The 124,924-nt window shown below is 35.7% G+C and overlaps 1 protein-coding gene, 2 long non-coding RNA genes and 1 other non-coding gene across 6 annotated transcripts; 2 read left to right on the top strand and 2 right to left on the bottom strand.

The window, feature by feature from the left end:
- Positions 1-9,732: 9,732 nt before the first annotated feature.
- Trnac-gca (transfer RNA cysteine (anticodon GCA)) lies at positions 9,733-9,822 on the bottom strand. The gene is given in 2 exon segments: positions 9,733-9,768; positions 9,786-9,822. It is a non-coding gene; the product is annotated as a tRNA-Cys (tRNA).
- Positions 9,823-27,494: 17,672 nt separating this feature from the next.
- Positions 27,495-71,571, top strand: LOC127864370 (uncharacterized). Its single transcript, XM_052404029.1, has 10 exons — positions 27,495-28,006; positions 46,541-47,532; positions 49,828-50,192; positions 50,809-50,874; positions 53,761-53,859; positions 56,525-57,404; positions 59,047-59,089; positions 61,739-61,925; positions 68,587-68,759; positions 70,179-71,571. The coding sequence occupies exons 1-3, from the start codon at positions 27,669-27,671 to the stop codon at positions 50,181-50,183; spliced, it is 1,686 nt and encodes a 561-aa protein (XP_052259989.1). The 5' UTR covers positions 27,495-27,668; the 3' UTR covers positions 50,184-50,192; positions 50,809-50,874; positions 53,761-53,859; positions 56,525-57,404; positions 59,047-59,089; positions 61,739-61,925; positions 68,587-68,759; positions 70,179-71,571.
- Positions 70,766-71,815, bottom strand: LOC127864372 (uncharacterized). 3 transcript variants are annotated; one of them, XR_008041819.1, is made up of 3 exons: positions 71,731-71,815; positions 71,413-71,571; positions 70,766-70,875 (listed from the first exon to the last, which is right to left on the bottom strand). It is a non-coding gene; the product is annotated as an uncharacterized LOC127864372 (long non-coding RNA). The 3 variants fall into 3 exon arrangements; XR_008041817.1 differs by lacking the exon at positions 70,766-70,875 and adding an exon at positions 71,179-71,250; XR_008041818.1 differs by lacking the exons at positions 70,766-70,875; positions 71,413-71,571; positions 71,731-71,815 and adding exons at positions 71,179-71,250; positions 71,305-71,358; positions 71,626-71,692.
- On the top strand, positions 71,629-94,551 carry LOC127864371 (uncharacterized). Its single transcript, XR_008041816.1, has 16 exons — positions 71,629-72,412; positions 72,911-73,089; positions 73,507-73,934; positions 74,542-74,614; positions 79,451-79,551; positions 79,787-79,944; positions 81,644-81,806; positions 81,880-82,379; positions 84,343-84,494; positions 85,058-85,174; positions 88,226-88,386; positions 90,445-90,562; positions 90,607-90,650; positions 90,695-90,782; positions 90,915-91,222; positions 91,267-94,551. It is a non-coding gene; the product is annotated as an uncharacterized LOC127864371 (long non-coding RNA).
- The last annotated feature ends 30,373 nt before the right edge of the window (positions 94,552-124,924 follow it).

Here is a 124,924-nt window from a genome sequence, read left to right as displayed (position 1 = left end):
TTATGGTTGTCAGGGACAGAAAAACCCGAGAAACCCGAGCTATTGTCATAGCCAGCACGTCCGCCGTCCGACGTCCGGGTGTTAAGATATCAATGAGGAGAATTCATAAACCAATTACCATACACTTAATCATTATTTATGAGTATACCTTTATTCAAAGGATTTGCACCCATCCACAACTCAATTTATGTTTCTGGGGATATGAATTCAACGAATGTACTGGTTCTTTTTTAACACACCTAAGAACAAAATGCGGTGAGCTATGGTAGTAGCTGGCCCAGCGGCGTGTCGTCTGTTGTCATTTGTGAGAGGTCAGTTGTCAATTAGCTCCAAACCGCCAAGCGTATTTTCATAAAAAAACACAGATTTAATAGTTGTTATGTCACATCATCAGTGGTCCTTTATAGTATTTTGTTCAAATCTAACCCAGCAACTACTTTAACTACCTGCTTTGACCAGCGCGCTTTCTCTGTCAGTACGATCTCAGACCAGAAAGTGGTTGACGATTGTCCGTGCTTACTAAAGGTGTGTTTAACCAGGTTTTCCGAAGGAAAAAACTGGTTATTAGATTGGGGATGTTGGCTGGTGGGCTGGCGGGCGGAACAAGCTTGTCGGGGCCATAACTTTGTCGTTCATTGTCAAATTTGAAAATCATTTGGTACATTTGTTCACCATCATTAGACGGTGTGTCACACGAAAGAATTACGTCGATATCTTCAAGGTCAAGGTCACAATTTGAGTTTGAAGGTCAAAAATGGCCATAAATGAGCTTCTCAGGGCTGTTACTTTGTGATTCATGGTGAGATTTTAAAATCATTTGGCACATTTGTTCACCATCATTAGACGGTGTGTCGCGCGAAAGAATCACGTCGATTTCTCCAAGGTCAAGGTCACAATTTGAGTTTGATGGTCAAAAATGGCCATAAATGAGCTTGTCTGGGCCATTACTATGTCATTCATTGTGACATTTTAAAATCATTTGGCACATTTGTTCACCATTATTGGACACTGGTTATTAGATTGGCGATGTCGGCGGGCGGGCTGGTGGGCTGGCGGAACAAGCTTGTCCGGGCCATATCTTTGTCGTTCATTGTCAGATTTTAAAATCATATGGCACCTTTGTGCACCATCATTAGATGGTGTGTCGCCCGAAAGAATTACGTCGATATCTCCAAGGTCAAGGTCACAATTTGAGTTTGAAGGTCAAAAATGGCCATAAATGAGCTTGTCCGGGCCATATCTTTGTTGTTCATTGTCAGATTTTAAAATCATTTGGCAAATTTGTTCACCATCATTGGATGGTGTGTCGCGCGAAAGAATTATGTCGATATATCCAAGGTCAAGGTCACACTTTGAGTTAAAAGATAAAAAAATGGCCTTAAATGAGCTTGTCAAGGCAATAACTATGTCGTTCAAATGTCGTTCATTGTAAGATTTTAAAATCATTCGGCACAGTTACTCATCATCAACGGACGGTGTGTTGTGCAAAAGAACTACATCAATATCTCAAAGGTAAAAAATAGTCACAAAATGAGCTTGTCTGGGCCATAACTATGTCATTCATTGTGAGATTTTAAAATAATTCAACACATTTATTCACCATCATTTGACAGTGTGTCGTGCGAAAGAATTACGTTGATATCTCAAAGGTCAAGGTCACACATGGAGTTCAAAGGTCAAAAATGGCCATAAATTAGCTTGTCTGGGCCATAACTATGTCGTTCATTGTGAGATTTAAAAATCATTTGGCACATTTGTTCACCATCATTGGAAGGTGTGTTGCAAGAAAAAAATTACGTCAATATCGTCAAGGTCAAGGTCACACTTTGAGTTCAATGGTCAAAATGGCCATAAATGAGCTTGTCCGGGCCATAACTATGTCATTCATTGTGAGATTTTAATATCATTCTGCACATTTGTTCACCATCATTGGACGGTGTGGCGGGCGAAAAAAGTATGTTGATATCTCCAAGGTCAAGGTCACACTTTGAGTTCGAAGGTAAAAAATTGCCATAAATGAGCTTGTCCGGGCCATGAACTATGTGGTTTATTTTAGATTTTAAAATGACTCTGTAAATTAATTTTGTTCACAGTCATTGGACGGCGTGTCATGTGAAAGAATTCAAGAGTTCAATGGTCAAAATGGCTTTAAATGATAATTGCATAATAATTCTTCCAAATTGCCATAAATTAGATTCTCTTGTTTTGTGAAGAAAGCATGCAAAATAGTCTGTGTCAATGCGGCACATGAGGGTATACGTTACGTCTGTGACAAAGCTCTAGTTTTGTTTGCAGATTTCAGTCTGAAATCCAACTTTTCTTTTACAACATTTATGCTTGAAATTGTTCAATCTATAAAAAAACACACTTTTAGTTGGAAATTTTGTTATTGCCTCTTTCAAAAAGCACTTTTGATATTTAAACATTCAGACTGGAGGAGGATGTATGGTACATTGTTCTTTAGTGGTTCAATACAGAGTCAAGAATACACACTTCAGCCACTAGTTTATAACAATAATGTGTTCTCCGTAACAAGGAAGATTTTAGGCGGGCTAGTCTATTAATAATGACAAATTTTAAACCGAAACTGAAAGACACACTCAATTAACAATGCTTTCATTGTTACTTCTTACTTGGAAAAGTATTTTTAGTATTACTAAGCATTGGTTCAAGAGGTTTGTATTTAGGAGATTCAATCAGCACTCTTATTATGCAATTTCAAACAAGCCCCACAATAAACTTTGCAAACAAATTGTAATTGACGGACATGTATATGTTAACATAAAATATATCAATGTTCTATGTTTTCTCCTAGATCATCTATGACAGTATAGTACTTGCATATAACTGCTTATACAATTGTTATCATTTATGTCAATGGTTTTCATACCTAGATTCAATAAATAATGTCCCTTTTGCCTTATAATAATGTCTTTAGCAAACGTTTTGGTTCAAATTGAAGTCGTAAGTGAATTTTAATGAGTTAAAAATTTTACTGCAATTAACATTATAATTTCACCATTGGTAATAGGGCCTATATAGGAGTCACTTTGTCAGTCGGTCTGTCTGTCGGTCTGTCTGTCCAGAAATTTTGTCCGGACCATAACTATGTCATTTATTGTTAGATTTTAAAATGACTTGGTACATTTGTTCACCATCAAGGGACGGTGTGGTGCGCGAAAGAATTACGTCGATATGTCCAAGGCCAAGGTCATACTTGGAGTTCAAAATTCAAAAGCTTGTCCTGGCCATTACTTTGTTGTTCATTGTGAGATTTTAAAATAATTTGCCATATGTGTTCACCATCAGTGGACGATGTGTCCTGAGAAAGAATTACGTTGATATCTTAAATGTCAAGGTCATACAGTTTGAGCTTAAAGGTAAAAGTCGTTCATTGCAAGATTTTAAAATCATTTGGCACATTTGTTCACCATCATTGGACGGTGTGTCGCTCGAAAGAATTGTGTGGATATCTCCAAGGCCAAGGTCAGTATACTTTTAGTTTAAAGGTCAAAAATGGCCATTTTAAATGATCTTGTCCGAGCCATAACTATATCAATGTTTTTTTCAATGTTTTTTTCAAAGTCATTGGACGGCGTGTCATGTGAAAGAATTCAAGAATTAAAAGTTCAAAATGGCGATAAATGAAAATGGCATAAGAATTCTTAAAACTTGCCATAAGTTAGGTTCTCTTGTTTTGTGAAGACAGCATGCAAAATAGTCTGTGTCAATGCAGCATGTGGAGGTATACGTCAGGTCTGTGACAAAGCTCTAGTTAATTTTGTTTTAATTAGTCCCCTACCAGTTTCACTGGAGGGGACTTATGGTTTTGTATCCGTCCATCCGCCAGTCCGTCACACTTTTCTGGATCCTGCGATAACTCTAAAAGTTCTTAGTATTTTTTCATGAAACTTGGAATATGGATAGATGGCAATATGGACATTATGCACGTCATTTCATTTTGTTCCTACATCAAAAATTCCAGTTGCTATGGCCACAAATAGACTAGAAATACTGCTTAAAATGGTGATGTTTATGTCCCCCACTATAGTAGTGGGGGACATATTGTTTTTGCCCTGTCTGTTGGTTGGTCTGTTGGTTGCTCTGTTGGTTGGTTGGTCTGTTGGTTGGTTTGCGCCAACTTTAACATTTGCAATAACTTTTGCAATATTGAAGATAGCAACTTAATATTTGGCATGCATATGTATCTCATGAAGCTGCACATTTTGAGTGGTGAAAGGTCAAGGTCAAGGTCATCCTTCAAGGTCAAAGGTCAAATATATGGGTCAAAATCGCTCATTTAATATACACTTTTGCAGTATTTCAATAGTCAAGATAGCAACTTGATATTTGGCATGCATGTGTACGTATCTCATGGAGCTGCACATTTTGAGTGGTGAAAGGTCAAGGTCATTCTTCAAGGTCAGATGTCAAATATATGTAGCCAAAATCGCTCATTTTATGAGTAGTTTTGCAATATTGAAGATAGCAACTTGATATTTGGCATGCATGCGTATCTCATGGAGCTGCACATTTTGAGTGGTGAAAGGTCAAGGTCAAGGTAATCCTTCAAGGTCAGAGGTCAAATAGATGTGGCCCAAATCGCTTATTTTATGAATACTTGTGCAATATTGAAGATAGCAACTAGATATTTGGCATGCATGTGTATCTTATGGAGCTGCACCTTTTGAGTGGTGAAAGTTGAAGGTCATCCTTTAAGGTCAAATATATGGGTCAAAATTGCTCATGTAATGTCACTTCTGCAATATTGAAGCTAGCAATTTTATATTTGAAATGCATGTGTATCTCATGGAGCTGCACATTTTGAGTGGTGAAGGATCAAGGTCTAGGTCATCCTTCAAGGTCAAACCGTCTACTGAATGTAATAACTAGGGTAACTGACATTTTGTGAATTGTTCAGGAATGCATATTTTCTGACATTTTCTAAAATACAGTAAGAGCACTTACGTGGTTTTTTGCATTCAAAATATTTGAGTGTTGAAATTATGGTAACTGGCCCTTTCTTAATTTTTTATTGTTTTAAAAAAGGCATATCAATTTTGGAGTTTTGTTTCGTTTTTCAAGTATAATACTTATCAGAAAGTTTGAGTACGAAAACATGTTTATTATTTTAATAAAACAGTTTTTTGCTTCTCCTGAAAATTGAACAAAATGTCAGTTACGCTACTTTTTACATTCAGAAAATGACATTTGTTCGTAATGTTAATTTCGAACATTTGGTAAAAACACTATTTTTACCAAAAAGGTTGACTTAATATTTTAACAGTTGATGTATGTCACCTTAATAAACACAAAAATGGAAAAAAAGTAAAAATGTATAAAAATGTCAGTTACATGACTAATATTACATTCAGTAGACGAAACGTCATATAGGGGGACATTGTGTTTTACAAACACATCTTGTTTCTGGATCCTGCGATAACTCTAAAAGTTCTTCATATTTTTTCATGAAACTTGGAATACGGATAGGTGGCAATATGGACATTATGCACGTCATTTAATTTTGTTCTTATGTCTAAAATTGTGGTTGCTATGGCACCAAATAGACTAGAAATACTGCTGAAAATGGTGTTTTTTTCTGGATCCTGCGATAACTTTGAAAGTTCTGAATATTTTTCATGAAACTTGAAACATGGATAGATGACAATATGGACATTATGCACGTCATTTTATCTTGTTCCTACGTCAAAATTTCTGGTTGCTATGGCAACAAATAGACTAGAAATACTGCTGAAAATGGTGTTTTTTTCTGGATCCTGCGATAACTTTAAAAGTTCTGAATAATTTTTCATGACACTTGGAACATGGATAGATGGCAATATGGACATTATGCACGTCATTTCATTGTCCGGTAGGGGACTTTTATTGCTTGGCAATAGTCTTGTTAATTATCCTTCTACAAACACCCGAGACCTATTTTCTGTAGACATAGACTAAAATTCAAGGATGTTTTGCAATAAATCATGGAGTCATTCTGCAATCAAAACCTATACATATTGATGGGCTTTTTTAACCAGGTTTTCCGAAGGAAAAAACTGGTTATTAGATTGGCAAATGCGGGCGGGCTGGCGGGCTGGCTGGCTGGCTGGCGGGCTGGCGGAACAAGCTTGTCCGGGCCATAACTATGTCGTTCATTGTCAGATTTTAAAATCATTTGGCACATTTGTTCACCATCATTGGACGGTGTTTCGCGCGAAATAATTACGTCGATATCTCCAAGGTCAAGGTCACACTTCGAGTTCAAAGGTCAAAAATTGCCATAAATTAGCTTGTCCTGGCCATAACTATGTCATTCATTGTGAGATTTTAAAATCATTTGGCACATTTGTTCACCATCATGGGACAGTGTGTCGCACGAAAGAATCACGTCAATATCTCCAATGTCAAGGTCGCCACGACTAAAAATAGATTAAAAAAAAAAAAAAAACTTACAAAGGGGGTTAATTTTTTTTGTTCATTTCAAAAGTTCAGTTTGAGTTTTCTCCCTTTATCAGATTTTTTTTTTCACAATGAAAACCTGGTTTTGTGACAATTTTGTCCCTTGTTACTTCTTTGAGTGTGACCTGCATGGGTCAGCCATCTCACAATTTTGATGCAAGCGTTTTACAAATCGAATATGTTCAGAATATGTCACAAAAAACAGCCTTTCTAAACTGTTTGACATGTACTTTTAAGCTTTACACTGTCAAAAGCATACATTTGACATTCAAAAGTACAATATGTGTTGCCGTTTTTTGTTTGCATTTCTGATTTTGCAAATTGTGTTTCCCACTCAGATTACGTGTTATGCTTATTTGAATGCAAAAGGCACAGGGATATAGCTTTGTCATTGTCCGTGCGTCAGTCATCAGTCCGCCTATCAGTCCGTCCATCTGTCTGTCTGTCACTAACGTTTAGGGCTATATCTCAGACACTATATAAGTTTCAACATGAAACTTTATAGGTGTATAGATATTAATGAGGATAAGGCGGGGGATATCAATTCAATGAAATTGCTCTTTGTTAAGAATTGAAAATGATAAAACTGGTGAAACCACTGTTGTAACATAAGATTGGCTTATAAACCACAGTTACCACACCATTGCATTTGTCCATAAGTAAGTTGTATAGTCAAACTTTAAGTGCTTTTTCACAGATTTGTGCATGTACTGAAGTTTGTCACTAAATGCTTTATTGTGATACATCTGTGCCAGGGCCCTCAATCCATTTTAGGGGAAGCGGGTCGCTACCCATAGCAGGGGGAATTTTCGCGCCGTTTCCCTTTTGGGGGGATTTTTTTACTTTCTCTCTAATTATAACATTTGTACAAGTTTTCACTATATTCATTGCTTTTTTCATAATTTAGTATGTTTGGCAAGATTATATGAAAATAGAATTGAGATATAATAATCATAAGATACATCTATCTATAAAAAAAAAAAAAAAAAAAATTTTTTTTTTTTTTAGGGGGAATTTTTCCCCCAAAAAGGGGAAAAAAGTATACTTTTCGGGGGGGGGGGGGGGGGATTGAGGGCCCTGTGTGCTAATACAATGAGGGATGTACATGTATTTTTATACTTTATTTAAGCAATCGTCATAGTTTCAAAAAATATAACCACAACAATAGAACACTCCAAATTATTGAATCGTTTTGCATTGCAACACTTTATAATTATCAGATTTTTAAATCCTCAAAAGATGCATATAAAGTGGATATTTTAGATAATGATAAATGTTTAGTAGTACTGTTTCCTCACAAATATCATTACTGCAACGAAGATTAAAGCATGCACTTTTACAACGGAAATAGCTTAAATAAGAAAGATCATGTGATGCAAGTGAAAACACATAAGTAATGTGGTGATGACCGATAGCCAGACAAGTGCAGCAATCTGGAGTTGATTTGTAGTCTTATCCATTTATAAGTTTAAATATTGATTGAATCTTTCTTTCCAAATTGATTTAATTGCATTTTCATGAAATGCGTTCACATTTCAGACATTGTAGGGAATCCTGCAGGCATGTGACATGGAACAATTATTATTGACAAAGGGTTTTAACTTGGAAAAAAATATATGGCTAACATTTCTCACAAGAGAACAAAAAACAATGTATTACTAATGTGTCAAACCAAGCAATAGACATAACATAGACAACATTTTAATGTTTGAGAAAAGTATTGACTATGGATCATTGACGATACAGTTAACCTGTCAGAATAATGTTGCTCATATGATATACAAGATAAGTATTGATGCAAAGCATCAAAGGGCGTTGGGACTTTCAGTGTAAAAGGCACTCAATGAAGTTACATGGAACGATTTTTTCCTACTGTAAATATTTATATATTGGCCTATTATTTTAAACAAAATAGAAAAAGATACTGGACAGTGGAATAACCATTATCTATAATTTTGTGTTATAACCCCCAAATAACCATCGTGTATGATGTTGTGTTATAACCCCCAAAAAACCATTATCTATGATTTTGTGTTGTTACTCCCAAATTTTTCATAGTTCATTTTATTTACATTGGTTTCCTTTTTTTACTTGCATCCGAGTGCAGTTTTCATTAATGGAACAGAACTGTGTATGGTTTTAAAACTTATTCTTACGTTGCTCATTTACAATAGGGGTTGAGTACTCATTGATATGAAAACACTGTAAAAGTTTGAAAACAAATTGAATGAAAACTGTAAATTGCATAAAGAAGCTGCATTTCATAATACTTTGAAATTCAGTAAAAGATCATATAAGATTTATTTCTCCGATATTCATCATTTTCAATAGGGTTCGAGTAATACTGATATAAAAACTCTTAACTTTGGAAAGATTCAGACAAAAGTTGTGAAATCTTTTAAACAAGTGGAAAATGTTTATTTTGTCAAATTTAATAGAAGAAAATTCTGGACTTATTGCCCCGATGTTTCTGATTTTTAATCAGGTAAAAATGCTAATTTATATGACACTGTAAGTTTGGAAATAATCTGATGAAAAAATGTTGACATAATCACCTAACCAAGCAGTTTTTCACTTTTATTTTTAAATTCAAAGAGACATCATTCTGGACTTATGGTCCGATATTGCTCATATAGAGAGTTTGGGTTGGATCCTCATTGATAAAAAAAACCTGTGTAAGTTTGGGAAACATTTGGATGGAAATTTTGGACCTCGAACAACGATTTCAAAATTTCTCAAATTCTAAGGAAGATAACTATGGTCATTATGGCCGGATAATGCTAAAGGGCCCATACCACCTGGATAGTAATACGCGTCGCGCTTCGCACTCTATATGTGGTTCTTAAAAAAAACTCTCCAAGGAGTGTTTTACTCTAGGGAAACGGGTTGCTGGGGCACAGCTCCTCCTTGATAAGCGGCTGCTTCTTTTATCACAACTCATTGTTACAATCAATAATACGTGTAGCGCTTTGCGCTCTATATGTGGTAGGGATAGTACTTAGGGCCTATGATAGACTGAACCATAAAAATACATGGATAATATATGTGTTGTTTGCATTTATTTCTTAATATAAAAACACATGTATTTTGTATAAGATATTTAAGTGATGTAAGAAATTTTAATTAACGTTGTCACCACGCGGCATCCATTAATTTTAATTAAAATGTCCAATTGTAGTAAAATGGATTTTAAAATGTCTACATTAAATAAAGCTTTATTATATTTATTAACCTGACTGAAAACAATTGTCAGCCGCAGAACTGTTCCGTTGGTGCCGGAACCCGGGATTGAACCAGGGGCCGTTAGATGATTGTTGCATAAACAACTGCAGTCAAACACTCCCCCAACTGAGCTATTCTGGCTGACATCATTTATGTACTGCTATAATAAAATTGGTGTAGTTGTGTTTAGCGATCGTTATTATATGTCTTTTAATAAACTAATACATTGTATGTTTTCGTACCACTACGCCTTCCAATAAACTTGCTTGTGCGATAGGTCGTTAAATATTATACTACGTTGATTCTCCACTAAATAAGTAAATTAGAAAAAAAACAAAATTAATTTATTTTGAATATGTTTTGTTTTATAAAAAACCAGAAAGTTTCGCGTATTTGCCCAGTCCCTGTGATCTTTCCCCTGTGATCAGTTGTGGATCAGTTATAAATTTAAACAATTAGCTTTGCATTATTGGCAATAAATGTTGTAATAAATGTAATAGGCACACATGCAGTACTTATTTACACTAATTTACACAAAAAATCACCACTATGCAAGATATTCTTTAAACAAAAATACATACATTGATCCGTAAAATAACATCTCCTCCCATAAGCGAAAAAAAATGCATTACATACTAGTCGCCTCTCCAGAGCGACGCCAATGATTTTATTTTTTGAACGCAATGTGCCCAGCCTAGGAAAATATGATAATAGTGTACTATATCTATGCATAGAAACATCATTTGACAATTTCTACAAGTATTTTGATTTTGCATAAATAAATGTGTTTTCATGACAACTCCACACCCAAATTGCAACAAAAATTGTCCAAGATGACAGTAGCCAAATGCAGATTGACGACGAACATGATAAAGCTACAAGTCCTGATACTTGAGTATGTTGATGACAAAGTCTATGCACCGAGGACTAGTGCTCATGAAACACTGGAAACAGTGGGACAAGTTGAAGATGGTGTAGGCAAATTCATTAAAATACCATTCTTCAATTGGTACAATTCATAACTTCGTTTTTCCCAATTGGAAGATTTTGCGACTCCTTTTTTTCCAAATTTGATGATTTCACGACGCGAAAAATTCCCAATGGCATGTGTACCGGACCAGTTCCCAATTGGGTGAAAACAATCACTAAAAGTAGATCACAGTTACAGTACAGATCTAGTAAAGCAAACTCTGACATTCAAATAAGGCCAAATTAAAACATATTCCAAGCGAATTCATGCACATAATTTCACTATAGAAATAAAACTGTTTATCTAAAAAATATTTAGGTTTCGGTAAAATTTGGGTCAATGGATATAAAAAAAAAACTGGTCAACAGGTTAAAGGTTACGCAAAAATTGTTGAAACTGTAGAAGCTACCCTTATGATTCATTGGTCCGATATTGTATCATCGCAATAGCACAAAAACTGTCAATTCTAAATTAAGTGTATTAAAAACTTAGGTTACCATTTAAATGCTTAGAAAAACTTATAGACACTATAAATGCTTTAATTTGTTTTAGTCAATGAAACTTGGTCTGAATGGTTAAGGGTCACATGGTTTATGTAGATTTTATAAATATCAACATACTATGCACCATCAGTGCACCCAACATGCAAAGCCAATAGGTTTACTATTGTTTATGTTGACTAACATCCTTAATGTTAGTACCCGTCTGTAGATCTGCCGTGGAATCATATGGATTTCTATGGAAATCGTTAGATGGAATTCCGTGGAGTATTGGCACTAACTTTCCATCCGATTCCATGCAATCAATGGAAAAGTGAAAAAAAAACAGAAGGGGGACTTGATATGGGATGGAATTCCATAAAATGCCGTGGAATTCCATAGAATTCCGTGGTATTCCATATAATGCCGTGGAATTCCATAGAATGCCGTGGAATTCCATAGAATGCCGTGGAATTCCATAGAACGCCGTGGAATTCCATAGAACGCCGTGGAATTCCATGGAATGCCGTGGAATTCCATAGAATGCCGTGGAATTCCATAGAATGCCGTGGAATTCCTTGAAAAGCTATGGAAATTAATAAAAAGCTGGAATAAAATAGAATAAAAAACAGATTATAGATCAAAGGCATTTTATTGATTTTGAAAATGACAAATGTGAATGTAACTAAAGGTTTCATCATAGAAGTTTAACAAGTACAAGATCTGGCATCAATCATTAACCACACACATGCAGTCACAGTACATATTCAAAAATGAGTGGTTTTTCATTTTCATAAAGTACCAACTCTCTTAACCACAAGCATGCATGCACACATTCAAAAACACATCCATAAACATGCACGCATATACAGGTGAGAAAAGAAAAACTTATAAAAGGCACAATATAAAACATAGAAGTAGAATTTTACATTTCTCTAATGACAAGTATACTTCCTTTCTCACATATGTTCATAAACACACACAATTACATGCACACACACATCACGCACAATTGTTCTAGAATTTTTTCTCATAAATTTTAACGTTCAACAACTGTTCCTTATTAATTCTAGAACACTTTCAGTATGATAACAGAAGTTCAGTAAATTCTAGTTGATGTGTTCCAGTACAATTCTAGAAAAGTTCCGAAGGTTAACTTCAAATATTTTAGTCTGAAACCAACTTTCTAGAAAACAAATTCCCATGCAGACCGCCAGTATTCAAGTACTGAGCATAGTTAATAATAATACATAACAAATTAACAACTGTTGTAAATTGGTTATTTATTATACTATGCTCAGTACTGTTGAACACGGACTTAATTCAATTATCCAAGTTTCAAATTCCTAAATTAAAAAAAACAACAAATAAATTAAGACCAAAAACAAACACAAAATACAATTCACAAAATAAATAACTGGTCTTTTTTATACAAGAAGTAACCAAAATAAAACATGTCACCAGCCACAGACTGCCAGGCTTAACACAGAGGCTAGTTTTTAAAAATGTTTGTCCAAGTCTTCCACTGCCATTTTCCTTTTCTTCTGAGAATATTGAACACCAATCACTGCCTCCGGGTCCTTTTTGGTATGAGGTACATTGTATACTGCTCACATGTGCTCTACAGAATAAAAAATCATAAAAATGTCTAAAGCAAAGAGTTATTTACATTCAAACTATAACAAGAGATTGCAAAGCAATATGGTCCCCTAACTGTAAAACTTCACTATTTTAAGTTTGTTAAATATATTTGTTGCCATAGCAACCAGAATTCTTGCATTATAAACAACATGAAATGACGTGCAAAATGTCCTTATTGTCATCTGTTCATGTTTCAAGTTTCATGAAAAAATACTTATACTTTTAAAGTTATCCCATGAGGATCCAGAAAAGTGTAACTGACTTAGACCAATATATTGAATTCCAAAAAGACAAAATACTTTCAGGTGGTTAACATTAAATAACTTATCTAGCCGAGGGCATGACAATATTTACCATGAATTTGTGGCCCTGTAAGTCCTCTAGGTAAATGCGCTTAAAGAGCCGCTTTGCTGTTGGATTATTTCCCTGCCAAACTCTGCAGTATCTTCCATCAACTGGTCAATGGTAATTAAAGCACATAATGAAAATGTATAGGGAACGTAATTCATGAATTGTTTTAAATATTAAGTTGTTAAATGGTCTTTAGAAAGAGAACTAAAAACGAAGTGAATACATTGCAAAGCACTAAGCATAACTTAATTTGTTGGTATGATTAGTATAAATTTATTATTGCTATAATTAGAATGATGTGTAATTCTATTGGTATGAAAATGCACACTCAGATACCTAAAAACCAATTCCATTGGTTTAATTTTTTATTTACAAGCAAATACGTTGAATTGATATCCCCCACCAACATGCTTCTGGACACATAAGTATTATATTTGACACTCAAACAAGCATTTTTTAAAGATACAAAGGGCCATAACCCCGTTTTTAACAGATGGTGTACAATTCCATTTGGCGTGCATCATCCTTTTATCCATATATATACTCGAACCAGGTTTCAATGAAATCCGCCAAAGCACTTCCAGGATATGGCCTAGGACACACAAAAAGCATTTTTTCAAGATACAAAGGGCCATAACTCTGTTATTAACTAATGGTGTACAATGCCATTTGGCATGCATCATGCTCTTATCCATATACATACTCATACCAAGTTTCAGTGAAATCTGCCAAAGCACTTCCAAGATATGGCTACGGACGGATGGAAAGACAGACAGACGTAAGGATGGAAGGACGGACAGACAACGCCAAAACAATATCCCTCCGCCTATGGCGGGGGATAATAATAAACATTAACACCATTAATGAGCATTGAGTGCTCAACATGCACAGTAAAAAACTTCCTTAGCCTGCAGTTCCATAACATTGCATGATAAAATTACGTTACTACATTCAACGTTATTAATTTCTCCACATAGGTCTTATTACTTCCTTTTTCAACCTGCAAACTCCACTAAGTGAAAATTTGGGTGACAGCTGCTTTTAAACTAATATTTGCCATACTAAAACCTCAAATATCACATAAAAAGGTCTACAATAATGTCATAAGAAGATTAAATTTAAAGGAATATTTAGAAATAATAAAAATCACAAACCTTCAGTTGTTGTTCTATTCCTAGACAGACTGCTCAAACACTGTATGCATCACTCTTTAGCAATATTTCATGTCACTTTTCAAATGATAAAAATACATAAGTATTTTAAGAAAGTGTTTTTAATGGAAAAACTAATGAACTCTTCTGTTTGTTAAATGTCTTTAACTTTATTTTAACAAGTTAAACCAGTACATTGTCCACCATGTTTCATGTTTCAATCTAACAGGTAAACTCTCTGTATTTGAATTCAGCCAATTAGAAAAGGCTGTTATATCTTATAACCAATAGATTTGCAGCAAACATACCCAACATCTGATGTACAACACATGCTTGGCTTATCAGATAGATTGTTATTTGACAACCTGGACTGGCTGAGTTTGATATTGAGAAAAAACAGTGGGTATACCACTTGGACAGGGTTAAGGAATTTAAACTTGTAGAAATTGCTTTGAAAGTAACAACTACTCCTACTTCTGCAGAACTACTACTTTAATTACTACAGCATCAACAACACCACCACCAACAACAACAGCAACAATAACAGCAGCAACAACAACAGCAGCAACAACAACAGCAGCAACAGCAGCAGCAACAACTGCTACTACAGCAACAACTACTACTACTGCTACCTCTATTGCTACTACTATTGCTACAGAAACTGTTAATGCTACTACTACTACTACTACCACCACAACCTCTACTGATATAAAAAACACTACTGCTACTACATCAATTACTACAACAACAACACCTACTACAACAACAACAACTACTACTACTAATACAGCAACTACATCTACAACTACTACTACTACTGCTGCTGCTGCTGTCACTACTATGAATTCATTTGGCTATTTGTAAGTGTAAGGTGTTCTATATGTGTTCTTATTCCCCATAAGAACTTTTGTAGAACTAACTGGTTCTTTAAGCATTCTAGATGTGTTCTAGAACTACATTTTAAAACATTTTTTGAAATTTTTGACCATATTTTGTCCTTGAAATGTTCTAAAAAGGTTATTGAAATTATTGGAACAGTTTCAGTCCTAAGCCATTTTCCACAAATGTTCTGGATTTATTCTAAAAAAACTGTTTTGGAACAATTCCAGAACATACGTTTTAGAACACAAATATGGAACAGTTCCAGAACTGTTCCAATTTCTAGAACAAATTTATATATATCTTTATTGCATTTTCTTTTAAATACAAAATACATGATGCAAATAAATTTATACATGTATTAAACTACAAATACATTTCAGACAACCAGCGAAAATTTTCTAAGTTATTTTCCATTGATTTCCATCCAAGAAAATGTATAAGTTATTTTCCATAACGATTTCCGTTGAAAAAAATGGCTAAGTCCAACTTTCCATGGTGTTTTCCATACATTCCGTGGAAATGCATGGAATTTTAGTCAAGATTCCGTGGAATTCCATAACAGCTTCAGATGGAAAATTGGCAAGTGGATGGAATTCCATCAAATTCCATGGATTTCCATCGATTTCCGTAGAATTCCATAATATTTTCTACGGAATTCCATAGAAAAGTGCTAATGACTATGGCAGATCTACAGACGGGAAATGATCCTGAAGTCTAGATTACATTTCGCACTCCATGAACCACATCCTTTTAAACAGTTAGACCAAAACAACAGTACAGCCAACGCGGCACAAACATAATCTGCGGCTACGCCACGGCCAGATTATTAGTACGCGACGGCCAAATCGTGTGTTCATGCGGCGTATCGCCGTGGCACTCGGCATCGATATGCGCAAAAACGCCGAGTCTGTATTAACCTCGCATACTTTTGCAGTGTAAATATGCTGCATACATACGCGACGGATCGAGTGAAAAATATCCACCTACATGTACATACATGTATGTGTAGCGTAGAAACCAAGATTGACGCTGGTTTCATAATTATTATTTTCACTTTTTAATAAGCGAAATGGCACGTAATGCGCTTTAACAAATTATCGTTGAATTAATTACGCGCAACTGTTAATGTTTCGTTCGATTATCAGATTATCATTATTAAATTTGTAAACCGAAACGCACTTCAGAATTTAATGCTTACTTGACCTTTGGCAAATTATAGCGTCAAATAAACAGTGCTAAAATATCCTTTGTTTCATAAAAAACGCGCGAAAATTATGCAGACACTGTAGAACGTCGTTTGGAAAGTGTGGGTGTATTTTGTGTTGGTTAAATACATGAACATCATGGCGTAAATCGTGTGTTCAGCTGAAAAAAAAACGCCCTGATTAGACGTTATTTCATCATCTCTTTAAAAAGTAACAAATGCCAAAATGTATTTGATACTTAAGGAAATATGGAGAATGTTTATGTATCGTAAATATTTACCAGCATTTGCTTTAAAACTGGAATATACGGGATTTTCGGGTAATTAAGAGCGATATTAACTGTATAATATGAACAAAATTAAACGTGTTTATATACGCATATTCAAACAATAGTTAAAATTAGCTGATAAATAACAAAACAACAAATACGTCTTCACCGTCTTGATTATTGATGTGGCTGCAAACTGCTAATTTTCTCAGCTTAAATATAATAGCAAAATCAACATTCAATTAATTTATAAATCCACCATATGCTGGAGCCTTGACCACTTGTATGTGCAAAAACATAATTACGTTACCTTGTTTATGTGTGAAATACATTCACTACGGGCGGGAAACAAACTTAATTTGGCCAGACACATTAACTATGTTAACATGTATATGCTAATACAATCCACGCCCAATAAATTTATTATGATTTTAATTATTATTATAATTGTTCTTTCTAAATTTGTTAACTACATGTAACTAATAATTTTAAAAATATTTTTTAATTCTTGATGCGCATCGACTAGGCATCATGTCGCTGATCGCGGCATGCCTCCGCGGACAGATGCGAAGCTTCACGGCGAAATGCGACTTGCCACCGCATACTGAGGCGGCTTCAACGACTGAAGCGGCATCGCCTCGTTTCGCCTTGCCGCCGCGGATCGCGAAATACGTTTGTTCCGCGTTGGCAGTACTGTACTTATAACTTGTTATACTCTGAACTGGCTTGTCACTTAGGTTTCGCAAATTTATTTATAATGTTGTAAATGCATAGTGTCTCTCTACAACAGCGGTTTAAATTTGAATGCAGTTGTATAAGCTGGTCACAAAAAGAGGTTGACAAATTTGTATAACAAAATGACTGTTAAATATTCTTTGCTTTAATATTTTAATTTCATCTTGTATTTTGGTCCTCTAAAAATAGTTTTAGCAAATGTGGTTATTGGCCTGTCAGCTAACTGACTGACGGGATCGACTTATTTTTCGTGGGAATGTTACGAGTTAGCAATGTCGTGGGAACGGCTTACTTAGTACAGGGAAAAAATCGAGATAGAAAACAGAGGAGTGCAAAACTAAATAAAAGAGGAGTGCAGTATATTGTTTAATGCAATTCTCCTTTTATTAATGAACTGCTCTTTTTTCATTGCATCACTCATGTATTTAGTTTTGCATCCCTCTTTTTTCTCGCGTTCTCTTGACTTAGTTAGACATTTCCACGACATAGCTAACTCGTTCCATCTAGTTATTATGTCGTGGGAACGATATAGAAAAAGAGGATTGCATTTAAAACAGAAGAGGAGTAAATGTCACATCTATGGAAACATACATCAGAGATCTAGATAATATATTTTTTATATGCCCGTTTTTAAAAACGGGACATATAATAGTTTCACCCTTGGCGGGCGAAGGCTCTTCAGGTTGTATGCTATTTGCTGCTCATCAGTGGCTCATGGTTGGAATGAAGCCTTTAAAACTTTAAACTAGTAAGAAAGATAATGTATTAAATTAAACTTTCAAAGGGACTTCAAATGAGTCAAAATGTGCATCAAAGTGGTAAAGGGTTACTACATTCGGAAACAATCATCTATACACAACATGTAGTACTTTTTAACGCAATATATTATTTGATTAAATTCTAAATTGCTGACTGACATGGAAATTACATTTAATATAAATATATTTTAATATATTCATCAATAGGAACTTAGCATAAAACAGGGATGAAGTTAACATTGACTTATCAACGCCAATTTGAAGTTTAAAACACTGAACTTGTCAAATATAAAGAAGCTTTTAGTTGAATTTGCTATGATAACATTACCATTGTAAGGATTTAACCCTTTAATTTTGAAGGCCTGTGCAAACAGTTTGGATCCAGATGAGACGCCACATAACGTGGCGTCTCATCTGGATCCAAACTGTTTGCTATTCTGATAGTATTCTTTGAAAAACAATCGCAGAAAGTGCTAATTTTAGAAATTCAGCAGACGACATTTTAGCAGACGAAAAATTTCCCAGCATGCAAAGGGTTAATATTCACTCTCTACATTCACACCATCTACATACTGCAAAAGGAAGATTTTAATACTTAGTCATGCCAGCACACTTAAACCGCTGCTTGAAAACCATTAGTGTTCTTTGTAACAAGGAAGATTATTGACAGCTGGCCTGTTGATTGTGAGAAGTGTTCAATCCTAACTAAGTGATGTAGGAAGCATATACAGACTAGAACAATACCCTTAATGTGAGTATGCACTAGAAAAAGTATTTTGCTTTTATCGAATGAAAACCCCAGTCCGGTCAACAACTTTGTTTTCAGAAGATTCAATGTGTACATTATTGTATTATTATGGTAAAACACTTTTATAGTCAAGTTTATAGTTAATGTAAGCAAAAAATAAATATATTCCATTAACCAGTTTCAGTCAAATGCCTTGCAACGCCAAGGACCCCAGCCTATTTACACACTTGTTGAATACAAACCCTGTTCACTGTGCTCTGTCAAATCTAATACAGATGTACCATAGCTTGTTTTCTTCTTAGCTAACATTAGCACAATGTGCTTATGTAGTGATTTTGTGATGAAATTTATTCCCATTGTCAAACATGCATTGCCCGTAATAAAAAATTACACTGTTAAAACACTAGAGATTATATTTATTTCAAATATTCACGAAACTTTGTCAGAACATTGGTCTAAATAAAAAATATGTCTATAACAAAACTAGGTCCAAAAACTAGATCGCTACGTCAAATGAAAAAAAGTGCATTCTAGAAGTAACATGTTTACCCAATTTAACCCTTGATGGTCTTGTCTTCAACCATGTCATACCAATATTCTCATGGTTTTCAATTGTTGCTCTTTCCTGCTTACTACTCAGTACTGATTCCCGGCTCTTTCATGCTCACTACTCAGTACTGCTTCCCGATATTCTCATGGCTTTCCATTGTGGTTATTTCATGCCCACTACTCAGTACTGATTCCCGGCTCTTTCATGCTCACTACTCAGTACTGCTTCCCGATATTCTCATGGCTTTCCATTGTGGTTATTTCATGCTCACTACTCAATACTGATTCCCTGCTCACTACTCAGTACTGATTCCCTGCTCACTACTCAGTACTGATTCCCTGCTAACTACTCAGTACTGATTCCGGGCTCTTTCCTGCTTATTACTCAGTACTGATTCCCGGCTCTTTCATGCTTACTACTCAGTACTGATTCCCGACTCTTTCTACTCAGTGCTGATTCCCGGGTCTTTCAAGATTACTACTCAGTACTGACTCCCGATATTCTCATGGTTTTCCATAGTGGCTCTTTCATTCTTACTTCTCGGTACTGATTCCCGAAATTCTCATGGTTTTCCAATGTGTCTCTGTCATGCTTACTACTCATTACTGCTTCCCAGCTTACATCTCAGTACTGATTACCGGCTCTTTTATGCTTGCTACTCAGTACTGCTTCCCAAATGAAAAGTTATGCTGGTCCGAAAGTGCAAGTTTTTAAAAATTGTACATGTTGAATATACAAATATATTTATAATAAATAAAATGAACAAATATAATTGCTTAAAACATCAGCCAATAATACAGACACTAAATTAATCTGATAGATTATTAAAATATTATTAATATGATTTAATATATTATAACATTGATTGCAAAATGCATTAGAATTGGAATACCTGATTTCTGTGCGTGTCCCTTGTTTGTATTGTTATTGTTTTTTAGCTCGACTATTATATATGCAATATATATAGTGGAGCTATTCTACTCACCCCAGCGTAGGCGATAGCGTTTGCCTTGGCGTTTTCGTGCAAATGTTAAAGTTTGCGTACTACCCCAAATATTTTCATTGTCCCGTGACATATTGCTTTCATATTTTGCATACTTATTTACCAACATGACCCCAACCTATAAACAAGAGCAGACCACTGTATCAAGCATTTTGACATAATTATTTCCCCTTTTATACTTAGAATATGCATATTATTGATAAATCTATGTTAAAGTTTGCGTACTACCCCAAATATTTCCTATGTCCCTTGACATATTCCTTTCATATTTTGCATACTTGTTTACCAACATGACCCCAACATATAAACAAGAGCAGACAACTGTTTTTTTTTAGCTTTTTTACAGAATTATGGCCCCTTTTATACTTAGATAATTAAATATTTTGCTTAAATTAATTGCCATAACTTCTTTATTTATGATCAAATTTTAATAATACTTTGACAAAACAACACTTACCTGAATTAACCACAATGGATTCCACCCAAATAATACCCCACGCCCCAACCCAGAATCCCTGCCTCCCTCCCCCGACCTTCCCCCCGCCCAATTTGTTTTTCCTTTTTTTATTTTTGAAAGATTTATAAATGACCACACCCCACATTATACCCCCTTCTGAACCCCCCTACCCCCCCCCCCGCCAAAATTTTTTTTTTCTTTTTAAATTTTTGAAAGATCGTCTAATAAATGACCACACCCCACATTATACCCCCTCTCAACCCCCCTACCCCCCCCCCCCCCAAAAAAAAAAAGATTTTCCTTTTTTATTTTGAAAGATCTTCCATTATAAATTATTTAATATAAACAATTTCTCAATGATGGCTTACATTAAACTGTCAAGCACTCAAATAGTCGAGTGCGCTGTCATCTAAAAAGGTCTTGTTTATAATTCTGATATGTATAATTTGTGCATAATGTTTTCTTAAATACTCTACACAAATATCTCAGAAACTTATATATATCATGATCCCTATATGGTGAAACTGATCACAGTGTCCTGTTAGGGTGGACTTGTGCATCTTGTCAGGTTTTTCCTTTACAATTTTTCTCAATGCAGATGTAACTAATTGTTCTGGCTCATTGATTTGCACATATATTGCCTTTTTCTGGAACTCATTCTTAAAATAAACCCATATATGAACTTAGCGCATAATTGGGGAGCATTGATAAGTTTTACTTATATTCTTGTTTTTCTTATATGATTAGGACTGTGAGAACGCTTAATTAAGATTATTGTAGAATCAATTTAATGAATCTATTTTGTTAAATATTATCATTGTTGTGCTTTTACTTTCACTTTCCACATTTGCATTAATATAAATGCAGTGACCCCGCGTTTATCCGGATCTCGATAGTCCGGCCATCTCGCGATCTGGACGAAAGTCAAGGGGAACGGATTTATTATGCAGTATTTTGCCCCGTTAAGTCCGGAATCTTGGGACTTCGCAACACCGATCTGTGTATTTAGCTGTAATTATGTCTCGTTAATAGGAATGCTGCCCAACATGGGGACTTAATCGCCCACCCACCATATAAACAAAAGCGCAATCACCGAGGCAGGAAGTATTGTCGTTTTAGGCTTATTTGCTATCCCATCGTTTAAACAAAAGCGCGCCCACCGAGGCGTGAAATAAAATTGTGTTTAGGCGCTAAAGCTAATAGGCGTGACTAAACATGATTTGACTCAGACTTAAAACGTAGATTGATGTAGGCATTACACAATGCATCTTAAATGATACAATGATATTCTTAAATATCTTTAATGAGCTGAACACGCGACCAATTAAGACCCTGATTACAATCGGACCGTCATCGTGCGTGAAATTTTGTGCTAGGATTATTTAACCAATCCGTTTAAAACACATCAAACATTACGTGTCGCTATTTTAATCATTTCGCAGTTTTATATTTTATTGTCATTTGCCTTCAACACCCTTGATGTGTGTACATGTACAATTTCGGTTACACGTTTTAGTATATATTGTTTTACAAACATTTTTTTATACGCCAATTACCATTGGTAATGGGGGCTATATAGGAGTCACTTTGTCCGTCTGTCCGTCTGTTGGTCGGTCTGTCGGTCTGTCCTGAAATTTCATCTGATCTTCACCAAACTTGGTCAGAAGTTGTATCTAGATGATGTGAAGGTCAAGTTTGAATATGGGTCATGCCAGGTAAAAAACTAGGTCACGGGGTCACTTAGTGTGTTTTAAACTGAAAGTTTGTCCGGACCATAACTATGTTATTTATTGTTAGATTTTAAAATGACTTGGTACTTGTGGCGTGTGAAAAAAGTATGTTGATATCTCAAAGGTCAAGGTCACACTTGGAGTTCAAAGGTCAAATGCTTGTCCGGGCCATAACTCTTATGTCATTCATTGTGAGATTTAAAAATCATTTGACACATTTGTTCACCATCATTGGACGGTGTGTTGCGCCAAAGAATTACGTCGATATCTCCAAGGTCAAGGTCACACTTAAAGTTCAAAGGTCAAATATGGCAATAAATGAGCTTGTCCTTGCCATAACTATGTTGTTCATTTTGAGAATTTAAAATCATTTGGCACATTTTATCACCATTATTGTATGGTGTGTCGCGCGAAAGAATTACGTCAATATCTCCAAGGGTAATGTCACACTTTGAGTTCAAAGGTGAAAAATGGCCTTAAATGAGCTTGTCGGGGCCATAACTATGTCGTTCATTGTGAGTTTTTAAAATCTTTTGGCACATTTGCTTACCATCATTGGACGGTGTGTCGCGCGAAAGAATTACGTTGATATCTCCAAGGTCAAGGTCACACTTTGAGTTCAAAGGTAAAAAATAGCCATAAATGAGCTTGTTGGGTCCATTACTATGTCGTTTATTGTGAGTTTTTAAAATCATTTGGCTCTTTTGTTCACCATCATTGGACGGTGTGTCAAGCGAACGAATTACGTCGATATATCCAAGGTGTAGGTCATACTTTGAGTTCAAAGGTAACAAATGGACATAAATGAGCTTGTCTGTGCCATAACTATATAATGTCATTCATTGTGAGATTTTAAAATGACTGTGTACATTAATTTTGTTCACAGTCATTGGACTGTGTGTCATGTGAAAAAATTCAAGAGTTCAAAGGTCAAAATGGCTATAAATGATAATGGCATAATAATTCTTAAAAATCACCATAAATTAGTTTCTCTTGTTTTGTGAAGACAACATGCAAAATAGTCTGTGTCAATGCGGCACGTGGGGGAATACGTCACATCTGTGACAAAGCTCTACTTCAATTATTGTTTTCAACAAATTAAATGTCTGCATAACAAGAAAATATCATTTTTGATGCGAAATAAGTATGTAAATGTACATAAACATAAGGTTTATGTCATAAGGTATATATTTAACTCTTGAAACGGCACTGGTTCGATAATCCGGAAGATTTGTTTATTAGAAAATTTCTACCAGAACGGACGTGAATGGATAAACGCGGGGTCACTGTACTACATTATTAAGTGTGTGATGTTTTCTCAGACTTAACAACACCATTTCGAAGTTTAAAGCACAGACGGTGCAAATGCTATTGAAAGTTTTTATTGAACAATTTGTATGGTCATATTACATTCTTGTAATTTAATATTCGCCCTCTAAATACTGCAGAAGGAAGTTTTTAATACCAAGTCATAACCACACAATCAACCACTGCTTGAGAACTGTGAGTGTTCTTCTTAACACGGAAGATTATAGACAGATGGTCTATTCATAGTGAAAAGTGTTTGTTGTATTGGGATATAACTTTTCAGGGCTATGGGAAGATGTGCAATGCACAAGAACCATAACCCTGCACTTTTTTAAGAGTTATTGCCCTTTGTTGTTGTTATGTCCTTGAATCAAATGATCGGGGTATATTGTTTTTTGGCCTGTCTGTCTGCCATTCCGTCACTCTGTCATTCTGTCACTCTGTCATCCCAAAACTTTAATATTGGTCATAACTTTTGCAATATTGAAGATAGCAACTTGATATTTGGCATGCATGTGTATCTCATGGAGCTGCACATTTCACAAACACATTGTTTGTCATACATATTTTCACATTCAACTGCGATAGATTTAATAATTCACTTATAATTTTACTCAGAATAAAACTATTCACATTTACTTAAATGAGCCATGCTCTGTGAAAAGGGGTTTTAATGTGTGTGCGTAAAGTGTAACACAGATAAGCCTGTGCAGTCTGCACAGGCTAATCAAAGATGAAACGTGTCATGTTATGGTATGTTTCGTTTACAGAGAGTATCTTCTTTGCAACAATCTAGTTTAGGCGGAAAGTTTCGTCCCTGATTAGCCTGTGGGGACTGCACAGGCTAATCTGGAACGACACTTTACGCACATGCATTAAACCCGCTTTTTACATAGCGGGGCTCATTTAAATTAATTAACAACAATCTGAGTAAAATATATCAAGCGGTTAATTCCATTAAAAGCAATACTTGTTTCTGCAAATGCATTCCTATCTCACAGAATTGTCCCAGCCACCCATCCGTAAAAATACTTATCTTTGCCGCGGAACCAGTACACTCTCCTCTGTTCTGACATGTGCTATTGTAACATGGATCTTTAACTGAAAGACTTATTTAGAAATAATCCCCTAAAATTTGGTGATCTGCAAACAAAAATGCCAATCAAAGAAACTGTTTATGCTCTGGATCGAATGTCATCAGGGATTTATTGTTTTTGACCTGTCTGTCTGTCTGTCATTGTATGCGTCTGTCTATAATAGTGTTTGTCTGGCATGGTATGATGTGTGTGTCTGTCCCAAAACTTTAACCTTGGTCATAACTTTTGCGATTTTGATGATGGCAGCTTGATATGAGGTATGCATGTGTATCTCATGGAGCTGCACATTTTGTGTGGTGAAAGGTCAACATCATCCTTTAAGGCCAAATGTCAAATATATGGCTTGAAAGCCGCGCAGTGGGGGCATTGTGTTTCACAAACAAAGCTCTTGTTAAGTCTATATCTCATATAGGCTATAAGATTTGGATATGAAACGTTATGGGTGTGTAGATATCAATGAGGAGAATTGCAATCCATTAACACAATTACCCTACACTTATTACTACCTTTTAATTATTACCCTACACTTATTTATTATACTGTATATCAAGGATTTGCACCGATCCATGAACAAAGTTTATCAAATCAATAACTGTGGTTGTTTTGGAAAGATTCAATGTGTCAGTGTTTTTTTTCATTCAAAATCGAGTCCTGTAATCTGATTCATTCAACATGGAAAAACGTATAATCGAAGGTTTCCAAAAAAAAGAATTATTTTTTAGATTTCAATTAAACCAACATGCAGATAAATATAATACTGGAACACTTGTATCCTCAGTTGTGAAGCATTTATTAGCAAAACAACATCAACACTATTTTCCCAATGTTAGTCTAAATGCCGCTAGTTTAGTTCTAGGATCATGGTACATTGATCATCACTGGCAGATGACCCCTATTGATTTTCAGGTCACTAGGTCAAAGGTCAAGATCACAGTGACTCGAAACAGTAAAATGGTTTCTGGATGATAACTCAAGAATGCTTAGGCCTAGGATCATGAAACTTCATAGGTACATTGATCATGACTGGCAGATGACCCCTTTTGATTTTCAGGTGACTAGGTCAAAGGTCAAGGTCACTTACCTGAAGCAGTAAAATGGTTTCTAACGTATTCACACAATGGCTGCCACTACAACTGACAGCCCATTTGGGGGGCATGCGTGTTTTACAAACAGCCCTTGTTATTTTTTTAGATCTATTGATCAATTATCATACTGTGTATTTTAGAATGTTTATATGATATTATTATTTAATTATTTTGGAAATTAAATTTGTATCAGGATATTGTATTCCTTGCCTAATAAGAATTCGATAGTCTGACAGCATATTCATGTGTTGATGATTGCATATAATTTTGATTTATCTTTAATGGTTCAAATAAAGCAATTGTCATCATACTTGCTATACTTTCAACAAGTCTAAAAAGAGAGATGTTGATGTTATTTGTACTAATTTTTTATGCCCACGGTAGGGTGGCATATAGCAGTTAATTGCCCGTCAGTCTGTATGTCTGTCTGTCAGTCTGTCTGAAAACTTTAACATTGCCCACAATTTTTGCAATATTGAAGATAGCAACTTGATATTTGGTATGCATGTGTATCTCATAGAGCTGCACATTTTGATTGGTGAAAGTCAAGGTCAAAGTCATCTTCAAGGCCAAAAATCAAATATATTGCTATAAAGTGGCGCCATAGGGGGCATTGTGTTTCTGACAAACACATCTTTTGTTATCTCTAAAACATTCATAGACAGTGCTCACACATCTCGACATTTGCTTGGGATCCCCATTTTTGCAGACAACATCCCTCAAAATCGTTGACCCCAGTCATGGGTACACCAATATTTCATATGAACTCTGCCCTAGGTCAAAAGTCAAGGTCATTGTACTAGACAAAATGAAAACACTTTCTCCACAGCAATTAGATTTTCTTATTATTGGGTAGAAGTTACAAGCATGGTTTGAAAGAGTATAAAGTGCAAGAACCAGGCCCCTAGGTCCAAGGTTAAGGTCACTGTTCAAGGTCATATGTAAAATATATGAAACCAATCCATAAAACGTTGTTCTTTAAAGAGACCTTCTAAAAGATGTGTGCATGTATTGAAATTTGTCATTAAATGCTTTATATTGATAAATGTAAACATTGGATCTAAAAAGCTCTAGTAAAAAAACTAGAAAAAAAAAGTTCAAACGTCATAACATAGCCCATCTGGAACTAGTTTTAAATAAAATGTACCATTCTTATTAACCTGGCAGTAATTTGTACTTTATGTTTCGAAACTATCTTCATTGTAGACTTCAATGCTTTAAGTCAGTTTAAATTAGCAGTTTATGCAATGCACTTCTTACAATTCATTCCAGTAGGTTTAAAGTAAAGTGACACTCACTGTACATGTTCTCACGTGACAGTTTACATCGTGACGTAGTGAGGCTGGTCACTAGTCCCACAAAACTGTGCAACAAAGAGCTTTTCTGATTATACGTTAAACAATGTTTTACAAGTTCACATGCAATTTTCATGTTAAAAGTATTAAATGTTGATCAAATGTAAATAGTATATAATATATATGTATGTATATTATGTTTCTATACTGATGCAGGTTTGTTTGTAATTATAGTGTCAGAAAGTGACTTTGTTAAAACCAGTTAATTTATAAAATGGCAACAAGTTCTCAGTCTTCAGTTGAGCTGGGTTCGCATGAAGTGAAGGACTATATTTGTAATGCCTGTGAAGACCAGAATAATGTTGCGACAAGTGCTGATTTCTATTGTAAACAGTGTGAACGGTTTTATTGTGGAACCTGTATTGATCCACATGGTAAAGCCTTGGCTAAACATACTACATTTGGAAGGGTCGAAATAGATAAATGGCCAGTTTCAAAAAAGGTGGTGGATTTTCTACAAACTTGTGATGTTCATAAGGACCATAAAATTGACCAATTATGCAACCTGCACAAACAGCTGTGCTGCCCTCAGTGTATATGTGATCAACACAGGTATGTAACTCTTCAGTTGTTCAGTTATTATTAGTACAATATGATTAAAAAAATATTATTTACAAAAAATTAGGCTTTTAAACCCATACTCATCACGATGTAAATCCAAAGAAAGAGTCGTTAATTCAAAGTTCATGTTCATTTTCAAACCCACTAACGGGTCTTTAAATTAAGAATTATTTTAATGCTTATATAGGGAGATATATTTTAATGTTGAAACTCATCATTTCAAACAGCGAAAAAAATGCGAGAAGTATTGATGACTGAACTATTTTTCTGTGAAATGATGTTTTTATGCCCCCCTTCGAAGAAGAGGGGGGTATATTGCTTTGCACATGTAGGTCTGTCGGTCAGTCTGTCGGTCGGTCCGATCACCAGGTGGTTTCCGGATGATAACTCAAGAACGCTTGGGCCTAGGATCATGAAACTTCATAGGTACATTGATCATGACTCGCAGATGATCCCTATTGATTTAGAGGTCACTAGGTCAAAGGTCAACGTCACGGTGACCTGAAATAGTAAAATGGTTTTTGGATAATAACTTAAGAACGCATACGCGGCCAACAGGGCAAACTCTGAACAATATAACTGAAGCAACTGGTCTGTAATCCAAAATCTAAAATTATCAGTCCAATGAAACATCATCATTTGAGTAAAATAAAGTGGATCAGTAAAAATATTATCAGAATATGAGATTTTTTTTGTATATTTTGTATAATAAATATTGTGTAAATGTTTAATTTTGTTGATTAATATAAATTTAAGCTGGACAGGGGAGGTAATACACTATTATATCTTTCTCATATACAGGGGAAACATTTGCAATAAGTTTAAATTTCATGTTTAATAAATAGAGGATATGTGTTCATGTCAGTGTGAGGTCATTTTTTTTTCATTGTCCCTTGACATATTGCTTTTATATTTTGCATACTTGTTTCCCAACATCACCCCAACCTATATTTCTCCCCCCCCCCAACCTCACCCCCCCCCCACTTTTTTTTTTAAACATCATCTAATAAATTACCACACCCCACATTATACATCCCTCTCACCCCCCCCCATCCCCCCCACCCCCCCCCATTTTTTTAAGCATTAATAATTACCACACCCCACATTATACTCCCACTCACCCCCTTCACCCCCTACCACCCCCCCCCCTCAATTTTTTTAAACATCTTATAAATTACCACACCCAACATTATACCCCCTCTCACTCCCCCCCTACCACCCTACCCCACAATTTTTTTGAAACATCTTATAAATTACCACACCCACATTATACTCCCCTCTCACCCCCACCCCCCCTACCCCCCGTACCCCCCCCCCCCTTAATTTTATTTAAACATCTAAAAAATTACCACACCCCACATTATACCCCCTCTCAACCCCCTTACCCCCCAAAAAAATTTTTTTATTTTTTATTTTTTAAACATCTAATAAATTACCACACCCAACTTTATAACCCCCTATCACCCCCACCCCTCCTACACCCCAACCCCCCCCTCGAATTTTTTAAAACATCTAATTAATTACCACACCCCACATTATACCCCCCTCTCACCCTTACCCCCCCACCCCCCCCCCAAAAAAAAAAAACAAACATTTTTTTAAACATCTTATAAATTACCACACCCCACATTATACACCCCTCTCAACCCCCACCCCCCCTACCCCCCCCCCAAATTTTTATTTTTTTTAAATTTTTTTAACATCTAATTAATAACCGAACCCCACATTATACCCCCTCTCACTCCCCCTACCCCCCAACCCTCCTCCCCCCCCCATTTTTTTTAAACATCTAATAAATAACCCCACCCCACATTATGCCCTTCTCACTCCCCCCTACCCCCCCTACCCCACACCCCTACCCCCACAAAAAAATATTTTTTTTTAAACATCTTATAAATTACCACACCCCACATATACTCCCCTCATCACCCCCACCCCCCCTACCCCCCATACCCCCCTTAATTTTTTTTAAACATCTAAAAAATTACCACACCCCACATTATACCCCCCTCTCACCTCCCCCCTTAACCCCCCCCCCCAAAAAAAAATATATATATATTTTTTAAACATCTAATAAATTACCACACCCAACATTATAACCCCCTATCACCCCCACCCCTCCTACACCCCCACCCCCCCCCCCGAATTTTTTTAAAACATCTAATTAATTACCACACCCCACATTATACACCCCTCTCAACCCCCACCCCCCTACCCCATCCCCCCCCCACATTTTTATTTTTTTTATTTTTTTTAAACATCTAATTAATAACCGAACCCCACATTATACCCCCCCTCTCACTCCCCCTACCCCCCCCAACCCCCCTCCCCCCCATTTTTTTTAAACATCTAATAAATAACCACACCCCATATTATGCCCTTCTCACTCCCCCCTACCCCCCCTACCCCACACCCCTCCCCCCCCAAAAAAAATATTTTTTTAAACGTCTTATAAATTACCACACCCCATATTATACTCCCCTCTCACCCCCACCCCCCCTACCCCCCGTACTCCCCTTAAATAATAATATTTTTTAAAACATCTAAAAAATTACCACACCCCACATTATACCCCCCTCTCATCCCCCCCTAACCCCCCCCCCCACAAAAAATATTTTTTAAACATCTAATAAATTACCACACCCAACATTATAACCCCCTCTCACCCCCACCCCTCCTACACCCCACCCCCCCCCCCCAATTTTTTTTAAACATCTAATTAATTACCACACCCCACATTATACCCCCCTCACACCCCCCCTTAACCCCCCCCCCCCAAAAAAAAAAAAAAATATTTTTTTAAACATCTAATAAATAACCACACCCCACATTATACACCCTCTCAACCCCCACCCCCCTACCCCCCATCCCCCTCCAAATTTTATTTTTTATTTTTTTTAAACATCTAATTAATAACCAAACCCCACATTATAACCCCCCTCTCACTCCCCCTAACCCCCAACCCCCCTCCCCCCCCATTTTTTTTTAAACATCTAATAAATTACCACATCCCACATTATGCCCTTCTCACTCCCCCCTACCCCCCTACCCCCCCTACCCCCCCCTACCCCACACCCCCACCCCCCCAAAAAATTTTTTTTTTTTAAACATCTAATAAATTACCACACCCCATATTATACCCTCTCATTCCCCCCTACTCCCCTTTTGACTTTCAAAATGTCATGAAAAAGTAAATGGAATTTATTTCTTAATTATTTGATCAGTTTTGTAAATCAGAAATACATCTTAATGTCTTTTTCAAAAATGAGTTATTATTAAGCCGAAATATGATGTTCTATCAACTGTACATAATGTTTTCATACTGCAGGATTGGTACTGCAAGGAATGCAAGTAAATTTATTACACCTCAGGCTTTGTTAATAAATGTGCTCAATTATCTCTATGTATTTGTTCCAAGGGTTATTATTATCTTCACATTTATATAGCTCTCTCTGTTTATTATATAAACAAGAACATTGCATTGCTGTTTCTCCTTAAAATAATACAGACAACACATTCCATAGAAATTTTCATTTGAACTTAAACTGTGAATAAGAGGGAAACAAAATAATGTGCAAAAGTTTACAACATTTTATTTTGACAATACTGTGAGTCTTTTACGAAATTATAAAAATAAAATACTATTTTAAAAATATACAATTACATAGTTCAAAAGTTGTTTTCTATATATAATTAATCTTGCGAGTAAGTTATATACAGTCAGCAGAGTAATTCTACTAGAACAATTTAAATCCTTGCTACATGTACTATTTAATTCTTTATATGGCTTTCACTTAAGAAAATGTTCAATGAAATAAATCTAGGTTTCTAGGTATATTGTGTCTTTTACCTCAATATTTTGTTGGGGCTAATGTGAAGCCAATGGACATGATACAAAACCTATGAAGATTACCGCCATACAATGTCACATACAAAATAATTATCACCTAACCCATGCGTTTTGAGAGAATAAGATTGTTTAAGCTCTTTATTATATAAGTAAAAATTAATCATGTGAAACAAGGACAGGTTAATTTTTACTCCAAATGTATGATTTGATCACACCTAAAAGAAGAAAACACTAACATGTTTTACACCAAATATTGAACCCCTGACCCTTGCGGTTTCTGTGTTGATAGGGATTATCAAATAGCACATTAATCTATATAAATCAGTTGACCACTGAAGCGCAAACAGTTTTGACCACGGAGACATGCTTTGAGGAAACTTAGCAAAAGAACTACTATATGGTTGGCATGCAACGTAACAAACCAATGGGCCTTGCGATTTCATAAAATGATTATATTATTTATATTTATAAGCAAAACAGTAACCCCTAGGGAGGGCAAATTTTCTGCATGATTTGAACAAACTTCAAAGAGAGCCTAATAACGATGTTACACACCAAATATTGAGTCATGTCCCGTGTGTTCACTTTACAAATATAAACACTATAACTCTCTCTGAATAAAAAATGAAATGATTTTATAAGTCTATAACTCTCGGTTTCTTAAATGAAATACAGTACAGCCAAAGCGGCACAAACATAATCCGCGGCTACGCCACGGCCAGATTATTAGTCCGCGGCGGCCGAATCGTGTGTTCACGCGGCGTAACGCCGTGGCACTCGGCATCGATCCGCGCAACGACGCCGAGTCTGTATTAACCACGCGTACTTTCGCGGAGTAAATCCGCCGCATACGTACGCGGCGGATCGAGTGAAAAGATATCCACCTACATGTACATACATGTATGTGTAGCGTAGAATTAATTACGCGCAACTGTTTATGTTTCGTTCGATTATCATTATTAAATTTATAATCCGAAACACACTTCCGAATTTTAATGCTAACGCGTCCTTTGGCAAATTCTAGCGTCAAATAAACAGTGCTAAAATATCCTTTGTTTCATAAAAAGCGCGCGAAAATTATGCAGACATGTAGAACGTCGTTTGGAAAGTTTGGGTGTATTTTGTGTTGTATAAATACATGAACATCACGTCAGGCATAAATCGCGTGTTCAGTGGAGAAAAAAAACGCCCCGATTAGACGTTATTTCATCATCTCTATAAATAGTAACAAATGCCAAAATGTATTTGATACTTAAGGAAATATCAAGAATGTTTGTGTATCGTAAATATTAACCAGCATTTGCTTTAAAACTGAAATATACGGGATTATCGGGTAATTAGTAGCGATATTAACTGTATAATATGAACAAAATAAAACGTGTTTATATACGCATATTCAAACAATAGTTATAATAAGCTGATAATTAACAAAACTACAAATACGTCGTCACCGTCTTGATTATTGATGTGGCTTCAAACTGCTAATTTTCTCAGCTAAAATATAATAGCGGAATCAACATGCAATTAATTTATAAATCCACCATATGCTGGAGCCTTGACCACTTGTATGTGCGAAAACATAATAACGTGACCTTGTTTATGTGTGAAATACATACGCTACGGGCGGGAAACAAACTTAATAATTGGCCAGACACATTAACCATGCTTACATGTATATGCTAATACAATCTGCGCACAATAAATTTATTATGATTTTAATTATTATTATAATTGTTCTTTCAAAATTTGTTAACTACATATAACTAATCATTTAAAAAAAAAAATATTTCATGATCGCATCGACTCGGCATCATGTCGCGGACCGCGGCATGCCTCGGCGGACAGATGCGAAGTTTCGCGGCGAAATGCGACTTGCCACCGCATACTGACGCGGCTTCAACGACTGACGCGGCATCGACTCGTTTCGTCTTGCCGCCGCGGATCGCGAAATACGTTTTTTCCGCTTTGGCTGTACTGTATTCATGTTTTATGTACTAGAACTTTCACTACACAAAGTTTGGACCAAGATCAATTCAAGCACAGTCTGATCAGGATCCAAAGTGTTCGCTTAACATCTTTAGAAGTACTGACTGAATGACAATTATGTTGAACATGTTGGATCCTGGTCATACTGCTCTTTTGGAGCCAAAATGGTCGCAATCCCTAAAGTCCAATTTTCTGTTACGTGGCTCATTTTTTCTCATTATTGATACAAATTATCATGATATAAAGCAAGTCTGTTGTATATTAAAGAGTATTTTTAGTGTGCATATTCCACCCATGGATGAAAGTTACAAAGTTGGTTGTTATTTAAAGCTATTAAACAATGTAAACTGCAGTTTTCAAGTCTTTGTTATTTAAGTCAAATGCATGCTATATTTGTTATAAACATACATATGATATACACGTACACTCAACAAAAGTTTTACGACCACTATAATACACTACACACCTGGGGACCGTTTCTTAAAACTACGTATGTTCAAAAATCATGCGTAAGTGCAAAACTTTCAGTTAGTAACGTTTCTATAAACTTTGTAAAGTTACGTTTACCGTATTTTTGCACGTAAAGTTACGTGTGCTCAAAGGCTCAAGTAACTCAGTAATTAAACGTAAATATGGCGGTGTATGCACCATATTTCGGAGAACCGAACGTCGACTACGAAATCTACGAGCGCAACATCATTTTAGTTAATTTAAACCTTTATCTATATTAAGATCGTGGTAGGGCATGGGAAGATACTAAAACGGAAATCCTTCGTTGATTGTGCAGGATATATTGTGTACGATTGTGGATTGGAGTTTTGCTAAAAGAGGAAATTTTACATGTTCGAATCGATTGTTGTTATGATTTGTTCGATTTTCCTTTTGACAATTCATTCAACTTTCGTTTTGAACAAGGCTTTATCCATCACAAGACGCCAAGTTGAACTCAACGAATGTGATGTTTGATGAGTGATAGAATTGATTCATTGTAAACAGGGGTAAAAGTATACTTATGCTGTAAGAATTATGTATTAGCATTGTATAATCTACGTTTTTGTAAATAGTTGCATTTATATTATACTGCTGTGTCAATGAATGACAATTATACAGTAGTCTGTGCTAATGTTAATTCAATTAATTTTAGCACAGATAACTGTATAATTGTCATTCATTGACACAGCAACATAATATAAATGCAACTATTTACAAAAACGTAGATTACTGTATACAATTTTAATTGATATGTCAACAGCGCTTCTTATAAATGTGTATACGGTTGTCACTTTATAGTTGAATTTTGCACATTTACAGTATAAGCAGCAGTTCTGCATCAAGATCCATTTCTTTGGAAATAATATCATGCATATATCATTTTGTCAAAACTGCGTAAAATAAATTATACTGTAGAGACTGTGATATACAACCTGTCGACATGTTAGCTCAGTTGAGTTAGATTGGTCTTTGTCAGCTGTGGTACTACTTGAAAGTTCCCTGGGTACTCTTATGAATGCTTCAATATACCCTGGGTACAGAAAATATACTTAAACATACCCAGGAATACTTAGGCTAAATCTGCTGTTGTTGGCTCTATTTTCAAATTCACTACAGGGGAAACAAATGCAATAAGTTTAAATTTATTGTTACAGATTTGCCTCCCTTGTAATATATTTAAATTTTACCAAATGTAAGGCTAACTGCATTTCTGTAATGCATACTACTACTACTACTACTACTACTACTACTACTACTTCTACTACTACTGCTACTACTGCTGCTACTGCTGCTGCTGCTGCTGCTACTACTACTATTACTACTACTACTTCTTCTACTAGTACTACTACTACGACTACGACTACGACGACTACTACTACTACGACTACGGCTACGCTACGACGACTACGACGACGACGACTACGACGACGACTACGACTACGACTACGACGACGACGACGACGACTACGACTCGAACGGACGACTACGACGACTACTACTACGACGACGACTACGACTACGACGAGACGACGGCGCGACGACGACGACGACGACTACGACAACGACTACGACGACGACTACTACGACGACGACTACGACTACGACTACGACTACGACGACGGGACGACGACTGACGACGCGACGACGACTAATACGACTGCTACTTGTCTACTCGACGACGACTTCGGACTATACTCCTAATACTACTACTACTACGCTACATACTACTACTACTACTAACTACTACTACTACTACTACTACTACTACTATACGTACTACCACTACTACTTCTACTACTACTACTACTACTACTACTACTACTACTACTTACTACTACTACTACTACTACTACTACTACTACTATTTCTCTGCTCCCAACCACCACCATCACCACCACCACCTGCTACTACAACTTATAGCCCATATAGGGGGGCATGCATGTTTACAAACAGCCCTTGTTTTTATTATTTTATGTTTGAAATAACGTCCAACCATCGCACCAAGAATCCCCCCCACCCCCCCCACCCCCCCCCCCCCCCCACCCTTTGCATTTTTTGGAAGATAATGTAATAAATTTCCACACACCCACACTATACACCCCTCTTCACTCCACCCCTCCCTCCTTTGTGATTGAAAATGAGAGTCCCTCACCTTTAAAAAGAAAATAGATGAGCGGTCTGCACCCGCAAGGCGGTGCTCTTGTTTTCACTATTTCTTTATTTGCAAAAAATGCTAGTGGCTTATAACTTACCTTGCAATCTTTTTTTCTCGCATTTTGCGAGTGTGCGAGTGTTAATTTCGAGCCCTGTGTATATGCGTGGATTACGCTGGAATTAAATGCCTCATGCCTACGGTAATTCAGTCTTATATGTTTCAAATATGGGACATGATTGTTCGTTAGGATCTTGAATTCGTCCATCGGTCGAAGGACGAAAAAGGGGAAAATTAATGTCGGACGAATAATAATGGTTTCACAGTACTAATTTTAAGATTATTTTTTAGTTTCCTATAAACCATATGGACACATTAAATGCAGTTTGATTGATATGTTCAAATAAAATTGTTATGTCATAAGAAGTTATTTAGAACCTTTTTTCTTTATAGGTGGTCACACAGATTGACAGAAAACAATCAACAATCAATTTTTTTCCAATATCTTTGAACACATTTCTTTAAACTCTACTGTGTTTTTGTACATACTGTAATGTCCATTTATACCATTCAAAGTTCTACAATAATGCAGTAAACCCACTTTATTTTATCTTATATTGTGAAAAGCAATGCTGCGAATTTTCTCATTTTTTTACATTCAGTTATTTTATACCATTTTTTGTTGGGAAATATTAGAATAAGGTATACTGTCTTTATTATTATAAGTAAATGTATTTTTTAATGTTTTAAATCCATTAACTTGTACAAATAAATAAGAAACATAAAATAGACAATGTTTGTGTTGTGTAGAGCATTTACTTCCATTGCAATCAAATAATTTAAATACTATTAAATACCATTTTTGTTTCTTTACTTTTAACACCACAGTTATGCATAATATTCACATTAAGTTATTTGTCAAAAAGATAACTTATAAGACAATATAAATTCAAAAGAAGTTGTTTGTTTTGCACTAAATAAAGCTTTTTGCGGACATGTATGGTATAAGTGTATGTGTTAAAAATCAATTGAAAAAAAAAATATTGAAGATTTGAACTGAAAAAAAACAACAGATTTAACATATTCTCATAATAATGTATCTTTCCCAAACATTTGAATAGCACAATATTTACTGACTTTTTAAAAAATGTAATAGAAATTTAATATCAAGTATATGGGCACATATTTTTTAATAGCATAATTATTAGGAACTTGCAAGAATAAATTGTGTCATCCTGACATGATTCAACCAGTAAAATTTAACTTCATAAAAATAGGAACATTTAAAAATGGTTTGCTTTCTCCCTGTGTTCTATCTTATCTATCTTTGTATACTGCCAATCGCTCTTTCGAGCATTATAGGCAGAGGGACATTATCGAGTCCGTTTCCTGGGAAGAACCAGTACTAGGTGTCTATGGAGGATTTAATGAGAACGCACCCTGAGTGGGGTTCGAACCCACGAACTCCCGATCGCTAGGCGGACACCTCATCCACTACACCACCGCGATCTTATATGTGTTTTGTTCATATGTACATTAAGCCAGATGTGTAAAACTTTTCCATGAATTTGAATTGATGCATAAGTTTCCATTAGTGAATGGCATTATGTTTAAGTATGTTATGAGTGACTGAACTTTTTCATAAATATTTCAGTCATTGTGTTGGTAAAGCATGTAAAGTGATTCAGGTTTACACAAGTGCCCGCTTGTCATACCAATTACCCCATACCAATGACCCAGGATGGTTCCCAATTTCTTAAATTTTGTATTTAGAACTAATCACAACTGGTACATACCCTGACATATATTTTACCAATCCATGCATTTTTTTTAAATATTGAACATAAAATATTATATAATTATATATGTGAAGAAGCATACTTTATGATAATTGCAAATGCCAATTGTCTCAATTAATAGAAGCATTCATGCACAATGTTAATTTATCACAGAAAAAAGATTCTCATTTTAAATGAATTTGTGAGTAAAAATCTGTTGTTGTTTTTTTTTAATATTTTGCACACAAGTATAAATATAAACATGGTAAAAACATGATGTTGATTGTTATAAAATTATCTAGAAGTGCGACAAGTGAATACAAGCTACAGAGTTTGTTAATTCTTCTAAAACCATACTGTACTCAACTGTACATTATCATTGATCAGTAAATACAATTTAAAAGGAGAGCGCCGATGGCGTTAAAAGCATAGGTGCAAGATACAGGGAAGAATGGCGTCACGTGGTATAATGTAGTTCGATATCGCCATCCGCGAATTTCTCAAATCAATAATTTCAAACAATTACCGACTATTTAAATAGATAATCTTTCCATTTACATCAGTGTTTGAAACGCTTATGAAAAATAATTACCCAAGCCTTTCAAAATTTAAGCACGGACAGATCTGTATCGAATTATTCTTTTCACAAATGAAAATAGACGCTACCCTATTCGTCTGCGTCAAGAATTTGTCGTAAAACTTGTGGTAAGCGTTAGATGCAGACGTGCACAACAGATTTCTGAATGCAGATTTTTATAGAAACTCCTCACAGCAGTTACTTCCCTTGCTTCGCCCGGTCAGTAACTTTTAGTATAAGGGAGGCCACTGCGTAGGAGATTGAGATTTATAGTGCAGATAGAATTGTTTTACGAACGAAATTTGTTTTAGGTTATAAGAAGATTTTTTGACATAAAACGGTCTTAGAAAAATTCACTAAAAACGGTGTCAGCAATATTCTTGGAAGAAAACGTTAAAAAAACGTTTCAAAAAAAAATTGTAAGAATGACCATATACTAAATTAAATAGATATTTCGTCTGATTTTTGATCAGGTCAGGCTTCATAAAGGGCAACCAATCGATGTGGATTTTCAAAATGTGGTATATACCATAAGCATAGGTGCGTAAACGCACCTATGCTAAAAATACTACCTTCTCTACAGAGGCCATTGCTGATGTTCTTCTCATTATAGGACATTCCATTTGTAATTCAGTGACGCACTAAACATTATCAAAGATACCCTTCCAGTAAATTGAATTCCTGTCAGGAAACTCCTTGATTATGTTTCTGTCAATTCAGATGTGTAAGCTACAATACACATTCCTGTCTTCTCAGTATTATCCATCCATTTTTTTCCAGTTTGCTCCAGCAATTCCAGTTTGAAATATATCTGACTAACCTTCGTGAAAGATTTGCTTCAGTAAGAATCATCTCTTCTGTTTTAACAAAGAGCATATCCAGCACAACAAAGAATGGACACTTAATTTTTAAAGAATCAAAATATTGAACTTTTTTTACAGTTGACCCCTTTTTTCATCGCAATTTCGCAAACAAGGGAAAGAACTTTGCTCTTTATAAGGTACTTTAGTCTACCGAAAGTTTGTTAGAGAAAGCAAATTAAATCTACTTTATGAATTTCTTCAAATGTTCTCTATAAGGTCCGCGCAATCACCGGACTTCTGTTTAGAGATTATTCAAACATAGCAACTCAGTTTTACGCTACGTTCGGTTTATAGAAACGCACTTACGCATTCAGAAAAGCATACGTAACTTTATACGTACGTACATTTTCGTCCGTAAAGTTACGCATTGTACCAGAAACGGCCCCCTGGTGTGTTTAATAGTCTCTATTGAAGCAATATAGTTAATAAATCAGGCTTTTTCAGCCCTATGCCACGGGTCCGAAATTCGGCCCCATTCCCAATGCAAATCTGGTTGTTTTTTTCCCAATTGAAAAAAAAAATTCCCAATTCAAAAAAAAAAAAAATTTTTTTTTTTTTTTTTACCTTAAAATATATAAGTTAACCTGATCCGGTGTAGAAAATAGAAGTGTTGCATAATTATCTATTGCCTTGAATTTGTTTTAAAAACTGTAAAATATGTCAATGATTATTTAAGACTTTCCTTATTTTCCTCAAAATCCGACGCTTCGCACGATTTTTTTCACCTCAAAAAAGGCCAGGCCTTTCCCCCAAATTCAGATTAAAAAACCTGCACTTATCTCACATGTTCATAATACTTTGTAAAATGTTAATAATATTAAAGTTATCAAAATAGTCGTTATTTACCAGTTAACAGCTTCTTTGAAATATAAGAAACACTATTTACATGCAATAATTTTTCCCAATTGAGCAAATTTTGCGATTTTTTTTCCCCAAAACGGGAGTTTTCACGATGCGAAATTCCCAAAATTCCAGTGTGGCGTATTCCCAAAATGGAGCGGAAAAAGCCTGTTAATACATGAGAAAGGTGCCTTTACCTATAAATATATATAAAAATATGTTTACTATTATTAGAAAAAGCTTCTACAACAGTGTAATGAGATATATAAAACACTTAAAGGTTAATGCATGTATACATAAGGTTAAATTGGCTGAATTTTAAATTTTCAAAATTAAAAAAAATAATCGGTTTTGACAGTTTTATTTTTATTTTTTTGGTAGACTGCTCACTTTTCATGCTTTTATTTTTATTTTTATTTATCCCCCCCCCCCCCCCCGACTCAATTTTTTTGAAAAATTTCCCATAAAACAAATAATAAAAAAATGCTGGCCTAAATATCATAAGGGGACTGTGCAGGCAAAGTTATGTAACTCTGACTGGCATTTTGACATAATTATGTGCCCTTTTTATACTTAGAAATTGAAATTTTGGTTAAGTCTTGTGTTTAGGTCCACTTTTTTCCTAATGTATCAAAGCTATTGCTTTCATACTTGCAACACTTTTAACTATCATAAGGGGACTGTGCAGGCAAAGTTATGTAACTTTGACTGGCATTTTGACAGAATTATGGGCCCTTTATACTTGAAAATTTGGTTAAGTTTTGTGTTTTGGTCCACTTAATTTGAATTGTGTAATAAGGCAAATATGCTTGTTATATATAGCCCTGGGATATGTTTAGGCCCCTGAAGTAGGGCACATATTAGTCACACTGTACATGTAAGTCTATGCCTGAGTTCTTGTGTGTGTGTGAGTATTCTGTCTGAAATTAATTTCATTTCTGTAATTTTTGCATTCCTAAAAAGATGTCTGTAGTTGTTTACACTGAAATATTTCATAGTGTACATGTATATCGTAGCATAACAACTTAACATACACAAAGCACACACATTTAATGTGGTATGTGATGTCAGATGTTTTTTTTGGTCCTCGATAAAAAACTGTTCAACACCTGCCCCTGGGGCAAAATTTGGCCATGCCCCATTACAAAGGTGAGCGATCAATGCCATTCTTTGCCCTCTTGTTTAAAAAAAAAAATAAATATAACGATGTTCCTTTATAAATGTCTGCTTGAAAAGAGAGAATATTATATTGCTTAAATAATTTTTATGGTAAGTGAAAAATATTGTTGTTATACCCCTTTAAGCTACTGTAATCCTTTAGTTCTTAAACAATTTAAACAGCTTTATGGAAAACAAATTAATGTTCTTTGGTTGAACAAGTTTCTGTGATGTTTTAAAACTTATCAATATTACGCACAAAATTTTAAATAGCTCAGCAAATGAGATACTCCTTAAAGTTTCCTTTGCGTGAAATAGACATGCTCAAATATCTACAACCATTAATTTGTATTATGTATCCTTTAAGCTGAATAATTTTCAATATGATATTTAAGCAAATTAGCCAATGCATGGTTTATTTAATCCATTCCAATAAGCATTGGAAATTTATAAATGTAAAATAACATACAAAATGAGTGAAAATCTCTGAGCCGCCTGCCCAAACCCCCATAACTTTTGACCCAGGGGTCAGATCAAAATTCCAAATAGTGCACGGTCACACATATGCTCATAGCTACCATGTGTGTAAGTTTCAAGGTTCTAGTGCTTATAGTGTAGGAGGAGATATTGGCCAGGACGGACAGACAGATGGACGGACAGGTGGACGGTGGAGATAAGCACAACATCCCCATGCTTTTCAAAAAGCATGGGGATAATGAAAAAAAAAACGAACGAAAATATAGAGGTGCGCAAGCTCCCATGCCTGATTACTGTACTCGTAAAATTCAGGAATACGTGTTGAGTTATATACAACAGAAAAGTCACGCGAATGGTTGGAAGAGTGCAAATCTATATACCCCTGTATTAAGCCAATGAAAAAAGCGTTCATATATTTTCCATGATTGTTTTTAGCTCGACTATAATATATAAAATATATATAGTGGAGCTATCCTACTAACCCCGGCGTTAGCGTTAGCGTCTGCGTTAGCGTAAGCGTGCAAATGTTAAAGTTTTTGTACTACCCCAAATATTTTCATTGTGCCTTGACATAATGTTTTCATATTTGGCATACTTGTTAACCATCATGACCCCAACCTATAAACAAGAGCAGACAACTCTATCAAGCATTTTGTCATAATTATGGCCCCTTTTCCACTAAGAATATGCAGCAAATGTTAAAGTTTGTGTACTACCTCGAATATTTTCAATGTCCCTTGACATATCGCTTTCATATTTTGCATACTTGTTTACCATCATGACCCCAATATATAAACAAGAGCAGACAACTCTATCAAGCATTTTGTAATAATGATGGCATCTTTTCCACTTAGCATATGCAGCAAATGTTTAAGTTTTCGTACTACCCCATTTATTTTCATTGTCCCTTGACATATTGCTTTCATATTTTGCATTCTTCTTTAGTAACATCACCCCAACTTATAAACAAGAGCAGACCACTGTATCAAGCATTTTACATAATTATTGCCCCTTTTATACTTAGTATATGCATATTATTGATAAATCTATGTTAAAGTTTGCGTACTACCCAAAATATTTCCTATATCCTTTGACATATTGCTTTTATATGTTGCATACTTGTTTACCAACATGACCCCAACCTATAAACAAGAGCAGACCACTGTATCAAGCATTTTTACATAATTATGGCCTCTTTTACACTTAGATAATTGAACATTTTGCTTAATTTGCCATAACTTCTTTATTTATGATCACATTTTATTATTACTTTGACAAAAAAACACTTACCTGAATACCACAATGGATTCCACCCAAACAATTCCCCACGCCCCTACCCAGAATCCCTTCCCCCCCCCCCCAACCTCCCCCCCAATTTTTTTTTAACATCATCTAATAAATTACCCCACACCTCATTATACCCCCCTCTCACCCCCACCCCCTACCCCCCCCATTTTTTTTAAACATCATCTAATAAATTACCACACCCCACTTTATACCCCCCTCTGGGTATAATTCATTTGAATATGAATATTATTTTCCAACTTTTTTTCCTTTAGACATTGGTCTGTGTATATTTGTGAAAAATGTGCAATCCACTCTGTTCAATATTAAGTACACGTTACTGTAAAAAATATGTGTTATATAATCATGAACGTGTTTTGTGAGTTGGAATTCATTAACATTGGAAAATTAACATTTAAATGTGAAAATAGCTCATGAACAGCGATTGGCTCTTGCTTTGCTGCCATTTAACTATTTATTTTTCAAATAATGAGAAAAAATATTATTTTTTTTAAATTGTTGTTTTTCTAATTTTGTGTAGGATAAAGTAAAGTGAAAATATTACACATACAGCATAATATTTTAAAAAATCATTGACTCTAGGCTTGCTACTTTATGACATTTTAATATCACATATAAATAAACAATAGATCTTTCTCTTGGAGCCTCCTTATAAATATTTTACAATGGCGTCTTTTCTTGTCCATGTATAGATCGTGTGACAACAACAAAAGCAAAATAATCACAATAGGTTAAATAACAACAAAACATATTGGAAGATAGTAGACCAGGTTGCATGTCATAAGCCACTCATCACAGGCTAGTCTAAGATTGTTTATACTTTATTAAGAAAAAGAGGACTTCCTGTAAGAATGATTTGCGGGGTTATTTTGCTTTGCATCTGTCCTTTATCAGTTGGTCCGTAGACCAATTGTTTCCACATGATATCTAGGGTCGAATGCTTTGACTTACATCCATGCAATATGTTTTGTTTACATCGAGGAAGATTAAGATGTAAATCCATGTGAAGGTCCATAGGTCAAAGGTCACATAATCTTATATCATGAAATTATAGAGGTGTAGTAGTCAGTTTCAGTACCTGTATTACATATAACAATTGTTGAAGCAGATTATGATAAAACACTGTAGGAATATTGGACATGCTACATTTACCCAGGGTATTACCAGATGAAAATGGATAGTATAACAACGATCGTATAAACTTTAGCTTTATATCATCACTATTTTTCGATCAGATTTGTATTGTTTTTATGTCCCCCACTTTAGTAGTGGGGGACATATTGTTTTTGCCCTGTCTGTTGGTCTGTTGGTTGGTCTGTTGGTTGGTCTGTTGGTCTGTTGGTTGGTTTGCGCCAACTTTAACATATGCAATAACTTTTGCAATATTGAAGATAGCAACTTGATATTTGGCATGCATATGTATCTCATGGAGCTGCACATTTTGAGTGGTGAAAGGTCAAGGTCATCCTTCAAGGTCAAAGGTCAAATATATGGGTCAAAATAGCTCATTTTATGTACACTTTTGCAGTATTTCAATATTCAAGATAGCAACTTGATATTTGGCATGCATGTGTATCTCATGGAGCTGCACATTTTGAGTGGTGAAAGGTCAAGGTCATCCTTCAAGGTCAGAGGTCAAATATATGTGGCCCAAATCGCTTATTTTATTAATGCTTTTGCAATATTGAGTGGTGAAAGGTCAAGGTCATCCTAGGTCAAATATATGGGTCAAAATTGTTCATGTAATGTCACTTCTGCAATATTGAAGCTAGCAATTTTATATTTGAAATGCATGTGTATCTCATGGAGCTGCACATTTTGAGCGGTGAAGGGTCAAGGTCATCCTTCAAGGTCAAACGTCATATAGGGGGACATTGTGTTTCACAAACGCATCTTGTTTTTAAATTGGAGAATATGTTTTTGTCAACTACAAGAAGATAAAATAGTAAAAAATGCGATATTTTATTATTATTAATGGAAAAAGGGAGGACATAATAGGATACAAAGAAAATTATGTGTGTTTTTGATAAAGATCAAGTTTATCATGCTCGACTCAAACCATGGTAGCACTCGGCAAGTCTCGTGCTACCATGGTTCTATGCCTTGCATGATAAACTTGATCTTTATCCAAAACTCACATAATATTCTCTCTATATATTACAGTACTGCCATTATTAAATCTTTTAGTCATTTAATTTGAATCCACTTATGACAGGTGTTTGTGAACACTATATTGATTTTCATTGCTGGCTTATTTTAAAATGTTTGAGAATAGATATTAATTATAAGTCATGCCTGCTTTGTGTGGGGTGGGAGAGCATCAATGATCTTTTCTTGCATGTGTTTAATGGATAGTGTGGTCAAGGTTTGCAATATTAAAAGTGAAAACAATGTAAACAACTAAAAATGTGTTCTTACTGTTGAAAGAAATATGATTGTTTGTTTAAATGGACATAACTCTTCTATGTTAAAAGAAATTTCACATGGTGGGTAATACTTTTAGAATATTTCATCCCACTATCAGCTGTACTCTTTGAGTAAATCACAACACAATTTTATATGTGATTTATTTACTAAACAGTGGCCATAACTCTGGGTATGTTGAAAAAAGGCATACCAAAATTTGCTGGTCCTCAAAATTACACTTTGATAACTATTTATGCAAAGTGTCAGTCATCTAGTAGCAATACTGTTTAATGTTCACTAGACACACATTTTAAAATTCATTTTTTTATAATGATTAAATTATTTCTACAATCATAATGAAAAAAACAGAATCAAAATAAAGAGGTGCACAAGTTCACATGCCTGTTTACTGTACTCGTTAAGTTGCAGGAATACATGTTGAGTTATATACGACTGAAAAGTCACGCGGATGGAAGGACAGGGAAAAGGGCAAATCTGTATACTCTCATATTAAGCCTAAGAAAAGAGTTCTTTTTTCATGTTTGTTTTATTTTAAACTGTATACTTGTTTGAAGTATTACATAATATCGCTTACTTATTCCTAGGTATGTTCATGACATTGTATTATTTGGTCATTTCAGCCAGTGCAGTAAAGTGACTCCAATTAATGCGCTGACAAACACGCAGCCCACAGACCTACAGGGACTGTCAGTTGAGCTCGAAACTGTTCTGGGTGAAATCAAAAGCCTTCAGATCAGTCAGGAGGCCAGCGTTGAGTCATTGCAGAAAACATACAAGGAACATTATATACTAAGGGCAGATATGATCGAACAAATGCTTGGCAATGTAAACACTAATTTGGATAAGTGTGGATATAATTGTTCGCGCACATCAGGAAAAATTGAGCAATATTTAAAAGATGACATGTGTAGGAGTGTTCTTTCTATCTTGAATGAATTTGACAATATTACTTTGAAGGAACTAAATGAGATGAAAGATGAAGTTATAAGCATTAAAGGGTCAGTTACAAGTTCTATTCATAAATGCACCAGTCTTCACAGTGACTTGTTACAATTACTTGAAATCGTTCAGAAAATTGGAGATAATAAGGAGCTCTGTCTTATAGCCAGCATAAAATGTAAACATATCATACAGCAGGCATTGACTCTGCTTGGAAAGTCAGGCAAGGTGTTTAAGGTCCAGAGGAAGTCTGAGCACAATGTGAGAATAACAAGTGATTCAAACACATGCTGGATCCCAGCTATATGTGCTCTCCCAGATGGGCAGGTCCTGGTTGCAGACTACAATAATAATAAAGTCAAGCTGCTGAACCAGCATTACCAGGTGGTGAGTCACTGGGATGTGAATGCTAGGCCACTTGACATTTGTTTGATCACACCCAGTGAGGTTGCAGTGGCTGTGAATAATGGCAACATACATGAGGTCCAGTTTATCACTGTCAACCAGGGAAAGCTTGTTTCTGGCAGGAAGTTTCAGTTACAACATGAATGTAGAGGTATTGGCCATCACCAAGCAGACCTTTTTGTCACCTCTGGTCAAGAACTGTACAAATACACACTGAGTGGCAAACTGATCTGCAGACTCTATGAAGATAGGTCATTAAAATATACAGGTAAGAATCATGGTGAATCCATCCTGATAACATTTGTATTATGTACAGGGATTTGTCTAGCCATTGTGGGAAAAGGAGTCTAGTCAAATTTTGTTATTAGCTCGGTTGTTTTTAGAGAAAACCCGAGGTATTGTCATAACCAACTCATCGTCCTTCGTAGGCGTCGTGCTAAAACTTTAACATTGGCTCTAAAATCAAAGTGCTTCCACCTACAACTTTGAAACTTCATACGTAGATGCACCTTGATGAGTTCTACACGCCACACCCATTTTTGGGTCACTAGGTCAAAGGTCAAATTCATTGTGACCTCTTATATAAAACTTTAACATAGGCTCTAAAATCAAAGTGCTTCCACCTACAACTTTGAAACTTCATATGTAGATGCATCTTGATGAGTTCTACACGCCACACCCATTTTGGGGTCACTCGGTCAAAGGTCAAGGTCACTGTGACCTCTAATATAAAACTTCAACATAAACCTTAACATTCGCTCTTAAATCAAAGTGCTTCCACCTACAACTTTGAAACTTCAAATGTACATGCACCTTGATGATTTCTACATGCCACACCCATTTTTGGGTCACTAGGTCAAAGGTCACTGTGACCTTTAATATAAACTTTAATATAGGCTCTAAAATCAAAGTGCTGTTACCTACAACTTTAATACTTCATATCAGCGATTTTCCTCCTTCTTTATAAAGTACCGGGAAACGGCACTTTCCCAATTACGAAAAAAATACAAATTTCCCAAATGCTGTCCTTAAATTCCCAATTTAAGGTAAAAAAAAAAAAAAAAAAAAAAAATTTTTTTTTTTTTTAAGCAACATTTAGTTAGTTTCCCTTTGCAGCTCTATAGCTTGAACCTAGGTTTATATAATATTGACAGCTTGAAAACACTTGGTTATCCATTTTAAAGTATTTGGGAGCAAAAAATCAAATACACCAATTTCCCAATTTGAGGTTTTCACGACTCGATTTTTCCCAATTTTGAGGTTTTCACGACTTGATTTTTCCCAATTGGACCGTTACGGGTACTTTTCCCAATTGGACAAGGAAAATCGCTGCATATGTAGATGAACCTTGATGAGTTCTACATGCCACACCAAATGTTGGGTCACTAGGTCAAAGGTCAAGGTCACTGTGACCTCTAAAAAAAAAATCTGACAAGCTTTTGCAGCCGAGCGTTGGCACCTGTTATGCTGTGCTCTTGTTTTAAATCCATACAATGACGAATTTGGAAATTTTTATCGACTTAATGAACCGAATTGGGATTTATTTTTTTTATCAACAAATAATGACCCATAAGGCCTTTATCTTGAGTTTTTTTAAATCATATAAATTATAGTTATATACTTTGTGAGATGAAAATAAAATAAAATTCAGATGTCATAGCAGAAAACCCGCTGATGTATTATAAAATATTTGTTCTATAATTCATATGTGCCCTTGAATACTACAGTACATTGTAGCCAAAACAAGATTCAGAAATATTGATTTATAAATATGAGTAATGAAGTATTTTGACTGTCACTACATGGCATGTCTATAAATAGAAACTGAGTTCCTGGGAGAGAGACACTTTCTGACCAAGTCATAATTTTGTGGTATTTAAATGATTGTACATGTACAATATGTTTGATAAATTGAATAATTTCATAACACCATATAACAAAGGTACTCTTGTGGTTGTATTCTTTTATGAAGTGTTCAAATGTATGTATTAATTTCATTGTAATTATAGTAGTATGTTCATTTAAACATTTTGCTGTTGAAATTGGTTTTGTATCTAACTAGCTAGAAAAGTGTCAATAACTGCTGTTTTGAATATTATTTTTTTTGTTATAAACACTTGAAAAACACAAATAATGTTGTAACACGGCACATGAATTATAACTGCTTTGGTCAATTTCACTTATTTCAGTACATAGTTATCACATGTATACATGTGTGGGAAATCTATTCATGCTGCACATAGTAACATGGTATAAACTGTTGATTGAACTGTGCAATTGTTTCTGTATGTGTAATTGTTTCCATCTGTGTAATTGTTTTGCTTCAATTCTTATCTAACTCACCAGTCGCATTTCAACATGTCAAACGTTAACACAATAGCTCTGCTACTGAAGTTCAATGTCACGCTTAACTATTGAATCATTGAAATGTATGCATATATTTTAGATGTGTAAAGGCCTCTTTATAGCAACATATGCGTAATACAATATCACTGCAGTATGTTTAACAAGATTATTTAACATTGACAGTAATTCAATATCTTGATGTTACTCTGTTTTGCAGTATGTCAGTGTGCTGTGAGTCCCACAGGTGACAGGCTGTACATCACCAGCTACCGGCCGCAGAACAAGCTTCTCACCCTGGCCAGGGATGGCACACTCCTGGCTACATACACAGACCCAGCACTAGAGGGCCCACGTGGTCTACATGTGACCCCTGCAGGCCAGGTGCTGGTCTGTGTAGCCTGGTCCGACACTGTACTACAGGTGGGCTGGGAGGGAGAGAGTAAGCTGGCTAATCTTGCTACTCAGGAGGATGGAGTGAGGTACCCAGAGTCAGTCTGCTACAGCAGCACCACATCATCCATCATTGTGGGACAGAGGTGGGAGGACACCATCCTGGTGTTCAGAGTGGAATAGTGTGTACATGTATGTATTAGTTGTTGTTATTAGTGATTAGTATTTCAATGACAATGTGTTGTTAAGCATACGAACATAGTAGTGTGTGATGTTACAATACAACATTAGTGTGTAGTTAAAGATACAAATAATTTATGTACACATATTGTTATATGCTTATACACTGTAAGGGTTTTTGGTTGAACATCACATCTAAAACATATTATGTTATGTATTCATAATATTTGTGTCATTATTGTCCTAAAATTTAGTTAATGTAAACTATGCATGAAAAAACAAAGCATTTCGACTAAAAATTTAATATCTGTACATAGATGCACATGTACATAGCAACTGAGGCTATTTTTAGACTTTTATTTCTATAAACACCATGCCATGTAAGAAATGTATATTGATGAATAGTTTTTTTTTTAAATATGAAATAGTTTAAGTAATCTTTGGAGGAATATATTTTGATGTTTTGTGTAATGTTTACAGAATATTAACACAGGATGTGAGATTTATTTATATTAATTGTTTTATGCTGTTTAACATGTGTTATTGATTGTTATTACATTTATATAAATGTGTGTTAATCCTAAGCATACATACAAACAATACATCAAGCTTATTTCTGCTGCTCCAGTCGCTTCTTAGTCAGGACAAGGTTGCTGAGGATGTGGTGGACAAGAATGACCTGAATACACAGAAGGTAACATAGACCCTTTGTCAGACCTTTTCCTTGCCATTTTGGGGGAAAATGCAAATAGTGTGGAATTTGGATTTTTTTGCGCACGAAAAATCCATTGATTTGGAAAAAATATTTTATATAACTCTTTCTTATACTTCAAATTATAATAATAAAATGATATAATGATAGTACTATATTGTTTACATCTAATTTAAATATAATTGAGATATAATAATCATGAGGAACTTATCTTAAAAAAGAACACGCTTGGGTATGGTTCTATTTAACAGACCCATAAATATGCCAGAAAAAGGCCTGCTTGTGTATTTCCTATGTATTAAAAATGCAAAAAAGATGAGGTGGAAAAGAACAGTATGAATTTACATAACATACAATATTCTCTATAATTGTTTTTTTTTTATATTTTAAAATCATTTATATTCGTGGATTTCATTGAGTTAAATTGTCCGGGACTTTTGCCGATTTTCCGGGACATGTATAGAATGTAGCGATATTTATAGACATATGCATTTTTGGTACGTTTTTTTTTGTGTTTCGCATCGTTAATTGCAAAAGTTAGAAAGCCTATCCGAAATACACTTGATCTATTAACGTCAAATTAAACATTACTACTTCAGTTACTAAATACAAGCTACGTGTTTTCAGTTTAAGCGTTCTAAACATAGATGGTGACGTCACTGCGGTATTGTTATTAAGACCGGTGTGTAACGCGTAGTTGTTGATACGCCTTTATTCATTTATAACATTTATATAATAAAAAATACAACAATACAGTACGGTTAGATCCTCAACTCAAATCAATTCACAATACATACAACCAATCACAATAAAACAAATACAACTTCTTTGTCGGTTAAACGTACGAACATAAACTGCTTTTAATTTTTTACTCAGCAAGGTTGGACTTCAGATGTGTGAACAACTATCCTTTGCCCTTACGCAGCGGGAAATAATGACGTAGTAGATTAAAGTCAATTAACAACCACATTAAACAATGCCGCCTTTTCGGTTTGACCGCGAACGTGAGACAATCGATATGATAATAGGACCCCTGTTAATTGATCGATTTTGACACATAGCGTTGTCTGCCTATTCGGGTAGGCATTGTCATGGAGAAGCTGCAGAAATACACTGATTCGGGGTGCAGTTAAGCCTAAGATAAGGTACATGTATATATGGATTTTGTAAATTCCGGGACATTTGACAGATTTTCGGGACAGCGGGACAAATTCTTCATTTCCGGGACTGTCCCGGACAATCCGGGACGTAAGGCATGTATGCTCAGTTTGGAAAAATAAATGAGGAATTTGTGTCAGTTAAATTCCCATGTGTTTGTGTTAAATTTGTGGATCGGTCAACCCTTAAAATCAACAAAGCATAATGTCCCACAAATATTACTGATTTGACAGTGTACCTGTGTATTAAGAATACTAAAAATGAAGTGGATAAGAATTGCATGATATCATAGAAGGTAAAATGGCGTCTATTCTTGTGTATATCACTGTTAATAGCACTAATTTACTTCTTAGTACTTGTTTTACTTGAGTATCAATAACTCAAACCCATCTTCAGCCTAAAGCTTTCCAAACCTCTGACAGTAACACAAAACCTGAAGAATTTCCGTCATCCCCATGCAGGCCTTTGGATGTTTCGCGCAAAAAATCTCAATCCTGAAATAGCATTTTTTCCCAAAATGTTCTGGGAAAGGCCTGCCATGTTGCCTTGAGGTTTTACACAGTTGTGCGATGGTTAATATGATTGGAATCTATTACTTTGAATGCCTTGGTTTTATAGAGCCTGTTTGCCAGGGGGTGTTAAGTTCTTGGTGTATATACAGTATTGGTTTTTGTCAAATTTGGGGTCCAAACTCCACCCCATTCGCAATCCTAAAACTATATTTTTTCCTCAAATGACTGCCTAAAATTTTCAATTGAATGTAAAAGTGAAATTATGGGCATTTTTCACTGTTGAATTGAGCTGAAAAGAATTAACAGTTCAAAAGAGTTAGTTAAAATTGTGGTAACTGACCAATTATCTGCAACTAATCTTGCTACTAGATGTTTATAAAAAATATATATTATATTCGATATTTTACATGACTGTCCCAGTCATCTAAGGTGAGCGGAACTGTATTTTTATAAGGATCGGAGTTAGTGTTCGTGAGTCATATAAATAGATATATTGTTGCAGGAAAACGAATCATTTCTGTCGTCAGTTGTCAAACAAAAATACGGTTGTTAATAAAATGCATTATTTTTATCTTTCTGGGATATTGTTTTAGTATTTTGATACTGCATTAACAAATCTAAGTGTATATGAAGTGAAACACCAAAAATAAACAACGGTTGCGATAGACACCTATAAACATAGCATATACTGTTAGATGTGTATAATGCCACTCAAAGAAAAAGAAATTTATCACAATATCAAGTTTGTCTCCCTATCCAGCTCTCTAACTTGAGCCTTAGTTAATATAATATTGAACACCCTTATTCTCAAGTGTATAGTATTTCTAAGCAAAAAACCAGCAACACCAATGTCCCAATTTTTGGGAAAAAAAATCAATTTTTCCCAATTGGAAGGGCCCCGCCCTTTTTCCTAAAACAGTAAAAAAGAGCTTTACAGTCAGTTTTTTGTATGCATGCAACTGCAACAATGTAAGGTCAAATGATTTCCTACCTAGAAAATTAAGGTCATAAACTAAATAAGAGATTTATCTCTTGTCACTAATAGCTACCAAGTTTCACTCTGCAACAATTTTTAATCCAATTTTTACCAAAATTTGCTTTTGAGTTAGAGTGAACAATCACTGTTTTAACAACAACTCAAGTGTTTTTTACATTTCGTTAGCCTTTGAGCCTTATCATTGTCCCTTGTACTTGTCAGGTGCTTGACCAAATACAAGAGGCCGTCCCATCAATCAGTCGTCAAAGTCAGTTGAGATGGACCAGAACAAGGCAGAAACTCAGCAACATTTTACTCACTGTAAGAAACCCAGCAGTATTCTACTCACTTCTGCTTCCAGTCTGTTATTGAGTGTTTTTCAAAATACAAAATGTGCCTTGCTTTGAAAAACAGGGTGGAATGTATTTGTATCAAGTGTTTTCCCACATAAGCCTGTGCAAAGGAAGTCTCTTCTAAAATAAAATTCAGTCTAGGCGGAAAGTGTTGTCCCTGATTAGCCTGTGTTGCTGTACAGGCTTATCTAGGACGACACTAAATGCAACATTTATACAGACCTGTTATATAAGAATGAGGTTCAAAGTAAGTCCGCCTGCAGTCTGTAACATAGTTTTACAATGTGATACAAGGTGAGCATCGATCTGGGAAAATGGGGCTTAATGCATTTAAAGTGCCATCCTCATTAGCCTGTGCAGTGTGAACACAGACTAATCAGGGACGATACTTTCCACTTTCGAGGAATGTATGTTTCAAAGGAAATTTATTGTAAACAAAAGTCAAGCCTAAGGGTAAAGTATCGTCTCAGGTGTGCCAATGAGGACTGCACAGGCTAGTGTGGGATGACACAATATGCACATGCATTAAAAACAATTTTCCCAGAACATTTCTTAAGTTAAGTCTGCTTCCAGTCTATTGTAAAGTGCTATTTAAAACTCCGATGAGAACAAATATGGTATTAAAAACAAGATGATTAAAAAGTGTTAATGAGATAATGACATGCATCTACATGCAAATTAAAAATAATTGTTAAGCTATACTAAGTTTAGAAATGTATGATATAATTTACAGATATAAAATTTCATGTAAAATCTCAATATATTTATACATTGCCGTTAAAAGGTATTCAATGTATTTTAATTAGATAATGAAATGTTTATTTATTTAAATGAATAAAGAAAGAACAAAATGAAATAATACAGTCAAAAATGTATGAAGAGAACCTGATTCATGTGTTGGAACTTGTTCACAGATTATCATAATTACAATTTTCAAAAAATTATAATATTTTCAGTAGGTTATTTTTACAAAGTATTAAAACGAAAGTATACACTTAGAAAAATAATGAAATTATTGGTCATATATCAAAATATAAAAAAATAGAAAAATTAAGCATTACAAACACTTCTTAACAATGTGACATATGTTAAATCATTATTTTTGGGACATTAATTAATATTGAATTTGTGGGTTTACTGATCCATGAATTTTATTCAAACACAGGAAAATGACCCTCGAAAATTCCATATTTTATCCAGAATCAGACATCCACAAATGTACATGTCCACGAAAAAGTAATTGAAGAAAAATTATGCCAATGAATATAAATGATTTTACAGTATCTGGGATGCAGAATTCCATTGAATTGGCGATTAAAGCCTTGCTCTTAGCAGATATTTGATTGCCATTGGGCGACCTAATTTGTTGTATCAGTCAGCGCCTTTTTTTAAATAGTTTCCTGTCTGGAATGGACATGATTCAGAGCTATATTTCATTCTACGGAATGGCAGTTTTTCACACAAGTACATTTAAAATGCATTTCCGTATATGCCAGTTTACATTAAACATTTAATCAAAAACGCATGTAAAATAATATTTTGATGGGTTTGTGAAAGTAAGTTCCGTGCTATTAAAAAGATCCATTATAATTTCCATTTGAAAGATTTCACACTGCAAATTTGTTTAATGTCAGGTATTATCAAACTAATTAGTCCTAATGGACGCGGTGCAGGTACTTTCCCTTATTGGGAAAAAATCCATGGTGTATTTCGTACATACTAGTTCAAAAGACTGACTGGGACAAAATGTTTCAGATTGGTTTTCTCAACATTACAGCAACTGCTCAGCACAGAAGACTACTTTTGTTTTATGTTGATTTACTTTTGAATTTGTGTCTATTTTAAATTTTTAAGCAGATTTTAACAGTCAAAGATCTGTAAAGGTATGTTAAAAAAGTTGTGTGTGTTGTTAAAACTTCAGGAAGACATTAATTTTAAATTGTTGCCTGCCATTTACTGAATCATATGTTGACAGTAAAACATCTGTGAAGACATTTCAAAAGTAAAGTGATTGATAGAATGAGAACCATTAAAAATTATTAAATTGTTAACAAATTGATTTTTTTATTTATTGTTATGTAGGAAAGAAATGGCTTAAAAGATAAATCAGCTGCACTTTTGGAAAATGGGGATTAATTCATGTTCTTAAATTGTTATCCCAGATTAGCGCGTTCAGTACGCACAAACTAATCAGTGACAACACTTTCCTCTTTATTTTGTTATTGAAAGGAAAGTTCTTTTTTATAAAAATTCAGTAAAGTCAGTGTCCTACCTGATAAGCTTATGTGGACTTGACATGCTTATCTGAGATGACAATTATGAATATTAATGAGCTGCATATTGGTTTATGAAATTACATCTCTTCAAGTTGTGAACAAATTTGTTATTATGAATTTACATGCTTATATTACATTGACCAAAACTTTTCATGATTTAATACGAAATGGTTTGATTGAATTAAATTTCATGTTTTTTTTGACAAGAACTAATGAAATGCCTGATTAAAAATTAATGAGAATGAAATGTTTCTATTGAAAACATTCACATCCAATCAAGAGGCTTAGTTTGTTATAGATTGTTGTATAAACACTTTTGTAACTGTTTCACATCACCCATGGTGCTGCTGTTTTCAGGTGAGCATGAGCATTGTTATTGAGTTGACCGGGCAACGGCACAAGTCGGACTCCCAGGAGCCTCAGTGCAGGACAACCCTTCCCCTTTCCTGATCCCTAACTCCTCCCCTTTGACCTCCTGCTTCAAAGCTTCATTGAACAATACCGGTCTGCTGGAATATCTGAGCATGTTGAGTTTTTACAAGATGTTCTCAACAACTGCAATTTCCCTGTTGATCGATCCACACTCCTGCCTAAGTAGTTTGTTAAGCTCCAGTGCCGGAGGTGGGTCAAGTATTTCAGACACGCGGAGTTATAGCAGTAGTTATGGTAACACCAACAGTCACTGATTGTGGACTTCACAACGAATAGTACGAAGAATAAAAAGTTAACTTTTTCCATGCTTTGTTGGACTAACAGAGCAACACATGGAATAATGGTAGAAAATCTAGAAACAGTTAAAGAGTTAAAGATCGAAGCATAAGCTATCCACGGGGTCTACTTCTGATTTCAATAGTAGTAGCATTATGGACCATTCTGGTTTGTCCTCTTATGCATCCAAAATGTTCAAAGTGAACGTGCTTTTTACGCAGTTGCTGACAAAAAAAACTTTGTATGAACACTCATAGCACGATGAATACATCGGGTGTGGTTCAGACGCAAATTCTTCCCAACAACATTAACACGGTGCTTAAGGTGTACCCATCAATGTTTGTTACGAGCACTTCACACTCCAAGACAAAACAGCCTCGCATTGAGCTGACACTAGATGAAGCGTTGAAAAATGACAGCAGTTTTGTTGTATGCCTTTTGACTCCAACCCAACATTAGGTAGAACTCAAACTCGGCCCTTAGCAATCACAGCGAGGCCAGCATGTCATCTCACCTTCTTGAGCCTCAGGTGAGACCTTACAGTTTTATTTATTTTGAAAATAGGGGCTAATAATCAAGTCCCATTCATAATCTCTTAACGTCTATATTTTAACATAATTACTGGTTAAAATTCCCAATTGACGGTTTGCCATAAAAAGGACACTTTTCACAGAGCTAGCCCCTAGTTCTAGCACATGTTTTAAGGCGTTATGAGAATTACTGGCGTAATATACTTATTTTACTAAGTTTTATTACTATTTTGAAGTTATAGATGTTATAAAAATTGTTTATGTTGTTTATTTCACAAAAACTGTGAAACCATTTATTTTCGTCAGCTCGAAATTGTTTGTTGAAGAAAAATGACTATTGCATCAGCACTTTAATTTATTACATGTAATTTATGATTAAAAAAAACACAACAAAATTGTGTAAGTCAATGCCCGATTTGTTTGTAGTACATATCCGCGATAAATTGCCGTGGGCAAAATGGGAAAATCTGTGAGATTAACTTGCAGGAGGTAGACCATGTTTAGCACATGTAAATTAACTAGTCTTTTATTATCAGGTGAATGATTTTTTTATTTATTTAAGGTCCCTGTAATAACTGGCCCTTATTACTGTATGCCATTAACAAGTTGATTGTTATGAATTAAGCTGATTGGTGGGACTGAATAACTGTTTACATATTATTTTTCTACGATAAATATATATCCTATAATTAAATATAATTACATCATTTTTATACCTCCATTACCACTAATAAGTAATGGGGGCTATATATAGGAATCACTTTGTCGGTCTGTCGGTTGGTCTGTCCCGAAATTTCATCGGATCTGCACCAAACTTGGTCACAAGTTGTATTTAGATGATGTACATGTCAAGTTTGAATATGGGTCATGCCGGGTCAAAAAATAGGTCACGGGGTCACTTGGTGTGTTTTAAACCAAAAGTTTGTCCGGACCATAACTATGTCATTTAACATTAGATTTTAAAATAACTTGGTACATTTGTTCACCATCATTGGACGGTGTGTCACGTGAAAGAATTTTACGTTGATATCTCCAAGGTCAATGTCAAACTTTAAGTTCAAAGGTCAAAAATGGCCATAAATTAGCTTGTCCAGGCCATAACTATGTTTTTCATTGTGAGATTTTAAAGTCATTTGACACATTTGTCCACCATCATTGGCCAGTGTGTCGTACGAAAGAATTACGTCGATATCTCCAAGGTCAAGGTCACACTTTGAGTTCAAAGGTCAAAAATGGCCATAAATCAGCTTGTCCGGGGCATAACTCTGTCATTCATTGTGAGATTTTAAAATCATTTGGCACCTTTGGTCACCATCATTGGACGGTGTGTCGGGCAAAAGAATTACATCGATATCTCCAAGGTCAAAGTCACACTGTGAGTTCAAAGGTCAAAAATGGTCATAAATGATTTTGTTCTGGCCATACTATGTCATTCAGTGTGAGATTTAAAAATTGCTTGGTACTTTTGTTCACAATCATTGGATAATGTGTCATGCAAAAGAATTACTTCAATATCTCCAAGGTTAAGGTCACACTTGAAGTTCTAAAGTGAAACATGGCCATAAATGAGCTTGTCCGGGCCATAACTATGTCTTTCATTGTGAGATTTTAAATGACTCATTACATTATTTCTGTTCACAGTCATTGGACGGCCTGTCATGCGAACGAATTCAAGAGTTCAAAGGTAAAAATGGCCATAAATAATAATGGCATAATAATTCTTAAAAATCGACATAAATTAGATTATCTTGTTTTGTGAAGACAGCATGCAACATAGTCTGTGGCAATGCTGCATGTGGTGGTATAGTCTGTGACAAAGCTCTAGTTTTAATTCTAGCAATTTATGACAGACAGTTTAACTACATGTATATCAGACGATAATGTCAATTAATTAAACACATTTGAATTGATACACAAACATTAGATTATAGTAAATGTAGGTAAACGCAAACAATCAAACACACATTCATACGTTTTTTATTTCTTTGTAATTAAAATTCAGAATTTATATCAGTCAGTTGTTGATCATAAAGCGTTATTGTATTTGATCCAGATCCGCCGTTTGCCTGCAACACTTGAAAACACACAACGGATAATACAGTTGTAAACAATTAGCGCTAATCATTACTATTGTACCTTAGTGAAGTCAATGCTTTTGATACAGCTTTTGGGTTGTAATTGGATTTGATTATTGTTTAAATCAAAGCCCATATGTTTGCAAGAAACAATGGGGCTTATTGCTTTTATATGCTAATGCGCACAATTTCAACACTTGAAGTGGAACTTTAAATATAAGGTGTGTCCTACAAAAAGATGCCACATTATGTAGATACACTGTATAACTACATGTTGTATCTATTGAATATCACTTACATTGCATAGTTTTAGCCAGAATAGGCAATAATAACTATTAAAATTATAAAAGTCCCCTGTAGAAAGATGTGGCAGGGCTATAGATAATTTTATTGGGTAATTTGGTTTTTCACCCCCTGTTTTGACAACAATAGGGTTTTTGTAAATTCAATAGAGTTTCAGCAAAATGTTTTACCCCCTACTTTTGAGCTTAATTGGGTTTTTCACCCCCGTTTTTTTAACTCAATTGGGTGATTTAGGGAATGACATATATAATATAATAAATATCTACTAAGATTACTATATAATTATGTGCAGGTGAAAAATAAATCAACATTTGTAGCAACATTAGTTAGTTTTAAGTTACTTTTCATGTTTGTGCATAATGTACATTTCATAACTCCATTTTCCATATCCATCACCAGCAACGGGTGTTTGTTTCGCCACTCTATTAAAGTTTTTTTACTTACACTCCCCATAAACGTGTTTTTTGGGTTTAACAACTTCGTTCAAAATCTCAGATAATAACGGGCGAACTAAATTCTCTGGAGAAATGATCACATCTTGCAACAGATCGTTCAGCAAAGCTGCACAAAAGTTTTCGGTTTCCCCAATATTCTGGCTAAATACCTGTCGAAAGTGTTTGTTTGTGTGAGGATTCTCTTTCTACAGCCACGAGTGGCCATTTTGATATTTTTAAGAAAATGAAAATAGAAATCGGATGGGTGTACGAATAATTACAGTAAAGATTGATAACCGCTGGAAAGACTGCTTTCTTTTCTTCATAGGACGGCATACATGTATAAACTATTCGGTACATTTTTGTACGGGAAATAACCAGTCTAAAAAAAGACGTCCCGTGTTTGTAAGGATTGCATTTTGTGACGCAAGGTTTTCTTATGGGAAATACGTAATTAACTTTATATTTGCGTTTTTGTACGCTTGATATTGAATTTAATTACGTTTTTGGTTATTTTAATTAAGTAATAACGCACATACGCTTGTAATCTATAGCCCTGATGTGGTACACTGAATTCACCACAGACGTCAATCTGTATTTCTTTATCTGTGTCTAATCCATAGCCAAACGTGTGTGATCAAGTACTCATAAACTTACAGTATTCAACTCACATCTATTTGTTTCTTAAGATATGCTATACAATTGTAAAATCTCACATTTAAAGTTGAAAAAAGTCTCACATTTAACCTTGTATACATGTAGTCTCACATTTAAAGTTGTATAGTTTCACCTTCAAAGGTGTACATTGTAACATTTAAATTTGTCTAGTCACACATTTAAAGTTGTATAGTCTCAAATGTAAAGTTGTATATGTTCACTTTTAAAGCTGCACATTCTCATGTTTTAAGTTTTGTAGTGCCAAATTTAAAGTTGTATTGCTCAGTCTCTTATTAAAGGGGCCATCCAACAGATTTTGGCATTATTGAATGAAGCATGTCATTAAATGCTTTATGTTGATAAATTTAAACATTTGACCTAAAAATCTCCTGTAAAAAAACACAAGAATACAACTTTAAAAAAAAGAAAAAAATAACCCTCAACAGGGCTCGAACCACTGACCCCTGGAGTCCTGGAGTTAAAAGTCTCCCGCCTAGACCACTTGACCATCCATGCGCATGCTTAGAGCGATGTATTTTTACCTATATAAGCAATCCTCGTAGTTTCCCAAAATATAACTACAACAACAGAACTTTCCAAATTATTCAATCGTTTTGCGTCAAACGACGCTTTTTAATTCGTCTTTTCAAATCGTCAAAAGATGCATACAATGGATATTTAAAAGCATTGTAAATTGTCAGTATTACTATTTCCTCAAAAATATCATAAAAAAACGAAAATTTGCGAATCTGAAACAACTTTTTTGTCAATGTACCAATTTAATCTGTTGGACGGCCCCTTTAAAAGTTATGCAGTCTCACGTTTGAAGTTGTTTAATCTCACATGTTATGTTTTCCTTTTCAGCAAATATTATTAGCCAACAATACAAACATCGTTAAAGTAAATGTCGATGGAAATCGGCGGCAACCCCTTCTTTAACAAATACTACAACTCGCTCAAGAAATTAAGTACGAAGACGTATTGCAGCAGCCTAGCACACCACATCTTCTCCAATGTTGGCTACATCAACACTTCGAACTGCAGAGCCTTGGTGAGTCCATGTTTACTGTTTTGACTTTTTGTTACCTCACCTGATTGCTCAGGTGAGCTTTTGTGACCGGTCTTTGTCCATCGTATGTCCGTCCGTCCGTCTGTTAACATTTGCTCCTAAACACTCTAGAGGCCACATTTCTTGTCTCATCTTCATGAAACTTGGTCAGAAGCTTTGTCCCAATGAAATCTCGACCGAGTTTGAAACTGGGTTGTGCCGGATCAAAAATTAGGTCACTAGATCAAAAACAAGAAAAACCTTGTAAACACTGTAGAAGTCACATTTCATGCCCAATCTAAATGTAACTTTGTCAAAATATTTGTCTTAATGATATATTGGATGAGTTCAAAAGTGGTTCCGATCCGTTGAAAAACATGGCCGCCAGTGGGCGGGGCAGTTTTCCTTCTTTGGCTATAGAGAAACCTTGTTAACACTCTAGAAGTCACAATTTTCGCCCAATCATCATGAAAGTTGGTCAAAACATTGGTTCAATTGATGTCGCGGCTTACTATGGCATGCAGTGAAGCGTGAACAACAGTCGATAAGTGATAGTGTTGTTTACACACGGCTGGGGTTGTTTTTAACACTTAAGAAATTACCAATTCAAGTGTCATTGCAAAGGTAATATTGGCAGTTTACTGGTATATAAATCGTTAAATTTCGGTACTAGTCATTAATTTCTTTGTCGTGATAAAAAGCTCGCGAAAATTGGCGTGAGTGTATTTATTTGTAAATAATAATTTCGTAGCGGGTACAACATTGAGATAATTTAATTTCCATTGAAAGTTTCGTTGTAAATTTCAACTACAGTACCGCGGTATCTCGCGAATTATGTGACGTTGACATTTCCTCTTAATAAACTAAAATTCAAACAGGCTGTATCGTTACCGTTACGCTGTTTCAGTTTCTTAATTAGGACTACTTATAAGGGTAAATTCGAATCTATGCACAATTGTATTTTATACGTTTTTTTATGGCAAGAATTCTTATTTTTAGCTGATTCGCAAGCAATATTTTACGTGAAAATAAAAAATATAATTTACATTTTGGTTTTCATGATAATTACAGATACCGGTACGTATGTAGTTATGAAAATGTTGATTGTAGAATTGGTTTGCAATTACATGTATTACTATACAAATATGTAGCAGCGCCGTATATAAAATTAAAACATTGGGAAATTTGACAAATTAACTGCAATAAAAAAAGTTAGACATTTCTAGAGTTATATCGCGCGCCGGATATATCGCGCTCGTGATCTTTGGACCCCACCAACCGCGATATATCGGCGTTGCAGTGTAGTCTTGTTAGATATGTATCTATTCAATCCAATGCCTTGGTTGTATAGAGCCTGTTTGCGAGGAGGTGTTTAGTTCTTGGTGGGTTTACAGTGTTGTTGTTTTTTGTCAAATTTTGGGTCCAAAATTGACCCCATTCCCACCCAAAACTATGTATTTTTCTCAAAACGATATCCTTAAATTTCCAATTGAAGATAAAGAAAAAGAAATAAATCACAATTTCAAGTTCATCATCCTATACAGCTCTATAACTTGAACCTTAGTAAATATAATATTTAAAACACGTGTTCTCCATTGTATAATAATGGTTAGCAAAGAAGTCCACTAAGGCAAATCAGGGACAACACTTTTCCGCTTTTATTGAATATATTGTATAAGAAATATATCTTGTAAACGAAAATTCTGTCTAGGCGAAAAGTGTTGTTCCTGATTAGCCTGTGCTGCTGTACATGCTAATCTAGGAATACTCATAAGGCAACATGTATTAAGCCCTGTTATCTCATAATGAGGCTCAAAGTAAGTCCCCCAACAATTTGTTACAGTAAGCTCTGTTATCTCATAGTGAGGCTCAAAGTAAGTATGCCTACAATCTGTTACAGTAAGCCCTGTTATCTCATAATGAGGCTCAAAGTAAGTCTGCCTACAATCTGTTTAGTAAGCCCTGTTATCTCATAATGAGGCTCAAAGTAAGTCCGCCTACAATTTGTTACAGTAAGCTCTGTTATCTCATAATGAGCCTCAAAGTAAGTCTGCCTACAATCTGTTACAGTAAGCCCTGTTATCTCATAATGAGGCTCAAAGTAAGTCTGCCTACAATCTGTTACAGTAAGCCCTGTTATCTCATAATGAGGCTCAAAGTAAGTCTGCCTACAATCTGTTACAGTAAGCCCTGTTATCTCATAATGAGGCTCAAAGTAAGTCCGCCTACAATCTGTTACAGTAAGCCCTGTTATCTCATAATGAGGCTCAAAGTAAGTCTGCCTACAATCTGTTACAGTAAGCCCTGTTATATCATAATGAGGCTCAAAGTAAGTCTGCCTACAATCTGTTACAGTAAGCTCTGTTATCTCATAATGAGGCTCAAAGTTAGTCTGCCTACAATCTGTTACAGTAAGCCCTGTTATCTTATAATGAGGCTCAAAGTAAGTCTGCCTACAATCTGTTACAGTAAGCCCTGTTATATCATAATGAGGCTCAAAGTAAGTCTGCCTACAATCTGTTACAGTAAGCCCTGTTATCTCATAATGAGGCTCAAAGTAAGTCTGCCTACAATCTGTTACAGTAAGCCCTGTTATCTCATAATGAGGCTCAAAGTAAGTCTGCCTACAATCTGTTACAGTAAGCCCTGTTATCTCATAATGAGGCTCAAAGTAAGTCTGCCTACAATCTGTTACAGTAAGCTCTGTTATCTCATAATGAGGCTCAAAGTTAGTCTGCCTACAATCTGTTACAGTAAGCCCTGTTATCTTATAATGAGGCTCAAAGTAAGTCTGCCTACAATCTGTTACAGTAAGCCCTGTTATCTCATAATGAGGCTCAAAGTAAGTCTGCCTACAATCTGTTACAGTAAGCCCTGTTATCTCATAATGAGGCTCAAAGTAAGTCTGCCTACAATCTGTTACAGTAAGCCCTGTTATCTCATAATGAGGCTCAAAGTAAGTCTGCCTACAATCTGTTACAGTAAGCCCTGTTATATCATAATGAGGCTCAAAGTAAGTCTGCCTACAATCTGTTTAGTAAGCCCTGTTATCTCATAATGAGGCTCAAAGTAAGTCTGCCTACAATCTGTTACAGTAAGCCCTGTTATCTCATAATGAGGCTCAAAGTAAGTCTGCCTACAATCTGTTACAGTAAGCCCTGTTATATCATAATGAGGCTCAAAGTAAGTCTGCCTACAATCTGTTACAGTAAGCCCTGTTATATCATAATGAGGCTCAAAGTAAGTCTGCCTACAATCTGTTACAGTAAGCCCTGTTATCTCATAATGAGGCTCAAAGTTAGTCTGCCTACAATCTGTTACAGTAAGCCCTGTTATCTCATAATGAGGCTCAAAGTTAGTCTGCCTACAATCTGTTTAGTAAGCCCTGTTATCTTATAATGAGGCTCAAAGTAAGTCTGCCTACAATCTGTTTAGTAAGCCCTGTTATCTTATAATGAGGCTCAAAGTAAGTCTGCCTACAATCTGTTACAGTAAGCCCTGTTATCTTATAATGAGGCTCAAAGTTAGTCTGCCTACAATCTGTTTAGTAAGCCCTGTTATCTTATAATGAGGCTCAAAGTAAGTCTGCCTACAATCTGTTACAGTAAGCCCTGTTATCTCATAATGAGGCTCAAAGTAAGTCTGCCTACAATCTGTTACAGTAAGCCCTGTTATCTCATAATGAGGCTCAAAATAAGTCTGCCTACAATCTGTTACAGTAAGCCCTGTTATCTCATAATGAGGCTCAAAGTAAGTCTGCCTACAATCTGTTTAGTAAGCCCTGTTATCTCATAATGAGGCTCAAAGTAAGTCCGCCTACAATCTGTTACAGTAAGCCCTGTTATCTCATAATGAGGCTCAAAGTAAGTCTGCCTACAATCTGTTACAGTAAGCCCTGTTATCTTATAATGAGGCTCAAAGTAAGTCCGCCTACAATCTGTTTAGTAAGCCCTGTTATCTCATAATGAGGCTCAAAGTAAGTCTTCCTACAATCTGTTACAGTAAGCCCTGTTATCTCATAATGAGGCTCAAAGTAAGTCTGCCTACAATCTGTTTAGTAAGCCCTGTTATCTCATAATGAGGCTCAAAGTTAGTCTGCCTACAATCTGTTTAGTAAGCCCTGTTATCTCATAATGAGGCTCAAAGTAAGTCTGCCTACAATCTGTTACAGTAAGCTCTGTTATTCATGTTATGTGCCATCCAAAGATTAGCGTTTGCATTGGCTTATCAGGGACAGCACATTCCGCTGTTGAGTGACTTTTTGTTAAAAGGAAATTTCTTCTCAACCAAAATCAAGTCTTGGCAAATTGTGTTGTGTTTGGTTAGCCTGTCAGGACTGCTTCCAGTTTGTGTAAGAGTCTGATGAGAACAAACATGGTATAACCAACAGTGGTTATTAAGAAAATGACGTGCATGTATATGCCAATTAAAAATAGTTGTTAAGCAATCTTATTTTATAATTAACAGAGCTACAATAGTTGTTAAGCCATTTAATTTTATAATTTACAGAGCTACAATAGTTGTTAAGCCATTTAATTTTATAATTTACAGAGCTACAATAGTTGTTAAGCCATTTAATTTTATAATTTACAGAGCTACAATAGTTGTTAAGCAATCTTATTTTATAATTTACAGAGCTACAATAGTTGTTAAGCAATCTTATTTTATAATGTACAGAGCTACAATAGTTGTTAAGCAATCTTATTTTATAATTTACAGAGCTACAATAGTTGTTAAGCCATTTAATTTTATAATTTACAGAGCTAACATTGCATGGTTCTCATGCTTTGTTAACATTTTATCAAAGCCATGAAAGTAAATCAGTATTCAAACTAGGACACTTATTCTTATTAGAGTGTGGACTCAAAATTTATTTTAATAAAGAGAGAAATTTATTTTAATAAAGACAGACAGAACAAATGCAATAATACAATAAAACATGTATGGAGAGAACCTATTTGGACTTGTTCAAAAATAAGCATAATATCAAATTTCTAAAACTTATAACATATTCAGCAGTTAATATTTACATTGTATTACAAATAAGGATAGTTGTCGTTTTCGTGAATCAATTAAATCTGATAAGATTTTGTTGGGGGGGGGGGGGGGAGGCCATGTGTCCAGCAATGCCGACACACAAAATAAACAAAATACGATCGATTCCAGACGTATCTAATCTATTTTCAATTTTTAGTGTTCATAATTAAACATTTATAGTAATTCTTTAAGTTAAGAGTGTATGCTTAATAAACAAAATTAATAGATTAAATGACTGAATAAAGTTATTGTACATGTACAAACATAAACATTGTTTGTTTTCCATTGCATGCATGTGAAGTAAGCTGCAAGAATTACTGTCAACATATGTTGGTCTTATACTTGAGGATAGCTTCCTATTTGCAAATCATTTTGCTATCCTTTAGGAGCTTCCGGGGGCCTTCGGCCCTGCGGCCCCCAGCTAAAATATTTCCTTATTTTCCTTTTTTTTAAATTTCACCCATGTATACAGCTTGTTACATGTAACATGTTTATTTACTTTTGATTTTTTGTCTTTTGTGAATTTTAATAGATTTTAACATTCAAAGATCTGTAAAGACATGGTAAAAATGTATGAATGTTTTTGCAACTTTAGGAAGACATTTATGTCAAATGTTTGCCTCCCATTTATTGAAACATATATTTACAGTAAAACATCAGTGAAAGCATTGTAAAAGTAAAGTGATTAATAGAATGAGAACCAATAAAATACATTTTATTTTAACCTCTCCGGTGGTTTATAGAGAAATATCAGTGAAATAAAACTGGTATTTCACTGTTTTAAACAGTGAAAAATAGCAGTGAAAAATATCGATATTTTTCACTGTTTTACTGTGAAATGACGTCATTTTTTTCGACGAAATGACGTAATAAATCCTACGAAATTATCCAGTTTAATTCTTTCTTTTAAAAAGAAAATGTGTTGTATTCGATGGAATATCGATTTTAATTCACTCGTGATCATAAAAAATACATATTTTCACTCGTGGCAGCGCCACTTATGAAAATATTATTTTATATGATCACTCGTGAAATAAAATTGATATCCCATAGAATCCAACAAATATCCTCTATATATTTTGTACAAGTTGATTTTCCCTTTTTTGTTATGCAGGTAAGGAGCTGCTAAAAGATTAATAAGCTGTGTTGTTGGAAAATGTGGCTAAATGCATGTGCTTAAATTGTTATCCCAGATTAGCCTGTGCAGTCTTTAAGGCTAAACAGGGATAACACTGACTCTTTCAAAGTATCTTTTGTTAAAAGGAAGTCTCCTCTTTAAGAAAATCAAGTCTAGTCGGAAAGTGTCCTCCCTGATTAGCTTATGTGAAATTTATGAGCCACATATTGGCTTATGAAATTAAATCTCTGCAAGTTTAGAAAAAAAAATGAATTTACAGGTCTATATAGCACTTGCCAACACTTTTAATGTTTAAATACATAATGGTCTGATTTGATTCATGTGTATGCTATTTTGGACATGGAACCAAGGATATGTCAGATTAAAAATTCATAAGAATGAAGATTTGCTGTTTAAAAAATTCACATCCAATCAAAATGCATAGTTTTTTTATAAATTGAAATACAAACCTTTGTTTCAAGTTCATATCACCCATTGTGTTGTTTTCAGAAGAGCACCATCATCGATATTGATTTGGCGCAGCAACAGCACCAGTCCAGCCCGCATGAGCCTCAGTCAAGGACGAACCTTCCCCTCCACCTGACCCTAGCAGCCTCAGTCCACGACGACCCTTCCACTCGACCTGACCCTAGCGCCTCCACCTTGACCTACGGCCTCAAAAGGTCAGCTTTGTTGAATGTTTCCATTCGTCTGCAGGAAATTCTGAGCACGTTGAGTTCTCGTGAACTGTTCTCAACAACTGCAATGTCCTTGTTGAGTGAACCACACTCGAGCCTGAGTTAGTTCAGGTTGAGTGCCGGGATAGGAACAAGTGTTCCAGACACGAGGAGTTATAGCAAAAGTTATGTAAAAGCTAACAATCAGTTCTCGCTGTTGGACACCAGAAAGAATATCAAAACAATAAAAAGTTGGATAACCTGTACAAGGGCAGTAACGACTTCGTTTTGAACACTCATGGTAGATCCCTGGGCATGCCTCAGGCGTGAATTCGGACATCTGAAACGAGGTGCTAAAGGTTAACCCATCAGGGTTTGTTACTTTGCACTCCAAGCCCAATTGACCACACATTGAATTGGCAATAGACAAGGCGTAAAAAAATGACAGCAGTTTGGATGTGTCTACCAGTATGCCCTTCGACTCTCAACTCGGCCATAAGCAATATCAATTAGGCTTGCATGTCATCTCAGCTTCTTGAGTATCTGGTATGACCTTAAAGAGTTATTTATACTGTCAAAGTTGGGGCAACAATTCAGCCCAATTCCTAATCTTAAAAAGTCTATTCCAAATTTTTCCATAATTACTGTCTAAAGTTCACAATTGACGGTTGGCTAAAACAATTATTTGATTTTAATAGGTTGTAACATCTATAAGTAGAACGTTAATATTAAATTTACAATAGTAATACACTTTATATCGATAGCACTTATTCTTAATTTTTAGCTCGGCGTTTTCGGAGAAAACTATAGATATTGTCATAGCTAGCTCGTCGTCCGCCGGCGTCGTGCTAAAACCTTCACATTTTGCTCTAAAATCAAAGTGCTTCCACCTACAACTTTGAAACCTCATATGTAGATGCACCTTGATGAGGTCTACATGTCACACCCATTTTTGGGTCACTAGGTCAAAGGTTAAGGTCACTGTGACCTCTATAAAATAATAATAATTTCTGACAAGCTTTCATTTATTAAAAACTGCACCCTAGCCGAGCTTTTGCACTCGTTATGCGTAGCTCTTGTTAAGTAATTTATTAGCAAAAAGTTGTATTGTGTAACATTTAAAGTGGTATAGTCTCACATTTTTGAAGTTATGTCTGTTTAAAAAAAAGATAATTATGGCAACTTGCTACAACATTTCAAGTGGGTTCACGTTATTCATTTAAACAATGCTATTATGAGTGCTACTTTGCACAAAAATCATTTCGCTATCCTAAATATCAATTATAGAAACAATGTTTTGCATTAAACAAACAGGTGTGTTAAGTAAGGTGTTACAGCATATATACATGTATTCAAGACGTATTCGTTTGTTACTAAAAACACTCTATTTTTCTATGTTTAGTTTACTTGCCATTTCCTTTTCAGATTACATTATTATCCAAGAAGAAGAACATTGTTGAAGTAAATGTTGAAAACAGTCCAACCCCCCTTCTCACACAAATACTACAAGTCGCTCGAGACATTCAGCACGCCACCTATGAACATCTCGCACAAAAACAACAAGTCGTTCAAGAAATTCAGCACGCCACCTATGAACATCTCCCACAAATACTACAAGTCGCTCAAGATTCAGCACGCCACCTATGAACATCTCCTACAAATACTACAAGTCGCTCAAGAAATTCAGCACGCCACCTATGAACATCTCCTACAAATAATACAAGTCGTTCAAGAAATTCAGCACGCCACCTATGAACATCTCCAACAAATACTACAAGTCGCTCAAGAAATTCAGCACGCCACCTATGAACATCTCCCACAAATACTACAAGTCGTTCAAGAATTTCAGCACGCCACCTATGAACATCTCCCACAAATACTACAAGTTGCTCAAGAAATTCAGCACGCCACGTATGAACATCTCGCACAAATGCTACATGTTGTTTAAAAATTTGGCAGGCCACGTATGAACATCTCCCAGAAATACTACAAGTCGTTCAAGATTCAGCACGCCACCTATGAACATCTCCCACAAATACTACAAGTCGCTCAAGATTCAGCACGCCACCTATGAACATCTCCTACAAATACTACAAGTCGCTCAAGAAATTCAGCACGCCACCTATGAACATCTCCCACAAATACTACAAGTCGTTCAAGAAATTCAGCACGCCACCTATGAACATCTCCAACAAATACTACAAGTCGCTCAAGAAATTCAGCACGCCACCTATAAACATCTCCCACAAATACTACAAGTCGTTCAAGAATTTCAGCACGCCACCTATGAACATCTCCCACAAATACTACAAGTTGCTCAAGAAATTCAGCACGCCACGTATGAACATCTCGCACAAATACTACAAGTTGTTTAAAAATTTGGCAGGCCACGTATGAACATCTCCCAGAAATACTACAAGTCGTTCAAGATTCAGCACGCCACCTATGAACATCTCGCACAAATACTACAAGTCGCTCAAGAAATTCAGCATGCCACCTATGAACATCTCCCACAAATACTACAAGTCGCTCAAGAAATTCAGCACGCCACCTATAAACATCTCCCACAAATACTACAAGTCGCTCAAGAAATTCAGCACGCCACCTATGAACATCTCCCACAAATACTACAAGTCGCTCAAGAAATTCAGCACGCCACCTATAAACATCTCCCACAAATACTACAAGTCGCTCAAGAAATTCAGCACGCCACCTATGAACATCTTCCAATACTACAAGTCGCTCAAGAAATTCAGCATGCCACCTATGACCATCTCGCACAAATACTACATGTCGGTCAAGAAATTCTGCACGCCACCTATGAACATCTCTAACAAATACTACAAGTCGCTCAAGAAATTCAGCACGCCACCTATGAACATCTTCCAATACTACAAGTCGCTCAAGAAATTCAGCATGCCACCTATGACCATCTCACACAAATACTACATGTCGGTCAAGAAATTCTGCACGCCACCTATGAACATCTCGCACAAATACTACAAGTCGCTCAAGAAATTCAGCACGCCACCTATGAAAATCTCCCACAAATACCACAAGTCGTTCAGGAAATTCAGCACGCCACGTATGAACATCTCCCACAAATACTACAAGTCGTTCAAGAAATTCAGCACGCCACCTATGAACATCTCACAAATACTACAAGTCACTCAAGAAATTCAGCACGCCACCTATGAACATCTCCCACAAATAATACAAGTTGTTCAAGACATTCAGCACGCCACGTATGATCATCCCCTTGAAATACTACAAGTCTTCAACAAATTCAGCACGTCACCTATGAACATCTCACAAATACTATAAGTCGCTCAAGAAAATCAGCACTCCAGGTATTAACATCTTGCACAAATACTACAAGTCGCTCAAGCAATTCAGCGTGTCACCTATGAACATCTTGCATGGTGGCTTGGTGAGTCTGACTTCGGTCTTGACAAGTCGCTCAAGATAAAATAATCGGATCTAACAGACAGAGCAGGTGCTGAGTGACTCGTCTGTTAACTTGACTGACCTCGATACGTTGCTCTCGAATAATGAGAACCTGACGCACGAGGAACAGTGCTGTCCAACATTCCCAGTTTTTGGTTGGCGAATTCACTGTCGGGACTCACACAATCTCTGCCTATAAGCAACAAAAACAGGTAGTATATTAGCTGCGCTCTGGAAAAACAGTGCTAAAATGTTGTCCCAGATAAGCGTGTTAAGTCTGCCCAGGCTTATTAGTGACCACGTGTTCTGAATATGCCTTTAAAACAAAAATATCCATTAAAGTGGAAAGTGTCGTGGCTGTTTGTGCAGACAGCACAGTCTAATCTGGAACAACTCTTTTTATTAACTGGTCAAACTGAGTAAATAAATACTTATAAGTGTTGATTTGATATCAGTGTTAATCTTAAAAGGTCGGGGCATATTTTCATACATTTTTGTGCCAAAATTCAGCCTCTAGACCAAAAGTTGTTTCTTTGTTTTCACTTGTATATTACAAATAATCCCTTTTCATAAATTAAACATGATACTTATTAAATGTTGTTTACGATAAGTTAAACAATTATTGAAATGCAGTAAACATTCTATGAAATAATTATCTGCATTTATTTTAAATAAGAATATCTATAAACTACAATTTACCACCTTTCCAGGTTTTCAGTATACAGATATGCAACTGGAGTGATGATATGCCCTGAAGATATTTATTAATTATACCCCCTGTTAATTGGGGTATAAAGGAATCCCCTTGGACGGACGTCTATCTGTCTGTCTTTCCATCTGTCTGTGGGCGTTCACTTAACGATTCAACGTTCAGCTTTCAAACTTTCAGGTATTGTTCCTTCTCATATGAGGTTGTGAATGTACATTGTATCATTCTGCACTAAACATTACAAAACTGAGACATTCTATACCATCATGCTACATATTATGACTTGTGGCATTGTGGTATAATCTGCATCACAATTATTACAAATTCTTGTTTGACTAGACAGCAATGACACTTTTTTAGCTGAGTATTTTTATACGGATTAGAAGATGTTGTTTTCCATTTCCCATTCTCTTAATGATTCTAGTACATGTGTATGTCAGTTGTCAGTTAATGGCATAAGTATATGCACTTAGTTAATCCAGGAAAACGATAACTTAATGACCACACTTCTACGACTAAAATGCATTTTTATTTGTGAAGAAGTATATAACAAGTTGATTAAGTTCCTGGATTTTCTTGTTTTTGCGATTCTTGCAGGACCCCATGCAGTCACACATCTGTACACAGCGGACAACAACAGGCTCTCTGGTCAGCTGGGCCCCTACAGGACCCCATGCAGTCACACATCTGTACACAGCGGACAACAACGGGCTCTCTGGTCAGCTGGGCCGTTACAGGACCCCATGCAGTCACACATCTGTACACAGCGGACAACAACAGGCTCTCTGGTCAGCTGGGCCGTTACAGGACCCCATGCAGTCACACATCTGTACACAGCGGACAACAACAGGCTCTCTGGTCAGCTGGGCCTGGACGCCCGGGGACAAATCCTTGGTATAGGCCGTGAGCTCTTGGGCCAGGAATTTGGGGCAAAGCTGAATGAGTCCTACCCCAAGGGTACATCCAGTCTAACAATGGGGCTCCAAACTTCCCTTCTCAGGGGCAGATATAACCTCATCTACAAGGTAGATTGTAATACAAAGAGTTTCACAGTCATTCAAATAATTTTTGGTAAAGTACGGATTTTGTCTTTTTTTCTGCTACTTGAGGCCTGAAACAATGGATGCATTTTGATACCATGGTATATGTTGTCCATTCTTTTTGGATGTGTATGTGTACGTCTGTCAACTTTTTGTCAAAAGACATTGCCTCCTAAAGTACTGGAGAGAATTAAATGAAATCTCCCAGAAATGTTCCTCATTTTTTTCTTCTTTTTTGAAACTGCATAGCCAAGAGGTTTAATATTTAGTTTGCTAAAATTGTTACCAAATTATGTCTCAAGGGTCAATACTGGCTAAGCTCTGGGATTTCCCAGTTTTACATATACATATATAGGGACAGCCAAAATCTTTGTTTGAAACTTCAAAGCCCAGGGGTTTCATATTTGGTATGGAACATGATCTAAAGGTCCCCTACATAGTTTATTTTATTAATAAACTTGGTCCTAGTGGTCATTGACTGATCCTGGTAAAACCGTCATAAAAACGTTGTGTTAAACAGCAAAGTCCCGTGGGTTTATATTTGGTCCATGTAGCTGATGTCATTTCTGAATGCATTGAATACATTTCATAGGGCCCTAATCATCACAAGTTTGGCCCAGCAAATGATGTTCCTCAACTGCAACACAGCCACTGCATCTCAACAGGTAAGTCCCAGTAATACACAGGCACTACCTCTCAACAGGTAAGTCCCATTAATACACAGGCACTCCCTCTCAACAGGTAAGTCCCAGTAATACGCAGGCACTACCTCTCAACAGGTAAGTCCCAGTAATACATAGGCACTACCTTTCAACAGGTAAGTCCCAGTTATAAAGTCCCAGTAATACACAGGCACTACATCTCAGCAGGTAAGTCCCAGTAATAGTTTGTCTCATCACTTTTGGAATGGGGCTGGGACATTTTGTATTCGAGAAAAAACTGTCTTTTTATTATTCCCCGCCATAGGAGGAGGGATATGGTTTTGACGTCCGTCCGTACGTCTTTCAATCTGTCCGGCACTGTTGTGTCCGGGGCCATATCTTGAAAAATGCTTTGGCCGATTTGATTCGTTGAAATTTGGTATGAGTATATATATGGATAAGAGGATGATGCACGTCAAATGGCATTGTACACCATCTGTTAATAACGGAGTTAAGTTCCTGTGTAACTTGAAAAAAAATGCTTTTTAATATAAGCTTAGAGCTTTATCTCCATTAACACATGAGCCAGAGCCATGAAACTTGCCATAGTTGGTCTCAATCATCTGAGGGTGATTCACATTCAACATCCATAATCCTAGGGGTCAAGGTGATGGTTACACATCGTGGTTTAAGGTCACAAATTTTATGAATTATTCATTATTTAGTCATTCTTTTACTATGCATTAATGGATTCTGTAATAACTGTCCATAGTTAATTGATTCATGAAAAATATACTATCTGCATTTTATTGTCTGCAAACCCATCACAGGTACAAATGAGTTAAAAAAATAATTAACAAAAGGCACAACCCTTCACTTATACCTTTTATTTTAGTTCTACACCCATTCATAAACAAAATTTATTTGGCAGGGGATATCAATTCAACAAATTTACTTGGCTTAAGTAAAATTGAGAAATTGCATGGTGTTGTGGTAGTTTTTGGTAACAAATACTTTAATATTGAGGATACAAGTGTGTTAAATATTACATTTTCTATGGATCAACTTGTAGAGCTGAATAGGAAAAAAAAATGGAAATGGCATATATTTTTTCCTTGCTTTGGAAACCATCACTTGTTAATTTTATTCAGTCATTTTAGAAAAATGTATACTTTGTTACATTTGGAATGTGGCCGAACAACAGCCCCAAATAAATATAAATTAAAAACTGAGGTAAGTCCCCTTATCATTGAAAAAGGAATCACTGCTGATCACCTAGCACGAGTTCCCGTCTTAAAATGCCTCGTTCTTAGAAAACTTGTCTTAATGCATGTGCTGCTTCAAGCCTCACCCTAGATTAGCCTGTTCATTCCGCACAGGCTAGTATGGGACGACATTATCCACTTTTTTGCACTTTTTTGCTTTTTTTGTTTCAGGTAGTCTCTTCTTTATGAAAACCCTGTCTTGTTAGAAAAATTTTCCCTGATTAGCCTGCGCCAACTGCACATGCATTAAGCCAAATTTTCCCTAAATGCGGGTTTTATAAACTTAAGACTTTTGATGCAATCAAGCTTTAACAAATTGGTAAAACCCAAATGCTAACTGGGTTTTCTGCACTTCAATTAATTGACCAGACTATCTTATTTCAATTTGAGGGTTAAACCTGAAACTAAAGCATCTTCAATACAATACAAGAGTTTCACACTTAACACTCAAATTATGGGTTATATTGACCAACAAGAGCTTTATTTAAAAAATGGCAATAATATTCAAATTTTATGTAGGTACCAATCAAAACTTACTCTTTAACTCTTTGCAAAATCATGTTCCATATCAAATGTAATGATCATAATGAAACAGTCATTTCTATAAAAAGGGGTCAATGTTTTTTGTACAATGGGTTTTATACTTGTGGAGATCTGGATAGCAACTTTAATAGCCAATAATGTGATTGAAATTGTTATTATATGCAAATGATAGTAGTAGTATAAGAAGCTTTGTATCGACTACATCAGAAATTGATTTCCCGAATTGCTATAGACCCCAGAAGACTTGTTAGTGATATGTGATACATATGAACACATTTTTAGATCTGTTTTAACCTTACTCTGTAAAGCATTTATTGTAATAACCCTATGTTAAGTATTGTGCTGTACTGCGTGGTCAACTTTTGGCTCGTTACCACTCTAGATGCCTTATTTGTTAATCTAATCTCGATGAAACTTGGCAAGAATTATATATTGATGCTACCACAGGGGCAACATATATCACTTTATCTTGATACAACTTAGTGGGTATGCTTATATTGACAATATGTATGCCAATTTGGAGTTCAGGTTATGTGCTATGTCAAATTGTAGAACTCCACTCCAGATGCCACATTTATGACTCAATTTGATGAAACTTGGTCAAAATGTTTATCTTTTAATTTTTGAGGCTAAGTTTCTTTCAATGTAACATTCATCCAAAAACTAGGTCACCAGGTACAATATATAAAAACCTTCTTTTCACTTTAGAACTCACATTATTAACTCATTCTTGGTGAAACGTGGTCATAATGTTAATCTTGAATGCTTGACATTGAATTCACATCATGTGCATTCAAAAACTAGGTCACTAGTTCAAATGTTCTTAATAACTTGTTACCACTCAAAATAACTTTATTGACACTCAATCTTCATCAAACTTCTTTTGAATGATTTTTATGCCCCCATTCGAAGAAGAGGGGGTATATTGCTTTGCTCATGTCGGTCGGTTGGTCTGTCGGTCCGTCCACCAGGTGGTTGTCAGACGATAACTCAAGAACGCTTGGGCCTAGGATCATGAAACTTCATAGGTACATCAGGTGATCATGACTCGCAGATGACCCCTATTGATTTTTGAGGTCACTAGGTCAAAGGTCAAGGTCATGGTGACCCGAAATAATAAAATGGTTTTCGGATGATAACTCAAGAACGCATACGCCTAGGATCATGAAACTTCATAGGTAGATTTATCATGACTTGCAGATGACTCCTATTGATTTTGAGGTCACAAGGTCAAAGGTCAAGGTCACGGTGACCCAAAATAGTAAAATGATTTTCGGATGATAACTCAAGAACGCTTTTGCCTAGGATCATGACACTTCATAGGTACATTGATCGTGACCCGCAGATGACCCCTATTGATTTTCAGGTCACTAGGTCAAGGGTCAAGGTCACAGTGACAAAAATCGTATTCACACAATGGCTGCCACTACAACGGACAGCCCATATGGGGGGCATGCATGTTTTACAAACAGCCCTTGTTGTATTTTGTCTAGACCAAGTTTGAAATCGGGTCACATCTTTCCATTAACAAGGTAAAAAAGTTAAATCATAGACGGTGACCACTCTTGAAGCCATATGTATTGACTCAATCATGTTCAAACTGGCATTGGACCTCTGAAGCAATTCAGTCGTGTTGTGCACAATCAATATATAAATTATTTTGATGTGTTGACGTGATAATTTTAATAAGATCGTTTCTAGTAAGGGACAGAATTAAAGACAACGTGCGATAATATGACAATTATTTAAAATACTATCTTATGTATTTGTTGACATATACGGTATAAACCACTGAAGCAATAGCTACATCTTATCGTATCCTATGGAAAACACGTGTTTAGATCTTAGTGTTAAGATCTTTTTAGCAATTATATTGCTTTCACTTAATATGCGGATGGGTATTTCTGTTGATGAGTTTCACATTCCTAGAATGTTCTAATATGACAAGTTTCGAGATGATTCGTGGGAGAAAATGTAGATATTAGTGAATTGCAGAGCGCACGTAGAACTATGAAACGGTAAAAAAAGAAATATACACGACGTGCTGCCATGTCGTGTTATTTTTCAATAATTAAGAGCGAATATATTATAAACGTTTTAATTTCTTTTTTGGCGTATCTTTATGATTACAAATCTTCCATATGACAAAACCTAAACTGCTAAGTAAGACATCAAAACGGCTAAGTAAGACACCGAAACTGCTAAGTAAGACACCGAAACTGCTAAGTAAGACACCGAAAGTGTTAAGCAAGACTTGTTAATGGAATTTTAATAATGGAAATATTGTATTTAATATGTTTTTCTTAATGATGGATGTCTTTTAGTGTTATGAAGGACATTAATTAAAAATGTACAAAATCGTAATAAACACTGTGATGATTCTATACGGAACTTAAGAATAATTTTGCAACGATCCCATTCAGGTTGTTATATTGTATGAGTAAACACTGTGAAACTCGTTTTCATGAAATGTTAGGTACCGTTACACGAAAATTATGTGCGCACCAAAGTTCAATTGCTTCTACTTCTAAAATACAACAACTGATGCCCGTTGATTTATACCGAACAGTTGCTACGCATTTTCGAGAGGATGGGAAATTAGATATCTGGCTGCGGTATAAGAAGCGCTTTCAGATATCAACTATTTAGTTGGCTTGTGATCACTTGTGGAGTTTATGCGCATGTTCAATTTATATTTCAATTACGAAGGGAAAGTGTTATTCGCGTGTTAAGCTAGTTGTTGTTTTAAATTCCCAATAGTTGGCAAGTATTATTTGGAAAATATTTAAATGTCAGAGGTACATGACTGTATATAGGTATACTTGCCAATATTTGGACTTAATAACATGATGATAATGCATTTTCAACGGAATACTACCTTACATGTTCATTTTTCAATAAAATAAGTGATGCAAGGTGCAGCTCGAACTAAGATTTAATTACAACATATGTTGTCGCAATAAGAATTCCATGCTAACAGGTTATTTACTGTGACTTTATCGTCCAAGTAAATACGTCAAATTAATCACTGAACATTGTTCTCTTTCCGCAGTCCAGAGTATGGCTACAGCTCCGAAGTACGTGCAATCTTTACAATATCAAGGCCATTTTCGAAACTTCAAGTCTTCTACCAAAGTTTTAAGTTGAACTCAGGTAAGTCTTCAGGGCCATCCTTACCCTCTTGTTTCAATAAGCAAGATGCAGATTATTTTCAAATAAGGATATTTTGGATTGTTTTCAAATAAGGAAATTATTGATTTTTTTAAAGATAATTTGTGCAATTAAGAAATATGTTGTTGTGTTTTTCAGTGTACTTAAAATACTGAATGAGTCTAATTTTAAAAGAAAATGTCTGTTTTCTATTTATTCTATGTTCAAATGTCCCCAGTCTCTCTTGCAACAACAGAAGCTGTAGTTGAAGTGTGAAAGAGAGGAAGAGTTGACATGAAATTGCTGCTTCAGCCTTCATTCGAACATCATCAGCAGCAGCAACAACAACACTTAAAATTCAGCAATCAACAGTTCAATTGACGAAGGCTTTCACATGTACGTGACTTGAGAAAACTTAATTGGAGATTCCTTTTTGGTAAATGTTTTCTTTAATATTTGAGTGGATAATAACAATTGAGCCTTCCTCATGTGGTCAAAGTATCGTCCACGCAGGCTAATCTAGGTTAACACTTTTCAAGATAATCTGGGTTAACACTTTTCAGGCTTATCTGGGTTAACACTTTTCAGGCTTATCTGGGTTAACACTTTTCGCTTTAATGGTATTTTTTGTATAAAGGAAGTTTTTTTGGCAAAAATCTAGTTAAGGCCGAGTGTCGACAAAGGATTAGCCTGTGAGAACTAAACAGGCAAACTTGAGACAATATTTTCACACATACATTTAACCCCATTTTCACAGAGTGAGGCTCAATATTGTGAATTATCAAAATGTGACCTTGTCATATACATGTGGCATTATGATTCTGTCCATGTGACCTTGTCATATACATGTGGCATTATGATTCTGTCCATGTGACCTTGTCATATACATGTGGCATTATGATTCTGTCCATGTGACCTTGTCATATACATGTGGCATTATGATTCTGTCCATGTGACCTTGTCATATACATGTGGCATTATGATTCTGTCCATGTGACCTTGTCATATACATGTGGCATTATGATTCTGTCCATGTGACCTTGTCATATGCATGTGGCATTATGATTCTGTCCATGTGACCTTGTCATATACATGTGGCATTATGATTCTGTTCATGTGACCTTGTCATATACATGTGGCATTATGATTCTGTCCATGTGACCTTGTCATATACATGTGGCATTATGATTCTGTCCATGTGACCTTGTCATATACATGTGGCATTATGATTCTGTCCATGTGACCTTGTCATATACATGTGGCATTATGATTCTGTCCATGTGACCTTTTCATACCTTGAGAACCAACTGCATCTACAAACTATAAACTCATCACTTTTTATTACAATTTTACTTTTCCATTCCCTTGTTGCGAAATTACATCATTATTTTGCCCCAACCTTACAACTCTTTGTTTTCATTTGTCTATGGCAAAATGATGTATTAAATGACGTCATTAAACAAAAAAGAAACCAGAAACAATTTTGTTCAGTCTATGTTAACTTTGTGTTGTAATTATGAGAGTTAAATAGTACTTTAAAATACTATGGGTAAAAATATGGCGGCTGTTAGTGGTTTGCATCTGACATTATGTCTGCTCTATATTTCAAAACATTGGATCATCATGAAAGTTGGTGATAAAGTTTTTTGTCATAATCTCTCGTCCAATTAGTTAGCAGCCAGATTGAATTTAGCACTTTCACCGTATATTTTTGTTTAATGAAGAAAAATTGACCAAATTAAACTTGTCTGGCATTGCACTCATAATAAATGTAACCCAGTCTTCTGAACAGGATTTTGTTGGCATTCCCGTTGTTCATTTATTTGGATTATGAACTGAGTGAAAAATTGTGCCCTGTCTAAGCATAAATACCATAATAATTTATGCAATTGGCGTAATTTTCTTGATAATATACATATCTTTTGGTGAACTGTTTTCATTGCAAAACTATGTAATGCTTTGTATAGTGTATGTCCTGTGTCTAACTTTATGTCACATGGTGACTTTCCTTAAGTAAAGGACCTTGTAGGGATGGATAGGATGATCTCCTGCTAATGCTACTGGAGTTTCACTTTGTTGATATTTTATTCCACAGGAAAACATGTCAATTACCAACGCATATGTCCCTGAAAACCTGGCCAAGCTTATAAACAGTGCTAATGTGCCAAACGTGACCCTTCAGAGAAATGGGATTCCAGGACAAATGTCAAACCGTTACCAATCTGGGCTCCAGCAGCAGACTCGGCCGTTGTGGGCAGGTTTATAAAGCACCCATGGTCTCAATGCTCTCTGAACATCTCAATCTCTCAGAAGCCTCAGCCGTGGTGGCAGGTTTATAAAGCACCCATGGTCTCAATGCTCTCTGAACATCTCAATCTCTCAGAAGCTTCAGTCGTGGGGGCAGGTTTATGATGTACCCATGGCCTCACTGCTCTCTGAACTGGGTTTGATTGGTAGATGGTCATCTTGTGACAAAGCCCTAACTTATCATTGGCTAAGTAACTTTTGCACAATATCCAATTAATCATTCTGTATCTCATCACACATGGGAATTCAGAGGCTGTGTAGCTGATATTCTATTCAGGGTTATTAACTAACATTGTGCCCTCAGTTGTGTAAAGTTGTGTGAATATCTTTGTTTAAAAAAAGGAGAACGCATAAAACATTTGCATCACTTGTAATCAAAAATGTTCGATGAAGGAACAATCATTTTGCAATATGACAAATATTCCAGAATATATATGTCTTTTGACGGATCTTGGTCAGTGTCTAGCAGTATCCAGGCAAACAAGTCAAGTCAGCAAAGCAGCAATAAGAGCAGCAGCAGTCAAGTAAGTTGTCTTCCATGTTTGAGCTACCTGTGTATGATCTTAATTGTATATGACACAATTAATTCAACAACACTGATGCATATGAAAGGTAGCTATTACATGTATTAATGCACAAATTAAAGAATAACTTTCTTTATAATTTTCATTCATTATCAAACCTTCGTTTCAAAACATATTTGGGCCTAAATTAAAATTGAGTTTGTTTGCCCTTTACCGACCGACCCACTTTTTACCCCCCGACCCAAAAAATTTTATTGCGATTTCTGAAAACATATTTTTTTTATTTTCGTTTTTTTCGACGATGATAAAAGAGCCGAAAGCAATATTTATTCATGCGCGTATTTATGTCTATTATTATCGCCCCTGACCGATCTAGGTCGCTCCGATGGTTGGAATTTCATACGCCCCAGAATAGACAGTAATGCAAGCGTCTATAACCAGCATCGCGATCGGCGGTGTTCCGTGAAAATGGCCGAACGACATCATACTTAACCATTGGTTCGCGAAAGTAGTCGGACATATACGAGTTTACGTTCGTTGTACACATGTTGTTAACGTGATCCAAGATGGCCGACAATTAAAAGAAATAACGATGCTCAGCGAGAACAAATAACTATCGAATTTACGACGGACATCATATAATTAGTATCGATTAATGAAAAGAGCGTGTCATTCTACGATTGAGCATAGGTTTTAGATACAAATAAAACTCTCTTTTTTTGCAAATGTATGAACTGAATGTCACAGAACAAGTGATGAAGTGTTTGAAAATTGGAATGCAGTCTACTCGCAAAAGAAAATACATCTAACAGTTACAGGATTTTTTTTGTCGAAAATGCAAAATAAAAGACAAACATGATTTGATTTATATGCAAGTGGATCTGTGTTTAATCAGATTCATGTGCATATTCTGCTTTATTATGTTTGCCACACTGAACAGTTTACTGTAATGGCATGTTAGTGAAATGGATATGTAAAGGTAAACTTATTTAATTTATTAATGTCTCTTAGCTAAATACATCGACAACACTCAAGTATATATGTTTAAAGCGTTAGTATATCCACAAACTGACACTAACACCCACTGTCCTACAGTGGGACTAACCACCCTCTCCCCCGTTGCGCCTACACCGAAAGGTCCTGCAACGTACCTATCCAGATCCAGAATTTATTTCCCCAAATCAAGTTTTCATGCTTATGTTAGTTGCAATAATACAACTCCCAGCTATTGATTCTCTGAGCTGTACGTATGTACTCATAAAAGCTCAGAGCATTCAAGAAGAAATAATGCTTTATAATAATGTTCAGTTTGCACTTTTATGAATTTACTTTTCCATGCTGAGACTATGCACTAACCGGTCAAACACTTAAAATTGAGGCTTGTAAAAACTTCAACAGGCCTGTGAATTGTTTCTGCTGGTAGGCAAGTCTGGCCTGTAAAATGTGATGGTCTTTCGCCACGTCTGAATTTTTCCATTAAAGGCTTTGGGCTGTCTTTCTACACTCCTTCAATGCTTGTTGCATGCTAATTAAGCCCAATTTAAGGGAAAGGTTTAAGTTAAAAATAAAAGCTGTCTGGCTGTTAAATAATTACAAATGCATTTGAGCAATTAAAATCATATAATGAACAAATATTTGATGTAATAACACACAAGCATGCATTTGATATTAATATATGCAAGAAACAGCAAACAAGATAATGTTAAGCTACATAGGGCTTCGTACACTGCAACAGTGCTTTAAAAAAAGTGTTTTAAATATTCATAGACTATTAGTGTATTAAAAATATAATTTTTCAAATAAAATAAAATAATTTTCCTACCTACCTACCCACCTGTAAAATTTAGGGTCGGTAAAGGGCAAACCAACAATATTTTAATTGTGGCCTTAAGCATATTGATATATTGACCATGCTTTGATGTATTGTTTGATTTAATCACTCTGCCTCTCGTTTACTTACCAGGCTGAGGGTCGCCCAAAACCACCCAGTGCCTTGCGATGAAAACCTCCAACGGGACTGTGACCTTGCCCTTGTACTCACCTAATCATCAGGTTGAAGGTCACATGGGCTTAGATAGATACTGCAGTAAGAAGAAACCATGCAAGGTTTTAAAGGTACTTGATCACAGATTGTATGAGTAGTTTTACTGACCCGAATGACATAACTAAGCACATTTAAAAGTACAAACATATAACTTCAAAGTGTATACCAATATTTTGCAGTATGGTATTGCAAATTGATTTTATTCCTTTTAATACATAATACTATTAATAATCACAGTGTAGAACTCAAAATAAGGCAGTTTTTAATAATGTTTGAAAAATGATATTGAAAACTCCATGACCATGTTATTTTAAATTGTTCCATCTGTATTTGTAAACAAAATGACTGCAGAACAGGGCATCACTTAGTAAATCTATTAACATTTACCTTTAAGTTTGTATTATTTACATTTTTGTTTTTGTCAAAATGACTTTAAAACAGGGCATCAACAGAACCATCTATATGTATTAAGATGTTCATTAAAATATTGCTCAATTACTCACAGTAAACAGAATTTCTACAGAAATAAAAATACTTTAAAATATTGCTCCATTGTTTTACTGTAAAAGAATTGACTACATAACAGGACTATAACTTTAAACTTTTCCCCTAAAATATTTTATATCATTTTCAGTAAAGAAGATGAGTTCACAATATGACATCCGAGACTGCAGGGACAAAATGAGTGTCCTCACTTCAGCAGTGGAGGCCAATTTACAATACGAGAGTTTCCAGCGGCTTACCTTATCTGGTATGTATGGGTTTATTTTAAACCTAATTATTATATGATTTAGTTAGGTAAGAATATATATGTATGTAGTTTAAATTTAGATTAAATATTATTCACTGAAGTTAAAATATGAGAACAATTACAACAATATTTGTGTTCAACATCAGTCAGCCAGTAAATAATTTTTTATCCCCGCCGAAAAAATTAGGAGGGGATTTAGTATTAGTCTCCGTCCGTCTGTCTGTCTGTGTGTCTGTGCGTCCTTCCGTCGGAAACTTTGTCCAGAGCATAACTCCAAATCTATACAATGGATTTACTTTAAACTTAGAATATAAACCGATGGCAACTAGGAGAATTGCAGTGACCAAGAACCATAACTCTGTCTACCTAGGTTTTTGAATTGTCTCCCCTTTTAAATAATTTTAAAGTAAATTTTTGACCGGAGCATAACTCTAAATCTACTGAAGGGATTTACTTGAAACTTGAAATATAAACAGATGGCAAGTAGGGAAAGTGCAGTGACTAAGAACCAGAACTATATCTACCTTAGATTTTGAATTATCTTCCTTTATTTAATTTCAAAGTAAATTTTTGTCCAGAGCATAACTCTTAATTTACTGAAGGGATTAATGTGAAACTTGAAATATAAACAGATGGCAAGTAGCAGAAGTGCAGTGACTAAGAACCATAACTCTATCTACCTTAGTTATGAAATTATCCCCCTGTATTTAATTTCAAAGTAAATTTTTGTCCGGAGCATAACTCTGAATCTACTGAAGGGATTAACTTGAAACTTAAAAAAGTAAACAGATGGCAAGTAGGAGAAGTGCACTTACTAAGAACCATAACTCTATCTACCTTTGTTCTTGAATTACCTCCCTTTATTTTATTTAAAAGTTAATTTTTGTCCGGAGCATAACTCTAAATCTACTGAAGGGATTTACTTGAAACTAAAAATATAAACAGATGGCAAGTAGGAGAAGTGCAGTGAACATGAACCATAACTCTTTCGGCTGTATTTTTTAATTATCTCCATTTATTTATTTTAATTATTTTTTTTATATTATATTTTATTTATTTATATTTTTTAATTATATTTAATTAAATTTTATAGTACATATTTTAGCTTTTCAATTTTTAATATCTCCCTTTATCTTATTTTACAATAATATTTCAATTTGAACAACAAAGAACTCAGTGTAAAATAAATAGATGAGTTTAAGGAAAAATACAGTGACAAACAACAGTAACTGTTTATAGTCCTCTTCTTTAATTACCTCACTTTCTTTTATTTCCTTATATTTTATTCTCTACAGCATATCTCAAACACTATATAACTAATTGATCCTTGAAATATAAATGGATGGCACAGGTGCAATGTTTTACAAATATTATTCTACTCTCTAAAACATATGTTGTCATACACGCAAACACATGTTGGCAGGGATTTGGCACTATTGTGACAAGCTCTTGTTTTTCTAAAAAATGCAAATGTGTGTCGAATATATCAATAGGACATTGTGTTTGTCATAAATCAATTTAAAATATTAAATTAGTATACAACAGTGCACTCATTCTGACACGTTTTTTCCACCATACTTTTTGTCGCTTTGTAAGGATGCAATTAAAAAAAGTGTGTATCTGACTTTACATCAGACCCCTATTAGAAGTAGAGCCCTGCCTATAAAGAGACTAATCCAGTACCGACCTGTGCACATGTCTTTTGCAATAAACAAGCTGTCATACTTGCACTTGTCTTTGGCGTATTCTCATATGAGTCACTATATCAATGTATTCAAGGTTAATTTTTACTTTAAAAAATAACAGTGCGTAAATGTAAACCCTGTAAATTCAAGTTATTTCAAAATAAAACACAAGTAAATTACTTTTAAACTGTTCTCACGTTAGTTTTTGTTATTGTACTGAAACATAAAAAAGTGTTGCATTTGGTAAATCTTCATATATGTATAACACTTTTTCTAGAACAAGTATATTTAAACCATTTCTTGTAGGGGCCTACATGCCACGAGTATTTTATGCCCCACTTCAAAGAAGAGGGGGGTATATTGTTTTGCGGGATGTTTGCCGGTCTGTCGTCCGTGTTTTGGTAGACCAGTTTATTTCCTATAACTTACTCGTCAACGAATTGATTTATTGGCTTCATACTTCACATGTGCATTGGTCTTGGTCAGTAGATGACCTCTATTGAAATTGGGGTCACTTGTTCAAAGTTCACTGTCACAATAATTGTGAAAATCATCTGATCAATAACTCGTCAGCAAATTGACCAATAGGCTTGATACTTCACATATGCATTTGCCTTGGACAGTAGATGACCCCTATTGAAAATTGGGTCAATAGGTCAAACATCAATGTCACAATACGTGTGAAAATCCTTTCCGATCAATCAATCGTCAACAAATTGACCTATTGGCGCGATACTTGACATGTACATTGACCATGGTCGGTAGATGTGCCCTATTGAAATTGGGGTCACTAGGTTAAAGGTCAAAGTCACTGTCAAAATAAGTGTTAGAATCATTTCCAATTAATAACAAATTTACCAATTGACTTGAGACCTCACGTGTACATCGGTCTTAGACAGTAGATGATGTCTAATTGAAATTTGGGTCTCTAGTTCAAAGGTCAAGGTCACTGTGACATTAAGTGTTAAATTGGTATCAATTCGATATGTCATCAAAGGATTGAGTGATGGGTGTCAAGGCTCTGTTTTAGGAGGCATCTGTCTCAGACTGCGGAGCTCTTGTTTTTATTTAAACATTCTTCAAATAAAGTTAGGGGATAAACCAAAATGAACTAATGTTCTCTCTCTCTATTGATTTTAGCTTCAATGCAATGAATGCATTCACAGTTTCCACACGCTTTACAACTCTAAAACATCGTGGGCACAAGGTGGGCTTTAGTTAAATCTTTTGACATTACCTTGTTGATTTGATAGGTCGAGGCACTGACAAGCGTTTTGTCTGGTTGAAATCAGTTGGGTTTGTCCTTGAAAACGCTAGTATTGCCTTGAAATTGTTTTGTTTGATGCATGATTTACTTTTATTCCAGAAAACCTGGGTAGCAGAGTAATTAGTATATCCCAGGAGCATTTTCAGTCATCTTCTCCAGATTATGAGATCCCCATGCTCCACAACCCTCAGTCTATGAACATCATGCAGAGCGAACCTTGGGTTAGTTTTCCTTTTTCATGGCCTTACTTTCAGAGATTGGTGGGTGCATGTAGATTTAACCTTGTGTGTCAATACATCTTTCAATCCAGCTGTGGTTTTTTTTGGTCGTCTGTGAGCTAGTCTGTCGGTCGGTCGGTCCGTCAGTCGGTCCGTATTAAGTGTCCCCTTTCTAATTCAAGTTATTTTCATCCGATCTTCACCAAACTTGGTCAGATGATGTCTAGGTCAAGTTCGAATGTGGGTCATGCCGGGTCAAAACTAGGTCACGGGGTCACTAAGTGCGTTTTGAAAATTGAGCATGGTGTCTAGTACTTTTTAAAAATTAAGCATGGTGTCCGCTCTCTTATTCAAGCAGTTTTCCTTTTTTTATTCCATTTTTAGCTTGACTATTATATATGAAAAATATATTGTGGACCTATCCTACTCACCCCAGTGTCGGCGTTTCCATTAGCGTGCAAATGTTAACGTTTTCGTATTTTCCCTTGACATATTGCTTTCATATTTTGCATACTTGTTTACCAACATGACCCCAACCTATAAACAAGAGCAGACAACTGTATCAAGCATTTCGACGGAAATATTGCCCCTTATATACTTAGAATGTATTATTGATAAATCTATGTTAAAGTTTGCGTACTACCCCAAGTGCTTTATATACCATTTTGCAAGCTTTTGTATTTTCTGTTATTTCGTAAATTTTAGTATTTCGTAAAAATCTGAAAAATGACCATTATTTGTAACGCGTGATGTTGCATCTTTATAAAATAGCATTACCCACTGTAAGGTGTGCTCACTAAATCCGAAATGGCGAGGCATTTAAACATAAACCCATGATCCATACTGTCGAAGGCTTTATTATATCGGAAAAAATAGGAGACAGTTTTCGTTACTTTCATCCATTAGTTCAATAATTTCATGCAAAAGTCTTACATTTTCGCCATTATATCTTCCTTTGATAAATCCTGTTTGATTTACACTGGTTATATTATTTGAAAGAGGTTTTATTCGATTGGCAATGGATTTTGTAGCTATTTTGTAATCAACGTTAAGAAGCGAGATGGGTCTCCAGTTATCGATCAAAAGGGTGTCCTTTCCGGTCTTAGGTAGTAAAGTAATTATGCTTTGTTTTTGCAATTCTGTTATATTATTGGTGTCTAAAGAATAGTTAAGAGAATTAACGACATATTGCTTAATATAATTCCAAAATATTTTGTAAAATTCTGCAGATATGCCATCTGATCCTGGACTTTTATTGTTTTTCATGTCTAGCAGTGCTTTAGCGCATTCATACTCTGATAGGTATCTTTGTTCATTTTGCGTTTGTTCTGGGTTTATTTTATTGCAGATATTGGTATGGAAACGTTCATGATGTTTATATCTATATTGTTGTCTTTTTTATAAAGATTCTCATAAAATTTGGCAGTGTTTTAATATTTTGTTTTGATCACGTATTACGGCATTATTATTAGTTTTTAGTTGTTCAAGTAGTTTTCATCAGAGCTTCACCAAACTTTGTCAGAAGTTGTAGCTATATGATGTTTAGTTCAAGTTCGAACATGGGCCTTGCCGGGTCAAAAACTAGGTCACGGGGTCACTTAGTGCGTTTTAAACATTGAGCATGGTGTGCGCTTTTTTTGTGAAAACAACATGCAAAATAACCTGTGTCAATGCGGCATGTGGGGGTATTTGTCATGTCCGTGACAAAGCTCTAGTATTGGTTCATTTATTTTATAGTAGTGAAGTTTTCAGTCAAAAGTAAAATGTGTTTGCATCGGTTGCCTTTTGCCTACCTCACACATACATCTCAGTAAAACTCTTCGCCAGCACGTTTTATTTGCTATTGGCTAGTTGGCCCTTTCTTATTGTTATAAATGATAAGGTGATATTTTTCCAATGGAAGAAATGTATGTTTCTCGAATATCAACCCATATTTCCTGATTGATGGTAAGATTTATAGTTAGTTGGTAATAAAGTGGTTATGATTAACTTTTCATGTAACTCAATGTATAAAAGTGCTATTCTTGTTCTTGTTTATCATCCGTAACACACATACAATGAACAACTGACATTAACTGTTATGAGTCTTTCTTTTTTCAGACGTCCCTTGACGAAATCAAACCAGCAAATCAGAAGGATAGCCTGCTGCTACCGTTGTTATCATATTAACCCCATACCGAAAAAGCTCAGAGATATAAAGGCTGTTTAAGATGTGCTTGTCTCTACATACCCCGTGTCTGTAGTGAACATGTACAATTGAAGGTCTCTACATACCCCATGTCTGGTGTGAACATGTACAATTGAATGTCTCTACATACCCCATGTCTGGTGTGAACATGTACACTTGAAGGTCTCTACATACTCCATGTCTGGTGTGAACATGTACAATTGAAGGTCTCTACATACTCCATGTCTGGTGTGAACATGTACACTTGAAGGTCTCTACATACTCCATGTCTGGTGTGAACATGTACACTTGAAGGTCTCTACATACTCCATGTCTGGTGTGAACATGTACAATTGAAGGTCTCTACATACCCCATGTCTGGTGTGAACATGTACACTTGAAGGTCTCTACATACTCCATGTCTGGTGTGAACATGTACAATTGAAGGTCTCTACATACTCCATGTCTGGTGTGAACATGTACAATTGAAGGTCTCTACATACTCCATGTCTGGTGTGAACATGTACAATTGAAGGTCTCTACATACCCCATGTCTGGTGTGAACATGTACAATTGAAGGTCTCTACATACCCCATGTCTGGTGTGAACATGTACACTTGAAGGTCTCTACATACTCCATGTCTGGTGTGAACATGTACAATTGAAGGTCTCTACATACTCCATGTCTGATGTGAACATGTACAATTGAAGGTCTCTACATACCACATGTCTGGTGTGAACATGTACACTTGAAGGTCTCTACATACCCCATGTCTGGTGTGAACATGTACAATTGAAGGTCTCTACATACCTCATGTCTGGTGTGAACATGTACAATTGAATGTCTCATCTTTGAAATTGGGACACATGGAAAATTAGTGATTTGATTCAGACAGAAATCGCATAGTGACAAATCACAACAAAAAATGGAAAGCCAGAAAGTCTTGTGGCCAGCAATGTTTTTATGTGACTTCTAAGTTGTGTTCAAAGAAAAACAATAGTTCATGTTTTATTGGAACTATGATGCTGTCAGTCATTTTATGTTGAAGGCTTTAAATAACTATATTTAAATATAATAAGATAAAGATTTCTTGATAAAAGCAATAATGTCAAATAGTATTTTAAGCGCAAAATTTACAAGTCTATCCAATTACTGTGTCTGTATTATGACATTTTATTTTGGAAATGTTAAGGAAAATATAATGTTACTATTAAATATAGGTCTATGAATGTTGATTTTAACATTTGTCAAAGCTGTTTAGATGATGCTGGTAACTTTGACAAAATTTAAAGAAATGTATTATTTTCATGTAATGAGATGCTTCAGTTTTTTTGTGGCTTAACATGTAATATAGAGGTGGTAGTCACAAGAATTGTTAAGCCAGATGGAGAATGTTTATGCTATGGCTTTGATACTCTTAAGTGTGCCCATTGGTGTCAGATTTTTATCAAGAATATTTTTTATTGTCTTACAATTTCTTGAAAATATTGATTAATTTCAGACAAAAACATTTAATCTTCCTTAAATTGTCTATTCTGTATTTACGACCAGTTATTTATTAATTTGCATGAATTAGATTTATGAATGACTTTTGTGTTGCTTAAAAAGCTTTATTTGTTTTGAAACTGAGTATTTAAAAACGAAAATATGAGGTGTAGGAATAATAGCGGAAGTTATAATAATTATTTTTTTGTTTTTGTAAAGTTTATTATGCTTTATATGTTTGTGTATAGGCATTTAGACGACCAGCTTAATTTGACCAATAATTCGTGATCACTGTATATATCGGTCAGTACATTTGTCACTTGTATATAGAGCGATTGCGAAATGATCGTATTGTTAATGAAAATCATGCGTTTATTACTGCCATTTTGATTTTCGCTGTTAACATGTATTTGTACAAACAATTTTCATCCTGTACATCTTGTAGATGCCAGATAATAAAAGCAAACATTGCTTGTGGAGATGCTCATTTGACACTTTCTAAATGATACAGAACAACACATTCTGAAGAGGCAAATATCCTTTAGACAATAGGAACATCTTGTTACTAGTATATGTAATGCTTTTCATTAAATAAAGTCAAGCAACTATTGAAAGATTGGTTTAACTTTGTTTTGCATTATCTTAAGAAAAATTAATATATTCTACTTGGAAATCAGTCAATTGCAAATCAAGCGAGAGTGATTTAACATGCTAACACTTGTCAATAATTGAATTGTCTCTCTTTGTACATAAATATAGGGATGTTGTTGCTTGAAAAACAAAGTTGTATCCGTTGTTAGATAATGCTTTTGTTCATCTCTCAACATAACAAGTACATTCATTTGTTCATCTCTCAACATAACAAGTACATTCATACAGTTATTAAAAATATGACACTCTTAATTCTCAGCCATCAGTTTGTATTGGGATGTTGTGGAATACTTACTAAACTAATATACGTCTGTTTAATGAATGAATAGCTTTGGTACAATATGATACTCAGTGTTACAAAACATGTGTAATAAAAATATAATGTCATTTATTTGAAATCATAAAATTTAGTTGTCCATACAATGCTTACAGTTTTGCAATTGCGATGATAAAGGAAATGTTCTGCTCAAAATGTCTTTTTAAGACATGTGAAAATTGTAGCAATCATATTGTACTTGTATTTATATTATACATTATAACAATTTACTTACAGCTGATGATAGCGGCAGTTTACTATTTGTGTTACAGTTTGTTCCACTCGACCATCAGACCATATTTCCTTAAAAATGTGATTGTTAATATTGAACTGTAATTGAATGCATGAAACATGATTGTTCTGTTGCTTAACAGCTGAAAATAGCTTGATGTTTGTAAAACTGTATGAAATGTTTCAAATAAATCATTTTGATTACATAAAAAAATAAAATTACATTTTGCGTTACTTTGAATGCATAACAAACAATTGTTACCATACAATCATATTAGTATTGAACTTAATTAATACTTTAACTTTAAGATGCGATTTTTACAATAATGTGTTAATATTTTCATCCATTCCAAATAAGCATTGTGCATTCGTAAATATAGGGTGTATATACACTGCTTAGATGCCTTTTTTAAATTGCTTGTGTACGTCATATTGATTAAAGACTCTTATGTATTGCATATTTGTGTGTGCCAATGTCTTACTTATTTCTTCACAGTCCTTAAATTACTGCAAATAGTACTTTAAGAATGTTAAAATATTTATCTTAACCCTTTCAGTGCGGGAACCTAATTTTGAAGGCCTTTGCAAACAGTTTGAATCCAGATGAGACGCCACAGAACGTGGCGTCTCATCAGGATCCAAACTGTTTGCTATTCTGATAGTTTTCTTTGAAAAAAATCAAAGAAAATGCTAATTTTAGAAATTCAGCAGATGACATTTTAGCAGACGACAAATTTCCCAACATGCAAAGGGTTAACTATAACCAGGTTATCTGTTAATTTAAGTTTCATACATAATATTTAGTGCTAATAAATCAGCACTATTTATTGATTTTTTATATGGGCACTTCCCATGACTTTATTCGTGAATGTTTCTTTGAATGTGCGGTAGGGAAAACATTGTTTGCTTGAAGGTTAGAAACTTAATGTTGACATCTTGAAAGATGGCAGTAAACATTTAACTGCAGAGTAGCTGGGAAAAAGATTGCTGTTAAACAATGTTAAACAGAACTCCAGCAAGATATGTCATGCATGCGATATGCATGAACTATCTTTTTAAAATAATTTGGATCTGAATTATCTTTAAGAAATGGTATGGTTATGAGGGTCTCTATGTGCAAAATGTTGCATTTATTTTGTGTACAAGTTATTGCTTAAACATTGAATTTGTTGTGGAAATAATATAGTTTATGTGACTTAAAGAGATATACATGTTTATGTTAGTGATGTGTTTTTGCTGATCCAAGTCTGTTCCTACACACTATTTAAAGTAGATAACTACAAGTTATCTCATTTAAATGGGAAAAGTATTGTACTGTGAAAAAGTGTTGTGAGTTCAAATAAAAATACTATGAACCGTTGTATTAGTATTATATTGGCTACCCTTTGAATTAGTACTATATTGGCTCCCCTATTGAAACTATGGCACACATATTGATTTTGACCTCTCCGTCTATTAGTTTGCCGTCATACTTTGGTCGACATTGGTTAACAGTCAATATCTTAAGAACTATTCAGTTAAGAGCTTTCAAATTTCACATTGTGATTGGCGTTCTTGGAGGTTTAGTATCGTTTGATTTTGGATTCCTCAGGTAAAGTATTAAGGTTGCAGGGGTCTCTTGGGTGAAAATGGTAACAATGACGGGATTAAGACTTGAGCACACCATCGTCTTTGCATTCAGTCAATACTTGATGTAACGTTTATAAGGAAATCGTTCAATGAGACATCACTCAGACGTATGCACACGTTTCCTCATGGTAACAGAGACGTTATTGAGACGTCGTCACACATGATAATTTTACAAAATCATGCTGGTAAAGCCTTAAATTTGATAACTGCTGTGATGCAATTTGATGCTGACGAAGTCATGTCGTCAGAATATCTACATGCTTTTGGTCAAAGCAAAATTAGCAAATGCAGACTACTCTCTGTTGATAACACAGTATTGTTTTCAATGTATCAAATAACACAAATTTTAGGGAAAGAAATTGATGAAAACCTATTGGTAAATGCCATTTGTCTTGTATTGTGAGACAGAACTACCTAATAGTAGAGTGCCCATGATACATGTAGAAGGAAAATCGTTTAATTATCTAACCACACATGTGTGACGTATGCAAGTCAAAATAGTCTACGGACATTTGCCAGTTTGCTATAAACAACACAAGGTGAATTCACTATTCTATCGGCAAGTATTGTGCTTAGATGTTCTATTTATAAGATTTGTATACGGGTCATGCAAAAATTGATCTTATGCAATATGATCCCAACGTAGCTTCAGCCAGGCCTGCGCAATCGCACAGTCTTGTAAGAATATGAATACTGAATAAACTACTCGGTTATTACCAAACCTTGCATGCCTTTTTTAAAGCGGAAAGCGTAGCCATTGATGGGAAAGTGCGCAGGCTTGGCTTGAGCTACTCTGGCCGCATATGTCATAAGACCGATTTTCGCATGACGCGGATGATATAGTTTTATTTGAATATGGGGAAAAAATGCGTCTCAAAGCCAAACAACTTATTTGGCATAGTAAATATAAATAGTAAGTATAAATAAGAAACATGCAGTTCTCTGTTTTGGAACAGCTTGATGCGCAGAAGAGATTTGACAGGACCTTCGCGGAAACGTCGATTGCAGTGCCAATGTGAACATATCCTTGGAAAACCGAATAACGTGTGCCTGAAGACGAGAACATGTCAAAACGTGAACGAGCATTTGTAATAGGATTTGTTTCTACATGTATGGATATGTTTTGACTGCGGCATCATCGCTTTCTACTGTCTTCTAGGCACTAGTCAGTTAATGCATGTATCCTCAGATATAAATTTACGTGTTTTTTTCACGTAATGTGCCTGTTCCAACGCCGACCAGTTGCATATACATTCTGTATTTTTCAATATGAAACCGAGAAATAATAGTTTTATAAATATCTTTAAAATTTACTTATTACGCAACCTACCATTGGCTGCAGAGTTTAACCAGTTTGTTCTGTTTTGCTGACTGCCTCGTGAAGTTTGCGTTTTGCATCGCGTATTTTGTAATTTTGATAAATCTGTTTTTTTTCTGTTTTCATGACCCACATACCATTTAAATAGCGAATGCTTATAAAATAAACAACTAAGGCTTTATTTACTGAAAACAGCGTACTATGTAACTGGCAATTTAAACGTTAATTTATAATAAGCTTGAATACAAGTTCAGAAGAAAGAGTCCCTGAGCACCGCGACACTGAACGCTTTATACCCTTGCATATACTGTTTGTACAGTCAAAACTTGCTGAGGACTTACGCGTATATACGATCGTATTACTATTTTTAAATCGATAAAACGATATTGTATTAACGACTTTAATACATTTCAAACGAAGTCGAGAATAACAACGTAACGTGTTTTTTTTCAATGGCAAATAATGTTTTGCTTTCTTGTATTCAAAACAGGAACTCAGTTGTGTAATCCCAATCGATTTGTGCAAATTCGTTCATAGGAAACATGGACAAATTGTGATCAATTATATATCAAACACGAGTCAATTTGTCGGTATTGGCGTGAATTTGCTCGTGAATTTTCCATGAAGTAAGAACATAAGAAGTGTTTGATGTTTTATAACATTTATCAGTCATGTTCATAATTAATTTGATATTGCGAAAATAGTATGAGTCGTGTACTGAGAAAACTGGGCTTAATGCATGTGCCTACAGTCCGCACAGGCTTATCAGGGACGACAATTTCCGCTTAAGCTAGATTTTTGGTAAAAAGGGACTTCCTTTAAGCAAGAAAATTTATTAAAGCTGAAAATGTCGTCCCTGATCAGCCTGTGCGGCTACAAAGCTAATCTGGGACGACCGTTAACGCACATGCATTATGCCCAGTTTTCTTCGAACACGACTTAATATATTCACATATCAATCGTGTAGGCTCTCGTTACGCGAGCTTGATTATTTACACTATTTGTTAAGAGGCACATCAACTGTTGTTTTTTTTATAAGAAGAGACTATCTGCAATCCAAAAATACCGTAAAAGCGGAAAGTGTCGTCCTTGATTAGCCTGTACGGACTTCACAGGCTAAACTGGGACGACACTTTACGCACATGCATCAAACCCTCTTTTCACAGAGTACGGCCCGTATTTAATCTTTGTCAGAATGCCTTTTAAAATGTGGTCTCATGGGATCTTTCGAATGAATCGCAGCATTTATTAGTATTGGTGTGTGCAAAATTAAAATAATCTTGTACATTGTATGTACAATTAAGTTATAAATTAACAGAACTTATAATTCAGAGCTTCTGTTATCGAGATACAATTCTTATTCGGAACATCACTTAAGATAAACTGCAATAATGTAGCGGTAGAAAATAGCGTTTCATTAGTAAACGAATAATTGAGCATAACATGAAAGAAAACGTATTTCGTGAAACGTATTTTGTGCCCATAATATTGAACAGGAGGAGTGCAAACTGGTACTTTTTTTAAATTCGGCGGTCGAAAATGAAAATGCGAGGAAATGAATGTGTCAACCAGATACTTCAATAACAACAAAAGTTTTGTTTTAGTAACGTTTGATGATGTCATGAGGGAAAGCTGTCGCTTTTAATAATTTAAGAAGAATCGGAAATCAAAGTTATGCTATTGAAGCATGTGGGAAGGAGAAATGCGGATACAATATCAAAGGAAGAACATTTTGTCATATGAAAATAGTGTTTACGATAGGGAGTTTAAAGCCAAAGCGCAACTAAGACCACTGGGACTTTTAACCCATGTATGCTCAGTGGACTCTCCCATTATTCTAAATTGGATCAATTTCATTCCAAAATTAGGGATGTCTAGTATTTTTATTATATATTTAGAATATTTCTTACAGAAATTCCTGTAAGCAAACAGCGCATACCCAGATGAGACGCCTCAAGCGGCGTCTCATCTGGGTCTGCGCTGTTTGCCAAGGCCTTTTTTCTAGACGCTAGGCATAAATAGGTTAATGCATGACATATTTTAAATACACATAAAATATTCTTTGAACGAAAACACTTGGGTTTCACGTCATAAACAAACTGTTGTTTGTTTTTAAGAAGCTTATAGGAATTTCAATATTTCTCATTCTGACGTTTAACAACATACCTGTATAATTAACGGCTATGTTTTATTTGTGGTTGTTTTATGAGAACAACAAAAAAGATGTAAAGAAAATTATTTGGTTTTCAGTAGTTTTAAGTTAAGGTTTTTTCAAAATCGGTATACGAATTAAATATGTGTTTATTTTTGTATTAAGGTTGTCAAATTTAAGAAGAAAAACGAAAATACGGTATATGGACGGACTCCACTGACCATTGCCGATGAATTTGCAACGACTGCATTTAATTTAACTCAGTGTTCTTTCATGAATATTATGCACATTACACGGACTTTGTTTGAAACTAAATATTTTGTCTTTTATCAATGTTGTATTTGCTCTAATAATCTGAGTGCATTGTCGTCTATTTGCTTAGCGACAGCTTAGGTAGTTTGTTAAATGTACTAATTACTTCAAGTTCTCATTGACCTACAATTTTGCTGCGTACTCGTCCTATCATTTGGAATTCCGCTGAAAATTTATGGAAACAAAACAGGAGAAAACAAGTAGTCCATAATAGAAGTTGGTACTTCTAAATTATGGCTGAAAACACTTAAAAAAAATAACAATCTTCTTTCTTCTTCTCATCCATTTCACATAAAACCACACCGGGTCACTGCGCAAAGGTAGGATTCCAAAACTTCAGAACTAATCTGTAATCTTCCGTTTTGAATTTCATTACTTTTTCATGTGCAGATAATGTAGACAGAAGATTTTATCGCGATAACATGGACGATAAAACTCTCTTTTTAGAGACCTCTTGTGAACTATGAAAATTATCTGTAATTTCCATAAGCGGAGCGTATCAACTTTTAGTCTCCTCTAATATTCCCCTGCTGATCTAACAACTGCGTGATGGGTATATATTATTTATTCCCTTACTTATAGACTTAAATCATCCGTCCCAGTGTTAGCCTTTGAATCTTGCAAGTCATAGTTAAAAACAAAACTTGGCATGGGTCAAGGCCAAGGTTTCAAATAACACTCGTGCAGACCAAGAGCAGATTATAAAGGGGTCATGCTCTGTAAAAAAGGGGTTTAATGCATGTGCGTATAGTGTCGTCCCAGATTGGGACGACACTTTACGCAAATGCATTAAACCCCTTTTTCACAGATCACAGTCAATATAGTTATTTTAACAGTTCTGATAATATGTTAACTTTAGTAACCTAACGCCCATCATCAGCAATCTTATGCCCTTACTTACCCGACCAATCATACGCAGTATTTTCAGCTCAAAAGTCAAGGTAGCATTAAAGGATCAGTCTTTTATCAATTTCATTCGCGTGCGCTTCATAGTTTTATTTCGACCCGTGGTGCAAAAAGGTACCTTGTGTACTTTAAATTTAAAGGTATGTGGTACCATTTTGCACCAATGGAGCGATTTGATATAAACCAACATTACAATTTTACATTGAAACCATTCAACCGATATTTCATAGTCCTGAGTAACTGGACTAAATGAGTCTGAGAAAACTGGACATAATGCATGTGCACAAAGTGTCGTCCCAGATTAGCCTGTGCAGTCCGCACAGGCTAATCAGGGACGACACTTTCCGCCTTAATTGGATTTTTGCTAAGAAGAGACTTCATTTTGACGAAAATGGACTGCACAGGCTGATCTGGGACGACACTTTACGCACAAGCATTATGCCCAGTTTTCTCAGACTCATTTAGTCCAGTTACTCAGGAACCCACAGTAAGGAGTATAGATGCGTAGGAATTAAATCACGAGTGCGAAGCACGAGTGATTTGATAACACGCATCTATACAACTTAATGTGGGTTATTCGACAACTAACCATCACAGAAAAATATTATTTCGATTCTAACAAGATTCTTATTGATTTGGTTCAAGTTTTAGGACGTGAACTATATTTTTTAATACTCCGCCTTTCTTAGTACAAAGTTCACTATTTAGTGACGTCATTGAATTGTACAAACATATGACGTCGTTTTCATTTACAAATATTTTGCAAATGACGTCGCTTTCATTGAAGACAACAATCGTAGAAACTTAATGACGTCACGTTTATTGATGCTACTGGAAAGCTTACATGCTATAAATGTTTTCTGAATTACGTTTCCTAACAAATAACATTCTTTGTAGGCGTGGTTATGCCAATAATCACCAAATATACAATTAGTTGTTTCATTACACTTATATACATGCTACATTTATTACATTTCTTTTAGAGCGGGTTTTAGCGCGTGCATTTTAATGCAATATTTTCTTTATCTATTCGGAACTATTTTCGAAACATTAAGCTCCGCCCATAAGTTATTGCAGAATAACCCACGCTTGATTTCCTTCTTTTTCTATAGAAAACAAGTCACGTGCCGTGTTAGAATTCAGTATATTTCTTTCTCTGCAGCTTGGAACTATAGCGAGAAGAGAGAGAAAAGAAGAGTATACCACTTTTATAAAGATCACATGATGAAACTATTTGAGCCTTGTTTTGGGATTACTGGGCTTAATGCATAAGCGTAAAGTGTTATCCCAGATTAGCCTGTGCAGTCCGCACAGGCTAATCAGGGACGACACTTTGAGCCAAAACTGGATTTTCGATACGAAGGGACTTCCTTGAAACTAAAAATACCAAAAAATCGCAAAGTGTCGTCCCTGATTAGCCTGTCCAGACTGCACAAGCTAATCTCGGACGACACTTTACGCACATGCATTAAGTCCAGTTTTCTCAGAACAAGGCCCATATAGTGTATACGTGTAACAAAATTGTAACAGTACATGTTACAATTAAGTATTCCACATGGTACCATGGTAATCAGTGCAGTAAACCAGGTGTCATTGTTTCGACATTGACTTCATGAAATATGGATAAAATAATAAAATAGACATTTAAGTTTAAGGTGAATAAAACTTCACATAATATAACACAAGATTGATATTAATAAGATCAACATTACATATTTATAAAAATAGTTTCTAGTGAGCATAAAAGGCGCATGACTGTATAGAATGACAATTAACACTTTCTTGTTGGGTTGTTTGATATAAATTGTTAAACTTACGTGTTTATCTATGCTTTCTTATTTTATTGTTCTTACTAGTGATCTTTTAATATATTTGGACCGTGCTCTGTGAAAAAGGGGTTTAATGCATGTGCGTAGTGTCATCCCAGATGAGCCTGTGCCGTCCGCAAAGGCTAATCAGGGACGACACTTTCCGCTTTTATGATATTTTTCGTTTAAAGAACGTCTCTCCGTGCTCAAAGTGAGCTCCTGTAATCATCCTATGTCAAGCGTCCAGCATCTTTTGGTGTGCGGTATGTGTGTATCGTAATATTTCAGATCGTTACAAATCTACAGGCCACGTTTCCCATCTAATCTTTATGGAACTTAGTCAGAAAATATTGGACTGTTTGAACATTATATAAAGATAGAATTTTAGTCACGTGTTTGAAACTAGGTCACTATGTCAAATCATAGCAAAATCGTGTAACCATTCTTGAGTCCACAATAGTGGTCTAAAACAGTGTATTCCTAAGGGCATAAGGAATATACTGGACTATACATTCCCAGGGTATGACACGCAGAGCGTACGTAAGTGTTAATATAGTATTGTATTGCCTGTTACTATCATTTAATACGTATTTATAACATGAAATTTGACTATACTAGTATACAAAGTTTGTATTAATATTTAATTATAATTTGCATTGCACCTATCACTCCAATAATTATAAGAATGCGGTACCATATTACTAGAATCAGCCCGGGTATGTTTCCGCGCAAGATGTATGATACGTTGGTGGGATTTACTGCCTCTTTCCCAAAGACCAAGATCTTGTCAGTTATCAGAATGTCCAGTAGATATTTGGACAACACAGAGAAGACCGGGCCTTTGCATCGCTCCTCGATGATAAGGTTTAACACTAGTCCATGGGAGTGCAATGCGGCTCGAAGCCGGCGCCTCTGCAATGAAAAGAGGTTGCAGTGTAGCAGAATGTGGACAGCCGTGAAGGGCTCCCGACAACGGTTCCAGAACGATGACATACTCTCCTGCGCCACCGAGTTACAGTGTGTTTCCAATCCGAAGACGCGTCGTGGCTCTGTCAAGCGTCATGGCTCTGTTAAGCGTCGTGGCTCTGTCAAGCGTAATGGCTCTGTTAAGCGTTATGTCTCTGTCAATCGTCGTGGCTCTGTCAAGCGTCGTGACTCTGTCAAGCGTCGTGGCTCTGTCAAGCGTCGTGGCTCTGTAAAGCGTCGTGGCTCTGTCAAGCGTCTTGGCTATGTCAAACGTCTTGGCTCTGTCAAGCGCCGTGGCTCTGTCAAGCGTCGTGGCTCTGTCAAGCGTCATAGTTCTGTCAAGCGTCGTTGCTCTGCCAAGCGTCGTGGCTCTGTCAAGCGTCATGGCTATGTCAAACATCGTTTTTATGTCAAGCCTTGGCTCTGTCAAGCGTCCTGGCTTGTCAAGCGTCGTGGCTCTGTCAAGCGTCGTGGCTATTTCAAGCGTCGTAGCTCTGTCTAGCTCTGTCAATCGTCGGGGCTCTGTCAAGCGTCGTAGCTCTATCAATGTTACAGTTCGTTCATGGAAGCATTTTGTCATTTATTTGAGTCGCGTTTTGAGAAAACTGGGCATAATGCATGTGCGTAAAGTGTCGTCCCAGATTAGCCTGTGCAGTCCGCACAGGCTAATCAGGGACGACACTTTCCTCTTTCACGACATTCTTCGTTTAAATGAAGTTTCTTCTTAGCAAAAATCCTATTTAGGCGGAAAGTATCGTCCATGATTAGCCTGTGCGGACTGCACAGGCTAATCTAGGACAACACTTGACGCACATGCATTAAGCCCATTTTTCATGATTAGCCTGTGCGGACTGCACAGGCTAATCTAGGACAACACTTGACGCACATGCATTAAGCCCATTTTTCTCAGAACGCGACTCATTTTATAACGAAAGCATTCATGTTCCCATATTGAACCGCGATTGTTTGGAATAATGATTCAAATCGAGCATATTTGTTTTGTAAATATTTCCTTAATTACCATCCCTACGGTATCAGGTTTGGTATGAATCGCATACGTATTACCTATGTATGTGACACCACATTGAAGTCTTGTCTAAGTACATGCTTAAACAGCATAGCAAGCCTAAAGTTAAATGACTTGTGTATGGACTCAAAATGACCGTTTCACAGATTTTGGCATGTATTGTAGTGTATCATTAAATGCTTTATATTAATTAATGTAAACATTTGATCTAAAAAGCTTCTGTTTAAAATCAAGAAAGAAACAAAAAAGTAACCCTCCACTGGGCTCAAACCACTGACCTCTGACGTTAAAGTCTAATGCTTAGACCACTCGGCCATCCGTTCTCATACAATGAATGATGTATTATATAAGCAATTCTCGTAGTGTCATAAAATAAATATAACGACAACAACAGAACTCCCCAGATTATTCAGTCGTTTCGCGTTGCAACAATTTAAAATGTTCAGGTTTTTAAATCGTCAAAAGATGCATAAAATGTATATTTCAGAGCATGGTAAATGCTCAGTATTACTGTTCCCTCACAAAAATCACAACTTAAACGAAAATTTACGAATCTAAAACATTTCTTTTTAATTTTGTCAATTAACCAAAACGTGAAAAAGTCCCTTTAAAATGCATTCCATAATTACGTTAATATTAAATAAAATATTGTAGAAATCGCTCCTACTGGACATTGTTTTTCAAATCAAAACAACATACGGACGTATCGCTTTTGAGAAACAATATACATGTATCATAACCCATTTATGCCTAGTGGACTCTCGCATCCATCTAAATTGAATCAATTTATTTCCAAAATTAGGCATGTCTAGTATATTTATTTCTATATTTAGAATATTTCTTACGGAAATTCCATTAAGCAAACAGCGCAGACCCAGATGAGACGCCGCATGATGCGGCGTCTCATATGGGTCTACGCTGTTTGCTAAGGCCTTTTTTCTAGACGTTAGGCATAAATGGGTTAAAGTCATGCGACAGCTTAGGGATGCCTTGTACTTTGATTGTTGTTAAACTTATGATAAAGTATTTCCTCGTAAACTAATGATGATCGTGTCGAAACACAAAAAGACATTGACTTTGGCAGTCGTTTCTGTCAAATATTGTTTTATGTTATATATCTGCTTTGCTTCTACTATAGCATGTTGTCTAAATTTCGAACTTTTAAAGACCTTGACATGATAAAGTTGGTAAGGACATTCAATGTAATGTGAATAGGACTTATCTTACTTTATAGGTCATGTGTGGTTTTAGAACTTGGTTTAATAAACCCAAATCAGTCTGTTAAAACCCAAATGTAGACCGATGCGAAATATCATGTACTTACTTTTGGTCTTATCATGTGTTTTTCAGATACACCGGACTCAGCATGTATTCTACTACGAGATAAACGAAACTTTTATGAACGTATCTGTTTCAATAATCTTCTAGTTTTAAATGGCCCGAACACGCGGTTGAATAAGGTGAGTGATTATGACATACGATCCATTGTCGCATGACGCGGCTCATAGACCATCGCTATTATGACAATATTGCATCATTCAAACCTATAGCGCTACTCGAAGGAGCCTGGATGTACATGTGATTGGCATCACGATTTTTTCTGTTGCTTACCGGTATATTTCGTGATGTTCCATGCACAATTCTTTGGTATCCTAAATCTGTAAAATCATTTTAGCCTCGCTCTGGAAAAATCGGGCTTAATGCATATGCGTTAAGTGTCGTCTCAGATTAGCCTGTGCAGTCCTCACCGACTAATCAGGGGCGACACTGTCCGCTTTCAGACCTAGTTAAGTCATATGGTTCAGATTTTGCTTCGATTTCAACCGAATCCTATTTCGAATTCAATGTTGAATGAAAACAATGTTGTTGTTTTTTTTTTTTAAACTTTATGTTACATTTAATTGTAACTGTTTTACACCTGTATTTAGTATTTATTCAGATGAAACCATCGCAAGGTGGCAAAAGAATGCTAAACTGCTTCTTGTTATTTGCTTTTCCTCAATAAAAATTTGAAAAAAAAATATTGCGTGTTAATTTCGTTGTTGCAGATATCAATCTTGAGAGTAGCGACTGCTTGATTACTTCTTGACATTCGCTTTTTGATCTTTATGAAATTCGTACCATTTGTGCTCAAAATGTTGATGTTGCTGACAACCGCTTTGAAATATTTACATTTATAGCGTTTTAAATACAGGCATGTCGAGAACATCTTTTTAGGAAATTAATATAAATTTGAATAACCAGTTATAAATTTAAATGACATGTTCATGTTGAAATATTCTGAACGACATTTAACTATGTTCAACTTTATTTTATTTATCTTAAAAGTCAATGCATCGGGAGTTAGAAAAGGATATGGGCACAAACAATATATTCATAAATTTATACATGTACTCACATTTGTGTTAATAATACCTTGTAAAACATTGATCTGTCAATATCAAAGAAATCGAAATTGAAACATCTACCGGTAATTTAAGTTCTTTTAATCGGGAAACTAACAAAGCAAAGGTAAATGAGCTTTTAAAGTTTTAAAAGAGAAGTGGTCATGTAAACCACGACTTGAAAGAGAAAACGAGCCAGTTAAGTTTTTTTAAATTATTATGATTTTTACTTAGTCTTGATAGACTTAGTAAAGACTGTTTAATAAATTGTAAATTGATCCACTATGTATAAATAAAGAGAAGAGGTAACAAAATCATGTACTGATTTTACAGTACCAAATAAACATTTGTAAAACAAGTTAATTTAGCTGCAACAAAATATGAAGATTTTAATACAGTGTTAATAGTATACTATATCGTAAAAAGAAACTGATTTCGGTCAGTTATATTATGTTTGCAAAGACTCTGGCATCTTATTTCACGATAAATGTAATCTGGCCCTTATGAATATTTCGTTGAAACCGTAAATAATCGTAGCCGAATCTGAATTAAGATAATAAGTACCGTTTATAATTGATATGGATATTTGATGAGACCTGCATACATGCATGTATAATGCGGCCACATCTCATCCGCTCGGTATCCTAATTACAGCAACACAAAGCCAATTACGTATTTTTCTATATAGTTGTATGTCTATTCGATAATTATCTGTTTATGAACTTTGTACATGAACGAGTTTGTGGGCAAAATTATGTGTAAAAATCCGCCTTGACACCAACTGCATACGATAACAGTTTATAGTCAGATACACGAACTACTTGGCAGAATTGCACCTCAAAGAAAATGCGACTGAGTTATGTTGTTACTTGTATTGCTCTGACATAAACAGTACACTATAATATAAATAAAATTAATATATAATAACATATTTAAAAACTTAAAATAATTTCATAAAAAGGTCAACAATATGTAAACACGTATTTTGAGAAAAATGCTGAGTGGAAACCATGGAAACCATGATGTTTGGTGTTCGAACCCGATACTGATCCACTGTACCATCACATGGCGAGGTTTCTGATGTGCCGCTATTAATGTTTATCGCTTGTATATTTTGAAGCAAATGTCTTCATCTTGTCTTCGGTTTTCGTAAATTTTCCTTACGGACAGTTAATTAGGACCAATTCAAATATATCGTATACTAATTGATTGAATAATAATTGATATGGTCGATCACGAAATTGTTTAGAATCAATGGTATTCCGACATCATTAAATAAATTCCGAACGTGGAAAACATTATGTAGTTGCTAATAATAAGTATGTCTAACACTGAGTGTGTTCAATGTAATGGTTGTTTTCGCACCGCCTCGCATCGCCTTCGTCATTACTTTGGGACTCTATAATCAAATATCACATCGCCCGTGTCGGGGTCTCCCACTTCCGGTTGGTAGCCCGTTTAGACGTATTCAGGAGCGTTGATCGTAAGACGAGGCAGGTTGGCTAACAAAGGGGAGACAATTTGAATAAAAGTTAGAACTCTTGTTTGAAATGTGTATGTTTACCTGGATCATACCTATGCAGAAGTATCACGTCCGCTAGTAACAGTAGAAGTAGAAGTAGAAGTAGTTGTTGTGGCAGTTGTACAAAAGTACAACAGAAAAGAAATAACAATAACATGTATGTCACCTTTGGTTAAATATAAGGGAGAACTGCGTTTAGCGCCAGGCGTCGATGTGGGTTGGTTTCCATGGTGAATAGTCCACGTGATGACGTCAGGAGCCTTGTGTTTCCAGAAGTTATCGCTGGTCGTGTAGAAAAACGTTCCATCGGCGCTCCAGTGCAGGGTGTCGACCTGAATAATATAATAAGGACTGTATTCCTGTGACATTGACAGAAATGCATGGGTAGCAGAATTGTGTGGATTATTATCTAGTCATGTCGAATAACTATTAAAAAGTATATAAACCATCACCAGATTGCGTAATGTTTACAACGGCAACGTTATGTGGAATGACTCCTTGAGAGACAGATAAATCTACGCAAGGACGAACAAACCCGAGTTGAATCAATACGCAGGGTGCGTTCAAGCGATTTGCTCAAAGGCAACTTGCAGAATGTATGGTTTTAAACAGGCTAAGAAATGGTATATTGAAAACAACTTAAAATTAATATCCTAAGGTTTAATAAGTGGACATAAAAAAAATCTAAAACAAACTGTAGCTCCAATGGGAATCCCGGGGTTTCATGTGTAAAATAACTTACGTCTTAACATTTCTTCTTATCCGGCAAGTACAATACTTACGTGTAATTTCATATCGTGTGGTCTCTGTAATTTTCACGAAATTAGAAGAAATATTCCAAATTATTTTCCCGTCATAAACGATTTATAATCTCAAACCATTGATTATTTATTTACAAAATGATTGATTTTCTGCATTTATATGGCCCACGTGTTATTTCATGTATTAATATGCACTGTTTGTTTTTGTTTTACACACATGCTTAGTTATAAATATGTGAACAGGTAAAACATAAGTCGCGTAATATGCGGCCATCGTAGCTCCAGACCAGCTTGCGCAATCGCGCAGTCTAGTCCGGAGCTACACTGTCGGCTATCTAATCACGCAATGAATCGTGGTCTAATCAGGAGCTACACTGTCCGCTATATAATCACGCAATGTATCGTGGTCTAGTCCGGAGCTACACTGTCCACTATATAATCACGCAAAATATCGTGGTCTAATCAGGAGCTACACTGTCCGCTATATAATCACGAAATGTATCGCAGTCTAGTCCGGAGCTACACTGTCCACTATATAATCACGCAATATATCGTGGTCTAATCAGGAGCTACACTGTCCGCTATATAATCACGCAATATATCGTGGTCTAGTCCGGAGCTACACTGTCCACTATATAATCACGCAATGTATCGCAGTCTAGTCAGGAGCTACACTGTCCGCTATATAATAACGCAATATATCGTGGTCTTATCAGGAGCTACACTGTCCGCTATATAATCACGCAATGCATCGCAGTCTAGTCAGGAGCTACACTGTCCGCTATATAATCACGCAATATATCGTGGTCTAGTCCGGAGCTACACTGTCCACTATATAATCACGCAATGTATCGTGGTCTAATCAGGAGCTACACTGTCCGCTATATAATCACGCAATGTATCGTGGTCTAGTCCGGAGCTACACTGTCCACTATATAATCACGCAATATATCGTGGTCTAGTCAGGAGCTACGCTGTCCACTATATAATCACGCAATATATCGTGGTCTAGTCAGGAGCTACACTGTCCACTATATAATCACGCAATATATCGTGGTCTAGTCAGGAGCTACACTGTCCGCTATATAATCACGCAATATACCGTGGTCTAGTCAGGAGCTACGCTGTCCGCTATATAATCACGCAATATATCGTGGTCTAGTCAGGAGCTACACTGTCCACTATATAATCACGCAATATATCGCAGTCTAGTCAGGAGCTACACTGTCCGCTATATAATCACGCAATATATCGTGGTCTAGTCAGGAGCTACACTGTCCGCTATATAATCACGCAATATATCGTGGTCTAGTCAGGAGCTACACTGTCCGCTATATAATCACGCAATATATCGTGGTCTAGTCAGGAGCTACACTGTCCACTATATAATCACGCAAAATATCGTGGTCTTATCAGGAGCTACACTGTCCGCTATATAATCACGCAATGTATCGTGGTCTAGTCAGGAGCTACACTGTCCACTATATAATCACGCAATATATCGTGGTCTAGTCAGGAGCTACACTGTCCGCTATATAATCACGAAATGTATCGTGGTCTAGTCAGGAGCTACACTGTCCACTATATAATCACGCAAAATATCGTGGTCTTATCAGGAGCTACACTGTCCGCTATATAATCACGCAATGTATCGTGGTCTAGTCAGGAGCTACACTGTCCACTATATAATCACGCAATGTATCGTGGTCTAGTCAGGAGCTACACTGTCCGCTATATAATCACGCATGTACCGTCGTCTCATTAAAGGACTAGGTAGCTCCAGACGAGACTGCGCGATTGCATGGGCTGGTTTGGACCTATGCTGGCTGCATTCGGCATAGAACCCATCATCGCATGACTCGGCTCAGAGTATCTCTACTGTTGGCTCTCTGGAGATGAATTCTGTCTTAAATCACTCATAGCCGGTTTCATGCACGTGACCGGCACGTTACGGCGCTCTCATTCGCTCGTCCATTGTGAAGGATGCGGCCCTGGAGCTCGTGACTTTGTCCCACAGAAAGATGCAGTTCTCCTGCGATACTATGTCATACGTCAGGAAGTATGGCGTGACGTCACTCAACACTAACTTCACCCACGTCTTGTGGACCAGTCGTTGAAGTAACTTACCTGGTGTTGATGAATATTGCAAAATATTTGCATTGCTTGGGATACACACGTTTTTTTCCAGTTCATAAACATACTGTCTCTCCTGTACGAACCTGTTTTGACGCCATACACTCGGGAGTCATAGTTGTCGCCTTTGCCCGTGGTCATAATGCGGTCGTCATCGATAACGTCTGCCATGACCATTTTGACGGCCTCTCTGTCACACAGCTCAAAGAGTTCTATCTCTGAAACAGACATTATAGCCTCGTTGTGGGATGACTGGGCTCGGTGCATGTGCGTAAAGTGTCGTCCCAGATTAGCCTATGGTAACTGCACAGACTAATCTAGAAGGACACTTTCCGGTTTTATTGATTTTTTTCGTTTATAGGAAGTCTCTACTAAACGAAAACCCAGTATATGCTGAAAGTGTCGTACCTGATTAGCCTGTGCGGACTTCACATGCATTGAGAACAGTTTGAACAGAACTCGTTTCATTTGATAATTACCTTCATAATACTTATATGTAAAGTAAGAACAAACTTTGATTGCGGCGTCTGTATGTGTTCTTATGTAATTCAACTTATCAAAGATCTGACATGAGTGTCATTTAATACCATATTTTATCAAACGAGATAAATAATGTTGGTGGAAAGCGAGCCTTTGTATATAATAATTTAAATACACAGGAAATGATGTTTGGATATAGAAATATATAGTTGCCTCTGAATTGACCAGCAAAGATCGTTGTCATTCCAGTCTCGATATGAACAATTGTGGGTGTACATATCAGTGGTCAGTTATATAAATAATATAATGTATGTCGTTTTATTGGTAAAATAATTAAATAAAAAGATAGGAAACTCGTCGATAAAGAAACTAATCTATTTGCAAGAACGGGACAAACAGCCTATTTTGTTCAATGTCCCAGACGAGAAGTTGAACTTGTATGTGCGCGCCCACGTTACCTCCGATGAAGAACAAGCGGCTGCTGACTCGGGTCAACAACATGTAGGAGTCGAACAACATGTACCTCCCACCGTACCGCCGGCCTGAAACTAGCGCGGAACTTATCTATGCCTCGTTCTTGGAAAACTAGGCTTAATGCATGTTCGTAAAGAATCCTCCCAGATTAGCCCGTGAAGTTACCACTTTTATGAAATGTTTCGTTTAACGGAAGTCTCCGTTCTATGAGGAAAGTGTCGTCCCTGATAAGCCTGTGTGGACTGCACAGGCTAATCTGGGACGACATTTTACGTACATGCATTTAGCCCAGTATTCACAGAACGCGGATAATATAAGTTATAAAGGCAATCAAATTAGCGACAAGGGTGCAAACATGTGTTTACAGAAAATAACTATTTCTTTGAATAAAACTGAATTTCTTCAACAGATTAACAGGAAGAAACAGACGCATTGGTTCACAACATACGTTCATAGTCGATTACACTTACATAGTCTTATAACATAATTATGGAGCAAACACCATAAACTGATCTTGAAAACAATATTCGCAAAGTGCGCTTTATTGATAGTATATGTTATGCTAGTATGCAATGCGAACACAGAAAAAGAAACGCCGTTAACATTAAAATATATTGAACGATATATGCCGCGAAATTCCAACGTATGTTTAATTCTGAGAGGTAAAGATACTTTCGCATCTCTTGAACGTACTATTTGATATCTCATACATGCGAGAGTGAGTGACAAGGTCCATCAACACTACAGGTCCAAAAACTACCGTCACTGCAGCGAGCGTTCCCGGATCGTTCACCTGTAAAACAACGATATGAGCCTCGCTCTGGGAAAGCAGGGCTTAAGGCATGTACGTAAAGTGCACTTCGCAGAGACGACACTTTCCGCCTTGACTTGATTTTCGCTAAGAATAGACCTTGTTTAACGAAAAATTCCGTAAAAACGAAAAGTGTCGTCCCTGATAAGTCTGTGCGGACTGCACAGGCTAATCTAAAATAACTCTTTACGCACATGCATTAAGCCCAGTTTTCGCAGAACGGGGTTTATTTCCATTGATCACCGTTTTCAACAGTATACAAGTCATATCGTGGCGGCCAATTAACATACACTTTTAATTGGCTAGCTGATGTCCAATTACTTAGTACACATGATCTGTTAACTGGCCTACTTGAATCAGAGGTATGGGGAGAATGGTCGTATATATATGAACACATTACTTGCGAATGTAAATGCTCGTCAAAACATTAAAAAAACAAACAGCAATACAGTTTTGAGATGTTCACTGCTTGCTACTACACTTGTACAGTACAGGTGGCATATGACATAATGTTGAGAAAGGTATAAAAACTTACCACAACTTGGTAGATGTCCTTCTTGTGTCCAGTTTTTATTATGGCGTCAATGCAGCCGTTTGTGATGTTGTGATGTTGTACCGTTTCACGTTCTTGCCAAAACGCGACGTCACGAGGAGTTCTTCAATGGAAGAATGACGTCATAGACAGAGATACAGTGGGCGGAACGGTTTCTAACACGTTCTGACCCAAATCGTTCAGTTAGCAAAATCTTTAAATCATCAATTTGATTTCTTAGTGACGCGGAATAGTAATGACACACCATGACCGGATTATTTAATAACTATGTTGTGAATACTGCCACCTCCACACATGAATTCTAAAATGTAAATAAGAATTGTACGTACGCTTCCGTTTGGTCAAGATACACACTCGTGTATCGACTACTCGACCCGAAAACACGATGCTGACGTCCATCTTTTCAAGATCAAACAAGTAAAGTAAATTTCCATGACCACTGATCTGTTGTCTGCTTCGTAAAACCTCATGTTTGCATTGCAGGTCACCTTCTGTTGAGTATAACGTTTGCAAGTATGACGCACGATATTTTGTTATTTTTGAAAAGTTTACTTAATTGGACTGTTTTGTAATCAAATTAATCATGAACGTATCTTAAGTATCGAATAATTTTCAGGTGGAATGCAACATTTTACAAAAATATGGACGTTTTAAGTGTAGAAAGAATAATTACATAAAAGAAACTCAATAAAAATATTTGAAAACAAAACTGTAATTAATGGATTATTTATATGAGCCGCGTTCTGGGAAAGACTAGGCTTAACGCATTGCGTGGAGTGTGCAGTCCGCAGAGGCTAATCAGGGACGACAGTTTGAAATTTTTCGTTTAAAAGAGACTTTATTTTAACGAAAAGTTTAACAAACGTGGAAAGTGTCGTTCCTGATTAGCTTATGCGGACTGAACAGGCTAACCTGGGACGACAATTTACGCACTTGAATGAACCCTGCTTTTCACAGAACGGGGCTCATATAGACGTCATCATTATATGTTGTCGAAATTCATTGAAGCAAATGGGAGCAATACACATACAATTAGCAAAGAGCGAAATAAAATCCGTCGTCTAACAAGTTCTCGGATAGCGCGGTATTCCAGTCTGCCGACATCATACACGCCGACTATGTTCGGCGAGTCCTCTCCCGCACTGCTGGTCACGAATAACGCATCCTGGTGGCCCAGTGAAACACGTCCTGTGGAGACAGACTTTATTGAGGCTACCGGTAATTAAAGAATAATTGTTAGTGTTCCGAATGATATTGCGGTGTATTTTACTTGATAGCAAAACCATTAATATTTTCTAAAAACAATAATGTGTAACATTAAACATTTAACTAATATAATTGCTATGGTGGTCCGCCGGAAAACACTTTCTGTGTAGACAGACTTTATTGGGGCTAATTTAAGAAAAATTGTTAGTTTTCTTAATGCTATTGCGGTGTATTTTTACTTTATAGCGAGGCCATTGAAATGTTTTTTTTTCTCTGCACACACAGTCCCCGTTGTTGTTTTATTGAATAATGTGTAACCTTTAACTAATATATTTTTGAAGTTATATAATAAGCAAATACGTTTCTCTGAAATATTTCTTTACAACAAAAATAAATATAAATAAGCTGTATGTTATTAAAGTCGCGAATCAAGAGGACTAAAAAACATGCGCTAAAAATAACAACTTGAACTTAATAAAATATAATAAATGACGTCAAAATTGAAACGAAACCGGAAACGAAACAACCCTTAAAATAAGTAAAATGTAATTATATATGAGCCGCACTCTGCGAAAATGGAGTTTAATGCATGTGCGAAAAGTGTCGTCCCAGATCGGTTTGTGAATCTGCACAGGCTAATTACGGACGACACTTTTCGCTTTAATAGAAATCTTCGTTTAAAGGAAGTCTCTTCTAAAGTAAAATCCAGTCTAAACGACAAGTATCGTTCCTGGATCGCTTGTGCGGACTGCATGATCTAATCTGAGTTGGCACGTAACGCAAATGCATTAATCCCCGTTTTACCAGAATATTTTTTATATTTTATATATTTTTTTAATTATCGCTAGTTACTCGATTTGGCCTGCCGATCTGTGGCCCTCTTTTTGTCCCGGGATCGATCCCACACCCTGAAGTTGTTGTCTTTTGCAATCGTTACCACCGTTACCATGTCAACGGTGCGCGCGCCTTTCAGATCATTTGTGTGTTCCAGACGATCTTTCTCCTGTCGCGAAGAGCGGTGCACGATGCCGTGAAAATGCCACATCTGGTAATCGTAATCGTTGATACAGGCCGAACCATGAGTAGTTGAATAAATATCATTTTTGTTCTTAATCAAAGTCATAGTATTTATTAATATATGTGTATATATTTTTTTATGTATGTATTTTTGTATTATTTTGTATTTATTTAGTTAATAAATGTTATATGTTTATTTTTAAACGAAGAACTGAAATTATTTACGAAACTTGTGTTTGTAAGCCTTCTGAATCGTTACTGCATGTAAAGATTTTACATGGATAAAGATTTGTGTAAAACCCCGAACAAAGGAAGAATTACTTGCAGTGTGGCAGTGTTATGAAATTCGAGGGATCCGTAGCTTATATAGAAGATAAATCTGCCGTCGACAGAGAAGTTTATACTGCGGATGCAGAGACTATAATCGGCTAAAAGAAAGAAAGTTATACAAAGGAGCCTCGCTCTGGGAAAACTGGCTTTATGACTGTGCGTCAAGTATCGTCCTTATTCAGCTGTGCAGTCCGGACACGCTGATCAGGGACGTCACATCCGCTTAAATTGGATTTTCCTTAAACGAAAAATACCATAAAGCGGAATGTGTCGTCGCTAATTTGTCTGTTCAGACTGCACAGGCTTATCTGGGACCACACTTTACGTACAAGCAAGAAGACCCGATTTCAAATAGAAAGTCTCTAATACATTTTTTATCTAAGTCAATACTTGTATACATATATAAATTGTTCGGACTGCACACGCTTATCTGGGACCACACTTTACGTACTAGCAAGAGGACTGCACAGTCTTATCTGGCACCACACTTTACGAACAAGCAAGATGACTGAACAGTCTTATCTGGCACCACACTTTACGAAAAAGCAAGAGGACTGCACAGTTTTATCTGGCACCACACTTTACGAACAAGCAAGAAGACTGTACAGTCTTACCTGGAACCACACTTTACGTACAAGCAGAAGGCCCGTTTTCCCATAGCGAGTCTCTAAAACATTCTTTATCTTAGCAAATACTTGTAAACATATATAGTATGTTCGGACTGCACACGCTTAACTGGGACCACACTTTACGTACTAGCAAGAAGACCCGATTTCCCATAGAAAGTCTCTAATACATTCTTTATCTGTGTATACATATATAGTTTGTTCGGACTGCACAGTCTTATCTGGGACAACACTTTACGTGTTAGCAAGAAGACCCGATTTCCCATAGAAAGTCTCTAATACATTCTTTATCTAAGTCCATACTTGTATACATATATAGTCTGTTCGGACTGCACACGCTTATCTGGCACCACACTTTACGCACAAGAAGAGAATCGTTTTCCCATAGGCTCTAATACATTCTTTATCTTAGTAAATACTTGTATACATATATAGTCTGTTCGGACTGCACACGCTTATCTGGCACCACACTTTACGCACAAGCAAGAGGACTGCACAGTCTTATCTGGCACCACACTTTACGAACTAGCAAGAGGACTGCACAGTCTTATCTGGCACCACACTTTACGAACTAGCAAGAGGACTGCACAGTCTTATCTGGCACCACACTTTACGAACAAGAAGATAATCGTTTTCCCATAGGCTCTAATACATTCTTTATCTTAGTAAATACTTGTATACATATATAGTCTGAGCGGACTGCAAACGCTTATCTGGGTGTACCCTTTACGTAATAGCAAGAAGCCCCGGTTTCCCAATAGCGAGTCTCGAATACATTCTATATCTCAGTAAATACTTGAATATATATATAAAGTCTGTGCGGACTGCACTGTCTAATCTGGCACCACACTTTACGTACAAGCATGAAGACCCGTTTTCCCATAGCAAATCTGTAATACATTCTTTATCTTAGTAAAAACTTGTATACGTATATATTATGTCCGGACTGCACAGTCTTATCTGGGAACACACTTTACGTACTAGCAAGAAGACCCGATTTCCCATAGCGAGTCTCGAATACATTCTTTATTTGTGTATACATATATACTATGTGCGGACTGCACAGTCTTATCTGGGACCACACTTTACGTACTAGCAAGAAGACCCGATTTCCCATAGCGTGTCTCGAATACATTCTTTATCTGTGTACACATATATACTATGTGCGGACTGCACAGTCTTATCTGGCACCACACTTTACGTACTAACAAGAAGACCCGATTTCCCATAGCGAGTCTCGAATACATTCTTTATCTGTGTATACATATATACTATGTGCGGACTGCACTGTCTTATCTGGCACCACACTTTACGTACTAACAAGAAGACCCGATTTCCCATAGCGAGTCTCGAATACATTCTTTATCTGTGTATACATATATACTATGTGCGGACTGCACAGTCTTATCTGGCACCACACTTTACGTACTAGCAATAGGACTGCACAGTCTTATCTGGGACCACACTTTACGTACTAGCAAGAGGACTGCACAGTCTTATCTGGGACCACACTTTACGTACTAGCAAGAGGACTGCACAGTCTTATCTGGGACCACACTTTACGTACTAGCAAGACGACTTCACAGTCTTATCTGGCACCACACTTTACGTACTAGCAAGAGGACTGCACGATGGCAAGCGAAATGCACATTAATTCCTTAAACCACGGTTTAACAGTTAACTATATAGTTAAGAGACTCTGAACCCGGGTTCAAAGTGCCGTTTGCACATTAAATCCTTAAACCCGAGTTCAAGAGTTTGAACTGCAGTTCAAAGTCTCTTAACTCTATAGTTAAGAGAGGACCAATGAAATCGCGGCATTTACCTTCTATAGCTAATTGTGGTTTAAGCTCCGCTGATTGGTTGTCTCTGAATTATGTAGATAAGAGATTTGTATCTATTTTTAGACATTCTTTGAACTGCGGTTCAAACTCTTGAACTCGGGTTTAAGGATTTAATGTGCAAACGGCACTTTGAACTCGGGTTCAAAGTCTCTTAACTCTATAGTTAACTGTTAAATAATTAATGTGCATTCCGCGCGTTTTAACCCCAGTTTAAGACTTTGAACCGCAGTTTAAGACTTTGAAAAATAGGTTAAGACTTTTAGGTGTTTGGTTGTCTCTGCACATTAATTATTAACCAATATCGTCATGTGATATTGTTTTGTTCCTGGCGCATTTCTATCAAGATGGCGGCGGATGAGGTTAGTGAATTATTACGTACGTTTGAAACAGCATTCCAAGATATAGAAAGAAAACTTCAAAGTGGTTTTGCAGACAACGCGGACTTCGTCAAAAGTGTGAGGTTATTGCAGCAAATAAGGTTATATTTATATAATTTCTTTGTGATCCTTTTATGGTATAAATCTGATAGAAATACCCCTAACCGAAATACAGTCGATTCGGATTAGTGTACAGTTTGTCAATCAGCTCTGGAAAATCAGCAGTTCCGATTAATTTGTATTTAATTTTCCATAATTCCCCAATAAAAAAAAAGATAAGTGTCTAAGGTCTACATTAGGTAAAGGAATAAAGTAACAAAGTTTTAGTAAGAAAGCTTTTGTATTATGCTTACAGGGGGGGGGGGGGGGATAAATGCAGCAAAAAGTTAACCAGAACTGATTGAATGAGTTTTGTTTTGAAATGCGCATATGGAAATAGAAGGCTTTATTATTTTCAAATACAAAAATTGCTGATTGAAAACAAATGCCATGATAATGTTTTGAAATATTAATTCTGTAAGTTGAAAGATTTTTAATAATTTTCCGAAAAGGTGAACTTTAATTGGCTATCTTTGACAAAAAAATGCATATGCCGTCTGGCCTAACCTGTTATCATACAAAAAATTAATTTTACCCTTTATTTTTACATCATCTCACATTGACACTAAATCCCGAAATAAATTATTGTGGACTGGACTTGTGAATTAACGTTTTGTGCCAGGTTATTCTAAACTGGTTGACTGACTGTACAGTCAAGTTACCATTCCGGATCATTACCCATAGCGCATCACTGCATGTTGAAGACCATGCGTATCGCGATAAATAGTTGACATTTTTAGATGATATTTTGCACACAGCATCTTCAAGGCCGTTTTTTTCTAAATGCATTGATTGAGTCGTAATTGGAGCTATTCGTTGTTAAACATTTTGGTATGTTTTGGCGACATGTATATACGACTTTGTTTACTTCCGTCTCGTTTCCAAAAAGAGGTTTAACATTATTCGCGGCCACATTCTAAAACTCTGTTGAAAAGTAAAGAGTTTACGCATTGATTTAAAGGCCATTTAGTAGTCTTTCTCCCTGCAAAAGTCTGTTTCAGTTTTGATTCGTGTTTAAGATTTTGCAACACCTTAAATGAAATGAAGAATTAGGGCAATAACGGATCAAGCGTGATAATATGCGTATTGATAATATAATATATTAAAATATATGCACATGTTGTTGATTCTCAATAAATGATCTCACTCGTAATGTTTTATTTATGTTCCATGTTCAATACCGATGATTAGATATGATTAAAACAATTAACATGGTTTATAAGATGCCCATCTTTTCGATCTATTTAGGTTTTTCAACAGATAATTCACACAAGAACACCATGCGAAACGTGTATATACAAGATCACATATAGAAAACAATACAAAAATAATGAATATTATTTATAACTGGCAATGTAACTTGGTCATTGTAAACAACACAGTTCATGTGTCGACAATTCAAATAGCATGTTAGATGCCCCCGGAGTGGTTTCGATCACGTGATCCGTTATGGCTACAACTGATCCGTTAATGCATGAATTCTGCGGTGAAAAAAAGGTATCACAAATACATTTTGCCTGCGATTAAAAATAAAACTATGTGCTGAATCAGTAAGCAATGTAATATTTAATCAAACTGACGTAAAAGAAGTCTCAAAACGTTTATTGCTTTTCGTCAGAACAACTTTATTACGCTACTGATCCGGTAATGGTAACTTGACTGTATAACGGATAGCTAAGCCGAGTGACTTCGAGTCTCATTGCAACGTATGCATAATGCATTCAGTAATTAAATTATTAAACCTCGAAAGACAAATGTCTTTCTTATTGAAACATGCCAGCGGTTTTAAATTTCCAACAAATATTATTTGTTTACAGCGCGAATGTCATGGTACACTGATTCAGCCATTACAGGATCGCTTATTTCTGCGTTTAATAAGACCGAGTTCATGGAAATCGCTGCACACTTGATGAAGTAATAGCTGTTCAAAGCGATGCACCCTATATTCGGGTCATTTTGAGTTGAATACCTTGTTATATTTGATAGTGAAAATAGTGTTTTCAGAGAAATTGATTATTCGCTATAATTTGATTTTTTTTCATTCAAAATGATGTTTTTACTTATTAATATCATAGGAGGTTTTGGGGATTCCGATAATGACGTCAGGTTTTCACATGCGCAAGTTTTGGCCGTCAAGACAGCGGCCATTTCGCTATTGTTTGCATTTGATGAACCGCATCGTGATACGGTTACCATAACAATCTCTATTTGGCACATCTTCGCGACCATTTTTAAGAACAAAAAAATATTCAGAAATGGAAATTCTTTCAGAATAAATTGAATTCAATGAACGAACAGAAATAAGGACGAAAACAAACAACAAAAAGATTGATTTTATGTAATCAACATATAGTATTAACTGATTTGAACCTTTATATGTCTGTAAAAACTTACCTTGTTACAGATTAAATAAATCCTCTTGATAAATGTAATTTTTTTTTTTATTGTTCACACGAATTTTGACACTCTTTGTTTAAGCCTTTTTAACCCAGTGTTTAATTGCCACTTCGTTCATCACAAACCGATTATCTCGATATGATCGGATACTGTCCAGACTAAAACAGGGTGTCATAAATCCAGGCCTTTCCAGGGACCCATACTTGTGTAGGTCCCTGAATAAAGTTAAACCACATGTGGCAGGTCATTAAACACAATTTATGATGCCTTCATGTCATCTCTTGGCATATTGAGCAGACATTTAAGCCACAGTTTAAAGCCAATAACTAAACAGTTGCTTTAATAAAATATTTTAACATGCTTGCCACCATAGGATGGCATAAGCCCCTTTTTTTCACATTTTTCGAAACCTAAACGCAAAGTGTAACGGAAAGACAGACGGACAGTGCAATCACTATATGCCCACTTTCAGGGGCATACAAAAAGACATTTGTCCGAAATGGATGAACATGAACTACATAGTATTATAGTATATATACTAGCCAGTTTTAACATAATAATAACTTATTTAACGGGTACTGGCAAATGTAACCTCTGCTATTACGTTTAAAGATCGTACGTTACTGCAGTGTTCGAAATATCATGAAAACAAGCAATCACGTTTGATCACAATAGGGATATTAAATACTTGCATAAAATAAATTAAAAGTAAAGATTTGTGGTATCATTAAATGCTAGATTGTTGTCACTCATTATCACTAGTAAACAGATTTCAATATACAAGTACATGCAAAGAAAGTTCAATTTGTAAAATATGCAGGGTTTTTTTTTCATAAATACGCGCGTAAACCCCTTGTTCAGGACCGTGAAACCGGCATTATTATTTATTGACCTTTTTGCCATTCCATAAAGCGTACTCTTAATTTAATATATGCTTTATTGAATGGCAAAAAGGTCAATAAATGGTAGGTGATTACGATCGAAAAAGACACGTTAAGGTAGCGCACCTCTAATGGGCACATATCCAAATATAATCTAATTAATTATTTTCTTAATCAGCATCATTTCACTGAACTACATGCAAATTTGTAGGTAGGCTTTCCATGCTTTTTAAAAGAATATACCGATTTTTTCAAAACCACCCCCACGCTCGGCTTTTGTCCAGTTTATTTTCACCCCTGGGGTATATAAAAGTTCCATAATTCATTCAAATTTCCAAATATGGGCATGCAGTTGGTGTGTACAGATGCTGTAAAGGTGTTTAAAGTTTAAACAAGATGAAATAAGTATTCTTTTACAGACATTTATTTTTTTTTTAAATTTATCTATGGAAGAGCGCCATGAAATGTAAGTGATTTCAGCCAAGTAAAAATTGGGTCGGTTAAAAACAAAGTGTCATAAAATTCAAAATAGTATCATTTAAGTCATATTTTAAACTTAGTTTTTATAGAAACACTATATACAGCAAAAAATACCAAGAACTAGACAGATTTACCGTTTACTTTTTGAAATAAAAATAAAAATGCAACATGCATGGTTCGTATTTTCAACAGTTAATCACCCAATTTCGCCATAACGTTGTTTTAATTTTAATAATTGAAGAATGTGCATAAAAATTGCAACATATTTAACAATAAATATAGCTTATATGCCATATTAAATCAAATTACGTTAGAAAATAAATAAAACGCGTCGCAAAAAAGTATACGTCGTCGGCAGGATTCGAACCTGCGCGGGAATATCCCAAAAGATTTCTGATCTATCGCCTTAACCACTAGGCTACGGCACCTAATAGTAGGATCTTCAACCTTCGAAGAAATCGCGGGAAATCATTAGAGGTGCGCTACCTTAAGATGTGGACTTTGTACAAAAGTGTATTTCGTTATTTATCTCCACAAAAAAAGCCGATTTATTCCTAGTTTACACACTGCACAGGCTAATCTGGGATAACAATTTACGCACCAGCATAATGACCAGTTTTCTCAGAACGCGACACAATTATGTTAATGATTCATTTTATAGTTTGTTAATTTCATTGACTACAAATTTGTATTACACTTATGTCTACCTTGAGGTTGTTGTACATAGTATAATTATGTTACAAATATAGTATTTTCTGTAAACAGTATTTGAGTGTGTCCAAGAGTATGATATAGCTGAGATCACTCAAATACTGTCAAATTCTTGCTTTAACTTATATTCTTATGGGCCGTTTCATCAAACATCGTACGACAAATTTAGAATACGATACGAATTTCAAAGAAACATTATTTTAACAGACCGAAGCATATTTTTGCTTATTTCAAGTAAAATCATTTATTTCATCATTTTCTTACCGATGGCTTATATCTTGCGGAGCTATTTATCAACAGCTTGTATATTTTTAGTTTTTAAATTTAAGTTATAAATTAAGATTGTCGTACGATCTTTGATGAAACGGTCCCATAAAAATATAAGTTAAAGCAATAGTGAAAGAGAATGTGGGAAAATGTAGCTAGAAATGGTTTTGAACATGCATAATTGTGTCGTGTTCTGAGAAAAATGGGCATAATGCTTATGCGTAAAGTGACACTTTCCGCCTTATCTGGATTTTTGCTAAGAAGAGACATTATTAAAACGAAACATTCCATAAAAGAGCAAATTGTCGTCCTTTGTTAGCCTGTGCGGACTGAAAGGCTAATCTGGGATGACAATTTACGCACCAGCATTATGTCCAGTTTTCTCAGAACGCGAGACAATAATGTTTATGATTCATTTTATACTTTATTTATTTAATTAACTACAAATTTGTATTACATTATGTCTACCTTGAGGTTGTTGTACATAGTATAATTATGTTACAATTATAGTATTTTCTGTTAACGAACAAATGCTTTTGTATCGAATACTGTGCATTAATATTGTTTTCTAACCAATGTTTTCTGATAGGGATCACTTTTCCGTCGTTTGTCTCGTTAAAAAGTATTAATAGCATCAGTTTGAAACTTTATACATTAATAGACCTCATTGAGTGGGAGTGCGTCGATAAAGAACTCTTAGCATCCCGCTTTGTTAAATTATTTTTAATTAATGCATAACCATTGATCTTGTATTAGTTAAGTTAAATTGTCATAAAAAAATGTTGTCTTGTCATTTTTCCATTTTTCTTTTTTTGTGTAACGTTTTGAAAATAAAGCTTTTATTTGTTGTTATTATTATTATTAATACGGATGTTTTAGTCCGGTCTGTTTTCCAAATCGTTACAATGGTAAAGTGGTATAGGAGAGGTTGAACATATGATTTTGATTAATAAAGGATTTATATTATTAAACTAGTGTTTTTTCATATTTATCAATGCATGTGGTTCCGTAAATAAATCGGAACTATCCACTTCCAGGTTAAGAAATTGAGATAATTTAGAGATTACATCCATAAATTTGGTAATAAAACGACAACATGAATTAACAACTAGTATTATTACTGTATATATTCAACAGTTAGGTAATAAATGTATATTCCGCGCTTGTTAACCCCAGTTTAAGACTTTGAACCGCAGTTTACTCTCTTGAACTCGGGTTTAAGGAATTAATGTGCAAACGGCACTTTGAACTCGGGTTCAAAATTTCTTAACTATATAATTAACTGTTAAATAATTAATGTGCATCCCGCGCCTCTTAACCGCAATTTAAGACTTTGAACCGCAGTTTAAAGTCTCTTAACCCTATAGTTAAGAGAGGACCAATGAAATCGCGGCATTTACCTTCTATATATAGCTAATTGTGGTTTAAGCTCCGCTAATTGGTTGTCTCAGATAACAGATTTGTATCTATTTTTAGACACACTTTGAACTGCGGTTCAAACTCTTGAACTCGGGTTTAAGGATTTAATGTGCAAACGGCACTTTGAACCCGGGTTCAAAGTATCTTAACTATATAGTTAACTGTTAAACCGTGGTTTAAGGATTTAATGTGCATTTCGCTTGCCATACTGCACAGTCTTATCTGGGACCACACTTTACGTGTTAGCAAGAAGACCCGATTTCCCATAGAAAGTCTCTAATACATTCTGTATCTAAGTCAATACTTGTATACATATATAGTCTGTTCGGACTGCACAGTCTTATCTGGCACCACACTTTACGTACAAGCAAGAAGATCCGATTTCCCATAGAAAGTCTCTAATGCATTCTGTATATAAGTCAATACTTGTATACATATATATTATGTCCGGACTGCACAGTCTTATCTGGGAACACACTTTACGTACTAGCAAGAAGACCCGATTTCCCATAGCGAGTCTCGAATACATTCTTTATCTGTGTATACATATATACTATGTGCGGACTGCACTGTCTTATCTGGCACCACACTTCACGTACAAGCAAGAAGACCCGATTTCCCATAGCGAGTCTCGAATACATTCTTTATCTGTGTATACATATATACTATGTGCGGACTGCACTGTCTTATCTGGCACCACACTTCACGTACAAGCAAGAAGACCCGATTTCCCATAGAAAGTCTCTAATACATTCTTTATCTAAGTCAATACTTGTATACATATATACATATATACTATGTGCGGACTGCACAGTCTTATCTGGGACCACACTTTACGT

The sequence above is a fragment of the Dreissena polymorpha genome, chromosome 1 (genome assembly GCF_020536995.1).
Source record: "Dreissena polymorpha isolate Duluth1 chromosome 1, UMN_Dpol_1.0, whole genome shotgun sequence".
Classification (NCBI taxonomy): domain Eukaryota; kingdom Metazoa; phylum Mollusca; class Bivalvia; order Myida; family Dreissenidae; genus Dreissena; species Dreissena polymorpha.
This window is presented reverse-complemented; position numbering and strand designations above follow the sequence as displayed.

Bases quoted from the DNA above. Each gene is read 5' to 3' on its own strand.
- LOC127864370 (XM_052404029.1), top strand. From the start codon at position 27,669: ATGGCAACAAGTTCTCAGTCTTCAGTTGAGCTGGGTTCGCATGAAGTG. The intron at 28,007-46,540 runs GTATGTAACTCT...TGGTCATTTCAG, and splicing joins TGTATATGTGATCAACACAG to CCAGTGCAGTAAAGTGACTC. The intron at 47,533-49,827 runs GTAAGAATCATG...TCTGTTTTGCAG, and splicing joins TAGGTCATTAAAATATACAG to TATGTCAGTGTGCTGTGAGT.